The sequence below is a fragment of the Heterocephalus glaber genome, unplaced genomic scaffold, assembly GCF_053883595.1.
Source record: "Heterocephalus glaber isolate CG9 unplaced genomic scaffold, H.glaber_assembly_v1.0 deba00001594, whole genome shotgun sequence".
Lineage (NCBI taxonomy): Eukaryota > Metazoa > Chordata > Mammalia > Rodentia > Bathyergidae > Heterocephalus > Heterocephalus glaber.
In genome coordinates, this window is record NW_028258369.1 from 13,657,731 (window position 1) to 13,799,617 (window position 141,887).

At 44.9% G+C, this 141,887-nt stretch overlaps 3 protein-coding genes and 1 pseudogene across 6 annotated transcripts; 1 reads left to right on the plus strand and 3 right to left on the minus strand.

Annotated features, from left to right (window-relative positions):
- The first annotated feature begins 24,845 nt into the window (after positions 1-24,845).
- Rbbp7 (RB binding protein 7, chromatin remodeling factor) lies at positions 24,846-47,376 on the plus strand. Of its 2 annotated transcripts, none has more exons than XM_013066030.3 (12): positions 24,846-25,146; positions 25,956-26,100; positions 31,486-31,631; positions 34,424-34,597; positions 35,492-35,607; positions 40,075-40,235; positions 40,917-41,043; positions 41,268-41,345; positions 41,926-42,002; positions 43,980-44,037; positions 46,084-46,194; positions 46,926-47,376. In XM_013066030.3, exons 1-12 carry the CDS (start codon positions 25,131-25,133, stop codon positions 46,992-46,994), a joined length of 1,278 nt encoding a protein of 425 aa, XP_012921484.1. In that variant the 5' UTR covers positions 24,846-25,130; the 3' UTR covers positions 46,995-47,376. The 2 variants fall into 2 exon arrangements, with proteins under 2 accessions (XP_012921484.1, XP_004866183.1); XM_004866126.4 differs by lacking the exon at positions 24,846-25,146 and adding an exon at positions 25,304-25,669.
- A 145-nt stretch (positions 47,377-47,521) lies between these two features.
- Txlng (taxilin gamma) lies at positions 47,522-94,351 on the minus strand. 2 transcript variants are annotated; one of them, XM_004866128.3, is made up of 10 exons: positions 94,194-94,351; positions 72,198-72,315; positions 68,457-68,548; positions 61,699-61,869; positions 60,232-60,426; positions 57,446-57,565; positions 55,848-55,922; positions 54,059-54,151; positions 51,080-51,175; positions 47,522-50,497 (listed from the first exon to the last, which is right to left on the minus strand). In XM_004866128.3, the coding sequence occupies exons 1-10, from the start codon at positions 94,293-94,295 to the stop codon at positions 50,132-50,134; spliced, it is 1,428 nt and encodes a 475-aa protein (XP_004866185.1). In that variant the 5' UTR covers positions 94,296-94,351; the 3' UTR covers positions 47,522-50,131. The 2 variants fall into 2 exon arrangements, with proteins under 2 accessions (XP_004866185.1, XP_004866184.1); XM_004866127.3 differs by having other exon boundaries at positions 72,015-72,315.
- A 14,883-nt stretch (positions 94,352-109,234) lies between these two features.
- Positions 109,235-109,344, minus strand: LOC147823269 (small nucleolar RNA SNORA40; annotated as a pseudogene).
- A 3,118-nt stretch (positions 109,345-112,462) lies between these two features.
- Syap1 (synapse associated protein 1) lies at positions 112,463-132,684 on the minus strand. 2 transcript variants are annotated; one of them, XM_004866124.3, is made up of 9 exons: positions 132,368-132,681; positions 127,583-127,701; positions 126,623-126,689; positions 124,479-124,552; positions 121,331-121,470; positions 118,584-118,735; positions 116,544-116,602; positions 115,767-115,914; positions 112,463-113,698 (listed from the first exon to the last, which is right to left on the minus strand). In XM_004866124.3, exons 1-9 carry the CDS (start codon positions 132,540-132,542, stop codon positions 113,571-113,573), a joined length of 1,062 nt encoding a protein of 353 aa, XP_004866181.1. In that variant the 5' UTR covers positions 132,543-132,681; the 3' UTR covers positions 112,463-113,570. The 2 variants fall into 2 exon arrangements, with proteins under 2 accessions (XP_004866181.1, XP_004866182.1); XM_004866125.3 differs by lacking the exons at positions 115,767-115,914; positions 116,544-116,602 and having other exon boundaries at positions 113,531-113,698; positions 132,368-132,684.
- Positions 132,685-141,887: the final 9,203 nt, after the last annotated feature.

Here is a 141,887-nt window from a genome sequence, read left to right on the forward strand (position 1 = left end):
TCCAACAGAACTAGTGGCCTTCCGATGCTAATGGGAACTCCAAGTTCAAAGACATCACAAAATTAATGATTGACTCTCTCCATCCTACAGAAAGATGCCTATTTGATAACAGGTTTATTTTGAAAGGGCCAGAATGAGTCCAATCTCCATTCCCTTTATCTAGATTCTGAAGTTGTAGCCACCTTTTTTGAAAGTTTTTACTTTTGAAATAATTTCAAATTTACTGAAAAGTTACAAGAAGCCAGGCATAGTGGTGCATGCCTACACTCCCAGCACTCAGCAGGCTGAGGCAGGAGGATTGCTGCTAGTTCAAGGCCAGCCTGGGCTGCATAGTAAATTCAGGGCCAGCTTGAACTACAAAGCGAGACCCTATCTCAAAAAAACCAAAAATAAGAAGACAAGAATTCCCATGTACCCCTGCAGCCAAACATTGTTTCCAAATTTGCTTTACCATTTTCGAAGGCAGAGGATCGCTAGGTAGACGTAGATAGCTAGAGATAGAGTGTTGATCCCGAGAAGAGTAGGTTTACCATGTCTCCTTACCTCCTAAATACTTCAGAATGCATTCCCAAGAACAAGAACATTCTCTTTCATAACCACAATTCAACCCGCAGAATCAGGGAATGGAATGTTGACATAAGGCTATTGCCAAAACTAGATTTCATATTCACTTTTTTCCAAATGTCCCAGTATTGTCCTTTCTAGTGCTTTTTTCCACCCCAGGAGTGTACACAGCATTTAGCGGTCCCGTCTCTTCAGTCTCCTTTTAGCTGAGACAGCTGCTTAGCCTTCCTGGCCTTTCTCGACCTTGACAGTTGGAAGAGGACAGGCCAGTCATGCTTCGGGGGCCGCCAGTCTGGATTTGTGTCCTGTGCCATTTCTGATGGGGACACAACTAAAAATCCTGTGTCCTTGTGGGGATGCCACATCAGGAGGTACTTGCAGTCTGCTGGTACTCAGGCTGATCCCACGCTTAAGTGGTGTCCAGTGTTGCCCAGGTTTCTACTGAAATTACTAAACTCCCTTTGCCCTGTCGCTCACAGACACCGGCAGAACCTGGCTGGGGCTGAGAAGAGCGAGGCACCTGGGTCTGTGCAGGCCCTAATCCAGGCCCAACGGGGAGATGCTAGTGCCCTGTCAGCCAAATGTGGTGGCACATGTCACACTGCAGCACTCCAGAGGCTGAGGCAGGAGGGGGACCCAAGTTTCTGGTCAGCCTGCACTACAAAGTGAAACCATGTCCAGAAAAGAAAAACAAACAAACAAAAAAGCAGACATGGGCAGAGTATGTTGTCCAAGACGTTCCCAGTGCTCAGAGCAGAGGGTCCTCGTCGGGGTTACTGTGACATTCTCCTAACTGGGCCCTCAGTCTGTCTCAACATAGGAACCCCAGGGAGCCGTTCTTGAAGTGCCATCGTGTCACCCCCCACGGCACTCAGAGCGAAAGGCCCAGAGCACCCAGCCCTGCAGGAGTTGCCCCATCCACCTGGGGGACCTCTTCAGCTCCGCTCCTGTCCAAAAACAAAGCCAGCTCACCTGCCTTGCTCTGCCCGCTTCCCTGTCAGGCCTGGGACATTGTGTCCCAGGCAGGCATGTGGCTTCCTCCCTCCTCTGCTTCAGGTTTTTCTTGTTGTTTGAGACAGGGTCTCTCTATGTAGTTCAGGCTGGCCTCAAACTCAGAGATTCTCCTGCCTTAGCCAGCCAATTGCTGGGATGACAGGCTTTCATCACCACGCCTGGCTATTTTTATTTATTTTTTATTGGTACATGTTTGTAGTACATATTGATGATATTGATGGTAGGGAGTAGACACATGTACATAACACATCCTAATTCTTTGTTTCCCCTCCCTTCCCTTCTTTCCTCCCTCCCTCCATCTCAAGAACCCCTTTCCATTTACTGCAGCTCTATCTCCCTATGTCCTATTGTCTTTTTTTAGCTCTTTAAATTATTTATACATTGGGTTCCTCATATAGGAGAAGTTCTGGCTTGTATTACTGTTTTTAAAGAGAGTCTGTCGCCAAACTGCATAAGCTTTGGCACATAGGAGATGAATCATCCTCTATTCTGTTGTTGTTGTTGTTGTTTGTTCATTTGTTTTTTAAAACAGGGTTTCGCTATGTAATTCAGGCTGGCTTCAAACTCACAGCAATCCTCCTGCCTCAGCCTCCTGGGTGCTGGGATTACGCATATGCCACCACACCCAGCGCATCCTCTATTGTTTAATATCAGACTAGAGAAGATGGCCTGAAGCTGGGAGGTAAGCAGGACCCACCCCAGGAGAAGGGACTGATCCGGTCTGTACTGCAGTGCTGAGCTGGGAACTAACTGAAAGTTTTGGGAATTTTACAAGGTAGTTCATAGCTTGAAAATCGGCCACTGTGGGAATACATACACCACCCACAGAAACTGGCAAATGCCATGAGTGCGGCCTCCCCTGTCATCCTGGAGAGCTGGTTGCTAACCCTGTACCAACACACCACTGGGATGAAACGGGTTCCTTGGCAAAAGCCTTCAGGAGAAAGTCCTGGAATGAATTGAGTCAAATGTTACTGGAGGAGATGGGCTGGGAAGGGAAGACAAAGAAAAGAAGCACAGAGGAGAAAGTGGTTAAAAGCTCTGAGTCTCTGAAAAAAGTAAAAAGAAAGAAAAAGGACTGGAGCCAGGAGTGGGACCACACGCCTGTGATCCCAGCACTCTGGGAGGCTGAGGCAGGAGGGTCCCAAATTCAAGCCCAAACTGGGCAACTTGGCGATTTAGAGAGACCCTGTCTCAAAATAAAAAATATTTAAAAAGGCTGGGGATGTAGCTCAGTGTGAAGACCCTGGGTTGAATCCCAAGTACTGCTAAAATACATAAAATGCAATAAAATGGAGAGGAAACTCTCAAGACAAAACTACAGCCACCCCCAATTTGGCCTAAGACAAATCCCACTGACCTTTCATTTGAGGGTGGGGGTTGCAGTGGAGACTCAGCTGTGCCTTGGACATTTGTGGGTCGGGGCCCAGCACGGTGTATGCAATTTCATACTAAACTGGACTTAGGCTTACTATCAGAGCCCACTGGCTTTGCCTCTGGGGGAATTTCAGAGTGTACTCATGTTTTAGTTACTTTTCTCTCATTGCTGAGATACAATACACAGCACCCACAGTTAAAGGAGGAAAGGTTTATTTAGCTCACAGTTTGTAGAGGTTTCAGTCCATAATTGGCTGGCTCCAAGGCAGAGTGGCACATGGCAGAGGGACATCGCAGAGAAGAAACAGTTCATGGCAGGTAGAAGGTAGCAAAGCAAGAAAGGACGACCACAGCTCTTTCTATCCCTTATACCTTATCCAGACTACTTAGGGCGGGTAGCACTCACTCCCTTAATCCTAGTGCCCTTGAGCCTAGGATTGCACCATGAATCAGTTCCAGCATCACACACCCTAGATCCAGCCACCTCTGAAAAAGCCCCACCTACAACTGCATGAGGCTTTGGGGGAACATCTAGACACAAGCTATAACAACGTGTATATTAAAGTAAATATATTCCCACTGATACTCTTTTGGCACTGAGGATCTTTCTTAGTTACCTGACACCCACAATTTAAAGGAGGAGAGGTTTATTTTGATTCACAGTTTCAGTCCATGGTGGCCCATGGCAGCCCATGGCAGCCAGGTACCAAAGAGAGAAAGGAGGAACTCAGGATGAGAATACATCTTTCCAAGCCACGCCCCCAGGGACCCGCTTCCAACCAGGCCCCGCCTCCCAACAGCACATTCAGCTCTTCAACTCACCCCTGGATGAATCCACTGGTGAGCAGAGCACCCCTGAGATCCAATCACCTTCCACAAGCCCCATCTCTGAACACACTGGGATGGAACCCAGGGCCTCACACATGCTAAGCACGCAGTGTACCACTGAGCTACTCCCTCTGCCTCTCTGCTGACATTCTTAAATTACACAGAGCATGCTTCATCTAGTACAAGGTACACCTTCTTAGGCAGGTGTGGTGGTGCACACCTGTAATCCCAGTAGTCAGGAAGCTGAGGCAGGAGGATCGCCAGGAGTTCAAGGCCAGCCTGGGCTACACAGTGAGTCCAAGGGCAGCCTGAACTACATAGCCAGACCCCGTCTCAAACAAATAAAACCTTTATGCATAAAACTAAAAAGCATGCTGTGAACTATACTGTGACATGCCACTGGCTATCAGATGAAACCTGAATTCAGAGATATCAGAATGGAGGGGGTAAATCTCAGAATCACTGCGATGTGAAAGAGCTCTTGGAGACATTTAGGCTAAAAGCATGGAAAAATGAGAACATTAGAGCTTGGGAAAGGCAAATATCTACTTAAGGCCACAGGCCTGGCGACTGACGGAGCTAGAATGGGAACCCAGTTACCCCCTCCCCCTCCAGCCCAGAGCTCGTGTTGCTTAGAGAGCTTCATACACTGCACACAGCCATAAGGGCCAGTCTGTGAGTCCCTTTCCACTCCGAGAATTCAATGTGCCAAACACACAAAGCAGCCAAAGATAGACCCGAAAATGCTGTGTGGAACAGAAAGGCGCATCTGCTCTGAAGAGCCCTGCATCGGGTGTTGGTTTCTAGTCCAAATCTGCAGCGCTGATTCAGTCATCAGCACGGTGGGTCCCCATAGATGTTGGAAGGGTGATCTGGCAACCGCAAGGACGCCTGGCACAGAAGCTGCCCACAGTGGGAACATCTTAAGTCACTGCTGGTAGTCATTTAGATGCCAACTTCATAAACCCTTTCAGTAAACCAGTCTTCTTAGAGAAGCTACTGCTGCAGAACTGTGCGGACCAATATGGTAGCTACTAGTCAAACGTGACTACTTAAATCTGTAATTAAATGAATTAAATAAAATTAATTTCCTCAAGCCACCATGGTGGCGCACGCCTGCAATCCTAGAGCTGTGGTAGGCTGAGGCAGGAGGATCACAAGTTCGAGCCCAGCCTGAACTACTTAGCAAGACCCTGTCTCAGTGGAAAAGCACTATGAGAGCGAGAGAGACAGAGACAGAGACACTTCAGCACTGCCCAGGGTTGCTTTCTCAGGTACTGACGCCCCAGCTCTTCACACCAAGCCTCCCTGACTGACTTATTGGTGCGCCCTCCCGTGGCTAGTGGCTGGAAGGAGCTTGCATTCCCTGAGGCGAAGAACCTTTAAAAGGGCAAAGTGACCCTGGAAAGAAAGGCGGCCTCACAAGCTGTAGACCTGTGACTGCTCCAGGGACTACGAAGGAAACGGTTGGAGAAAGTCGGATCGCGTACTCATATGACTCCTGAGTCTAGGGGTACTGTCGGAACTACCTCCGCCTGGAAGACAAAAGCCATCCCAGGGTGAAACAAAGGATGTCCTCGACGGCTGCTGGGAAGCGCAGAGGGACAGGCAGCCTCCTCCGATGCAACGAGCAAGCTGGGACACGCGGCTGCCCCGTGGGGAGGTCACTGCACCCCCCGCCAGATGAAGGGGTCCTGTTCCCGGGTGCAGTGCCCCTGGCCTTCCAGGGACTCCCTCACACAGCCGGGCGCTAGGCTCAGCCTGCCTGCTGCCTGAGCCCAAAAGGCTGTCCCGCTACCCGCCCCCTGCGCAGGACTGTTCTCGCCCTTACGCAATAAAAATGGAGCCCCGTGGCGCGGGGCGGGGCTTTCGGTGGAGCAGTCCCCGCCTGAGTCCTGCTGTCCCCAACCCCCCTGTCCACGGGACACTGGGGGACGAGGGGCAGGAGATGAGGTTCCAGCCTCACCAATGACCCCCTGGTTTGGCGAGGGCTGCCAAACTTCTTTGTAAAAGTTTCTTTTTTTCTGAAGACATCAATATGTCATTTCTACACAATCTGAAAACAGAAATACAACAAAAACAAAGATCGTCCATAATCCTGTCACTCAGAGATTCACTGAACTAATACAGCTAACTAGTAGCTCTGACATTGTGGTATTTTTCCCCAGGCTAGTTTACTTTGCTGCAAATGATAACCCGAAAAGCAAAACAGACTAAAAAAAGGCCCAACCTGGTGACACACGTCTGTGATCCCAGCACTCAGAAGCCTGAGGCAGGAGGATAGCCATGAGTTCAAGGCCAGCTTGAACTACATAGTGAGACCCTGTCTCAAAAACACAAAACAAATAAATAAATAAAAAGAAGATTGCCCCTAATTGTGTCATTTTATTGCCAGACTATTTTGATTTAGGCCTATGTTTCAAAGTGTAATGGACAGATGAAGAGTAGGCACATCTGCCCTTGTTCCCCACCTTAGGGAGAAAGCATTGTATCTTCTCCATTCATATAAGGCATTCTCACTGGAAGTATGGAGTACATGTCTTTAATCTGTTGAGAAGGTTCTGTTCTACTTCTAGTCTCCTGATAGCTTTTACCATGAACAGCTGTAGAATTTAGTCCAATACCTTTTCTCCAACTAGTGACAGGATCATAAGGCTTTTTCCTTTCCTCTGTTAAAGTGATGACTTTTGAGAGTGGATCTTCCTATGCTGAACCAACATTGCCATCCTTATAATAAAACCACTTTTTTCCCATTAAGTGTATTGGTACATTTTAGGTATAAAATACAGTTACATTCATCATTGGGATCTTGCACCATTACATGAGTATCTTGGTTCTTATTTTTTTTCCCCTTCTCCTGCCCTCCTTTCACCCCCTCCACCCTTTCCTATTTGCAAAGACTTTGTTTCCATTTTTTTCTTTTCTCATATTTTTCTTTTCCCTTCTTTCTTTTCCCCTACCCCTCCCAATTCCCCTGCTCTTTTAGACCTTTTCTTCCTATTACACAATATCAGTTATACATTTTTAAAATTACAATGTCAAGATCTAGGAGACATTACCACAGATTTTACAGAATTTAAAAGGATATAGAAAGCATATTACAAAAATCTTTTTTGAAATAAATTTGACAACTTCTATGAAGTACCTTGGAAGACAAATTAATGAAACTGACTGTGGAGGAAATATCAAATTTGAATAGCACTTATTAAAGAAAGTATATTCTTAGCTTGAAAACTTACCTATATGACAACAACAGGCTCATAAACATTTTAACTGATAAATTATATCAAACATTTAAAGCAGAAAAAAGAAGGAACACTTCTCCCCTCATTTTAGGAAATCAACATTGTGCTAATACTAAAACTGGATAAAGATAATAGAAGAAAAAAGTATGAACAGAGATAGAAATTTGTTTAACAAAACAAACTATTAGAAGTCAGATCTGGCAGGATGTAGAAAGTGGTTTTATTATAGGGATGGCAGTGTTGTTTCAGCATTGGAAGATCCACCCCCAAAAGTCATCATTATAACTGAGGAAAGGAAAAAAGCCATATTATCCTGTTACTAGTTGGAGAAAAAGTATTGGACTAAATTCTACAGCTGTTCATGGTAAAAGCTATCAGGAGACTAGAAGTAGAACAGAACCTTCTCAACAGATTAAAGACATGTACTCCATACTTCCAGCAAAAATGCCTTATATGAATGGAGAAGATACAATGCTTTCTCCTTAAGGTGGGGAACAAGGGCAGATATGCCTACTTTTCATCTGTCCATTACACTTTGAAACATAGTCCTAAACCAAAATAGTCTGGCAATAAAATGTCACAATTAGGATAGGATTGGCAAGGTAGAAGCAAAATCTTTATATGTAGATAAAATGATCATCTACAGACAAAATACTAAGAAATCTCTAGGAGCCCCTAGAACTTGTATTTGAATTTAGCAGGATTAGAAAACACAAGGTGTACATAAAAATTCAGGTCTATGTATACTTGCTATAAATGAAGAATTGGATATTGAAATTTAAAAGTTATGTAGGAGTACAAAGGACCTAGAAAATTAAAAAGAAAAAGAAAAAAAAAACAGTGTTGGAAGACGTTTAGTACCTAATTTTAAGACTTCCTCTAAAGCTACAGTAATCAAGGCAGTGCTGGTGTAAGGAAAGATGTCGGGAGCAATGCTACATAATTTTAGGGTAAAATAATTTGGTTAGCCTAGTTCTCCTGCCTACAGCCCAGCTATGGCATTCCGAGACATAATTCCATTTTGGCCTCCAGTCTCAACTGAGACCTCAATGATCCGGTGATGCTGTGATTCTCCAGGACAAGATTACACCAGCTGAAGACATCCTGGGAGGAACAAAATCTTCATCTACTCAGTTCCTCATTGTTCTTGGATTGTTACATCTTGTTTAGGCCGGTGTACTGAACTCTCTGCAAGTCATTTGTTACATTTGCTTCTCCCCCAACCCAGCTTTCATCTTTGCTGCCCAGAGCAGCACTGATCAGACCCAAAGCTCAGCTTCTTCTCAAAGTCTCATTTTTCTACCTTTCCTGTAATTTGCCTTGTGGTGCTGTGGCTCGTAGGAGACTAGGACTTACTGCAGAGGTTCTAGTAACATCCCCTTTCCCTGTTCCCTACAGAAAGACATATAGATCATTGGAATAAAACAGAGAATCTACAAATACAACCACACATATATGGTCAACTGAGTTTTGAAAGATTATTTAACATTAACATTTTATAGAACATAAACTCAGTTCAAGAACAGAGGAAAAGATAGTGTTTTCAGCAAATGGCACTAGAACACCTGGTATCCGTATATAAAGTTAACCTCAACCCTTTATTTCCATACATAAAAATAACTTGAAAGGATTTATGAACCTAAATATGAAAGACTAAAGCTATAAAACTTTAAGAAGAAATTATAAGGGAAAATGTTTATGAATTTAGGGTAGGCAAGAAGTTCCTAGGATACAAAAAACATGATGTATAAAAGAAAAAAATTGATAAATAAGATTCCATCAAAATTTAGAACTTTAAATGACATCTTTCAAATGAAAAGTAGGGGCGGGGGATTTAGCTCAGTGGTTTCACCGCCTGCTGCGCAAGTGCAAGGACCCAAGTTCGATCCCTGGTACCAAAAAAAAAAAAAGAAAAGTAGTCCTTAAACAGACCATATTTACAAAGCATATAACCTATGACCAGAATATATAAAGAACTCTTACAGCTCATTAATAGACAACCCAATTAAAAAGTAGACACAAGAAGATGATAAATAGCCAGTACAGCACAAGGAAAGGTGTGCAAGACTAGAATCAGAAAAATACTAATCAGTACAATAACAAGACTGAATTATACACTCATTAGGGAGATGAAGTTAAAAGTTTTAAAACTTTTTCTTTTGTTAGATTCTCCCCCTTTGCATTTAATTTGTCACACCCAACAGATTCATTCTGCTGGGCTTCCTGGGGTTGTGATCCTCATTGTCATTTCCTAGGATATTGTCTAAAATTTTTTGGAGTGCTGGTTTGGTATTCATGAAATTCCCAAGGTGCTCTTTATCATGAAAGTATCTTATTTCTCCATCAATTTTGAAAGATAGCTTTGGAGGGTACATCAGTCTGGGTTGGAGGCTGTTTTCCTTTAGGGCTTGAAATATGTCACTCCAAGCTCTTCTTGCCTTGAGGGTTTGCATTGAGAAGTCTGCTGTGATTCTGATGGGCTTTCCTTTGTATGTGATTTGTTTCTTTTCAGTCACTGCTTGTAAAATTTTGTTCTTCTGTTGGGTTTCTGGAATCCTATTATATGCCTATGTGTAGATTTTTTCTGATCAAGGCTAGTTGGAGTCCTATATGCCTCACTTATCTGTATGTCAAGTTCTTTTCCCCTGCTTGGGAAGTTTTCTGCTATCACTTCTGTGAACAGTTTTTTTATGTCATCTGCACTCTCTTCTGTTTCTTCATGGACTCCAATCAGTCTTATGTTATTTTTTTTTTTTTGCATCATCTAGCAGCTGCTGGATTGATTTCTCATGGTCCCTTACAATTTTAAAGCAATTTTTCTTTTCCTGGTCACTAATTGCAATCTTATCTTCTATATCTGAAATTCTGTCCTCACATTGGTTCATTCTGCTGCATAGCCTTTCAGTGTAGTTTTTTTTTGTTGTTTTTTTTTTTTTTTTTTTTGGTACCAGGGATCAAACTCGGGTCTTTATGTTTGCAAGGCAGGTGGCAGAACCACTGAGCTAAATCCCCGGCCCTCAGTGGAGTTTTTAATCTCCTGGAAATCTGTTTGCATCTGTTTTATGGATTCCATTTGTTTCCTATGTTGGGATTCCATCATGTTCCTCAGCTCCTCTATTTTTTTATCTGTGTCCTCTCTAGATTTATTAATCATGTCTTGCACTATGGGCACAATCTCTGCTGATATCTGAGAAATTACTTTTGATTTCATTTTTTCCAGATCCACTTTTGTTGCCAGTCCAGGGAGTCCAGGTGGTTGAGTATCAGATTGTTCCATCTTGTTTCCCTTTGGGGTTGCTGTAGGTGATCTGGAAGTCTGGTTTTGAGACTTGTTTATGTGTCTTCTCATTTCCACAGGGCGGGGTGCTGGCACTCGTGCAGCTCACCTCCTCTGCCCTGGGAGCGGTGGAATGGTGGCCGGGGAGCCTCCTCCTGGGCGCTGGGATTGGCTCCAATAAAACCACTTTCTACATACTGCCAGATCTGACTTCTAATAGTTCGTTTTGTTAAACAAATTTCTATCTATGTTCACTTTTTCTTCTATTATCTTTATCCAGTTTTAGTATTAGCACAATGTTGATTTCCTAAAATGAGGGGAGAAGTGTTCCTTCTTTTTTCTGCTTTAAATGTTTGATATAATTTATCAGTTAAAATGTATATGAGCCTGTTCTTGTCATATAGGTAGGTTTTCAAGCTAGGAATATACTTTCTTTAATAAGTGCTATTCAAATTTGATATTTCCTCCACAGTCAGTTTCTTTAATTTGTCTTCCAAGGTACTTCATAGAAGTTGTCAAATTTATTTCAAAAAAGATTTTTGTAATATGCTTTCTATGTCCTTTTAAATTCTGTAAAGTTGGGCTGGGGATTTAGCTCAGTGGTTCTGCTGCCTGCCTTGCAAGCTCAAGGACCCAAGTTCGATCCCTGGTACCAAAAAAAAAATTAAAATTAAATTCTGTAAAGTCTGCGGTAATGTCTTCTAGATCTTGATATTATAATTTTAAAAAATGTATAATTGATATTGTATAATAGAAAGAAAAGGTCTAAAGGAGTAGGGAAAGTGGGAGGGGTAGGGGAAAGGAAAGAAGGGAAAACAAAAAATATGATAAAAGGAAAAAAAAGGAAACAAAGTCGTTGCAAATAGGGAAGGGTGGAGGGGTGAAGGGAGGGCAGGGGAAGGGGAAAAAAATAAGAACCAAGATACTCATGTAATGGTACAAGATCCCAATGATAAATGTAACTGTATTGTATACCTAAAATATACCAATAGGGGCTGGGGATTTAGCTCAGTGGTTCCAGTGCCTGCCATGCAAGGGCAAGGTCCTGAGTTTGATCCCCGGTGCCAAAAAAAAAAAAAAAACCAAACAAAATAAAATATACCAATAAACTAAATGGGCAAAAAAAAAGAGGATTGCCTTGAGTTTGAGGCCAGCCTGGGTTCTATGAGTTAAAAGCAAGCCTGAACTGCACTCTGTCTCAAAAAAAAAAAAAAAAAGACTATAAAATATCTTGGGATCTGGAGTGGCAGGTGCACCTTCCTGGTCCCTCGCCACACCCAGTGTACTCGGGCCAAGGGGTAAGTCGACCCTGCTGCAGCGCCATTCCCAGGCCTGTGTGCGCTGCCCACTGTACACTGCTCACTACACTGTCTCCCGGGAAAGGGCCAAGTCCCATCCCTCTGAGGACAGCGGCAATTCAACAGTCAGAGCCTCATGATGGATGTTTTGGGAAGCTAGGTAGAGTGGAACCAGTAACACTCCAAATTTATCTAAACTCAGTACATTCTGGGGAGTGGATCATGTTGCTCAGTTTCTTTCTTTCTTTTAGCTTTACTAAGCTATAATTCCCATACAATACATTTTGGTCATTTAAAGTGGACCATGTAGCCAAGAGCGGTGGCACACGCCTGTGATCCCAGCACTGGGGAGGCAGAGGCAGGAGGATTAAAGTGAGTTCAAGGCCAGCCTGGGCTACATAGTCAGTTCCAGGCCAGCCAGAACTACAAAGTGAGACCCTGTCTCAACCCCCCCCGCAACAGTGCACCATTTAAAGTGACTTGTATTTAGTATATGCACAACGTAATTTCAGAACTCTTTCATTTCCCCTAAAAGAAGTGTAGAGAAATTAGCTGTCATTTCCCACACCACCCCAAAACCTCCTAATCCTAGAAAATCCCTGATCTACTTTTTGTTTCTGGTTTTGCCTAATTTGGCCATTTCATATAAATGGGATCATACAATATGTGGGGTTTTTTTGTATCTGGCTTTTCATTTAGTATGTTTTCAAAGTTCATCCATGTTGTAGCATGTATCAGTACTTTATTTCTTTTCACTGAAAAATAATATTCCATTTTATATTTATACCACATTTTATTTATCAATTAATTGATAGTTTACACTTTTTAGCTATAGTATACAATGCTGCTATAAACATTTATATATAACTTTGTGAATTTATTTTCATTTCTCTTGTGCACTGTGTTTTTGGTTTTGGTTTTTCTATATAAGATCTCACTTTATAGTTCAGGCTGGCCTTGAACTCACTATGTAGCCCAGGCAGGCCCTCCTGGCTCAGCCTCAATGTTTTCATTTCTCTTGAGAGAGTTCTAGGAGTGGAATTGTAGTATCATATAATTTAAAATGCTGGGCCAGGGACTTAGCTCAGTGGCACAGCACCTGCCTGGCAAGAGCAAGGTCCTGAGTTTGATTCCCAATACCAGAAAAAATAAATAAATAAATAATTTGAAACAGTTAACTTTTTGAGGAATTTCTCAATTATTTTCCAGTTTGGTTATACCACTTCACATTCCCACCACAGATGTATGATAGTTCCAGTTTCTCTCCATTCCCACCAACACTTGTTATTGTCTGCCTTTTTTGTTATAGTTATTCTTGTGGGTGTGAAGTGGCATTCTATCATGGTTTGATGTGCATTTTCCTCTTTATGTGCTTGTTGGCTATTTATATGGCTTATTGGAGAAATATTTTACTCAGATCCTTTGCCCATTTTTATTTTTTTATTTTTTGGTACCGGGGATCAAACTTGGGTCCTTGCGCTTGCAAGGCAGGCGGCAGAACCACTGAACTAATCCCCAGCCATTTTGCCCATTTTAAAATTGAGTTATTGAAAATTCAATTGGTTTATTGTTTTGAGTTTTTGATTTTGGGTTTTGTTTTTTTTGAAACAGGGTCTCACTATGTAGTTCAGGTTGGCCTTGAACTCACTATGTAGTCCAGGGTGGCCTCTAACTCACAGCGACCCTCCTGCCTCAACCTCCCAAGTGCTAGGATTACAGGTGTGCACCACCGCACCCAGCTTTGAGTTAACTTTTGTATGTGTTGTTGAGGATACAACTTTATGAGGCTATCCAATTGTTCCAGTACCATCTGTTGAAAAATCTGTTCATCAAATTCCTCACTGAATTATCTTAGCACCCTTGTCAAAAATCAACTGACTGTAAATATAAGGCTTTACTTCTGGGCTCTCAATTCTCTTACATTTAATATGCATGTATATCTGTATGCAAGTCTACACTGTTTGCTTACTACAGGGAAGTGTGAGTCCTCTAACTTTGTTCAAGATTAGTTTGCCTTTTCCAAGCCCTTCAACTTCCTATATGAATTTGAGGAATAGCTTATCCATTTCTGCAGAAAAAGTAGCTGGGGTTGTCATAGGAATTGCGTTGAATCAGTGGGTTGCTCATACTGTTTTACAACTTGCTTTTTCAGTTAAATATATTATGGAATATATAATGCATATATTCCATTTCAATAATTACAGGGTTTACCAGGCGTGATGGTGCATGCCAGTGATCCTGGTGCTCAGGAAGCTGAGGCAGGAGGATCGCTGTGAGTTTGAGGCCAGCCTGGGCTCCATAGTGAGCTCAAGGCCAACCTAAACTGCATAGCAAGTCTCTGGCTCAAAAAACCAAAGAAAAGGGCTGAGGATATAGCTCAGTGGTCCTGTGCCTGCCTCACAGTGCAAAGTCCTGAGTTTGATCCCTGGTACTGGGAAGGGGAAAAAATGTACAGATTTCATCATTTTTCTCATGAAATAATTTAACAAACATTTATGGATTACAGGACACAAGGTGGTCTGGTTGCAAGGTGCACAGAGATGAATCAGGTGTGGTTCCCACCCATAAAAAATAGCTCCAACCCAGGAAGAGAATAAGCCATGAATGTAAATAGCTGTACTCCAAGAATGAGGGATAGATAAAATGCTACAAAAAAGATGAGGATTTATAGGTATCAAGAATGAAGTAAAGTTCCTACATGAACATGGTCATCGTCTAGACCAGGGTTTCTCAGCCTCAGTATTTCTGGTATTTGGGGATTATTTCTTCTTGTGTTCTCTATATTCCCACTAGTTTGGAAAATGTTTAACAACATCTTGCCTTTATCCACCAGATGCCAATTTGAGGCAGGAGATTAGAGGTACCCAACCTATGAGCAAGTGGGTGTGGCCTGACAGTAGTGGAGGTCCTGGACACACCCCATGGAGAAGAACAGGGTCCAGGCCCTCCACCTGGGACTAATCAGAAAGTGCCAACTTCAATTCTTCTGACGTGAAATCAAGAAGGTTTTTGTTTGTTTTGTTTTGCTTTTGAGATAGGGTCTCACTATGTAGTTCAGGCTGGCCTTGAACTCACTATGTAGTCCGGGCTGGGCTGGCTTCGAACTCACAGTGATCCTCCTGCCTCTGCCTCCCAAGTGCTGAGATTCCAGGCATGCAACACCAGGCTGGCCTTCAAGCAGGTTTTTGATAGGATGACCTGGATCTGACATCAGCCCTAAGATGGAAGATAAAAAAAGACCTCCGCCTGTGGCCACTGTGAGCTCGCTCAGCTGCCCATTCTCACTCTGTACAGCGCACTTCTTCTCCTATCTTTAATAAATGTAAAACTTCACCACCCTTTTTTCGCATATCTTGTCCAACTCTTTGTTCAGGACACCAAAGACTTGCCAAGAGTCTGCAGAGCCCTGGAATCCCCTTCTACGGTTATGACAACCAAAACCGTCTCCAGAATTGCCAAATGCCCTCCAGGAGAGGCAAAATTGGCCCTGGTTGGGAAACACTGAGCTAGACCTTCCTTACATAATCATTTTTGGATTTTTTTTTTTTTTTGTACGGGGGATCGAACTCAGGTCCTTGCACTTTCGAGGCAGGCAGCAGAACCACTGAGCTAAATACCTGGCATAATCATTCTTAATGACTGCATAGTACATCCCATGAATAATCAACACTTTATGCAACTAATACCCTATAATTGCACATTGCTGCTGTGCCCAATTTTTCACCATTTTTTATAAAGCAACTTTTAGAAAGTAGGACATTAGTGCCTTAGGATAAATAGCTACATCATGCTATTTTTTTTACTATAAAAGTTATACATTTGGAAATTATTTTTTCAAACAGTTTGGAAGATAATAAATCTTTAATCCGTCAACCCCACTCCCTAAAAAGTTTTTTTTGTTTTTTGCTAAACCTTTATTGGTACATTTTAGATATACATAATGATCACATTCATCATAGGGAATTTGTACCTGTACATGATATATCTTGCTTCTTTTTTTCCCATCCCCCCTCGACCCCTCTTTCCTTCCTTATATACAAAAGCTTTGCCTCCAAAAATAGTTTATCATACTAGTCTTAAATTTTTATATCAATGCAGAAGTGAAATGGCAAAAAACCTTCTTTTGGTGCATTTTTATCACTACATGTGGTAATTTGGTCTACTTGCTGCAATTTCATCTGGAGCGCTTCTAGCCACATTTTCAAAACACAGGTGGAATCAAATTAAAGCCCCCCCCCCAAAAAAACCCTAATCTTATTTGGGCTGGGGATTTAGCTCAGTGGTTCCACCACCTGCCTTGCAAGCACAAGGTCCCGAGTTCAATCTCCAGTACCAAAAAAAAAAAAATAGAGGCTCATGACCAGCATTGGTTTTTGTTTGTTTTTAGAGACAGGGTCTCACTATGTAGTTCAGGCTGGGCTTCAACTCACTATGTAGCCCAGGCTGGCCTTGAACTCATGATGATCCTCCTTCCTCAGCCTCCTGAGTGCTGGGATTACAGGTGTGCACTACCATGCCCGCCATAACCAGCATTTTAAAAATGAAATAGAACAGAATAGGATAATGAAACACTAATTCCCGTACTGTACTAACTAGAACTTAGTGAAACAATACTTCCTGTATGGTACTAACTAGTATTTAATGAAGTAGCGCATGGTGGTGCATGCCTGGATCCTTATACTTGGGGGACTGAGGCAAGAGGACCTCGAGTCTTTGGCCAGCGTGGGCTACAGAGCGATTCACCAGATAGGGCCCAAAGAGATTCCCAAAGCTGAGATAAGGAACCTAACACACCCTGCCCTAGAATAGGTTCGCAGGTTCTCTGATTTCCTTCTCAGAAAAAGAATTTTTAGGACGCATCCTAAGAGGCATGGGAAGGGTTTATTAGGCAGAAATTTAAACACACACCCAAGAATGCAGTGCGGGCTCTTGGGAGAAAGATGCGCTAGTTTGGAAGTGGGAGTATTTGTGTGCTTTTGGTGGTGGAAATCTGTGGAATCGGTCTGGTTTGGTGGGAGAATACCCCGTCTTAGTAAGCTAATGGTCCATTTTTAGGGGAAAGCCTAACTTACAGGTGAAAAGGCGGTCTAGTCACAGGTGAAAGAGGCAGAACCCAGACGTAGGTGGAAAGGAATTAACCAGGCTTATTATATTTTGGGAGAAGAGAAAGACAAAAGTTTTTAAACTGGGCTTGTTCCTGAAGCTGCAGTTTTCATTTTTAAAATTATAATTTTCGGGGCCGGGGATTTAGCTCAGTTGTTTCACCACCTGCTGCACAAGCGCAAGGACCTGAGTTCGATCCCCAGTACCGAAAAAAAAAATCATAATTTTCTTTGTCTCCTTTTTACCTATCTTTATTTCTTCTAGCCTACCTCAGTGAGACTGCATCTCAAAAAATAAATAAGCCAGGCGTAGTGATACACATCTGTAATCCCAGCACTCAGGAGGCTGAGGCAGGAGGATCACCACGAGTTTGAGACCAGCCTGGACTACAGAGTGAGTTTAAGGCCAGCCTGAACTACATAGTAAGACCCTGTCTCAAAAAAAAAACAAAAAAAAAACACCACAAGGCTTTTATACATTAACAACTTATAGAACATTACAGTACACAATGAAGTGGTTGCTGATGGTTTTAATATAGATAGTACAGTTGGGGCAATGGGATCACTCCCCATCATTCACCTGATCCTAGGCTACACCCCAGGGCCAATCCCCTGACCTTTATCCTAAGGCCTCCTACCCTGAGGCAGTGATAAGAAAAATGAAGACACCCGGGCCTGCCTGCCTCCAAAGATTCCCAAGTCCCAAATCAACATGCAGGTGGCCAGATTCTTTGGCCTGACTTTTCCTCTCCTGCAGCTCATTGAAGGTTCATGTACATGGACTGCATCTCACACATCCAATTATTAGAGTGGATTATGGGAAAGGACATGTGCAGGAGACACAGTTGATGTGACCCAACACCTGTCAATCATGTCATCAACCAGGCTCTAGAAGAGCCAATGGGAGGCGCCCAAGACCTGGCACCACATTTAAGTATAAATTCTTAAACCCAACACATTCAGCGCTTGTGCCATTTTCCTTTCCAGCAGTGGTAGTCCGTTCACTCCAAGTGCACCATCGCCATTCTCTGAACCATGTCTTTTGCAGAGCAGAAAATTTTAATTTTAATAGAGTCCAGCTTAATCACATTTTTTTCATGGTTTGTGCTTTTGGTGTTATATCTAAGAAGTCATCACCAAACCCAAGGTCACCCAGATTTTCTCCTATGTCATCTTCTAGGAGTTTTATAACTTTGCATTTTACATTTCTGTCTCGTTCTTTTTGAGTTCATTTTGTGAAAGGCTTGAGGCCTAAGACAGGATTCAGCTTTTTAGCACTTGCCTAGTATGCATGAGGGCCTGAGTTGGACCTTTAACACAACCAAAAAAAATAATAAAATAAACTTTTTGCATGTGAATATGCAGTTGTTTTAGCACCATTTGTTGAAAGGACTATCCTTTACCTACTGAGTTGCCTGTGTTTCTTACACAAAGAGAAGGTGAGAACTTTCAGCATCCAGGTGCTTTTGGGTTTTTGGTTTTTGAGACAGGGTCTCACTATGTAGCCCAGGCTGGCCTTGAATTTGTGGTGATCCTCCTGCCTCAGCCTCCTGAGTGCTGAGACTACAGGTGTGTGCCACCACACCCGGCTTTAAATTTAACATTTAAAAAAGAGATCAGAGTCCTGCTATGTTGCCCAGGCTTTGAACACCTGAGCTCAAATGACCCTCATACCTCAGCCACCCTAGTAGCCGGGACTACAAGGGCATCCAACTGTGTCCAGCTTAATGTGTGCACTCTACCACGGAGCTACATCCCCATTCTTGGACACCTTCCCCCCCTCAGTACCGGGGATCGAACTCAGGACCTTACACTTAAGAGGCAGGCACAGTGCCACTGAGCTAAATCCGTGCCGGCACGCCCCCCTTTTTTTTTTGAGACAGGGTCTTACCATGTAGTTCAGACCAGCCTTTAACTCACTATGTAGCCCAGGCTGGCCTTGAACTCACGGTAATCCTCCTGCCTCAGCCTCCCAAGTGCTGGGATTACAGGTATATGTCACCATGCCTGGCAACCATTTTAATCTTAATTTTTAATTAGAAATTTTAAGGAATTGTGGATTCAAATACAGCCCTAGGAAATACTGCAGAGATGATCTGGATGTATAATGTATAATTTTCCTTACTAGAATTCAAAGTTTTTGTTTTTGTATTTACATGTTTTGTATTTTTTTCCAGTACTGAGGATTGAGGGCCTCACACATGCTAGGCAAGCACTCTACCACTGAACACTGATGTTCATCCCCAGCCATTTTTATGTTTTGAGACAGGTTCTTGCTAAATTGCTCACGGCAGCTTAGAGCTTTCACTCTTCCTGCCTCAGCCTCTTGAGTTCCTGGGATTACAGGTATGCACCACCGTGCCTGGCTTTTAAGTATTTTTTGCATGATACAATTAAATTTGTCTAGTTTTTCTTCTAAAAAATGTTTTTGTGTTGTGCCAGGGATGGAACCTAGGGTCTCAGCATGCTAGGTAAGTGAGATGTGGCACTGAGCTATATCCCCAGCTGTCTGTTTTTATTTTGTTTTGTTGGTGACAGGGTCTTGCTATGTAGTTCAGGCTTGCCTTGAACTCAAAATGACCCTCCTGCCTCTCCTTCTAGTGCTGGCATTACAGGCCTGCACCACAGTGCCCGGCTCTTCTAACATATTTTGAAAAGCAATTCTCAGTAGATATTTGTAAGTGGCCTTGCAATTACAGATCCTTTAACAATTATGATAGCTGTCCATCAATGTCAGTTTCCTTTGTAATAATCAAACTAAACAATCTTGCTGTAACTCCTGTACCTCATAAATGTGTATGGGGGGGCTGGGGATTTAGCTCAGAGGTTCCGCCACCTGTCTCACAAGCACAAGGACCCAAGTTCGATCCCCGGTACCAAACAATAAAAAATAAATGTGTATTGGGAGACAAGTTTTCCAACTGATATATCCATAGGCCATCACTAGGGTCAGAGAACAGGTTACAAGTTTGAAATCTGTCCCCCAAGATCTTTCAATAGAGTACAACGCTGTCATTTACATCCAGCCACTTATGTATGCTGAAGATTTCCAACTTACTAGGGAGTTCCATTTCCAAAACCCATTGCTGATCCTCTTAAAAGTGCAGCGCGCTCCTGTGGTGGTTGTTTAGCTGGCATCTCAGCCCTAAGTGAGCAAGCTTTATTCTGTTCTGCCATTGTCGGGGTACAGCCTGCATCTCCCAAACTCACATGCAGACCACCTTCCCATGGGGCCCTGTCCACAAAAGCAGGGAAGCAGGCACTTCCTGTTGCCAGGGCGACAGCCCCTGCCTTTCTTCCGCCTCCCCAGCGCCACCACTGCAAATGGGCCTCCCTGGAGTTAGGTGCAGAGTCCTTCATCTAGAAGGACTATGTAGCAGGCCATTTCCTGGGAAGGAAGAAGTGGATGGCTTTCAGCAATAACACTTACATTACAATGAACCCCAGAAGAGGTGTTTGGCTGGAAATCCAAATGCACCCTAGCTCAGTACCAGAGTGCTCATCTAGCATGGGTGGGGCCCAGGATCGAACCCAGCACTGAGAAAGAAATATTGTAAACTGTACAAAATGTGCTTGGGGGGAGAGGCACAGAGCAGTATTTTTTGGTACCGGGGATCAAACTCGGGTCCTTGCACCTGCGCAGCAGGCGGCAAAACCACTGAGCTAAATCCCCGGCCCAAGGGCAGTATTTTTTTAAAGGTTCTAGCCCAGTGTGGTAATCCTAGCACTCTCAGGAGGCCGAGGCAGGATGGGCAGGATGATCCATGTGAGTTCGAAGCCAGCCTGGGCTACATGGTGAGTTCAAGACTAACTTGGACTACATAGCAAGACCCTGTTTCAAAGACAAACAATAAATAAGTAAATAAAAGGTTCTACAGTTAGAAAGAATAAGCTTTAGCGATCTATTACATAGAATGGTGACTAAAGTAAATAAAAATACACCATATGGTTCAAAATTGCTGAGTTGATTTTAAATATTTTCACCACAAAAATGATAATTATCTCATATGAGAATTGTTAATTGGCTTGACTTAATCATCCTTTGATGTAAACATGCATCAAAACATCCCATTGTATGATATAAATACTGTATACAGAAGAATCATTTGTCAATCAAAAATGAAATTAATGATCCCTGGTACCAAAATAAAAATGAAATTGAAAGGTTTTAAATGTGAAGTTTCTCATCATTGCAATGGGTCGGGACAAGCCCAGGAGTTTCTTATTCATTACTTTTCGTTGGACAAATATTACTCACTATGCCCCAGTGACTCTAAGTCTAAGCCCCAGTGATTCTGGTCTAGGTTATTTCCTTCATTGCTTAACATCTATAGCTAGCACAAAGGGGTACATTGGCCTTTTAGAATTCAGAGGGACACTCCACAAAGGTTAAAAATTAATGTATTTATAAATAGAAAACAATCACTTCAATTTACCTCATATCACAGTAGTAAGTGAAAAAGTGTAAGTTCAAACAAGCTCTAGATATATACACATCTAGATACACACACACACACACATATGTACACATATATAAAGGACTTAGGGCTTTCATGTTGAGCTACATCTCCAGCCTATTTATTTATTATTTACTTGAGACAGGGTCTTGCTATATAGTTCAGGTTGGCCCTGAACCTACCATGTACCCGAGTTTGCCTGGAACTCAGAGTGATCCTCCTGCCTCAGCCTCCCCAATGCTGGAATAAGAGGTATGCACCATCACACGCTGCTGATTTTTTACTTTTCTGAGACAGGATCTCTCTAAACTGCTAAGTTGCCCAGGCTGGGCTGGAACTTGTGATCCTCCTGTCTCAACCTGCCAGAGTGCTAGGATTACAGGTGTGCACCACCACACCAGCTATTATAATAATTTTTCCTTCAACTCTTTTTTGTACACTTGCATTCAACAATATTTAGGAGAAATTACTTAGAATTTTACTACACTAAGACAACTCTTCTCATTTTTATCACTCCTCTACCATTTCCTTACTTTTTTTTTCTAAATTATATGGCAGCCAGGCATGGTGGTGCATACTTGTAATCCCAGCACTCAGGAGGCTGAGGTAGGGGGATTGCCACATTGGAGGCCAGCCTGGATTACATTGCAAGTTCCTGTCTCAAAAAACAAAAACAAAACAAACAAACAAAAATATATATCTTCGTGGCATTTTTTTGGTACCAAGAATCGAACTCAGGACCTTGCACTTGCGACCCAAGTGGTGGTACCACTGAGCTAAATCCCCAGCCCTGGCATTTTTCTTTTTTTACAAAAGTACTATATTGTTTGTGCACTGGGGGAAAAAAAAACATTTTTTCTTTTAGGGTCTTGCTATATACTCCACAATGGACTCAAACTTGCAGCAATCCTCATGCCTCAGCCTGCTGAGTGCTAGGATTACAGGCCTGTACCAGCATGCCTGGCTCATTCCTTTGTTTCTTTTTTGAGACAGAGTCTTGATATGTAGCTCAGGCTGGCTTTGAACTCTCACTCTGTAGTCCAGGCTGGCCTCAAACTCAAGGAGATCCTCCTGCTTCAGCCTCCCAAGTGCTGGGATCACAGGTTTGCACTACCACACCTGGCTGGAATTTGTATTTTTTAAAAACTGAAATAAAATAAGAGTAATAACACACATTAAATGCCACTTTGTCCAAGCCTGGCAGTATTCTGCAGACTCCCACACGTGTATACAAATGATAACGAGTTACACCAAATAAATGTTTACCTTTAATGCTACAGCAACTTTGCCATAAGCAAACCTGGGGAAAGGCACCTGACTCTAGCCTCTTTTGGCTAAAATAATCCATGCCAAATGTGTGGACCTAACCGTGCTTTCTCACTCAGTAGACTGAGTATGTGAGAGGCAGAGACCACCACAGAAAAAGTGCCAAAAGAGACAGAGATCAGAGCTAAGAATCTGAAGAGCAAAGCTAAACAAAACTGAACAATCAAGCAATCCAAGAGAGAAAACTGTGATTACTTTTATGGAAAAAAGCACCCGAAGGGAAAAAGATCAAAAAATGACAGAAATAGAATTGACAAATTCAACAACAGCAAGAAAAAAAAATCAAAGTTAACAAAATACACTATACCCCATACTTTCAGATTCTGTATGACAGTGTGTGAATATTCTCAGAAACTCCCTAAATATCTGCTCCATTCTTCCTTCTTTGACCCTCAACGTATTTTTGTATTGTTGGTTTTGGGGGAGGTTTTTTTTTGAGGGGGGTACTGGGGATAGAACTCGGGACCTTGTGCTTTCGAGGCAGGCGCTCGAACCACTGAGATAAATCCCCAGCCCCTGGGGGAGGCTTTTTTGGGGGGAACACTAGTCTCTCCATATAGCCCAGGCTGGCCTTGAACTTGGGTGAGCCTCCTGCCTCAGCCTCCAGAATGCTGGGGAATATGGGTCTGCACCACCACATCCAGCCCTCTCTCAGTCCTAGAAATCATGTCTGCCTATCGGGAATGAGCAGATTCTATTAAAGGGAGACAGAGAATCATCTCCCACACCTTCTTGCTGAGCACATAAAGTTCTCATTGAAGCAAAGCTGTAAAGCAGTTATTCTTGAACAAGGTCCTAGATTTAGGCCCGCACCAAAATCTAACTCACCATGTGTTACTGCATGGGTCTCAAGCTAAGAATAAGTTTTACATTTCAAATTAAATATTTTGGAACTTGTCAAAATTTTCAGTGGCTATAGTTTTACGTGAACCTGGCCAGGTTTATCCATATTGTCTATGGCTGCTGTTGGATACAGCGGTGAAGTTGCCTAGTTGCCTCTGGGGCCTAAAATATTTACTATGCACCCGGCCCCCCTTAGAAAAGCGTTACCATAGCCTAGTGGGGTGACACAGGCCTGTAATGCAAGCGCTTGGGTGGCTGTCATGAGTTCAAGGCCAGCCTGAACTACATAGCAAAACCGTCTCAAAAAACAAAACAAAAAGCAAAAGTTATTTGTACCTCTTCCCTCTCTTTCCACCCCCTTGGCACTAGTCATTACCAAAATTACACGGACGCGGGCAGAGGGCGTTAAAATAATGAACTAAACCGTATGGGAAACTACAGGCAGGGCACTCATTCCCTATGTAAGGGAATATGGCTTTGTGTCCCTACCGGAAAGGTGGGCACGAGAGCAGCGCCACCTGCACGATCCCGCGTGACCATAAAGACACTTGGAAAGGTAGTGAGGCAGCACACGTGCCAAGGATGCTTTAGCAGCCCAGGTCGCCCTGCTCCGTCGCCGCCCCTCGCCCCCGGCTCTGGCCCGCCCTTTGTTCTCTCCGCCGCCCCCCACAGGCTCCTGGGGCCCACGGCGGGGGGGGGGGGAACGGGATCCGCCCGCAGCGGTGGGGTCGGCCGCGGCAGGAGTGACTCAACAGGGACGGGCGCGAGCCGGGCACACCGGGGCCAGAAAACCCCGCGGCACAAGCCCGCAAGACGACCTCTTAAGGACTCACACAGGCCAACTAGGAAAATGTGATTTTTAAGGCTGCTTCTGCCCAGCGGCGGCCTGGAGGCCTGCGCCGCCACGGGCTGCACGTTCGGCGCAGCAGGGTGGCTCGGCTGCTTCCTAAACCAACGCCCCCGGCCTCTCCGAAAGATCCCTTTGCCTCGGAGAAACACCAGGCCCCAGCAATGGGCGGTCGGCTGCAGGGGACCCTTTGAGGGGTGCAGAGAACTGCACGCCCGCGATTCCCGGGGAGACTTGGAGGGCACACTAATCTCTCGAGATTAGGAACCATTTTCCTCTCGCTCTGAGATTTTGCTCAGCTGAACTGCAGCGCCAGCCTCCCTACCCCCTCCCACCCCGTCGCCTCAAGCAGCCACACCCCGCGAGCGCCCGCGCTCGCTCGCCCGGGCCAGCTGCCCCCGCGCCCGCCCGCTCGCCGAGCCTCCACCTGCCCCACCCCCGCGCGCCCCCATCCGCCCCCGCGGCCGGCCCTGGGAGCGCCAGGCGAATCCTCGCGCCTGCGCCTCGACAACTTCCTGCCGCGGAACGCCCCACCCACCTCCAGAGGTCCGCCTCCGAAGAGCGCGTGAAAGCCGCCAGCCACACGCCATTGGTCGAAGCGGCGGAGCCGCTGGCTCCCAGGCCCGCCTCTCCACCGCCTCTCTTTTTTCCCAGGGCGGATGCGCCTGCGCTCAGCTGCCTGGGCGGGCTGAGAGGCGCGGGTTGAAAAGTCTCGTTCCAAGTTTGGAGAGAGAGAGAAGAGCGCCTCAGATCTCAGTACCCGCGAGCGGGGAGGAGGCAGGAGGGAAGAATAGGCGTCTGGGGTGCACCCAGGCAGCAAGACGGACTGCAGGCTTCGAGAGCCAGGGGTGTGTGACACGCCTGGGAAAAGCAAGAGCCCTAGCAGTCAGGCTGCTCTTGGCTAGCGTGAGGAGTCCGAGGCGGCAACGAGGGGCGAACAACCCGACGCAAGATGGCGAGTAAAGAGAGTAAGAGGCCCTGCGGGGTGGCGCGCGCCCCGGGTGTTGGGGCGGCGGGCGCGCGAGGCCGCGGCACGCGCCGGGGAAAGGCGCGAATTGGCGTGCGGAGCAGGGGGCGGGGCCGGGCGCGAGGCTGGGTGCGCGCCTCGAGGGGCCTGCGTGGGACGGGGCCGCCGCGCGGAGGGCTCGGAGCACTTCCGGAGCCGGGCGTGGGGCCGAGGACGAGACCCCAGGGCCTTCCGCGGCTCCGATCTCCTCGGCTCCCTGGGCTTGGGGCGGTGGCCGTCACCGCAGAGAAGCTTGCGCAGCGGCTTCTTCCGCGCGTGCTCGCCGCCCGCCTCGGGGTCGCCGCCCTTGTCCCGGGGCTCTGAGGCCCGCCGGCCTATGGCTGCCGACGTGGGCGTCGTGGAAGCCGGGGCCTCTCCTGGCGGGGGATGGAGGAAGCGGGCCTGTAGGTTTCGGCTGCACGTGGATCTGCCTTCCCGTGCGGGTTGCGGAGCCCCTCTCCGTATGAGTCGTCATCTTAGAACAGGTGCGCACAGCTCTACTAGGCCAGACAGTCTCGATGTCCATGCAGTTATTGATCCAATTCAGTATGCGTGGGGGAAGTATTGCTCTCGAAAGTGGAAAAAATAAGCTTCTTGGTCTTAGGGTTCTCTCCGCGTTCTGGAAGAGTAGTTGTTTGCGTCCACGTTACAGATAGGTAAAAAGAAAGAGTAGGTTAGGTGTGGCCCTCTCGAGGTGACCTCCAGTGTCTACAGATTCTGCCTTCGATCCTTCTGAGCTGCTTAATCGTGTGGGCTTTCTCCACGTTTCAGTGTTTGAAGATACTGTGGAAGAACGTGTCATCAATGAAGAATATAAAATCTGGAAGAAGAATACACCGTTTCTGTATGACCTGGTTATGACCCATGCTCTTCAGTGGCCCAGTCTTACGGTTCAGTGGCTTCCTGAAGTGACTAAGTAAGGGTTTCTGGCAACTTTTATTTTGCATAAATTTAACTGTCCTTTTGAATTTTCTACTTTTGGCATTTTATGCTTAAGAATATAAACATGGAGTCAGCCTTTGGATGAGGTGGCAGGTGGTTTTTGTTTTTTAAACTTAAGTGATTTGTAAGATGATTTCTGGCATATAATGTAAAGGGGAGAATCCGTTGTGAGATTAATGAAGTTTGTAGAAAATACTGAATATATTTAACATTACTTGGGCTTAAGTGTAGATCATTACCTCTAGACCTCCGACTGAGGCATTTCTTTTACTGTAGTGAAAAATGGCATACATGCAGAAAAGTACACAAGTTCTAAGTATGTAGCTTAATGAGTTTTTGTAAAGGGAACATACCTGTAAATGACATCCAAGATGGAGTACATTTTTTAATACATTTTAATTGGCAAAGAATTTGGCAGCAACTGACCAAGGAAAAGATGTTACTGGTTTTTAGCGGTGGTGAACCTAAGGCACACGTGCGGCAGAGAGGTGTTTATCATTGAAAGCTTCACCATTGCTAGTACAGTATAGAATACAGTTTGACCTTGCTGTTAATTTTCCTGAGTGTTCTTTTCGGGCAATTTTGAAATTTCCTTGGTAATAATGTGTGACATTTACTAAGCACTTAGAGCAGGAGCTGACAGTTTTGAGGAGCTTTATGACCTGTTATTTGATTGAGCCCCCATAACAGCACTGTGTTGTAGATATGTTTTATCATCCTTGATTCGCTGGTGAAGAAAGGAGTTGAGTTGTTAAGTACAGTGCCTTGCCCAAGATCATTCAGCTGGTAATGGTGGGTTGGGCTTACAGACCTTAGTGTACACGCCTAGACTTAACCAACCCAGACCGGTTGGTTCCAGAATTGAGGCAGCACCTGCATTAGACTACCTTTCTTACAGGATTGCACCTTTTCTGGTAGGAACTTAGCCATGTACATTATTACTATTATTTAATTTTTAGTTTTGAGACAGGGTCTTGCTGTGTTGTCCAGGCTGGCTCCAATCTGGCTGGCCTCCTGCTTCAGCCTCCCAGGTGCTGGGATCACAGGTGTGCGCCACGGCTGGCTATTTAACTTAAAAGCGTTTTCATTTTTTTGTATATTGTGAACTTAAATGAGGATTAAATCAAACTCTAATATGGAAAGAGAATTTTGCAACAAATTATGAAAATGAATAAGCTAGTTTTATATAAAATAATTTTCATAATGGTTAGATACTTGAGTGTTGCCTTCCACATAGGGGCTTATGTTAGGGTTCTGAAAAATATATATATTTAAATGTACAAATGTGGGACTAAGCTTGAAGAGCTAAATAATGGAGACCTCTAGGCACTGTCCTTTACTTTGGTGTGTCGGGTCAAATCCAGGGCCTCAAGTGCTCTACCACTGAGCTGTGCCCCCAGCTGCAGGCACTGACTTTTCAACCACTTGAGAAGAGATTTAAAAATAGATTGGCTATCATCATATACTCTAGGGCTTTCAGGTTCTGGCTTGGAGCTTTATGTGTATTTGCATCTTTTTGTCTTCTTGTTAAGCAGATTTAAAATGTATTAATATTTGGGATCTTTCTGACCTACTATAACATAGTAGAAAAAAGCACAGGGCTGGGCCAGGGATTTAGCTCAGTGGTTTCGCCGCCTGCTGCGCAAGCGCAAGGACCCAAGTTCGATCCCCAGTACTAAAAAAAAAAGAAAGAAAAAGCACAGGGCCTTTAAGGTCAGAGACCTGGGTTTGAATCCTGCCCCCGCTTATTAACTTCGTGAAGTAGGGCAAGTTATGCAGGCTCTATGCCTGTGTTGTCTGGCCTGTGTTAAGTGGAGATGTTGGTAGCACCGACTGCCTACATTTCAGGGAATTAAGATCCTACACGGTAAATGCTTTGTGTAGCATAAGAACATGGTGAGTGGTGACAGGTGCTGGTTTTCCCACCCCTTCCTGTTCAGGAATAATCTGTAAGGGTTGAAATAACTTTCTTTTGGATTTCAATTAAAGCTGCTTTACTGAAGTTTTCTTTAAACGTTGCCTATAATTACTTTGCTTACATTTTTTTTTAAATGATACAGGTTCATTATCCTTTATCTGATGGACTTGGGACCGAGAAATGTTTGGATTTTTAATTGGGGAGGTTATTTTATATAAACTTAATGAGGCATACTGGGGATGGAACCCAAGTCTAAATGTGAAATGTATGTGTTTCATATACACCTTTAAACATAACCTGAAAGTAATCATATGCAATATTTTTAGCGTGCCTGTGTTTAGATTGTAATCAGTCACATGGGGTCAGGTATGGAATTTTCCACTTGAGGCATCATGTCAGCCCTCAACAAGTTCCCCATATTGGAGCATTTCACATTTTTGGGTTAGGGATGTTCAACCTGTACTTTGCTGTACGTTGCTGTTATCCCAGGTAGGTTGCTTTGATATTAAACCTTAGGAACTTAGAAGATGATTTTAATTAAATTATATATTATAGAATTTTCTGTACAGAGGAGTTGTGAGATCGAGTTGTGAGACGTTTAGTGGCTCAGAGAATTCAAGAAAAGGCCAAGCAGCCTGCATTCTTGGATATGGAAAACTGTGTGGTGCTTTGCAGGGTTCCATTTGGGTATAAAGGGACTGTGACTGTGTCTTATCCACAGACACGGAACAGTAGAAATGTTGGCTATTCTCACAGCCTGGCTCTTTGAGGAACTGACCCTTCTCCACTTCACATGCCCTTCTGCCCATATTTAACGTCCTAAAGAACACTTGGACTTACTGAGGTATTGTCCTTAAATCAAGTTAGGTAATTGTCCAAATAATTGATTTGGCTTTTAGAAGTATTATAAACCCAATTGTTAGTTCATATCATTTATTAAATTTATTTTTCGTTTGTTTTTTGAGACAAGAGTCTCGCTTTGTTAAATAATTTCTTATATATATTGAGACTAATTTTCTACATAAACAGCTTTGTAAGTTTTCAAATTCAAGCAGTACAAAAGTGTATAGAGTATGGGCTGGGGATTTAGCTCAGTGGTGCCGCACTTGCCTCACAAACACAAGGTCCTGAGTTCGATCCCTGGTACCAAAAAAAAAAAAGTGTATAGAGTGAAAAATTTTTTCCCCTTTCACATCCCTTGCTCACCAGCATGTAGAAATGCCTAGATCTTAATCTTTTTTTTTTTTAATGGTCGCAAGTTGTTCACCTGTTTTTTTTAGTAAGAGTATGTGTTGGCCTCATAAGCACAAGGTCCTGAGTTTGATCCCTGGTACCAAAATAAATAAATAAATAAAGAGTATGTGTTGGAGGCTTTTTCTTATCAGCATGCTTACATACACTCCTTTTTTTGGGGGGGGGGGGAGTACTGGCTTGTGCGGCAGGCGCCGGAACCACTGAGCTAAATCCCCGGCCCCACATACACTCCTTTTTAAAGGCATTGTAGAATGCTATTTATGGATAGAGTTAATGTCACCATTTCCTTACTGATGGGTATTTAAGTTTTTTCATTCTTTTGCTGCTACAAACAGTATGTTGCTCATAATCTTGTAATAGAGCCTATTTTGTGATGGGGTGAACTTCCTGGCAGTGGAGTTACTGGGTCAAAGGATTCTGGCACTGAAGAGGGCTAGACTCTTTCCCCATTCTTGGTTCCACAGCCTTTAGGTGTATCCCGTGTTCAAGAGAATAACGCATCCTGATTAGTTTCGGAAAGTAGATTGTGTCTTAATGATGGAGGTGAAAGGATTTGTTGTAACAAAAAATCTTGTGTGATGATCTAAAAGAAACTAGAATTACTGACTTTGAGATAAGAGGAATTTTTAAGATCCTCCAGTCCACTTAGGACAGTGCTCCTTAGGAGAAGGTCCTATGATAAGCCTGTCTACCTGTCATTTTTACCTGTTGGTCCTAGTTTTTCTGCTGAACTCCACAAGAAAAGTCACTCGTGTCAGCTGTAAAAGTGTCCCTGTGGTACCCCCTTGTAAGTACTGTACTCCTTGTTTTCCTAATGTTTCTTGGGGCATATTTAAATTCCTTTTAAGGCGCGCTGTTCCCTGTAAAGGTTTTATTTTGTCCAAGTTTCACTTTATACATTGCTTAGAACCTAATTTGCTTTTCTTTTGTTGTTGTTTGAGACAGAGTCTCACTATGATTCAGGCTGGCCCTGAACTCACTATGTAGCCCAGGCTGGCCTCAAACTCGAAGCAATCCTCCTCCCTCAGCCTCCTCGAGTGCTGGGATTACAGGCATGCGCCACCACAACTGGCTGAAGATGGAATTACTTTTCCTGATAGCCACATTGTATTTTTATCCCACTGTGCATATCAAGACCCATGTCTTTTTTTTCCCCAAAACGGGCTGCTGTTGCTTAGCCATGGCTATCTGTTTGCTTTTGGATTTGTGCATTGTTTTTTACCATAAGCCAAATCTTCATTTTGTATTTATTAATAAATTACATACCTAGAAGTAACCTCCAAACCTTTTTTTTTTTAACCACTGACTCCTTTGTACAACTGAAATTCAGGAACCAGCCAGCAAATTGCCTGACTTGACTTGACTGGAGTTGAGATACGAGGTGGAGTATAGAGGCCTACCTCTTGGTTCTTACTGACGGTGGGGCCTGGGGCAGTGAGAATTGCTGTTCTAGTGAACACAAAAAAGAAAGCATTATTGATAGATACCAATGTTAAAATCACCCATTGGACCTAGGTGCCAAAAGCAGTTTCAAGGTGAGTTTCCACAGAACAAGGTAACAGAAAGCCAAGATTGCACATTTCATAAACCTGAGGCATCACAAACAAAGCATTTCACATTGTGCTATTTATACATACAACCTATTTTTTTAAGCGAAGAAACTGAAGGGAGGCTGTGATATAAGCAACTGCATATACCTAATTCTAGTTTGAGCCAGGTTTTAAACCCAGTTTATCTGACTCAACCTTTTCCATTCTACCTTGTTGCCTCTTGCTGGGGAATCAAAACATCTGGTATATTAAAATGGGAGTATAGGTAGATATGTTTTAGGTGGCAAGTCAGGATACATAAGTATAGGAATTAGTGATGGACTCCTGTGTGAACATTTGCCTGCATTTACTTCTTAGAATGCTGATCTAAAAAATGCATATTCACATTGATAATTGAGGCAGGGAGGATGGCTCTTTAGGTAAGAAGCAAGCCATCTGTGTATTGTGGTTAGAGTATTTCCTTACATGTGCACATGTGGGGATTGTAAAGTTGGTAACTGTGGGGGAGCAGGTATGTAGTGGGTGCTCAGTATGTATTTGTTAAAGAAATTTTAATGTATCTGAGGGAACTAGGCTGAATTTGTTAGCAATTGAAGATTTTCTGTAGGATTCCTGTGACTGACTTTGTCTTATACAGACCAGAAGGAAAAGATTATGCCCTACATTGGCTGGTGCTGGGGACTCACACATCTGATGAGCAGAATCATCTGGTGGTTGCTCGGGTCCATATTCCCAATGATGATGCACAGTTCGACGCTTCCCACTGTGACAGTGACAAGGGTGGTAGGTATTGCATGTATTCTAGCAACAGTGTCAGAAAACATGCCTCTTTTAAAGCATATGCTACTAAAAATTCAAACTGTTATCTTTCGGCTCAGCAGTGTGACTTCTAGGATTTTAGTCTACAAAACTACTCACGTGTGCAAGGATTTCACATTATTTGCAGGACTGAAAAATTATAATCAACCTAGCTCAACACCTTATGATATGTTTGAAATACTACTCAATAATTATGAGAAAAATGTATATGTGCTGGTATGAAGGTATCCAAGATACAGTAAATGAATAATCTGTATGTGTAGCTACAGTCTATTTTGGTAGAAGTAGTATGTGTTGGTATATGCATAGAAAAAAATCAGGATACATATACCAAACAGTTAATAAATGTCAACACTCCTGTTTTGGTATTCCTGTGACCACCGCAAGTTTGATGATTTCACTAGAATGACTCAAACTCAGTAGCAAATTATACTTATGGCCAAAGTTTTTTATCATAACACAGAACAAGTGCAGCAGGAACAAGATGTGCATTAGCGAGTTCAAGGATATTTGGCACAAGTCTCATCCAAGCCACACCGGGTGCGTTCTCTCTGGCAGCAAACTGTGGGGACATGTGTAGAATCTCTCTGCCTGGGGAAGCCATTCGGCTCTCGGGGTCTGAGGCTTTCTTGGAGACTGGTTACCTAGGTATGTGCTGCTGGCAGGCAGCCAGTAATGAAACCAGGTGCATACAATCAATCTTGGGATTTGTGCAGAGTAGCCCTGACAGTCGGGTACAGCATGGTCCATTGCTCCAGGTGTACTCCACAAAAGCATCAGTCCATCAGTGACAAAGAACATTCTGAGGTCCATGTTTCCATATTGTGCCAAGAGTCAATAATGGTCCCAGTGTCCCTCAGAGGTGTACCTCAGAAATGCGAAGGCTAATAAGCAGCCAGACTTCCCAGGTGAATTATTTGTTTCTTTGGGGCCTCAGGTGGTTTTTGGGTTTTTTTGTTGTGTTTTTTGAGACAAGATCTCGCTATGCAGTTCAGGCTGTCCTTGAACTCACTATGTAGCCCAGGCAAGCCTTAAACTCATGGCGATCCTCCTGCCTCTGCCTCCTACGTGCTAGGACAACAGGCATGCGCTGCCATGCCGGACAAGTGGTTTTTTGATCTTAACTTTTTTTTCTTTTTTTAGGTAGGGTCTTGCTTTGTAGTGCAGGCTGGCCTTGAGCTTACTATGTAGACCAGACTGACCTCAAATTCATGGCGGTCCTCCTGCTTCAGGCGCCATTCCCTGGCACACACCCTTCCCCCAATTCCAGGCATGCACCACCACACCCAGTGATCTTCTGGTGATTTTAACATTTTTCAACATTTGCTTTAAGATTTTTCTCTTAAGGGGCCGGGGATTTAGCTCAGTGGTTCCGCCGCCTGCCTCGCAAGCGCAAGAACCCAAGTTCAATCCCCAGTACCAAAAAAAAAAAAAAAAAAAAAAGATTTTTCTCTTAATAAACATAAAATATCATCATGTATAATGAAATTGCTGGGTTATATGGTGTATTCATTATCAATTTAAAATAAGACTATTGTCCAGAGTGATTTACCCAGTTTACCAGTCTCAAAATTTGTAATTTATTCCCCCCACAATGTCTGTACTTACTGGCCTTTCAGTTTGACAGTTAGCTTCTGTGTATGATGGATTTGTTGAAATTACACATCTGTTGTTTTTTTTGGTTTTTTTTTTGGTACCGGGCATCAAACTCGGGTCCTGGCACTTGCGAGGCAGGCGGCGGCAGAACCACTGAGCTAAATCCCCGGCCCAAGACTGATATTTTTTTTCCAGACTGTTTTAGGTTTTTGAGACAAAGCTTTGCTGTGTAGCCCAGGCTGGTCTTGAACTCCATGACAATCTTCCTGCCTCAGCCTCCCGAGTGCTGGGATTATAGAAATACTCCACCACGCTTGGCCAAGGCCACTGTTTATTTTACTTACTTGCCAGGCTACATTAGGCATTAAGAAATAACACACTGACACTGTGAAGCCTGATAACTTTCTGAGTGTCAGCAAACTAATTCAAGTTTTTATCTACAAGCACAAAAAAGAAAATGTTTGCTATAGTATCTGTTTAGATGGAGATGGTCTCTGCTTGTATTCTTTCTGCTGATATCTTGCTGCTTTTCAGAAGTTACCTTTCTTTTCATGCAACTTTGATACTTGAAGGCTCTTTTCATGGCTATAACACTACAGCCTTATGTCCTGCCAGATGGAGAGGTTAATCCCCTTGTTTTAACCTTACGTAAGCAGCTGGACCGAGTGTGCCAACAAGACCAATGTGTATGTGTGTCTTAGGAACAGGTCAAGGCTAGTCAGCAAGGGTTTGATTTGAGAATCTTTCCGACTCTAGACTTAGGGAGTGTTTATATTCCTGAGAGTAAAACTGTTTCTGTTTTGATGTAACAACCATTCCAAGTGAGTTGCATTTGAACTAAAAAAGTTGTTCTCTTTATTATGTGGTTATTTGAAATTTTTTGCAAATAACCGTATCATCTTCACAACTAAAAGAGACCATTTTTAATTGTCTTAAGTGTAAAATGGAACTGAATCAACTTATATAAGGTAGCTATCAATATTTTCTAATGTAAATGGATTTTGAGAATAAATTAATCCCAAGTGGCAGATGGTCCCACATTTTGGGGTTTTCTTTCTATGAATTTATGTTGTATTTTCTTAGGATAAAACCTGGTAGGTTAAGTGACTTATGGATTTTAATCCTAAGTGTATGTGTTTATTTCTTTTTCCCTACATTAGAATTTGGTGGCTTTGGTTCTGTAACAGGAAAAATCGAATGTGAAATTAAAATTAATCACGAAGGAGAAGTGAACCGTGCTCGTTACATGCCACAAAATCCTCACATCATTGCTACAAAAACACCATCTTCTGATGTGTTGGTTTTTGACTACACAAAACACCCTGCTAAACCAGGTACGTAGTAATAAAGGCAGGCCAGTACTTAAACATTTTTCTTGTTTCGAAATATACTACAAAGTTTAAAAATTGCGGGGGTGGGATCCTATAACCATTCTCAGGTGATCTGCCCAAAAGAGCCAGGGACAGATTATCCTCACAGCTGAGGGTTATTACAGCCAAGGAGCCAAAACAAAAGCAATAGGAGAAAGGCACACAGCAGGTGAAGTCCAGAGAGTTCAGGACACAAGGACACATGTTGTTTCCCTAGCAGCAGATAGGAACATGTGCCCAGGGTCTGGGTTTTTCATGGAGGTCTGTGCACATCCTGTGCTGTGACCAGCCATACTAGTGAAAACACAAGACCTGTGCAGTGAAGCCAGATACACCCTGAATTCTTGCTGAAGAGTCCTGCAAGTCTTGACAAGTTGCTGCAGCATGCTCCACTGCTTTGGGTGTACACAGCTTCATCAGACAGTGACATAAAGAACTTTCTGAAGGTCATGTTCTCGGGTTGGCCAAGGGTCATTGATGGTTGCAGGCTACCTTAGAGATGAGCAAGGCCTGAGTGACCCAACCTGCTGTGCTAGGAATACTTCTGAAAATTGATCAGGGGTGGGGGGTGGGGTTGCCACTACACATATTTTCAGGTAGCTAGTTTCAGTGTGCCTGTGGTGGAAATAGTACTAGGTTTTGTAAAGAAACCAGTCATTTAATGGTTGTGAGGCACAGTTTGCATCACATATTTAAAATGAAGCAAAGAAAACAGCTTTTCAAAATGATTGTGTGTCAGGCCAAGTCCTTATGTGGATTTGCTGTTAAGCCCCCTCAATGAAGGAGTGACGATTTGATCTCACCAGTTCTGATAAACAGAGAATAACTTAGTAGTTAATGTATTTCTTTTCTCCTTAGACCCAAGTGGAGAATGTAATCCTGATCTTAGGTTAAGAGGTCATCAAAAGGAAGGCTATGGTCTTTCCTGGAATTCTAATTTGAGTGGACATCTCCTAAGTGCATCCGACGACCATGTGAGAAATGCGTTCTTCCTAATCTCATATACTGAGAAGTAAAGTGTCACAGGACAGCTCTGCACTAAGGAGCACTATATAGATGAACAGTTTTCTAAGCTAACACTGTTGATTTGTGATAACATTTTCCCAGGTTTTAGAGCAGTGGTTTGTAGACTGCTCTGTTAGAGCCTTAGGGTTTCACAAAGTTTTTTTTTAAAGTTTTTAAAACTTTTTAGCTCTCGGGCCGGGGATTTAGCTCAGTGGTTCTGCCGCCTGCCTTGCAAGCACAAGGTCCCGAGTTCGATCCCCGGTACCAAAAAAAAAAAAAAATTTAGCTCTTAAACTGGGCCTGGTGGTGCAGGCCTTTAATTTCAGCACTTGGAAGCCTGAGGCAGGAGGATCCCTGAGAGTTCGAGGCCAACCTGAACTATATAGTGAAACCCTGTCTCAAAAAACTAAGACAAAATTTGTGTGTGTGTGTGTGTGTGTGTGTGTGTAACCAGGGATCAAACTCGGGACCTTGTGCTTGCCAGGCAAGCACTGGCGCCACTGAGCTAAATTTCCAGCCCCCAAAATTTTTTTAAACTATTTTTTATAGTGCTAGGGATCAAGCCTGTGGTCTCACACAATGCTAGGCAAGTGCCCTACCATAGTTACACCCTCAAGCCTCTCGTTAAAACTCAAAGCACTCTTGGGATGGAGAGAGAATGGGCAAAAGACCTCCCATTATTTTAAAGAGGATCTCTAGACCTTTATAATGGAAACACTATAAAGCATTTATGAGACTAGATTAGTGTGTGTGTGTGTGTGTGTGTGTGTGTGTGTGTGTGTGTGTGTCCTGCCCCGTGCCGGGGATCAAACTCGGGACTTTGCACTTACCAGGCAGGTGCAGTGCCACTGAGCTAAATCCCTGACTCTAGATTAATGTATTTTTTGTATTTTTTAAGTGTACAATGAAGTGGATTTCACTATATTCAAAGTTCTGCAACCATCACCACTAATCCCAGAGTTATTTTCATCAAATGCCCCAGAAGGAAATTGTGTGCCCATGAAGCAGTCATCCTCTGCTTCCCTTCCCTTATCTCCTAGGGACCAGTAATTTATTTTTTGTCTACTATTAATTTCCTGGTATCTCACATACAAGTGGAGTTGTATATTATGTGGCCTTTTCTTTCTGGCTTTCACTTGTTTTAAAGTAACATTACTCCTTTGTGTCTTTTGTGGCTAGTATTTCAGTGTACATGTACCACAGTTTGCTTATCCATTTATTTTCAGTTTGGGGCTGTTTTTTTGAGTGATGTGAACATTGGTGTACCAGTCTGAATGTTTTCGTTTCTCTTGGGTGGTCACTTAGGAGTAAAGTTGCTGGTTCATGTGCTAACACTGTGTTTTGCCTTTTGAAAAACTGCCAAACTTTTCATGAGCAGCTGCCCGTTTTATGTTGCTACCAGCAACACATGAGTGTTCCCTTTTCTTCACACCCTCACCAGCTATTGTCTTTGTGTTTCTAGCCATCCTAGTGAGTGCGAACACGTTGTGGATTTGATTTGCATTTCCTTCTGTTAACTGATGATGTTGAGCATCTTTTCTTGTGTTTATTGGCCATCTGTATACATCCTTTGGAGAAAATGTTTTCAAAGCCTTTGTCCACTTTTTTGAAATGTCTTTTATGCCTTTTGAGGAGAGGGAAACAAGGCCTCTATGTTGTGCACAATGACCTTGAACTTGTGATCCTCCTGCCTCAGCCTCCAGAGTAGCTGAGATAATACGTGCACACCACCATGCCCAGCTGATTTTGTTTTACTTTGAGTTGTAAGAATTTTTTATGTATTCTAGATACAAGTCTTTTGTCAGATATGTGATTTCCAAAAAGTTTCTCCCATTCTGTGGATTGTCTTTTCATTTTCTTGATGGTGTTTTTTGAAATACAAAAATTTGTAGTTTGTCCGGTTAATGTATTTCTAAAATTTTTTCACTTGTACTTTTGGTTTCATATCTCAGAAGCCATTGCATAATCCATTGTCACAAAGATATACATCTGTGTTCTGAGAGTTTTTTAGTTTTAGCTCTTAGATTTAGATCTTTCGTCCATTTTGAGTAGTTTTGTTTTGTTTATGCTTTTTTTGGAACCGGGGATCGAATTCAGGTCCTTGTGCTTGCACAGCAGGTGGCAAAACCACTGAACTAAATCCCCAGCCCTTGTTTATGCTTTAATATAGGGGTCTCAGTTCATTCTTTTGATGTAATAATCCCATTTTCCCAGCAACGATTGTTGAAAAGTAATTTTTTGCCTATTATCTTGATATCCTTAATACAAGATAGTTAAAAGTGCCACACAATTAAAAGACAGTTTTATTCATTCATTGCACATTAGAGTAGCATTCTCACCACCAACAGTCCCGTATCTTCTCTTAGTGTAAGTGAAAGGCATGTGGTATGGTTCCAGGAAGAAAGGACATTTCTGGACCTTCTGAAAGCCCATATAGCTTGACTACAGTTAGCATTTCATGTCTGCTTCACAAGAGCAGATCGCTTGCCTACTAACTTAGTATATTCCTGTGCGTAAGAATGCAGCCTTCCCTATCTGTGTTGATTGCCCTTTCTGTGAAGTGTTTGGAATAGCATAACTAAATGCCTCAATCAAGATTCTCTAGTTGCACACAGCCAAAACCAGCGCAGTCGACAGAAAAGGACCTCAGGAGGGCAGTGGGTGGGGTAGGTAGCTTGCAGGGTGCTGTGATGGCTGGAGCACCAGGCTTCACACACTGTCCCGAGGGGAGAGGCCAGGTCCACAGGCCAAATTGGGCCAGGGAGGATATCAGTCTTGCCATCCTGGAAAGCCACAGGGGCTGCCCCACACCCCATCATCAGAACAGCTTCTCCCCCTCGTGTTTCATGATTCCAAGTTTGGGTGCACTCACGGGGCTGGGGTCACATTCCAGCAGCTCTGCTATTGGAACAGCACAGAAACAAGGCTCTGCTTCTCTGCAAGATAGGGACCGTGGGCTTGACTCAGTGACCTCATCACCAGTGTCTTCTGAAGACACCAGGTTGACATCTCTGAGCGTTTCCGAGGGCCACACATAGTGCTGATCTCAGGTTCTGTCCTTAGCGGGAGCCAGGGACAGGAGGTAGGAACTCTGCACATTCCTGTCCTCAGTGCCTGTAACTTGCACATCAGGATGTGTAACAACAGACTAAGAGTCATGTGTATTGTTGTAAAGTTTCTATTGCTGGTCTAAGTGTGGTGCACACCTATTAGTCAAAGCTACTTGAAAGGCTAAAGGAAGAGGAGCACAGTTCAGGGCCAACCTGGGCAATTTAGCAAGGCTCCGTCTCAAAAAATCAAAAGGTCTAGGGTATAGCTCAGTGGTAGAGCACTTGGGTTCAACCCCCAGCACCGCCAGAAAGAAAAAACATTTTTGTTATTTGGAAAGTAGGTATTCCTGAGAAGTAGCTTTGTGATAGCAACCTCTTCATATAGGAAATTGGTTTAAGGGGCTTTTGGTGTAACTCAGTGGTAGACCACTTGCCTAGCAGGTGCAATCCCAGCACCATTGGTTGGGGGGGGGGCTCTCAGTGGCTTAAAAAGAGATGGGGCAGGGCCAGGCCGGAGATTTAGCTCTGGTGCCGCCCGCCACCTGCCTCAAAAGCACAAGGTTCCGAGTTTGATCCCCAACACACACACAAAATAAAGATGGGGTCAGTGCCAGTAGAATTACAATTCATATTAACACACCTCAAAATTAGTTACTTCCTTTAAACCATTGAGTGAGAATCGTTGCTCTATAGCTTACAGTATGTTTTCATAAAAACTTAAGACTTTGCTCTTAACTCATTGTGATGAGATGTTGAGAGAAAGCCTTAAACATGAAGTCTCATGATCTGTAGGCTGCTGTGATCTTTGTGTCCCAAAGAAGGCCATGCTCTCTCCTTGGACTCCACTGATACTGGGGAAGCACAGTGAGGAGATAAATCTGTAGGCCCCAATCTTTGACCTCTAGCACACAGCAGTGGGGGTTTCTGGCTTAGGGTCATCCCACTGCCACGCCGTCTCATGTCTGGTGGTTCTTACCAAGAAGTCAGACTTGTCCAGGAGACTTGTTTTTTAAGACACATTTTCATTTTAATTCCCACTGTGAAGTTTTACAATGTCCATTGCTGGTCAGTAGCTGTTGTGCTCCTGGCTCTCTGGTTGTATCATCTGGATGAATTTTGAATACTTGAACAGTTGAGTGTACATAAGTAGAAACTCCAACCTAGTGTCCCTTAGCTGCTACCATACTCTGTTCCCCCAGTGTACTTTCCTTCCCCTCTGTATCTCCCATCATGGAGGCTACACTCACACATTCTTCTGTTTGTATTTCCTCTCTCATGTATTTCTAATTTTTATCTAGTTTTGTTTTAAATGAAGCTATTAAATAACATGTTAGCCTTTAAGATGCAGTGTCTTACAGCTTTTGTCTTCTTTTTTTCCTCCCTCAGACTGTCTGCCTGTGGGATATAAATGCAGGACCAAAGGAAGGCAAAATTGTGGATGCTAAAGCAATCTTTACTGGCCACTCAGCCGTTGTAGAGGATGTGGCCTGGCATCTGCTGCATGAGTCCTTATTTGGATCGGTTGCTGATGATCAGAAACTCATGATGTACGAAGGAGTTCGGTGGGGTCTTGATAGGTGACCTAAATGACCATCAGTAATTGTGGTAGACTGCTTTGATTACTTTTTTAAAGCTTAAAAAGCTTTAGGTGAGGTATAATAGACGTACAATAAGTTGCATGTGTGTAATGGCCTTTTTACATGCAACTTACTGTGCTATATGGATGAACAGTTTTGAAAAAAGCAGCTATGTAAATGTGAAAGAAAATGATTGGTAGTGGTAAATAGCAGAATTGGCATCCAGAGGGACTGGTTGACATTGGGGGTCAAAGAAGAGAGTGATTCTGTTGGAATGCGGCCATGGAGCTAGCTGAATTCAGCCACTTAGACACTTCTTGTCTCCTGAAGAAACTGCTGTTGAGACAGATGTGGCAAAATACTGAACTTTGTAAGGCTAGGTTTTTACATTTTTCTCTGCTAAATAGCCTCTACTTTGTGTATCCTTGGAATGGTAATTACAACACGAATCTAGTAAGAACCAGAAATAATGAGCGCTAGTTTGTTGCCTGAAAGTCTAAAAGGTGTTAGTTGGTGAGGTCCCTCTGGCCAGCTCTGTGTGATTGGTGTCTGAAGCCGTGAGCAAAGTGGAGGGCTGGGTTAGTAATGAGCGCGAAGTTTGGGAGGCTCAAGTCGTCCTGGAGTGCTATGTGGCCTGTACCTCTGTTTCAGATGGGACACCAGGTCCAACACCACCTCCAAGCCCAGCCACTTGGTGGATGCACACACTGCCGAGGTCAACTGTCTCTCCTTCAATCCCTACAGCGAGTTCATTCTAGCAACTGGCTCTGCAGATAAGGTGTCAAAAGCTTTTGCATATTCAGTGTTTATGAAAGCAGTTTTTTGGTATGGTTTTTTTTTTGATACCAGGAATTGAACTCGGGTCCTTGCACTTCCGAGGCAGACAGCAGAACCACTGAGCTAAATCCCCGGCCCCCGAAAACCAGTTTTATACTTTAATGGGGTACTTAAAAGATCTTACGTAAAGCACAGAAATGAATTCATTCATTTTTTTTCCTTCAGACTGTAGCTTTGTGGGACCTGCGTAACTTAAAATTAAAACTTCACACCTTCGAATCTCATAAGGATGAGATTTTCCAGGTATGTGATCCTTCTGTTTGTGTGGTGTAATGACTTTAGCAGGGGTAAAGTTTTAAATTTTTTGTCTATGATGGTGGGCATGGCCCTTTTTTTTTTTTAAGTCTCCTAAGTAAATGAGATTGTGCTATATATATGTAAGTAAACTAGAGGAAACAACTTGGAGCTTTTAAAGGTGCACTTAGTTCAGAACTAGAAGAAAAAATAGGATCAGCTTAAGCAGTCAGCTCCAAGGACTCTTTGAGTTAGGTGTCCTAGTGCAGTAGGCCCACTAGTGAAGAAAGGGCCTCGTGCCTAGATTAGTATGCACTTCCTTGAAAAGCTGAAAGGCTCCAGGGATGGTTATGGGGCTAAGTTTATTGGGAGCCCTGGCTGAGTTCCTTGGTGTGCTGGGGAATGTACCTTCCTGGGGGCAGGCCGGGATTGGGCCCTTTAAGAGCATTTCAAAGTCTGCAACAGGGCTGAGGCCCCTAGGCCTAGAAATGGAGCTTGCATGGGACGGGAAATATCCCAGATTAGAAGAGTAGCACAAACTGAGGGACAGAGGGTGCTTTACATACATTCTCAGAATATTTGTTGCTAGGTCCACTGGTCTCCACATAATGAAACTATTCTGGCTTCAAGTGGTACTGATCGCCGCCTGAACGTGTGGGATTTGAGGTAATTTAGAATCTGGTGACAAGATACTGCATGAGGTATGCTAATGTGGCAGGTTATGTAATAATTCATATACTAGAAAAGCAATTTGCTATTAACACTTCGGTAACCCTAGCATGAAAGTAACAAAATTTTAAGTACTTTTCTAAAGAGTCTTTGTTCTGTAAAATAAGGGTAAGTCAGCAAGTGCACCATAAATAAATTTCTCTGTTGAGATGTTTGTTGACTGACAGGAGAGAGAGAGCACGCGCGAGAGCGAGCATCCAGATAGGTGTAGTGCAAACACTTGCTATAGAAAAGAATAAAGATGTCAGCTGCTCTTGTCTTATAGGGTCTCACTGCACACCAGCAAGACTGTTCTTGCTCAGGTTCTGCACCATTTTCTCTCCGGTGATTTTATCCATCCATTCTACAGATGTGAGCTCCCACTGTAGCTTGTGTAAACTAGGGAGACCTTTGTGAAGTGGGCAGGGATAGCCCATGCTGTGAAAGACCTTATGTTCTCTGGAGCTCGCTGTACAGCTCTCTCAACTCTTAGAAGGAGAGCCAGGCATGGCACATGTGCCTGTAATTCCAGCCGTCTGGGAGTCTGAGGCAGGAGGATTGCAAGTTCAAGCCCATCCTGAGCAACTCAGCGACTTAGCAAGACCCTGCATTAAAAAATCAAAAGGAGGATGGGCCGTGCATTTAGCTCAGTGGTTCCGCCGCCTGCCTCACAAGCGCAAGGACCCAAGTTCGATCCCCAGTACCAAAAAATAAAATTCAATTAAAAGGAGGGCCAGGGATTTAGCTCAGAGGCACCTCGCCTGCCTGGCAAGTGTAAGTCCTGAGTTTGATTCCTGGTACCAAAAATAAATTGGAGGGAGGGAGGGAAAAAGAAAAAAAGGAATGAGGGATGCAGCTCCGTGTAACAACCCTGGATTCAATCCCCAGTGCCCCCCCCAAAAGCTAGGAGTGGTGGTGCACACTTAATCCCAGCACTCAAGAGGCTAAGGCAGGAGGATCACCTCAAATTCTAAGCCAGCCTGAAAACAAAATGAAGAATAGAGCTACTATTCTAAGAATTTCAGTCCCCTTTGAACCTTTAGAGCCATTGATAAAGTTGCCTAGTTTGTATTGCCTTGATGTGGACTAAATTTAGTTTTATGGGAAGGGGGGAAAACGTCAAGTGGTTCTATATTTTGGCTTACAAACTGAAATTTTAGAAGAAAAACACCTTAACCTTCCATTTTGGACTAGAGGTGTATGTAGCATTTGCCTGGCATGCATGAGGCCCTGGGTTCAGTCCTGAACACCAAAAAAAAATAAAATCTTGTTTTGGCTTATACAGTCCACAATTAATGTTGTTTTGTTGCTTTACCTTTATAGACAGATGGTGTGTAGTCATACTTTACTTCTGGAACACACAAGGCTTTAAGAATGTAGAGGCTACATGTTCGTTTGCATATAAATGGGATTGAAACAGGGTTTCTCGGTGTAGTCCAGGCTGGCCTTGAACTCACAGTGATTGTCCTGCCTCAATCTCCTGAGTGCTGGGGTTACTGGCTTGTGCCACCAAACCCGGCCCTATCACATGTAGATTTTTTAAAAATACACCTTTCACCTTTGAATTCTAATGCAGTAAAAATGTAGAAAGAATTTTTATTTTTTGAGAAAGGTTCTTGCTCTGTGGTCCAGGCTGGCCTCGAACTCATGGTGTGCCTCCTGCCTCAGCCTCCTGAGTGCTAGGATTAAAGGGGTGTGCCACCACGCCTAACTTAGAATGTTGGAGAAATTTTCAGTTTATTGTGAACAGTTCCTCATTCTGCAATTACAATTATATATAGTGCTAACCTGTTTCCAGGAAGCAAACATCCTAACAAGAAGTTACTCTTAGGGTGTGTGCTTGTGTTTAGGGTGAACTTTCAGGGGAATAGTGGTTTAGTGTACACTCTTGCTACGAGAATTTTCAATAATGAAGGCATTATTTTTTGTTATTAGTAAAATTGGAGAAGAACAATCAGCTGAGGATGCAGAAGATGGGCCTCCAGAACTTCTGGTATGCACTCTTCGAGAGGAAGTGGCGCATGCAGATTGGGTTCTCCCATCCACCCACTTAGCACACGGAGGAGTCCGATCCTCCTATTCCAGCGCTCACAGATGACTTCAGAATGGAAGTCTGGAGGCTGTAGTGACTGGGCTGTGAAATTTATCACAACCAGTACATGGGACCCAGTAGGTTTTTACAGATGTTCCAGTGAAAGTCATTTGGGCTCCTGGAAAGTACTGAATAGTGATTCCTCACGGGTTTCAGCCGTGCTATGTTCTGAGTGTTTGATTTGGGGTAGAGAGTTCTCTTGCCGCTCACTGAGCAATTTCACACCACCTAACGGTGGACAATTGTTAATGACCTACTATTTCAGTTCAAGTCGCTTTTCAATGAAGCATTGCCAAAGTTTGCAGAGGTTCTTTGTCCTTGCTCTGAATTTAACATTTGTTTCCTGGTCACAGACAGGTGGTCACTCATCACTCTGGAGCATAGGTTTTCTTTAGCGCTTATGACACTGCTAATTTTTGGTACACTCATGCTTTGCTCACAAGTCATAAAGCAGGGGCCTTTCTGGCTAAGCCAACACAGCACATGCTGGGTCCCACTGGTGTGATCCCCTAGCCCAGTGATGGCGAACCTCTTAAGAGCTTTCAGTGAGACAAACAGCCCCACTGCAGCACATGTGCCAGAGGTTCACCACCACTGCCCTAGCCAGTCCCTTGCACTCCTTAACCAGCTGCTTCCGTGCAGCAATTGGCAGAGGTAGAATGGGCCTCGGCCACAGTGCACACCACTGCTGCTGAGGCAGGAGGGTTTCTCAGTAACCGTAGGCCTCAGCAGAGGGCAGGACCTACGTGCTTGCATTTCTTTTTTTTTTTTTGTACTGGGAATCTAACTTGGGGCCTCTTTCCAGGCAGGCACTGTGCTGCTGAACTACATTCCCAGCCCTCTATGTGCTTTTATTTCACAGTGAATGACTGACTCTGAGCAGTCTGCTTGTGAAGCAGTTTTATAGTATTTTCTAGAACACACATTGCTCCCAGCTATTTTTGTGCAGCTATTTTCAGTTATTTTGGTAACAGCTTTATCGTGATAGCATTCACATACGGTACAGTTCACAGAGTTTACAATTCAGTGGTTTTCAGTATATGGAGAGTTGTGTGACCATCTCCACCAACCAATTCTAGGACATTTTTTTTCTGCAGAAATCCCTGGCTGTCACCTCCCAACCCTCTCCTCCCCCAGCCCCTGGCAGCCCCTGATGTGTTTCTTTCTATGGGCACATTCCAAGGCAGTGGTCTGGAAATACTTACATACCCCTTGGGAGGATTTTGAAAAGCTGTCCCCGCAACTCAGTTTCCAGTACAGGAGCACACTGCCACACACATCACATCCCATCCTTTTAAAATTTTATTCTTGAGATGGTGTCTGCGTTGCCCAGGTTGGCCTGAAACTTGTGACCCTCCTGCCTCGGCCTCCCAGAGTGCTTGGATCACAGGTGTGTGGCACTACAACCAGCCCCATCTCACATTTTAAAACTAATACAACCATTTGGTCAAAGACACATTACATATGACCTACTCAGCAGACAGACCTTTGTCAAAGTAAAGAGCCAAGTCAGACTTCAACAGAAAGTATGACTTCTAATTCTACACAGTATGCTAATATTTGTGTCCTTTCAAAGAAGAGGTTACTCTGAATTCTAATTCAGAGATGTAGAAGGCACAGTGCTTTCCCTTGAGGCTGCCTCCCATAGGAAGTCGGTGGCCCCTTCAGTCTCTGCTGTCAGCTGTCTCTGCTCCAGCCTCCTGGGGACTTTGGAGCTGTGGTGCCCTGGGGTGAGGCTGAGGGTGAGGGCTATGTCCTGCAGTGCAGGGGCCCCAGCCGGTGTGGGAAAGTGAGAGCCCGCCTTACACATTAGCACCTAGTTGTGGAGAACCACATGTCTTTGGGGACACTGGCCGAGAATTGGGCTAAGTGTCATATCTGCAGCTGACGCCCAGTGTATAGCACACGTGGACAGCGACTTGTGCTTACCAAGACTTTTCTTTACAGTTTATTCACGGAGGACACACTGCCAAGATTTCAGACTTTAGCTGGAACCCCAATGAGCCTTGGGTTATCTGCTCAGTGTCTGAGGACAACATCATGCAGATATGGCAAATGGTGAGCTGAGATTTATTTTTCCCAAATGGCTATGTTGTAAAGCATAGATTTACTAGTGATATAATAGAAATATTTAGGTTCCTGTTGTACTAAATACTTGCAGTGTAAAGGAAAATTCCCACTTGGCAAGTCTTGAATTCAGTATTGGCGCTTGGTCCACCGGCTGTGGCACCTGCTGGGTTTGACTGGGCACATGTGTGAACGGATGCAGACGCGGACAGCATCTGCTCCGGTGTTGGCTGGTGTGGCACTCTGGCTCCTGGGGCCTTGTGTGTGGCAAGTACAGGCCCAGGAGGGGACTGAGGGTGCGCAGTGGTGACTGGTACCCTAAGGTACTGACAAGTCATCCACACCTCGCATAAGCAGCAAGGCTGTCAACACCAAGTGATGTTTGAGATGCATTCAGAAAACACCTTGCCAAGGAGCTGGGGATTTAGCTCAGTGGTTCCACCGCCTGCTTTGCAAGCGCAAGGTCCCAAGTTCGATCCCTGGTACCAAAAAAAAGAAAACACCTTGTGTACACACTGACTAAGTGTATATGTGGAATCACAGTGGCAAATAATTTAAGAATACTAGCCTGCCTTTTTCTTGATGGAAAGTGCAAAAATAGCACTGGTCAGTTCTTGTGAAAATGTCATAAGACAGTGGGATTGGCAGATTAAATTCATTTTTACATGATTATATGAAAACCTCAGGGAATTTTACTTGTAAATTTATTTGGTTGTCTCTAGGCTGAAAATATTTACAATGATGAAGAGTCAGATGTCACAACATCGGAACTGGAGGGACAAGGATCTTAAACCCAGAGTATGAGTTGTTTCTGTTGAATGTAATGCTACACAAATGCTTGGTTTCTCAAGCGCCAAAACGGCATTGTATAGTGGGACATGTTAAGCGGGATGGCTTATGGCATTCTTTACCCTATGATCTAGCACTTTCAAGTGAGCTGTTGCGTATTGTATCATATTGTAGTTATTAGGGAAGAAAGGAATGTTGTTTCAGAAAGAACATCACATTGTTTTAAAATATAAGTAGCAGGGTACTGCCTTTGATTCAGCTGTTTTAAGTCCTCATTTTCTCAAACTTAAGTGCTTGCTGTTCCCAAATATGCAAGGTAACTTTTACACTTTTTCCTTCCAACACTTCTTGATTGGCTTTGCAGAAATAAAAATTTTAAAATAACATGTTTTTTTCTTATTTTGGAAGCTGGGGTGATGGCTGTGTGTACACGTAGCTCTCCCTTTCCTTGAAGGGAAATGGGTAAAGTTGTACCTTTGGACTTGTGCGATTCAGGCCACATGAGTAACAAAAGAATACACAGAAGCTGTTAAATTTATCATACATATTTACTTAATCTATACAGAATCGAGTAGATAAAATCAATTCACATTAGTGAAAAATCTACAAAATGTCTTTGAAAAGCAACACAAGACTGCCTCTTAACAATTCGTATCCTCATGAAAGACGTGGGCTGTAAAAATAAAGCAGTGTGTTTAGCACAAACTAGAGATAATCTGCATCATTTTTTCACAGTTATTTCCATCTACAGTCTGAAAGAGGTAGATTTTTCTGCAACACCTGAGAATTGAATTGTGATAACCAGGTGTGATAAAGGCAGTTGCATACATAACTAAAACATACTGATCTTGAGACCAAGAAACGCACTCTACAAGTCAGGGTGAAACGGTCTGTTACCCAAGACCCATTCTCCTACACTGTGGGGTCTGCTGCCACTATAAATAACACATACAAACATGGTGCACCAAAGGCAGTTGGCATGATTTCGAGCATTGCATCAACCTTCTGGGACAGCCTAGCAGTGTTACAGTGTTCTAGAACACGGGACACACAGGGCTTGCTACGAAGCCACAACACTAGGCTGCTGGGGCGATCACTTCAGGGGTCCCATTTGTGTTTATTCACAGGGTGATGGGAGGAAAGATTCTGAGTGCATTCCCAGACAGGATCCATATCCTTTAAACACCATGGTAGCATCTAGCTAAAAATACATGGAACCCAAAAGCAGCAGGCCAAGTACTGTTAAATCACATTGCTTTATAAAGCCCTTGAAAATATGCAACAGGTCCAAGATTTACAGTCTTCCACACAGGACAGGCACCACAAAAGAGCATGGTGAGCTACATACATGGCTTGCTACAAAGTTAAGAGGGGTACATCCAGCAGAGTTGTGTGAAATGTGATCATGAGTACTGATTTTAAGGTAGATTATGTTTTGAATAGATACCTTCATTTCCCCCGAAGCAGTCCAGGGTTCCAGCTAATAGCTGAAGGGGGGAGGGTATGTATAACAGGCTTTTGGGGAGCACAGGTTGTTTTGGCTTCCAGCTCATTGTGACAAGGTAGTCAGATAACGTACTGTACTCCACAAATTTCTTCTCCACTGTCTGGCCCCTTGATTAACAAAGACTGATGGTGGAAGCTCAGATACATAATCCTTTACTCCAGGCACTATTTCCCAGCTGTTGGACAATTTTCAAGTTTTTCAACCCAGTTTAGACCGGGAATGTGACAGGACTTTACAAATAAAACTTTTAACAAAGAGAAAACCATTTTAACTGGACCAAATGGAGTTTATTCAGTCCAGTAAGCAGTTTAACAGATGTCAGTTTGATATTCTCAGTGGAATATGCTCACATCAGCTCTACCAGAACCTTTTATTTATTTTGTGAAGTACTCTATTGCAGTTACACCAGGCTTCCTGGGGCAGCCTGATCGTACTTATTTGCATAACCGAGTCACAGTCAACACTGAAGAAAACAAAGGGAAGTTCAAGAACCAATTCAAGAGCTATGTGCTTAATTCTAAAATTTCCCCCTTTCCAAGCATAGAGACCTTGATAATACTGGGTTGTTTTTTTTCTCTTTGAAAACAAGACAGTAATAAAGGAAGGAGAAACAGACTTGAAAGCCAAGTTACAGGTCCTGACTATGGAGACACTCTGCCAAGTTTTCCCAAGGTAAAAATGCTGGTTCCAGTGTTTCTCTTCTGGAAGTGAAATCACTTTCACACTTTTAAGTGCTGATCCATAATTTAAATTCCCTTTTTAAGGAAGGAAAACAAAACCCTTGATTACTTTCCTGGTTGGACTCTTATGAAACTGAACAACATTCAAAATAGCCAGAAGGTGGCGGAGGAACTTCTGCCTAGCAAAAGCCACACAAAGGTTTGCCCCTGCTGTTTTAATGGCTTGCTGTGCAAGTGGAGAGCTGCAAACCTGAGTGCCAATGGAGCTGAGCGCGGCCACCTCTCAGGTGGGCCCTGTTACCACGCTGGGCAATAACTTGGAACCAAAGCACCGAGCCCAGCGTTGTGTCCGACGCTGCACCTCACATACTGCTTTGTTTGCAAATGCCCCCATGTACAAGTTCTGCCAAAACCTGGAGGTCAAGGCTCATGGCTGTCTCGCTTAGTCAAGTGAGACAAATACCAGAAAACTAGTTTGAATCAAATATGCTATGCTAGTTTCTGACCCAACACTAGTTTTATTTTTCACATGGCATTAGACCAAAACTAATCGTCTTGGTATTTTTTTAAGTAATATTAATGGGGGGCCGAACTGTTTTAATTCTATTTTCACAACAGGGTTCCCTCAATGGTCATCCCTGTCTTGAGTGCAATTACTTAGGAAACTTATATGCAAGGAGCAGAAAGGAGAAAAGACAAAGTAGTGAATACATGCATTCCAATGATGGGGAAACTGAGGCAGATGTGCACCATAGCTGACAGGAATTTATAGAATAAAACTATTCAAAACTGCTAAGCAGCTTCCTGTACCACATAAATCCAGTAGTTCTAAGAAAATACAGATATGGTAGAAAAAGTAAGAAAATTTTCACCACAAAACCAATAGTTACTACTAACAGAGAAAGTTATACATAAAATAGATCTCTCAACATAGCGGGGAGCACGCTTCACCCTAGTCAATAGACTCGACACAGGGGGCTCCGATGCCTGGAGCAGGGTCCAGACCCCGGGGCTTCTGTGGGGCTGTGCCGCCCTCGCCTCCATCAGCACCCCCATCTGCGGCCTGGGGCTCCAGCTGCGGGCCTGGGGCTCCTCCTCGGGAGGAAGTGTTCAGCTCCTTGTGAGCATCCAGGGCAGCGCCAGGCTGCGGCGCGGGTGCCACCAAGTCCCCATCTGCCACTTTGACAGAGACCTGCTCTTTGAGGACTTCCACCTTCTCATTGAGCTCATTTCTCTCTGTCTGAAGAGCCCTGCACAACTTCTCTAGCCGCTCCAGCTTTATCTGAAAGGCCTTGTACTCTTTATCACGGACAGTTTTCTAAAAGAGAAAAAACAGTCAGCAACCTCTGCACACAAGAAAATGAGTGCACCACCTGGGAAGCCTGTCTCAGCACCTAGTGAACCTGTGCAGGTGTGGGGCCCAGCACCCTGTACACAGTACACACAGGGATGAGCTTGGTGCCGCCCCTGGGGCAAGGTTAACTCACTCAAGTCACCCAGGAGCCTGGCAAAAGCCACTTTCTAAAACGTTCTGGGAGTTCAAACTTACTAGGACTAGCAGATAGAAAAACAACTATTTCTTAAGACATGAAATTCTGAGGCTGCAAGTTATACATGTAGCTTTACAAAACCAGAACAAGTCTCAGGGTGCTTTTCTGGGAGACTACATCACAACACAAAGGCACCGCCCAAGGTGGGAGCCCGAGCCCGGGTGGGCACCGCTGCTGGGGCCCAGACATCTGGTGGAGGGGGAGATGGAGGCACTCGGACAGTCTTGGGGCCGTCCGCTCACACCTCACTGCCACGGAGGACTGCAACATCCTGTGACGTCCTGACACATGGCCCTGTCCTCACAGATACCTGAATTTAATGAGTGCCCAGGACTAGGAAACACTCTCACCTCTTCAGCCATTTGCAGAAGTGCTTTGTTATTGTTTTCCCACTTGGTGCGCCATATTATTGTTTCTTTTTCCAGCTTTTTAATTTTCTTTGTCATCTGTGAATCAACACAATTGCAAATTTAAGCTCTAAATTCCACTTCTTATATCTATTTCCTGTCCCACCACAACAATGTTTGGAAGCTGGGTGTGGTGGCACACACCGGTGATCCCAGCATTTCAGAGGCTGAGGCAGGAGGATCGCTTTCAGTTCTAGGCCAGCCTGGGCTACAGAGCGAGACCCTGTCTCAAAAACACACACACACACACACACACACACACACACACACACACACACACACACACACACACGTTTGACTGTCAGGCTACCTCCCGAGCGAGACCCTGTCTCAAAAAACCACACACACACACACACACACACACACACACACACACACGTTTGACTGTCAGGCTACCTCCCAGCACTGCACGTGCCTTTATAGCACACTGTCATCTGGGCAGCAGAACTTAGCTCAGAAGCTCCTAGGGTGGAGCCAAAGTCAGATTCCAGAGGGGGCAGCTTCCAGCTGAGACTGGAGTGGAGCCTTCACTTTTCGAAGGGGCAGCAAGAGGCCAGAACGCATCCTTCATAAGTAGTGCTGAAAACTGTCCGTGTTTGTGGGTTCCAACTCCTCAGCCTCCTGGACATTCTTCAGGCCCACAGAGAAGTGGTGCTTTCCCATAGCCTCTCCCTCAGGCTGCGCTCAGCCTCACAACTCCATGCTCTTTTACTTCAGATTTGGCTGAAGAGAAAGTGGGCCCCAAACTTCGGGGAAAGTTCTCAAGCCCCTGCTAGGAGAGCTCAATTTTCAGAAATAACCCGAGACTGCCACTGCCTGTCAGCCACCTTGTGACAGCTCTGTCCCAGCTATGGCTCACACACCCGCTCTGGGCCTGGTGTGCTGGCAGGGCGACTAGACCAGGCCGGCGGCAGTGCCATGCCAGAGGTGACTGCCACACGGCTCGGTGACCTGAGACAGGCTGCAGACAGAGTGCTGTGGTGTCCTCTGTAGCCACTAACAGGAACGTGCTGGTCCCGAGCTCTGTTACCCCCAGAGGGTCCCCTGCAAGGACTGGTCAGCCCTGCCAGACAGCAGGTCTAAAGCTGGCTCCAGGCGAGACCTGAGCCCGGGCCAGCTCGTTCTCGTGCACGTCAGGACAGGTCTGTCTGTGAGCACTTCCTGAAGTGAAGGCAGAGAGGCAAAGCCAAGTTCAATTTCTCCACTGTCACTGACCCAATGGGGCCATTTACCCCAGAGGCTCCCAGCCACTATGCAGGACTAAGTCACAGCTGTCATCTACCAAATGCTTACAAGCACCAGGCACCACTGTACTTCTCAGAAGCAATTTTTTTTACTTTATTTAATCCACATACACTTAATATAGTTATTTATATGGCTGGAGTTTTGTCTGCCATCTCAACATTTTTTTAAAAAGCATTCACTTTGGCTAGGTGTAGTAGCATACTCCTGTAGTTCCAGCTACCTAGGAGACTGAGGCAGGAGGAAGTCAAGGCCAGCATGGGCAAATAATGAGATCCCATTCTCAAAAGAAAAACAAGGGGCCAGGGATTTAGCTCAGTGGTTCTGGCGCCTGCCCGGCAAGTGCAAGGACCCGAGTTCAATCCCCGGTACCTAAAAAAAAAAAAAAAAAAAAAAAAAAAACCTCCAATTTAAAGGGAAGTCACTAAGTAAAATGAGAATGGATATGTATGGATAGAACAACATATTTTGGCTCTCAGAGGCTGAGGCAAGCAGATGGCAAGTTCATGCCCAGAATGGGCAACTTAGCACCCTGTCTCAAAAAAGGGTGAGGGATATAGTTCAAAGGGTTTCAATGAGGTGCTATCAAAAGATACAGTAAATGTTTAGAGTTTTAAAAATTCATTACACCCAGGTGGGGTGGTACATGCCTGTAATCATAATCCCAGCACTCAGGAGGCTGAGACAGGAGGAGTGTCGAAAATTCAAGGCCAGCCTGGTCTACATAGTGAGTTCAAGGCCAGCCTAGACTACATAGCAAGACCCTGTGTCAAAAAAAAAATTGCAGCATAAGACCCACTGCCATTAATGCCCCTCAAAATACTTTGTGAAGCAGTTCTGGAAGAACTCTTTAATGAGAGTCCAGTGCTGTCATGGCTGCCTCCATGTCCTGAAGTGATTCAAAGTGTTTGCCTTTCATAGTCATTTTGACTTTGGGGAAGAGCCAGAAGTTACACGGTACCAGATCCGGTGAATAAGCTGGGCAAAGACACCTGTGATATTCTCACACCCTGACTTTCCAAGTTGGATGGCGCTCACACCTTGGAAAGACCCTCAAAACAGGAGTCCAGAGCTGCTGCAGAAAGCAGCATGAGCAATGGGACAGGTGTGCTCAAAGGCAGGCAGGACAGTACCTGGAGGGGAATTCACTGCAGCATGTCTTACTGTGTTACCTTTTTGCTCTTTAGCTTGATATCAATATCTCTCTGCTTAATACAGACAGAGAAATGCAACAGAAGCCAAAGTAAAGGTTTGGCTTGGGAAGGGAAGGATTCAGTAGATGTAAAAGAAAGAGAAAACGAAAAGGTTAAGGTAGAGTAGAAATAGCAAAGTATATTCTTCTAAGCATGGATGTCCTTATTCTCCAGGTACAGAATTTTGTAAGATTGAGGAGTGATCTTCCCAAGCAATTAAAACAACAAAGAAAAAGCCACCTTGTTCCCAACAACAAAGTGTTTAATCAAGGCATTCACTGTTGTAGATTAGAATTCTAAGAGCATAGCAATCATTAGCTACTCGGGATATGTTGAGGTCAAAATGACCGAATATTCCCCCGGAGAATCACAAAAGATAAAATGAAGATGGTGTTACAACATTAAGCTCATCCAAGTATTAAGCATGCTTGAAAGAGGGTATCTAAAGTCCTTTTTATGTAACAGTCTATTAAAAACATACAAATACCTTTTCCATCTCCTGCCTGAAGGTTGTAAACAATTCATTGCTTTTTGCCATAGTAGTCTGGAATTCTTCAAACTTATCCATATAAAGAGAAAGCTACAGAAAAAAATATGAAAGAGATTGAGTTCCAGGTAAACAATTCAGATTCAGAAATTTTCAAAATCTAATACGGTCACGAGTTACTGTGTTACATAACAGAAGAAAGAACAATTGCACACCGAGTCTGTGGACTGCAGACATGGGGTGGGACCCTTGGGGGGTTCTGCAGGTGTTGTTCTAGCGTGTTTCAAATGCAGACCCACTTGCTCCCCGCCATCATCCTGGTGACCCCGGTGCTCTACATGAGCGACTGTTCTTGGGAAAAGCCTCATCAGCACTGGCACGGCACTCCCTGGCGTGGGCTGCACAGCAGAGCCACATGGGCAGGCTGGGGGGGGGGCGGTTTCACAAGGCGAGAACACCCGAGGCGGCAACTCCACTCTGGGAACGTCTACCTTCCAGCGGAGAAGCAGCACCAAGGCCAGCAGAGTGCAAAGCAGCCCCCCTCCTCTCTCCATCAGGACAGCAGTGCGAGCAGAAGGCACGGCCAGGGCCGAGGGCGGGCCTCGCATGGCTGCAGGGCCTCAGTGGAGACCGCCTCCTGTCATCACACTGCGGTCTCTCGGTGGGGGAACATGGAGTACTTGGGAGTCTCGGGGACGGAGAAGCCACGGGCAGTGCGGCAGGGATGGGCAGGTGGTGGAGGCGGCTGCACTGACATGGCCGCAGAGGCCGGGCTGGCGTCGGCGAGCTGCCCTTCTAGCACTGGGCTCCAAAGCTGCCGAGGACCAACACCCAGGGAAAGGCCCACCGTGGCAGTCACTTGTGGCAACTGCCATCGCGGCCGGACTCCGGCCCAGGCCTGACCGTGACACTAGGAGATGGTCAGCCAGGGCTGTGAGGTGACCGGGAAGGATGGCCCTGACTGGCCAGGTGCACGGGCTGCTGAGCCAGCTCCTCCCAAGTCGGGAGGCCATGCTGCGAGGCTCGGGCTGGCCTTCCCCGATAGGTGCACTTGCCAACTAGCGCCCCTAAACATGAAAACCAAAGTGCCTTCACCCAACGGAACGCAATCCAGCTAGCTGAAAAGGTGCAAATGCCTCGTTCTGCCTGTCTGGAAAGATGCAGAAGTCCTTCTCATGCCTTGGCTAAGGTGGCCAGAGGCCGGGAGAGGGCTAGGAAGGGGCGGCCCAAGCAGAGTGCCACCGCCAATCGGTGTGCAAGGCAGGCCTTGCACCCCCACGTGGTTCTGCAACACTTCTGTGCTCACAACACAAAATCTAAAGTCACTCCGTTAAACTATGAAGTTATCATTTTATAGGTCAAAGAAGTACCTTGACTTCTTCAGTGATTTCATGATTCCATTTGATATCAAAAAAGTAATACCTGAAAATTAATTTTCCTTAAGTGGGTCATTAGGTGACAGATGGGAACAGACTGAGAAATGGAGGAAGTATCTAGTATCATGGAAGGGGGGCACTGGAGACAGTGTGACCAACTGTCCCAGTCTGCCTAGGCTTCTGGGACACAGGACTTGCAGCACTAAAACCAGGAAAGTCCTTGGCAAACAGGGATAAGCTGGTCACCTGGAATGAAGAGGACACCTCCACGAGGAACGTGTGAGCTCTTCCTCAGTCTGGCCAACTGGCTGGGAAGTGGTGAGACCCCTTACAGCAACAGGACAGACACTCAAGGTGGGTAGCAAAGGAGCCCTACGAGTTTCCTCCAGTTCTGTGCCCTGCTGTCCAGTTACCTGCTGTTTTAGCTGTACTTCTTGCTGTTTCATTTGTTCGTATTTGTGCCTCGATTCTGTGGCTTCTTTTAGTAACTGGAAAACAGAAACATGCTGGCAAAATCCTAATAGTAAACGACCACACACTCAGGCTACAACCCTCTGCTCACAGTCTGGACAAGAACCGTCTTCAGAGGGGCCGTTTCCCGCCATCTCCCACCAGTTCCACCTGTCAGCACTCAGGGACAGAGGGGCAGTCTTACTGCTTCAGTGGAAAAAGGACGCTGGAGGCCTCAGAAAATTCACAAAGCTCAGGGCTGAATTGTGTTCTAGGTGAAAATACCTACATGTCTAGCATTAGCAGAAAACACAGCTAGGAATCTTGACATTATTTGCATGAGGGACAAAGCCCCTATACTCCCTGAGAGGAAGAAGAAACCAGGTGATGAAAGGGTGTGGAGCACAGTAATGAAATCCGGGACCCATTTTCTGTACACTTTTGTTTTTAAACAGGACAGAAGAATGGGCGCTTTCATTTCTATACTTGAGTTTTTAGGAAATGTATAAAGTTGCCTAAAGTAAAATGTCACTGTCCAAAGAAGCCTTCAAAGTCCTGCTGAACCAACCAGAAAGTACACGCCCATAATTGTGTGTTTGTGTAAAATTTACACTCTAGCTCTGGAAATGCTAATCATCCCACCCCTTCAGTGGCACAATGGCTAGCCTTGCCAGGACTGCAGAAGCACGCAGCAGAAACAATGGTAGGAAAGCGTCTCTGCACCCTCCGCACAGCAGGGCAGCACAGGAGGGCTGGCGAGGGGTCTTTCCAATGCATGTTCTAACCATCTCTCCCTGGACCGCTGTGCTGGACAAGCACAGAGAGCTGGATTTGCAAAGTCCATCCCCAAAGAGATGTCACTGTCTTTGGGTACTGGCGGGCAACAGAATCTGAACATGTACTCTAACAGCAATGCTGAGGGACTGAGCCACAGAGAGTTTTGGGAACATTTCATCAAAAACTTCTACCGAAGCAACCAAAGGTTTCCCTAGCTTGACACTGTCTGTTTGAAAAAATCTGAGATAGTTATAGGAAACGAATGTTTATAAGTTTGATGTTCGCTTGAATTGCCAAATTTGTCTTAAACCTGCTAAGGAGTAAAATAAATAGTCTTTTAAGTAGAGAAAAACCAGACAAGTGCAGGTCTTTAAAATAACATGGTCCAGGGGCCAGCGACTTAGCTCAGTGGCGCCGCCACCTGCCTCGCAAGTGCAAGTTCCCGAGTTCCATCCCCAATACCCAAGAAAAAAATAAATAAAATAATATGGTCCAACCTCTCCAGTATATTTTCTAAACAAAAAGTTAAACAGAAATAGGGCCAGGGATTTAGCTCAGTGGTTCCGCAGCCTGCCTCGCAAGTGCAAAGTCCCGAGTTCAATCCCAGATACCAAAAAAAAAAAAACCACAAAAGTTAAACAGAAATAAACAGGTAAATGCTTTCTGTGACAAAAAACTAGCGTCCCCCAGGTGCAACATTAAATGGAGAGTAACTTTAAATGTTTTAAATGGCTTTAAAATTTGGCAATGATTTCTTGCTTTGTTTTGAAGAAATAGAACTTACAAACTCTCGCTCTCTCTGGTGCTTCTCATCAGCTTCTTTTATCAGCTGCGTCGTCTGCTGAAGTTTGGCATCCACGAGCTGTTGCTGCAGTTCCTTATGCTTGAACACTTTGTCAATGTGCTGAGGGAAAAGCCAAAGTCCTCCATCACTTCTGAAGGCAGGCACACGAAGCGGAGGAGACCCCGGAGTATGGCCCACCAGGGACACCCCCTCTCCCAGCCCTCAAAGGGGGCTCTCTGGCCCCGCCCACAGGACACACATCAGCCAGTCTCAGTCCCCAGACCCCCTTCTGTCCACTGAAATAAGCCTCACACTCCATCAAGACAAGGACGGGAGAGTGGGGCACATACGAAGTCCAGATAGCATGTCCTTAATTCCTTCTGTCTGCCCAGTTTCCTCACAACCTGATCTGATGGCACAAACGGGCAGCATGCAACCCTCGAAGTGGCTGGCTGGCGGTCCGTTCCTTCAAATTCCTGCCCCAGGGACTCTTGAGAGCCCATACCCGGGGGCAGGATGACAAAGCTGGGACAGTACTGCAAAGGCAGAAGCACGCAATGGCTTGGAGCCAGGCACAGACTGGACATGGCATGGCCACGTGGCTAGGGATGGACGCAAAGTCATCAGATGCGGGCAAGGCCTATCGACCAAGGAGAGTGCCAGCGCCCCAAGTGGGGTAGTCACTCCCTTCTGACCAAAGAAAGGCCACTCATCAGGTTCAAATTAGTAAAAGCAGAAATATGATTTAAGCCTGAGTTTCAAATTCACTACATCTATGAGGAGGTAGACTGTCATACTATACAAAACAAAGAATCAGTTTAAAAATTAGGGCTTTATTAATCTAATAAAAGGAAAGTAACTTTCCAGACACCCCCCAAATTCTCCAATAAACACACTTCAAGAATTAAAAAGGAGAAAACATTTTAGAAACATGAGATATATAAATCAGTGAGACAGGTGGACCATTATTTGGATCTTGATCCAAATTTTTTTTTAAAAAGAGACAAGCAAAAACATGAATAGTAACTAGGTAATTTTTAATAATTTGCTGTGAAAATGATATTGGGGTTATGCTAGGCACTCAAATGTCTATGAATGGAATACTATGACACCTGGGTTGCTTCAAAACAATCCAGGTGACCGCCACCTGCCTCCCAAGCACAAGGACCAGAGTTCGATCCCCGGTACCAAAAAACTAAATGAAACAAATAAAACAATCCAGACAAATACAGATGAAACTGATCTCAGTGCTTAAGCCAACAAGCCAGGTGATGTATTCTCTGCTTTCTGAAGCTCCCAATTTTCCATAATGATTAAGTAATTTTTAAAAACAGCAGCTGAGCATGGTGGCGCACTCCTGTAACCCCAGCTCTCGGGAGGCAGAGGCAAGAGAATCACTTTGAGTTCAAGGCCACCCTGGGATACATAGCAAGACCGTCTCAAAAAAATAAAACACAAATCCTGCGCGTGGTGGCACATACCATTAATCCCAAACACTCTGGAAGGCTGAGGAAGGAGGGGTGCAAGCTCAAGCCCAGCCTTGGCAATTTAGCAACTTAGGATCTCAAAGTAATAAAGGAGGGCCAGGGAGGTAGCTCAGTGGTGCCACGCCTGCCTGGCAAGCACAAAGTCCTCAGTTCGATCCCCGGTACCGAAACTATATATATCAAAATTATGAAGGGCTGGGGACGTAGCTCATTGTGAAGGCCCTGGGTTCAATCCTTTGTAGCATTAAAAAAAGAAAAGCAAAGTCTGGTGAGAATGATCAAAAAAATCTTGAAACAGTTTTTGAGGGTCTGTAACACTGTAAATGAAGAGAAAGGTGCAAATTGGATAAAGTAGGAAAGAGATGCCACCATCGTTTTTTCTACCAGAATCAGCTATTTCCATCTATCTGTGTAAGGACACAAGCCACAGGAAAGCTTGTCCTTCTATCCCTTGGAGCCAGAGGGCGCACCTGCCTGTGTTCTTCCCAACAGGAGGCGAGTGCCCTGACTAGGTCCACTAAACTAAGCTGTGCTGCAGTGTGTAGGAGGGGCCAGAGGCAGCTTCTTTTTCCCTTAAATAGTAGAAAATCCTCATTAAAAACAACATCATGTGGCTGGGGTTTAGCATGCACACAGCCCTAGGTCTGATCCCAACATCAAAAATAAAGAAAGCAAGGGCCAGGGATTTAGCTCAGTGGTTCCACTCCCTGCCTCGAAAGCAAAAGGTCCCAAGTTCAATCCCTGGTACCAAAAAAAGTAAGTAAAATAAAAATAGAAATAAAGAAACCGAAATTAAAAAGGGTTAAGGTGCAGCTCCACAGAGCAGGAGCCCAGCACACACGAGGCCCTGGTCCGACCCCCGCACTGCACATACACACATTTTTCTTAAAATCTGGAGCTGGGTGCAGCAGCAGAGCACACCTATGGTCCCTGCTACTCAGAAAGTTGAGGCAGGAGGGTCACTTGAGCCCAGGAATTTGTGACCAACCTGGGCAACAGAGCAAGGCCTTGTCTCAAAAGACAAAACAGAAAACTGAAACGTGGCTGTAATGCAATGAGAGTGGCTACTGTCCGGGCATTTCAGGGCCAAACGCTTACTCTGAGTCTGGGTAAGGAAGGGCTCTGTATGTGAGAGCCGCCACCCTCCAGTACCCCACTGGAGGAGGACCAGGTCGAACTCACCATCCTGGGAACCTTCCCTCCCTGCTGACCACCCTTCCACCAGGCATATCCGGAAGCCCTGAGCACAGTCCTGCTGGGCTCCTTGGGACAGGAGGCCAATCTGGTGGGATGCCCTACCTCTTCCCTCAGCGCATACTGCTCGATGAGTTTCTTCAGCTTCTCCCCCAGCTCCATGTTCTCCTGGCGGAGCTTGGCGTTGTGGATGTCATGCTGCTCCAGCTGGGCCTGGATCTCGTTTAAAGTCATCTGGAAATGTGCCGTTGCCTCTTTACGCCGTTCTTCTTCTTCCCGTGCCTGCTGCATATTTTCCTCCTGGTGTCCAAAATAATGTCTGTTACTAGCATGGCCTACAGATAAGACACTCACAGAAGCATATGTTTCGATGTGGGCTCATTCCTGCTCCCTGAAATGCTGCTTCTGAGCTCCAATTCCTCCCCCCAGGCTCTCATTTAAAAGCAAGCTGCTCTTCCCAAGGAGACACAGTAACGCTCTACTCAGAGTGTGATTCGAGCACCTAAAGCCACTGCACTGAGCTACAAGTCTGGGGCTTCTCCTCACAGCCAGCTCCCACTCACTGTTAGCCAGAAGACAGAGCCCGTCCTGCAGCTTCCGTTCTGAGTCACCCCTTCTACTCCCCAAGTGCCAAGGGACAAGTGGAACCCTTATTGTAAAAACTGCAGGTGTTGGGCCTGGGATTTAGCTCAGTGGTTTTACCACCTGCTGCACAAGTGCAAGGACCCGAGTTCGATCCCTGGTACCAAAAAACAAAAAAAAAAGAAACAAGACTGCAGGTGTCAAAAGACCTTTACATGTCTAAATACATCAATCCACTCAAAATGACTTGTCATGGGACAAATAATACCACCCACTTAAGATCTATGTCCAAGGGTTCCAACGAGGACAAGAGAATGACAGTCCGGCCCAGGTGAAGATCCTCTCAGGAGGGCTCCAACCTCAGGGCCGGGGGTGTGCTGGGGGAAGGAAGGGGCACTGCTCAGAGTCCCGCTGGTGGAAGAGGCAGGTTCTCCCATGGCTCAGCTCCGTGCCCTCCTGCCCTGTGCATGCTGGGTTGTCATTAGGCACCTGCTGGCTCTCCCTTGTTAGAATCTGCCAAGGTGCAAGTGCTACCCTAAGATGCCCAGCATCAGAAGCATGGGCAGGGCAGGCAGGGCCCTCCCTGATCCCCAGGAGCCCTGAAGCTCTCCTTGAGGGAGTCTCTGGCTCAGCCTCTTACTTGCCAGCAGCTTCTCATCCCCGGGATCACCTGCATCAGTGCTTGGCAGAGCAGCTCAACTCTGAGCTCCCAAACCACGGCTTTAAGCGAGAGCTACAGTGTGAACAGCAGTCTCACGTCGACTCCCTGTGAGTGATTAGGAGGGAGTTAATCCTTCACAGGAAACCGAAACGAATGGAGAGATTGTTCATCTTATGTCACAGTGGCCTCACATAGCATCAGGCCAAGCAGAGCAGACAGAAGGCAGTGCCCTGCTTGCCACGCAATGGCCGAATTTCCTTCAAATGGGCACAGGGTGATTATAAAGCAGCAGAGTACCTCCTGAAAAACAGAAACACGAATTGACTAACCTTTAAGGTTTTATTGTGACGCTGAAGCTCCCGGCAAAGAGACTCCAGTTTGCTCCTCGCCAAAATAGCCTTGCTGTGCTCGCTCTGTAGGTGAACTTTCTCTTTCACAATCTGGGCTTGCTTCTTCTGCAGAATCTTCATTTGCTTCTGAACGTTCCTGCTCTCTTCCAGCTGAAATCAATAACACTTGTCATTTAGGAAGGACAGCAGCTCAGAGTCGTGGCTGGGAGGACTACAGTAAAGCTGACCCCTCTTCAGGAAGCCAAACACTGGGGCTGGGGCACAGTTCAGGGGGACAGCACTTCCCAAGCAGCAAATACAAAGCCAGAGGGTGTAGTGTAGTATTTTAGTTAAATTGCTTCCAGGCACACAACACTGCCAACCTCCTCTCTTTCCCAGCTGCATCAAGGAAGTAAGCACATCTAGGGCAGGTGGAAATGATCATGAATTTTTTTTTAGATACATTTAATTTTCACAACCTTTTATTATGCATGTTTAGCTTTCTTCTAAAAGCTTTTTAACAGAGGACATCCACAGCCCAGAGACTTTACTAAGTTGCCCAGATTCCACACTTAGGGCTGAGGGGTTGGGGCCCTCGTGACTTCATCGGGGCCTCTTTGGCGTCCCTGCTGAGTCAGCCACGTCCTCCAGTCTGTCTCCCTGCCCAACTCCAGGTGCTGAGCAGAGCTCTTCCTCACTCCAACTCAGTGACTCCCACATCATGGGGGGCTCCAGCTCCAGCTCGGAGTTCTGAACTCATGCCACCCTCCAACAGGGCACCGCCACCCCAGAAGGTCCCGAGCCACTGGCAAGGCCCCAGCTTTGGGCTGCCCTGGGGAAATGAATGCCCACTCTGGCCGCGACGCCAGTGCTGAAGCCGCTCTGAAGCCAGGACCCACACAGCTCCCAGCCCAGCTGTGTCCCAACTGCTTGCGGTCTGCTGCATATTCGTCTCGCCCCTTCCCACCTGTTCAAAGGCATACTGAAATCCAAATATAAAATAGCTTTTATTGCGCTTTGTGTTATTAACACCGAGTTTTATTTTTCTAAACACCACGAGCTGCGGTACGAAATGGTCGTGAAAATCTAGAACTCAGTAAGCAGCACTCAGAGTTCTTTGTGAGGGAAAGGCTACGATTTGAGGTTTGAAGCGAATGAGTCTCTTCCGCGGCTCAGTGCGCACCAGCAGATAAGATGGCAGCCTCACAGATCTCTCCTACAGCTCTTCACCCAAGCGGCAAACGATGCTCACGACTTCCAAAGCAAGAGCGCCATCGTGTGGCCCATCAAGCACACCAAGCGTCCTCCGGCAAGCCGCCGCAGGTACTCGGGAGATAACCCTGGCTCCCTCCAGAGGTTGCCGATCGCCTGACTGCCGCCTGGGGGCAGCAGTACGGGGTCGCAGGCGGCCCGTCCCTAACCCCGCCCCCAGCCCGGGGACACGACCCCAGAATCCTGTACTCAGCATTCCTTGCTTGCCTTCCCAAGTCATTTCTTTCCCCGCGTAGTGCTAAAAAAAACAAAAGCAAAGAAACCTTTTTTGGCTTTAGTTATTCTGACTTTATTGTGACTAGCGCAACTGAGGAATTTTTCTTTTTTTTTTCCATTAAACTTTAGTGGCTACCTGACCATCTTCACACAACTCTAGGATTCTAGGGCTGTAGCTGCACATCAGAGGTTAGAGGACTGCTTTCTATAAAGGGCCAGCAAGTCATTTTAGGCACTGCAGGGTTACATATAGTCTGTCGTGTATTATTTGTTTTTGAACATTTAAAAATATAAAACCTGGCCAGGGATTTAGCTTAGTGGTTCCGCCGCCTGCCTCGAAAGCACAAGGTCTCGAGTTCGATCCCGGGTACAAAAAAAAAAAAGCTATAAAAATATAAAACCATTCTTAGTTGGCAAATGCAAAACCTGGCTGTCCCAGATGCAGCGCACAGCTGCACAGTGCTGGGCCTGCACACCGCGTAGAGGGCGTGCCCAATCTGTCAGGACGCACAGCACAGCGCACCCGCACGCTCCCGGGTTTCCTGAGACAGTCTGTGCGATAAGCTCCCCGTGTTCCATTTCCCGTGACAGTACCACTTCTCCAGAGCAGCCAGCACATCTGATTCCCCACAGCAGTGTGAGAGATCCAGCAGACTACACCCTCTCACCCTCTCCAAAGTGCAGTCTGTTTCCACTTCTTCATTTCTGACACTAGGATGGCCAAAATCTGGCTACTCTCAAAAAACAAACAATGGGCCTTAAAGTATCACCGTATCCTTTTTCTGCTTCCATGCAACGTCTTCCCAACTTTCTCCTGGGTGTGTGTCCTTCTCCTGCTTAACTGTAGGTGTTAAGTATTCTCGATACAAAATCTTCTGTTGTATTTGTCAGAAGAAAGTATGTTCCCCTCAGTTCATAGTCTCTCTTCACTTTCATGTTTTTATTTGTTTATTGATACAGGGTCTCGCTATGCGATCTAGGCAAGCCTTGAACTTCTCTTACACAGCCCAGGCTGCTCTTGAACTTGTGATCCTGTGGCCTCAGCTTCCTGAGTGTTGAGGTTACAGGTGAGAGCCACTAGGTCTGGCTGCTTTTTTTTTTGCTGATGGTAGTAGTCTCTTTCAAATTTCCTTAAAATTTGACACAGAGTCTCACTAAGTCACCCAGGCTGGGCTGGAACTTGATCCCCCTGCCTCAGCCTCCCAGGGTGCTAGGATTACAGGTATGTGCCACCACACCTGGCTGAAAATTCCATTTTTTCCATAAGAATAACACCTTAAGTTCCACTACTACCATAAGAATGGTAATTCTTCCCTAAATGCATCCAGAGATTCCATGAAAGCCTTCAAAATCCCAAACGGAGGAACACCAAAGCCAACAAATTCAAGACCAGCCTCAGTAAGATGTTTTAAAAAAAAAAACCGTATGTGCTTCCTACCCCTAATCTACTAAATTGAACTTAAAATTTATAGAATAAACAGGCCAATATAGTCAATATATTTCTGACACAAAGAAGAGGATCTAGCTACCAAACCTTATCACACAATAACCTGCACAAGCATGAGAGGAAAGAGGCTGCAAGTGCTTCCAGACCACGGTGCAGAATCATGGCACTGGCACCCACTGTGTGCTGCACGTGGGGGCCACGAGGTCTCCCCTGCCCCACTCTGATCTCCACCCCACACTTCTGCGTGGCAGCACAACAAGCAGTGACGCCAGAGGGCACCACGGCAAAAGCACAGCTGGGGTGGGAAGTGAAGATCTCAGAATGCTCCTTGAGAAAAAAGCTCCTCCTTGGTGGCTTCACCGCAATGCGACCTGGACGCTGTGCCTCTTTGGTGAGATGAGTGTTGTCTCAGAAGTGAAGCTTTAGTGCTTTTTCTGAAAACTTTATGCATTTCATCTTTCCTATGTCCAGCACAAATTCATGGCAGAGCGAGATTCCTCACTGGGCAAGACTGCAGTGCGGAAAGTCCGAAAATGAATAGAAGACCACACCCATGCAACCGAGCAAACCCACAGGGTTGGCAGCATCCTAGCTAATTCCCAGGAGCTCAGAAAGATGCGGATTCGTGGGCCAGGCCCGACTTCACGGGTGCCAAGGCCCTGTGGATATCAGGCATCACCGGCCGGTGACTCACGCACTCTCTTGCCCCACGCCTGCTGTCTGCTGCTTCTCGGGCAGCTCTGCCTGTGCCTTTTCCATGGTTTAGTCTTCTGCGGATGGGATGCGTTGCCCGTTTTTGTCTGTGTCCCTTTCTGCACTTCTTGCACAATTCTCCTCATGTGACAGGTGGCAGCAGAGCCTGGCTTTGGTGGCCAGAGGAAGCATGGCTTCCCCAATCCAGAAGTCCATACAGCGTTTCCACCACGGCTGCATCCGGGACTCTTGAGCTACCTGCTATGAGGCCCCAGACCCCACAGGGCACCCAGCAGACGGCACTGGACTGCTCAACACCTGCTGCCCGAAGCTTAGACCACTTCATGAGCCAAAGGAAAGTAAAACTGTCTCTCTTTGGGTTATAAGCAGAGCTGACTGCCTTGAGGCTGCTTGCTGACCAAAAGGATGGTTTGTGATATGGAATAACCTTTCTAACAATAGCTGAAATTACATAAAATTGTAAATGGTAACTCACCTAAGTCTCGCACAAACAACAATTAATTTTAGCATTTATACCAGAACTACTTATTGTAAAAGTTCCCCCACCAGCCTTTCTTCAAAGGGGTCTAAACCTTCCCATTCTTCAATCTGAACAGGGTGGCAGGGTTTCCATGTTGACGCTCCTGCCACAATCCCAAAAAGATAATCAATACTACTTGAAATAGGGCTGGGGATTTAGCTCAGTGGTTGCGCCACCTGCCTTGCAAGTGCAAGGACCGGAGTTCGATCCCCGGTACCAAAAAAAAAACAAAAAAAATTAAAAATTATTCAAAGAAAAGCAATGCAAGGGAAAAAACTATAATAATATTCAAATATAATAGAACTCAACCAAAGCAAAACTGAAAAGTACTTAAACATTTTTCCATATAATTTAAAAAAACATCTCAAGCATTAACAAGACATCAAAGGATGTGATTTGTTTTAGAAAGATTTTCCAAACTAATATTGAACGAATAGTGGTCTGGAAAAAAAAATTCTAATTACCTAGTAGATGCCACATAGGCCAAATTTTTTTAATTTAAATTTCAATAGTCATGTGACACACGATGGAAATATAATCTGAGAAATATGTTATGAGGCAATTTCATCCATGTGTATCGCAAAGTACCACACAGAGTGCCAACTTCTAAGTGCAAACTGAGAAGGTATATGTCATTCATCTGTGGTGGCCCCTGGATATTATCCAAATACGCAGTTAAACACAAGATACAGGGCGGAGGATTTAGCTCAGTGGTTTCGCTGCCTGCTGCGCAGGCTCAAGGACCTGAGTTCGATCCCTGGTACAAAAAAAAAAAAAACACGCGATACATGTGCCTACCACTGGCATAGCAGCACAGTTTTACAGTAAACTCTTTTATATAAGTAGGATTATGCTCCAAAGGATGAAAAGCACAGCATGTTATGATCAGTACCTAAAACAGTAACAGTCATTTATCACACCATCGAGTACTGTGAACTGTACATAGTTGTATGTGCTTCTTCTGGAAACACACCCTTCTCTCCTTTGATCTCAGTGACTCTTCCTTCCCAACCCACTGATGAGCTCCGGCCTAGTCTCTATCTACATCTCTTCCTCTTCCTATTGTTTTAAACACAATCTATATATGGATTCTTTCCAGATTCCAGCCTGTAACTCTGATCTCTCCCCTTCCCCTCCTGCCACCCATACACCTTTGAAACTTTTCTTTGAATTTCAAATTATCAATTATTTGTTTTAATCCTTAATTACTCTTTCAGTTTCTCACACTAGAGAAACTATTCGGTATTTATACACCTGTGTCCTATTTATTTCACTTACAAGGATGGCCTCAATATGCATCCACTTAGCTATAAATGTCTCTAGTTTGTCATTCTTTATGGCTCAGTAGTACTCCATTTTATTAAAAAACCACATCTTCTTTATCCAGTTTCCAGTTGATGGGCACTTGGGCTGTTTCCAAGCTTTTGCTATTACAAACTGTGCCGTTATAAACATGGGGGCACATATATCACTGTGGTGTGATGCTTTTAATTCTCTTGGGAAGATACCCAGCAGGGGGATAGCTAGATCGAATGGGACCTCTAGCCCTAGTTCTTTGAGGTATCTCCATACTGATTTCCACAGTGGCTGCACCAGTCTGCACTCTCACCAGCAATGGAGAAGGGTTCCTTTCTCCCCACACTCCCACTAGCATTTGTTATTGGTTGATTTATTGATAACAGCCATTCTTTCTGGGGTGAGGTAGAATCTCAGTGTTGTTTTCATCTGCATCTCTCGAATAACCAGTGATGCTGAACATTTTTTCATATATTTATTTGCTGCTTTTACTTCTTTGTCTGAGAAGTGTCTGTTCATTTCAGATGCCCACTTTTGAATTGGGTGTTTATATTTGGAGGGTCTGATTTTGTTCAGTTCTTTATATATTCTAGATAGTAGACCTTTGTCTGAGGAACAGCTGGTAAAAATTTTTTCCCACATTGTAAATTGTCTCTTAGCTCTGTTGGTGGTTTCTCTTGCAGTGCAGAAGCTTTTTAATGAGATGAGATCTCAGTTGTTGATTCTTTGTGCTAGTTCCCCTACTACTGAGGTTTTGTTCATAATGTCTTCACCTATGCCAATGTCTTCAAGAGTTCTACCTAGGGCCGGGGATTTAGCTCAGTGGTTTCGCTGCCTGCTATGCAAGCGCAAGGACCTGAGTTCGATACCCGGTACCAAAAAAAAAAAAAGAAAGCTGAGGCAGGAAGAGGCCTGGGCAACATAGTGAGTTCAAGATCATCCTAGACTACATAGCCAGATCCTGTGTCAAAAAACCAAAATAGAGCTGGGCATACCGATGCACACCTGTACTCTCAACACTTAGGAGGCTAAGGTGGGAAAATGTCCACTTGAGGCCAGCCTGTGCTGCACAGTGTGTTTAAGGCCAGCTGAGCTACACAGTGAGACCCTGTTTCAAAGAACCAAAATAAATAAATAAATAAATAAATGTCTCTTCAATTTTGGAATGAAATATAATTTGACATTTAAAGCTACATCAAAATCATATTTTTAAAAGTTTATCCACAACAGAAAAACAAAACATCAATAAAAAGCCCACCACGTGCAAACATTTTGCCCCTGATTAATACTCACAAGATCAGCATACTTCTTACAGAGAGCTGCCAGCTTCTCCTCCGGAGTGGAGAGGGTGTTCAGGGCTTGCATCAGTAATAAAACTTCTTTTCCTGATGATTAACAAGATGAGAAATATAAGCCTGCCGTGGACATAGCTCAGTGGTGCCACTGCCTGCCGCAAGGACGGAGTTCGATGACCCATACCAAAAACAAATGTAAGCCCTACCTTAGGACAACAGAGAAGGCCCATCTGGCCTGGACTCCTCCTCATACCCCCTTTTCTGCTGAAAGATGATTACATCTGTGACTAGAAATGAGCTATTTACCCTCTCAAGTAACAGCTGTGGGGGGCCTACAGTGCACGGGGCCCTGGGTTCAAACCCCAGCACCTCAAAGGAAAGAGCAAGCTAGTTTCCAATTCTGGGGCAGCAGGCCCCTCTCCCATCCCACCCCAAATTTCATCACTCGCTCATCACTCACAGCGAGAACTATTTCTAAGAACTGTTGAAAGCGTCACATTGCCCTTGCCTAACCACTGATGTCCAAGCTAAGACAAAGGGCAAATTACAAAGGGCAGAGAGTATTTTCAGAGCTTCCTCCTAACTGAGCACAAACACAGAAGGCAAGTTCAAAGGGAGTTGCAGCTGGTACTAGGCTTTGCCTATCTAAAATGCACATTATCACTGCCACACAGATCTGTTCGCAGCAGCACTTTAAATAACTTACTTTCTGGTGATTTACTAATACTAAGCATACTGTGTTAATCAAGGTTACTGTAAATAAAGGATAGCAAGCCAGGCTTCCGCTTCCCTTGAGAACAGGGCTCACCAACAGTATCTGAAGGGATCTGGGAAGGCAAAGCAGGTGGCTGAGATAAGAGGGGGGAAACGCTATTTCAAAATAAGCAATAATGTTGGCTTTCCTTCTTTCTTTCTTTTGGTTTTTTGAGACAGGTCCTCACTATGCAGTTCAGGCTGGCCCCAAACTCGAACTCGTGGTGATCCTCCTGCCTCAGCCTCCTGAGTGCTGGGATTACAGGCGAGCACCACCAGGCCCAGCAATGTTGTATTTCTTTTTTTTTTAAATAGGAAGATATTTATTGATAGGAAAGCTCCTGAGGGGCAGGAGGGGTCCTAAGCGGGTAGCCCTATGTTGTATTTCTTAAACTGGGTGATAGGTAGTATTTTTATTTTTTAAAATGTTCATTCTTGGGCCGGGGATGTAGCTCAGTGGCAGACCTGAGTTCGATTACTGGTACCAGAAAAATACATACATACATACATACATAAAATGTTCATTCTTACATGTAAGATATTTCATTAAGTATCATAAAATTATTTTGGTCTTTGGCATAGAGACTGTCATGGGAGAAAAAAGCAGGCTAACTTCAAAAAAGAATACTTTGCCAGGCGTGGTGGTACAAATCTGCAATCCCAGCACTCAGGAGACTGAGGCAGGAGGATCACAAGTTCAAGGCCAGCCTGCACTACATAGTGAGCCCTTGTCTCAAAATAAGCCAAAAAAAGATCACTTTTTCAGGCAAGTGTGATGGCACACTATGGTCCCAGCCAGCACTTGGTACGCTGAAGCAGAAGGATCTCCTGAGCCTAAGCATTCACGGCCACTCTGGGCAACACAGCAAGACTGTCTCAAAAAAACCTTTTTTAATCCACATGAATTTTAATGAAACCTGTCATTTAGCCCAAGGCTGGTAAGAACATTAAGAGACAATTACACATTACTGTTGAATATAACTTACAACTTTATGGAGATTTTTAAATTCAAGCTCTTATCAGACTGTTTTTTGGGAACAGAATTCATGTACCCTGAAGTTCACTTTATTTCCTTATTTACAGTATTTGCGGTACTGAGGATCAAACCCAGGGATAGTCTACCACCGAATTATACCCTCAGTCCTTTATTTTTTTGAGACAGGCTCTCACTACCACCAATCTACTTTCTGTTTCCATGTACTTCCCAGTTCTGGAAATCTCATATCAAAATGGAATCTCACACTGTGTGGCTTTTTGTGTCTTGCCTCTGTCACTTTGCAAAATGTTTTCTTGACGTTCATTCATGTAGGAACCATCAAAGCTTCGTTCCTTTTGATGGCTGAGTAATATGCCATCATATGGATACATCCCGCCTTATCCATTCATTAGCTAACCGATGTGTCACTTCCACTTTTGGGCTATTACAAATAATGTTCTATGAACATTCGTGTATAAGATTCTGTGTACACATTTTGAATCCTCTTGGGTATATACCTAGAGGCAGAACTGCTTGGTATGTTAACTTTATCTCTAACTTTGTAAGATGGCATCTTTTTTTTGTTTTTTGAGACAAGGTCTTGCTATGTACTTCAGGCTGGCACTGAACTCACTGTGTAGCCCAGGCTGAACTCAAATTCATGGTGATCTGGGCCGGGGATTTAGCTCAGTGGTTTGGCCGCCTGCTGTGCAAGCACAAGGACCCGAGTTCAATCCCCGGTACCAAAAAAAAAAAAAAACAAAAAACCGTCAAATTCATGGCGATCTTCCTGTCTCAGCCTCCAGAGTGCTGGGATTACAGGTGTGTGCCCCACAACCTGCGATATCTCATTTTACACATATAATTGGGACTTGTGATTTTAAAAATTTCTATTGTTTGTAAGAAATTAAAATTACTTCTCATATTCCAGTAATCTCTAACATTTCTTTCCTTCGGTAACAGAAAATTAATAAGAAAGATAATTCCAATTAACAATCATGTGCAAAATTATGCAAATCAAACACTGAAAATCTTAGCTACACTAATTGTAAAAAATGGAGGGCTCCAGGCGTGATGGCGCACACCTGTAATCCCAGCACCAGGGAGGATCACTTCAGAGTTCAAGGCCAGCCTGAACTATAGGGAGACCTTGTCTTGAATGAATGAATGAATGAATGAATACAAAGAGGGCTCCCAGGTAGGTGCCACATGCCTGTAATCCCTTGGGAGGGTGAAGCAGGAAGATAGCAACTTCAAGGCCAGCCTAGCCTGGGCAACTTAGCAAGACCCTGTCTCAAAAGAAAATAAAAACCAAAATAAAAAATAAAAAACAGGGCCAGGGATTTAGCTCAGTGGTTCAGCCGCCTGCCTCGAAAGCACAAGGTCCTGAGTTGGATCCCCAGTACCATAAAAATAAAAAATAAATTAAAAACAGGGCTAGAGTTGTAGCTCAGTGGTAGACTGCTTGCCTAGCATGTACAAAGCTAGGATTTAATCCCCAGTATGGTAAAGGAGAAAAACGGGGAAGGGACAAGCAATAAGACAGAAATAAAATAAATAAAAGGGGGTTTCAAATTCCATTAGATTTAGCCTGCCACATTCTTTTTTCTTTCTTTTTTTTTTTTTTTTTTTGGTACCAGTACCGGGTATCAAACTTGTGCTTTCGAGGTAGGCGGCCGAACCACTGAGCTAAATCCCAGGCCCTAGCCTGCCACATGCTTGCTCTAAATTCCTAACTACATAGGAGAAAGACCCTTGAAAGCCAAGCACCCTACTTTTCAAACTACCAGGAAGTGGGAGCAGGCGGAGGACCTCAGGCATTCTTACCTAAGGTCTTCTCTTTGTTCCTGCTGCACTCCGAGTCCTGCTGGCCATCAGGGGGATCGGTCCGAGCCTCCCGCCCAGGAATGGCCTCTCTCGACTCCTTGGCAAGGTACGCTGGGCTCACCAGATTCCTGTTCTTGGTGATAAAGTCACTACCTTCATCCTCTTCCAATGGATGCTTGTTACCTGGGCCACAATTGGAGTCTTGATGCTGCAGAATATCGTGTGACTGGGAGTTACACAGCAGATCCGCCTTCACCCCTAGCCCGCAAATTCCGGCTTCTTCCATCGTGCCCATCTCACACTAGGAGGAGGAAACAAGAGAAGAGAAGGAATTCAGTCAGAGTAATCTCGAGTTACAACTACTGCACATCAGACCTTGGCTTGTAAAATCCAGGTGCAAAGAATGGAAGTTTCTAAGTTTCACTGAGACAAGCAAGGGTGTTAACTTCTGTTGCTACTGACCGCTGCGGAGCCCAGTACCTGCCGGTCAGGTCTCTAGCACTGAGCCGGAAGCAAAGTGAAAGGCTGGGGTGCAGCCCAGAGATGGAGGCCCTTGCACAGCGTGAGTTTGAGCCCCAGCAAGGCAAGGAATAAAGTTAAAAAGTCACACAGACAGGTATAACACAAAGGGTGGGAAATGCCATTTAGTTGTAAATCTGAACTTATTTCCCTATAAAAAGCCACCATTTCAGAATAATTAGCACCTTAACAGGAGCTAAAGATCCCAGGTTAATGAATATTATCTGTCCCGAAGGAGAAGGCAAAGGGGATGCTGGGGAGGTGGAACTCAAAGTTCCCACCAGTGGGATATGAGCAGAAGCGTGACTGTCACCTCTGCAACCAGACTTCCCTCAGAAGCACGCATTTCTAGCCGAGCATGGTGGCACACCACTGTAATCTCAGCATCTGGGAGGCTGAGGCAGGAGGATTGCAAGTTTGAGCCCAGTCTGGGCAACTTAGTAACTTAGTGAGACCCTGTCTCAAAATCAAAACTAAGAAAGGTCTGGGGATGTAGCTCGGTACAAAGGCCAGGAAGTTTACCCCCTGGTCCCACAAACAAATAAATAAAATGAATTAACGAACTAATGAAGATTAAAAAGGCTGCAGCACGGCTCTTTCTGCACCATCTGTTCCCCACTGTGACTGGGCAGGTCTCCAAGATGATCCAGGGTGGCAGCAGCAGAGGAGGAAACAGTGCAGCCCTAATTCCCTGGACACCAGGCAAGCCATGGGCCCCTACCAGCGGGAGAACCTGCACCAAGATTTTTTCATGGCAAGCCATAGAAACGTGGCGATAATAAGCAGCTCTCCCTCCCTAAATAAATACAGATAGTATGCATGGAAAAGGTAGCCTCATTTCAGTGTTTTTCCTTGAATCAATGATTTTACTTCACTCCTTCTTCTACCACGGTTAACCCTATTGATTTATGTGGGGTTTCTATGGGATACTTGTTAACACTATTACTAGGTCACCATGTGACACAAATGTAAATTCTATGCATTTCCTCTGTGACTTAAAGAGGGTTTTTCTTCCTTTCTGAACAATACAATTGAGGCAGTAAGTGGAGTGTCTAATATCCTTCTCTCTTTTTTGGGGGGGGTGAGAAATAATCTCGCTCTATAATTCAGGTTGGCCTCGAACTTGCAGAGATCTTCCTGCCTCAGCTTCCTGAGTGCTGGGATTACAGGTGTGTACCACCACGTCCAGCTTCTAATAGCCTTCTCTTAGCATGTGTGGATAAAAACTACTTTCAAAAATTAATGGGGCTGGGCCAGGCTCAGCGGTTCCAGCGCCTGCCTTGAAAACACAAGGTCCCGAGTTGGATCCCAGCTACCACAAAAAAAAAAAAAATTAATGGGGCTAAGGGCCGGGGATTTAGCTCAGTGGCACCATGCCTGCCTCACAAGCGCAAGGTCCTGAGTTCGATCTCTGGTACCACAAAAAATAAAAATAAATAAAAATTTAAATTAAAAAAAATTAATGGGGCTGGGGATTTAGCTCAGTGGCACCATGCCTCCCTTGCAAGGGCAAGGTCCTGAGTTCAATCCCCAGTACCAAAAAAAAAAAAAATTTAATGAGCCAGAGCTGGGCATGATGGCCCATACTTGTAATCCCAGCACTTAGGAGGCTAAGGCAAGAGAATCACTGAGAGTTCAAGGCCAGCCTGGGCTACATAGTGAGTTCAGGGCTAGCCTGAACTACAAAGGGAGACCCTGACTCAAAAAAAAAAAAATTAATGGGCCAGGCATAGTGATACACATCTGTGATCTCAGCACTCTGGGAGGCTGAGGCAAGAGGCTCTCAAATTCAAGCCCAGCCTGGGAAACTTAACAAATTACCAAGACCCTGTCGCAATATAAAAAAGAGAAAGAACTAGAGCTGTAGCTCAGTGCAAAGGTCCTGGGTACAATCCCCAGTACTGTCAATAATAATAATGATAGTAATAATAAGATGGTGGGGTAAGAGCTCGGTGCTAAGAGTGCTTACTTAGTATATATAAGGAAGGCCCTGAGTTTCATCCCCTGCACAGCAAACAAACAAAAATTAATGAGAGATGGGCCAGGGATTTAGCTCAGTGGTTCCGGCGCCTGCCTCGAAAGCCCAAGGTCCTGAGTTCAATCCCCGGTACCAAAAAAAAAAAAAAAAATTAATGAGAGAGCCAGATGTGGTGCCGCACCCCTGTAATCCCCGCACTCGGGAGGCAGGCAGGAGGATCACCAGGAGTTCGAGGCCACCCTGGGCTACACAGTGAGTTCAAAGACACCCTGAACTACAGACCAAGACTGTCTCAAAAACAAACACACAACAACAAAAAACTAATGGGAGAGCAGAGATTTGTTATTTCAAGTTGTAACGTATAATACTGAAGAACTATGAATAATTTAAAATATTAGAGTAGAAAGGGATGGAAGCTAAAACCTTGCTTTTGTATCTAGTGTCAATAAATCAAGTACTGTGCTTTTGGAAGAACAAACTGGCACCACCACTTTGAAAAACTCTTTGGTAGTATGGATGCCTTCTAAGCCAGTTACGGTGACTCCAAGGACTTCACCCAGTGCGCACATGTATACACAGCACTACATGTAGTGGTCCTAAGATGAAATCAACCCCAAGTCCTCAAGAAGAGGGCTGGATAAACTGTAGTCCACTCACACTATCTGGAATGGGAGCGCACCCCTGGCAGAGGAAGTTCACAGAGCTGATGATGCAAGGCAGGTGCCAAAAGGTACCTGCTGGAGGACACCACTTCTCCACAAAGACAGGGCAACCTACTGTATGGCACTAGGAATCAGAAGTGGCAAGCATGGGAGAGGGCTTCTGGAGTGCTTGGTAATATTCCATTCCTTGATCTAGATGTTCACTCTATGAAAATTCATCAGCCTAAATATTTATAATTTGCATACTTTTCTGAATGTATGTTTTACTTCAGTGAAATTTATTTTTAAAGTTGCAATATATTCCATTATTCGAGTGTTAAGAAGAACAAATACAATGGATCTTCAAGTTAGGACCTGCCTGACATAGGAACAACTTGGGTTAATTAGGTTAATGGAAAAAAAAAATTAGGTTAATGGAAGACTCATCTGCCTCTTGTTATCTATAGCATGTACCCAGGTAAACATCCAGATCTCAGCTCTATTGATTTACAACCAACTTGAGATACAACCAGCCCTTGGGAACCAATCGAGTTCATAAGTCAAGGGTCCACTGTACTTCCCTCCAAGCCGGGCCTGGTGGTCTAATGCCTATAGTCGCAGCTACCTGGGAGGCTGAGGCAAGAGGATCACATGAACCTTCAAGTTTGAGGCCAGCCTGGCCACTTAGCAAGATCCTATGTCAAAATGGAAAAAAAGGAATGAAAGAAAGCAAGCTGTTCCTCTAAGGAAAAAATATAAAGATATGTCACCTTTGGGGCTGGGATGTCACTCAGGGGTAGAGCACTGGCCTAGCATGTGTGAAGCCCTAGGTTCTAGCCTGGGCACTGCAAAACAAACAAGGTTGCTTTTCACAATACTAGTTATATGAATATTGTTAACAGAGACCTTTTACACAAAAGCAATAGAGAGGAGAAAAAATGAAAACTAATATATTCCCCAATTTTAAAAAATAATTTGGAAAGCCAGCTGTGGTGGCACATGCCTGTAATCCCAGCAACCTGGAGGGTGAGACAATAAAGATAGCTAAACAATTTTAAAGTTGTAAACTTTCATTCATTCTTCCCAATATTGAGGCTAAAGAACCACATTTCCTTGGCTTATTTTGTAGGGTTCCAATGCTTTAGTAATAGATATTCTTTTATTGACACCAGTAAAAAACACAAAACGGCCAACATGTGCTTCCTAGTCATTTCAACCACCAGCTGCTTTCCTAACCTCAGACATGTGCCCGGCATGCACATGCGCAGAGGAAAAATCCCTGGGCCTGGTTGCCCAGGTGCCAGTGGAAGCCTCAGCGGGAGTAGGTGACAAAGGCTCCGCACAATGCTGCCTTCTCCCAAGTGGAGATCCTTAGCTTGCCTCAGGTCCCCAAAGTCTGGCAAGAAGCCACCCAGTGGGGGGAACCCAACCTTTGGGACCTCCATGCCAGCCACAGTGAGCCGTCAGCCACAGAGCGCCATCAGAATCGTCCAGTGTAACCCTCCCAGCCACATGGAGAGGTGGGCCGTAGGTTCCCAGACCAGGAAAACAGGCTTTGAGTAACTTACCCCAAATCTGACTCAAATCAGGAAAGGAGCCAGTAAAATTCAAAACAGGCCTACCAAAGTCAATGTTCTCTCCATTACACTGCTCACCACTTCTAAATCGGCCTTGGGAAATAAAAGTTGGAAGTCAAACAGATCTCTGATGCAGGCACAAAATAATCCTAAGAAAGGGAATGTCTACGGATACACAGCACACTAGGAATCCCTTGGGAAGAGCCATAGGACCTGAGTGGGAAGTCAGGCAGGTCTCATGGGCGGGGGAGGAATACATTTAATAACAAAGGGTTGAGGTTAGGTTTTTGTTGTCCGTTCTTGACTTTACTGCAGAACTAAATTATCCCTAAACAGTCCCCCAACCTTTCTTCGCTCTTTTTTTTTTTTTTTGGTACCGGGTATCGAACTCGGGTCCTTGTGCTTGCAAGGCAGGCGGCGGAACCACTGAGCTAAATCCCCAGCCCTAAGTCCCCCAACCTTATGTTCTGAGCCATTTGCTAGGTGAGCTGAGTGCTATGAGTGGGAAAGTAAAGACTAAAGTATCAAAATATCTGCACTCTTGGGGTGGGCCAGCAAATACACATATCTCACAGAGAGCATCAGCTAGCACCTTCATGAAGCATGAATGTCATACTGGACAAGGTGGCACGTGCCTGTCATCCCAGCATCAGGAGGCTGAGGCAGTAGGATCACCATGAGTTTGAGGCCAGCCTGGGCTACAATAGTGAGTTCAAGGTCATTGAGAACTGCATAGTGAGACCCTGTCTCAAAAACAAATAACCTCAAATAAATAAATGAATGAAAAACCCCCTCCTGAACTCTTCCCAAGTATGTTGGCAGATTTCATTTGATTTTTTTTGATGATTTTTAAAAATTTATTTATTTAGGTTTTTAAAGACAGGGTCTCACTATGCAGTTCAGGCTGGCCTCAAACTCACCATGTAGCCCAGGCTGGTCTTGACCTCGAGGCAATCCTCCTGCCTCAGCTTCCCGAGTGCTGGGATTACAGGCGTGCGCCACCATGCCTGGCTGTTAACAGGCTTTTACAGTTCCAATACAAAGTTTTATAAACAAATCTCTACGAAAATTACATTTTCCTGTGTTTAAATTTGAAAAATAACTTTAACTTTATTAAATCATTTAAAATTATATACTAAGACTATTTTAATTTTTCAAAGAATTCTTCTGCATAGCAAAGTCTTCCCAGCAGCTAATACTCTACCAATCATTTCAAAATCTTCTCTTAATCATTCTGGATCAGTCTTTAAAATATGTATTACATAACTCCATGCCTCTTTACATAGTCATCTGTTTTACTGTGTTAGAACAAAGAAATGAAATGAAAGGGTTTTATTTTTAACAGATAAAATGATATATTACAAGGCACTAGTATATAATTAGATTCTGATGTACATGTCTCTACAATATGCCCATATTCTTTAAAAGAATAAATTCTTCATGCCTCAAAATATAAATTCCCAAAGGTGAGACTTATATTGCAGTCATGAAATGCTTGCCTGAGACTTAATCATATAACACACACTGTATTCAGCAACTGAGCAAACAGACTGTTTATGGGAATTTACTGCGCTAAAAATGGTGTTAGCTGGCCATAGTGGTGCAAGCCTGTAACCCCAGTGCTCTGGCAGGCTGAGGCAGAAGGAGCCCAAGCAAGACTGGGTTATCAAGCAAAACCAGATTACAAAAAAAAGGGCTGGGGATGTAGCTCAGGGTGAAGGCCCTGGATTCAATCTCTAGTACTGTAAATAATAACAATAAGTTAGTAAGGAAATGATGTACAATATCTCCTGAGCCATGGGGGGTGGGGCCTAACTGGTATCCTGTTATCCTGTCTCACCCCTCCAGAAATACCAAGATCAAAACATAAAAATGAAAACCACAGCCAGGCGTGGTGGCACATGGCTATCATCCCACCACTCGGGAGGCTGAGGCAGGAGGATCATTGTGAGTTCAAGGCCAGCCTGGGGTACATATTGCGTTTAAGACCAGCCTGCACTATAAAATGAGACCCTGTCTCAAAATACTAAAAAAAGAAAGAAAAGAAAACCACAAAGAACTAGAGGAAATCCTAAAAAAATTTTTATAACCTTGGCAAAGGGAGAGACTTTCAAAAGAAAGTAAAAATTTCAGAAGTTGAAGAGGGAAGAATGAGAGCTTCAGACTAGCCAGGCCCAGAGGAAGCCCTTACCCAGTTCTCAAGGCTCGGTGAACAAGCAGATCACAATTAAAGTACTAAAAATGCCCAATATAGAAAAGCATTTTCAACCTTGCTCATAATGAAAGAAATACAAATAAAAATGCAAATCAAAGTAAGGCATCATCTTGTACCTGCCAGATGTTAAGGGAGATTAAAACAGCAAAGCAAATCCCAGTGTGGGCAAACAGATCACTCTCTAGTCCTAAGGGATCTAAGCTGGTAGAGTGGGTTTTGTAGAGATATTTAACAGTCTCCATCAATGTCTGAGCACATTCACTCAGCAATTCCACCACTGGGGAGTTTATTCTTCAGATATTCTCAAGGGCAAAAGTTTATTCAACAAACCACTGTTTGGTACCATGCAAAATCTGGAAACAACTTCAATATTCATCAATATGAAACTGATGGTCAGCCTACTCAAGGTAAGAAGGTAAAACTATGCAGCTATCCAAAAAATAAAGTTCAATCCTCACGGGGGTGGGGTGGGGTGGGGTGGGGGTGGTGTACAGGCGACCCTTTGCAGGGTTAGAATGTATGTGGCTATGTGGCTCAGTGGCTACGCACTGACCTCGTATGCATGAGGCCCTGGGTTGCATCCCCAACACCTGGGGCAGCAGGGGGCTTCCAAAAGAAGTTAGATTCCACGTCAATATGTACACCTCTCAAAGCTATAATGAAGTAGGCAAAGTGGCAAACTTCTGGTACAGGATAAGCATTAACAGTATAAATTAAAACATGGGAGCCAAGGATGTAGCTCAGCGGCGCCGCGCCTGTCTGGCAAGTGCAAGGTCCTAAGTTCAATTCCTGGTACCGAAAAACAATTTTTTAAATACATTAAAAATGTGGGCTGGGGGTGTAGCTCAGTGGTAGAGCACATTGCCTAAGGCCCTTGGTTCAAAGCTCCAGTGACCACCCCCAAAACACCAAGCATATATAAACCAGTATACAGATAAAATTTTCCTGCAAGGATATCCCCAAGCCAGCCAGGTTGTGATGGCTCATGCCTGTCATCCTAGCACTCAGGAGGCTGAGGTAGGAGGATCACAGCAAGTTTAGGGCCAGCCTGGGCTACAGGGACTTCAAGATCAGCCTCAGTAAGACCCCGTCTCAAACACACAAAACAGAGTGAGAGCGAGAAACAAGAGAGGCTCAGTGGCACATGCTTATAATCCCAACACTTTAGGAAGCTGAGGCAGGAGGATTGCTGCAAGTTCAATTCCTACCTAGGCAACTTAACAAGACCCTATCTCAAAATAAAAAAAAAAATTTTAAAGGGCTGGGGACGTAGCTCAGAGGTACAATGCCCCAGGTAGTGGGTAGAGTTCACCTGTAATTGTAGATTAGTTGATAAGCAAGGAGAATAGCCAGGCTCTGTCACTCTAAACAGTAAGTTTCAAGGAAAACATTATCTTTAGGGGAAAGGTAAGCTATTTAAATGAATCAGCTTGGGCTGGGATGTAACTCAGTGGTGCTGCACCTGCCCAGCAAGTGCAAGGTCCTGAGTCCAACTAGTACCAGAATGAATGAATGAATGGAGCTGACCACTGAGTACAGAGAAATTTCTTGACTATGGAGATGCTTTTGGAAATAGAACACAAGGACACACTTGAAAGGAAAGGTCTGAACTTGCTGAGGACAAGAACACTTTGATGGGAAATACACTAATGAACAAGTTTTTTCACAAGATTCCTCCATAAGCAACTGGGGTTGTCTGGGCCTGTGCCCTTGAATCTGATTCATGTTTTCTACTGGATTATTGGTGAAGTAGGCCATACTGAGCATGGGATTTACAGCAGCCCGCATTTATTTCCTTCCTAAAACAGTTCTGGAAAGGGAAATATCTCATTTGATCCTGCCCTCAATTTGTAAGTATGGCTAGGACATCTGCCAAATTACTTTACCAATTAAAAAAAATCAATGATAGATAATTATTTCCAAGTAAAACCAGATAGTGAATATCTAAACTTCCTGTTTGAGGTACATGGAATACACAAAAGGGAGCTAACATACAATACACAAGGCTAAGTTTTAAGCGAAAGGAAGAAAAAAAATTATAATTGCTATATGCCAGATATTTATTTTTTGTTGTTTTTTTGAGACAGTCTTGCTATGTAGCCCAGGCTGGGCTCGAACTCTGGGCTATCCTCCTGCCTCAGCCTCCCCAGGGCTGGGATTACAGGCATGCGCCACCACGCCCAGCTGTTGTTTTATTTTTTAAAAACAAACTATGGTTGTTTGCTCAGAGTTGACTATTTGGCAGACATTTTCTCCAAAATATACAGAGAGCCTGTCACTTCAAGCCAAGCAACCAACAGGATTTGTTACCAATGATAAAATTTTAGCTTTCAAACAAAAATGAAAATTCTTTTTTTTTTTTTTGGTACTGGGGATCGAACTCGGGTCCTTGCGCTTGTGCAGCAGGCAGCGAAACCACTGAGCTAAATGCCTGGCCCCAAAAATTGAAAATTCTTGAAAACTATCTGCCACTGTGAACTTGACAGCTTCCTTGGCAAGGGGAGGGGACCCAGAATCCTGTACATGATAGGCAAGTGCTCTACTGCTAAGCTATATCCCCAACCCAGTTTCCTAATTCTTAAAAAGGCTTTTCTGATCAGCTAGGTGTAATGACGCACACTTGTGATTCCAGCTACTTGGGAGGCTGAGGCAGGAAAATCACAAGTTTGAGCACAGCCTAGAAAACTTAGCAAGCTCCTGTCTCAAAATGAAAACTAAAGTTTTTCTAATGAGATTACTATTTAGTGTGATTTTTTTCTTTTGGTACCGAGGATCGAACTCAGGTCCTTGTGCTTGCGAAGCAGTCTGTGGAATCACTGAGCTAAATCCCTGGCCCGATTAGTGTGATTTTTCAATATTGTTTAACAAAATGCGTCAACATCTGGAGGATCAACATAATTCAGTAAGACTGTATTTTCCCAAAGACTGATATTATAAAATGGAAAAACATCTATGAAATGTATAGCTCACTGATAGAGCAAAGGCTTAGTAAGCTCTAGGCCTGGGTTTGATCCCCACCTCTACAAAATTAGAAAGATTAAATTAAAAAAAAGAACTGTGGAAGACAGATGACTCAAATCAAAGAATCCCCACAATTATCCAAAAAAGCTATTACAGCCAGGCATGGTGGCCCACGCCTGTTAATCCCCGGGAGGCAGAGGCAGGAGGATCACTTCGAGTTCCAGGCCAGCCTGGGCTACACAGTGAGTTCAAGACCAGCCTGAATTAGAGGAAGACCCTGCCTCAAAACAAAAAAACTATTTCAATAATCCTGTTTCTTTGGGTTTTTTTTATTTTATTTTATTGGTACATTTTAGGTATACAATATGACATTCATCATTGGAAATTTGCACCTTTACATAATTTCTCTTGGTTCTTATTTTTCACCCTTCCCCTGCCCTCCCTTCAACCCCTCCATCCCTCCCTATTTACAAAGACTTTGTTTCCATTTTTTCATTTTCTCATATTAATTCCATTCCCTTCTTTCCTTTCCCCTACCCCTCCCACTTCCCCTTCCCCTTCCCCTTTGCCCCTTTGCTTCCTATTTCACATTATCCATTATACCTTTTAGTCCTTATTTACACTTTCAGTTTCTCACACTAGAAAAACTATTCGGTATTTACACATGTGTGTCCTATTTATTTCACTTAAGAGTATTACCTCAATGTGCATCCATTTAGCTATAAACGTCTCTAATTTCTCATTTTTTATGGAAGAGTAGTACTCCATTTTATAAAAAAAACATTTTCTTTATCCAGTCTCCAGTTGATGGGCAATTGGGCTGCTTCCAAGTTTTAGCTATCACGAATTGTGCTGCTATGAACATGGGTGCACATATATTATGGTGGTATGATTCTTTTAATTCTTTGGGGAAGATCCCCAGCAGGGGAATAGTTGGGTCAAATGGGACTTCCAGTCCTAGTTCTTTGAGCTATCTCCATACTGATTTCCACAGTGGTTGCACCAGCCTACACTCCCACTAGCAGTGGAGCAGGGTTCCTCTTTCCCCACAGCCCCGCCAGCATTTGTTATAGGTTGATTTGCTAATACCAGCCATTCTTTCTGGGGTGAGGTGGAATCTCAGCATTGTTTTCATTTGCATCTCTCCAATGACCAGTGGCATCGAACACTTTTTCATATGTTTATTTGCTATTTCTACTTCTTTGTCTGAGAAATGTCTGTTCATTTCAGAAGCCCATTTTTGAACTGGGTCTTTAAATTTGGAAGGTCTGATTTTTTAAAGTTCTTTATAGATTCTAAAACCTCAGTTGCCTGTGAACAAGCACAAACAATCAACAAGTGGGATCTCTTCTTATTAAAATGCTTCTGCACAGCAAGAGAAACCACCAGCAGTGTGAAGAGACAACCCACAATGTGGGAAAAATTTTTCACCTGCTGTTCCTCAGACAAAGGTCTACTATCTAGAATCTATAAAGAATTTTTTAAAATCTTTCTTTTTTTTGATACAAGCTCTATGCAGGTCAAGCTGGCCCTGAACTCACTATGAAGCCCAGCCTGGCCTCGAACTCAAAGTGATCCTCCTGCCTCAGCCTCCCAAGTGCTGAGATCACAGGTGTGCACCACCATGCCTGGGCCTTCCCTGTTTCAATTACACATACCTGTGAGTCGTGAGTCGACTGTCTTCATATGCATCAACTAAAATGGCATACTACAATAGATTGCATGCAAAAGCAGATATAATAATTTACCTAACTTCTATCAGCTATTCCCTAAAGAAGCCAACAAACCAGGCTTCCACGCCTATAATCCCAGCACTCCGGAGGCAAGAGGGCACCAGGAGGTTCCAGGCCAGCCTGGGCTACACAGTGAGTTTGAGGCCAGCCTAAACTACATAGCAAGAGCCTGTCTCAAAAAATAAAATAAAGAAACTAACAAAAATGTAAAAGAATGGGCCCGGGATTTAGCTCAGTGGTTCCACCGCCTGCTTTGCAAGCGCAAGGTCCGAAGTTCGATCCCCAGTACCAAAAAAAAAAGAAAAAAAAATGTAAAAGAAGCCAGACGCAGTGGTGCATACCTGCAATCCCAGCACTTCAGAGGCCCAGACAGGAGGATTGCTGACAATCTGTGGCCAAGCTGGTCTACATAGTGAATTCAAGGTCAGCCTGAACTACAGAGTGAGACCCTGTCTCCAAATAAAAACAAACAAACAAAATGTAAAAGAAAGTAGCTTCGTGGGGTGCGTCTGTAATCCCAGATACAGTAAGTATAATAGATCCTTGATTTACGAACTTGATCTGTTCCTGAGGGCTAGTTGTAACTAAGTCAATACAGCTGAGATCTGGATGCTTACCTGTGTACAAGCTATAGATAACAAGAGGTAGATGAATCTTCCATTAACCTAATTAACGCAAGTTGTTCATATGTCAGGCCAGTCATAACCTGAGGGTCCATTGTACTTGGGAAGCTAAAACAGGATTGTAAGTTTGATTTGTTTTCTTTTTTTGTTTTGTTTTGTTTTTTAGAGACAGGTCTCACTAGGCAGTTCAGGCTGGCTTTGAGCTCACTGTGTTGCCCAGGCTGGCCTCCAACTCGTGATCCTCCTGCCTCAGCCTCCTGAGTACTGGGATCACAGGTGTGCACCACTACGCCTGTCAGGATTACAAGTTTGAAGCTAGCCTGAGCAACTGAGCAAGACCTTGTCTCAAAAAATAAAAAGGGTTGGGGATGTAACTCAGCAGTAGAGCACTCCTGGATCTGATCCCTAACACTGCTTAAAAAAAAGGAAAGCCAAAAGCAAATGAAATTAAAAAATAATACTAATGTAAGAATAATAAAAGAATGCTACTCTGGGGCATGTAGCTCAGAGGCAGAGCACTTGTTTAGCATGCATGAGGTACAGGGTTCAATCCCCAGTAACTGGGGGAAAAGATGTCACTGGGTGTGGTGACACACACCTGTAATCTCAGCACTTGGCCGGGGCAGGAGGATTATTAGAGTGAGACCCACAAAAAGTTCCTCAAGGTTCTCGACACTTCTTACTATATAAATGTTTGAGAACTGCTGTCTCTATTGTGGTGACAACTGGCCAACCAGCTCAGTCACATGATGACCAGAGCAGGACCACCTCCCGGCACCAAGAAGCAATGTGTGCTGAGACCAACAGGAGGGCCAAGAAAAGAGTACAGCCCTTCTTGCTCCACCACAGCCAGTGAGTGCCAGGTGTGCAGTCAAGGCACGGTGGATGGGCAGTGCCGGGGAACCTTTGCCTTCCTCGTCCCAGGTCACAGCAAAGCCTCGGGACCAGCACTTAATTACTTCCTTCTTTGTTCCTCAGAACCTCTTCCAGGCACAGAGATGGACATTGGCCTCAGTCACCAGGAACTATGAGGACTGCGCTGCCTCCAGGGACACCAACCTGGGACACGGGAGGCAGACAATGGATTCTTAGCTTTCTCCGAAATGTTTCATAGAGAAGCTCTTCCCAGGGCCAGGGATGTAGCTCACTGGTGTGGCACCAGCCTTGCAAGTGCAAAGTCCTGAGTTTGATCCCTGGCAGTGCGGGGTGGGGGTGGGGGGATGCTCTTCCCCAGGTTATAGAAAAAATAAATATGAGTAAGCCAGGCATGATGGCACATGACTATAATCCCAGCATTCTGGGAGGCTGAGGCAGGAGGATGGCAACTTCAAGAAAAGCCTGGACAAATTAGGAAATTTGCAAGACCCTGTCTAAAAAAAGAAGGCAGGAGCAGAAATGTAGCTAAGAGTGAAGGCCCTGGCTTCAATCTCAAGCACTGTAAAATAAACTAATTAATTAAATTTTTTTTAAAAAAAGAGGGCCAGGGATTTAGCTCTGTGGTGCCGTGCCTGCCTCACAAGCACAAGATCCTGAGTCAAATAAAAATAAAATAAGAATAATAACAAAGGGCATGTACAAGCCCCTAGGTTCAATTCTCGGTATTTCAACCAAGGGGAGGATGGTTGCTGGATTTCCAGATTTGCAAAATCACTTTTTGTTCTGATGGCCCAAGTCATGGAAAAAAACATATGCTTGGGCCTGACCTATTTAGCAGAGGGGCAGGGGTCAGGGTACACAGCATCTTCAAGCCACAGACTGCTAGATGCAAAATGGTCCTCTACTTTATGGGTTATCTAAGTAGAATATCCTTGTCCCAATTTTGTCACCCTTCCCCAGCTCTATGGGGACAAATCCTCATGCACCTCTGAAACAAACACCAAGCCTTCTTTTTACTTGTCCTACTTAACCCAGACCACTTCAGCTCTGTTAGCACCAGGCTGTGTGCTGTGTGGACTTTACTTAAGAGAAGCTGGAAGGGCCTTTCTAAACCCTTTACCTTTCAATTTATCCAAATTACACTTGAGGCACTTTACAGGGAATTACTGCAAGGCACACCTCATAAATCAGGTGTCTTTAATGTCACCCTAGGGCCTAAGAGAATGAAACAGGAGGTATCCACCCCAAGAGGCTCAAAGCTCTTCTGGTCTCTGGATCACAACACTTTCCCACATTCCCTAGTCACCCAACCCCACCTTCCATAATTTGTCACCAAAAACTATAGTTTCACCTACTACCAAGTTTTGCTCACTCAATATTCCCCCCCCACACCACCAGGGATCGAACTCAGGACCCTGCACTGGTGAGGCAGGCGCGGCGCCACTGAGCTAAATCCCCGGCCAGCTCACTCAGTATTTTTGACCATTACTATGCTCAAGAAATGTGTTAAGAAAGTACAAGATACACAGAATGTGTGTAATGGCTCTGGAGCCCCAAGAGCCCAAACTAAATAAATCTCTTACCCCTCCTGCAAGGGCAGCGGGGAGGTCAACTTCTCAGTCTCCTCACCTGTAACCTGGAGATGCATAGCACCTACCTTCACAATTGTGAGATTAGCCATAGGAAATATGTATTACCACTGCACAGCAAAACTCTGCTAGTAGTACTTGAATAAAGAAATGTTACAAAGGCATACATTCTCACTTTTAACATGCCCCTTTTTAATTGAAAAGATCCTTAAAGGGCTAGGGATGTACCTCAGTGGTAGAGAGCTGGCTGAACATGCACATACCTCTAGGTTCAACCCCCAGCACTGCAAAACAAAAACACCTAAACTACTGACATATCCTTGTCACCAATGCACTCTACCCCAATCATTCTAAGAGGAGGGACAGAAGAAAAATGAAAGGGTGGTTTTCCAAGTAAACGTTAGCCAGGGAAGACTATGGGGCAAAGGGATGAAGGTCATTCAGGCACATTTTGGAAATGGGAGGCAGAATATAGAACTAAGCAATGCATATGAATAAAATTAGCCAGGCATGGTGGCACTTACCTATAATCCCAGCACTCGGGAGGCTAAGGCAGGAGAATCACCTCAAGTTTAATGTCAGCCTGGACTACATAATGAGACCCTCTTTCATAAAACCAAAACCAACAAAACAAAATTAATTAAAATTTTTTGACAACACAGGTCAACAATGGTCATTTTATGCATTTTTTAATTAATAAAATTTAAGTAGGTAGAAGTGCCAACAGAATTTAGCACTGTAATCCCAGTAATTGGGAGGCTGAGGCAGGAGGATTGCCTCGATTTCAAGGCCAGCCTGAACTACAGAATGAGACCTTGTCTCCAAAATAAGACTGGGAATTCAGCTCAGTGGCACTGCTCCTGCCAGGCAAGTGCAAGGTCCTGAGTTCGATCCCCAGTACCAAAAAAGAAAAATTCAATTTAGAAGTGAATTGAATCATAAAAATTATTCTCTGGGTCTGAAAGGATCTTAAAGGTTACCTGACCTATTTTTAGACTCTTACGAAAATATCCTACCTGTTCCAGCAAAAATTTTATTTTTTTAATATATTTTTTTATAAATTTTATTTTGTTTTATCCCATTCCCCTCCCTCAGACCCCCTCCCCTTCCTATGTATAATAGATTTGTTTTCTAGGCAAAAATTTTAAACACAGCTAAATCTCAATGTTGATGAATATTACATTAAATTTGTACACTATAGATTTTAAATACTGACACATTCCTTATATTAACTAAAAATTACTCCATCATGTTAGAGGCTGGGCATGGTGGCATGTGCCAGTAATCTCAGCACTCAGGAAGCTGAGACAGGAGGATCACTTCGAGTTCAAGGCTAACCTGGGCTACATAGTAAGTTCCAGGCCAACCTGGACTACATACCAAGACCCTGTCTCAAAAATAAACAAAAAATAAATAATAATAATAATAATGTTAGAACCTAATAAAAGAAACTGAGGCTGGATATGGTGTTGCACGCCTGTAATCCCAGCACTCTGGGAGGCTGAGGAAGAAGATTCAAGTTCAACCCCAGCCTGGGCAATTTAGTGACTTAGTAAGACCCTGTCCCAAAATTTTTTAAAAAGGCGGGAATTTAGCTCAGTGGTGTCACCGCCTGCTGCGTAACCGCAAGGACCAGAGTTCAATCCCTAGTACCAAAAAAAAAAAAAAATTGAAAGGGCTGCAGATATAGCTCAGTGTGAATGCCCTGGTTTCAATCCTCCCCCTTACTGCACAAGAAACTGGGGAGGGAGCTGAGAAGGGAAGGAAGAGGCAAAGGATTACTTGGGGCTATCAGGTTAGAGCTCAGTAAGTAAGCAGAAACTGCCCATGCAGTGAAGGCATTCACTGTACTATCAGTTACACAATTACATGCCAACTTGGGCCAATTTCACCCACTATGAGTTGTTATTCATGCAAGTTTGTTTCTGCAGTACTGGGAATTAAACTGAGGGCCTCTGCTGAGCAGTACCCCAACCCTTTTTATTTTGAGACAAGATCTACCAAAATTGCCTAGGCTAGCCCTGAAGTCTGGATCCTCCAGCCTCACCCCGTGCTGGCTCCCAGCTGTCTGCTGTGACTGAGTCTCAGGCATCTCATCAATACCTGGGGACACCACCTTTGCACAGTTAGGGAGATTTCAGAACGCATGCATATTTCAACAGTGCCTGAAACACGAAATCTGATCAAACTGCTCTCCTTGGAAACATAAGGATGACAAGTACAAAATGTGAACAGCATATCTATTTAAAAGAAACCTATTACAGTGAATCCGGAAGAGAATCACACAAAATGGGATGAGGATGTAGCCCAGGGGTAAGATGTAGCCCAGGGGTAAGATGTAGCCCAGGGGTAAGCATGCCCAAGCCCCTGGTGTAAGATCCCTAGCACTCTAGGAGGACTGTGGTGGGTTCAAGACCAGCCTGGACTATACAGCAAGACTCTGTCTCAAAAAACTTAAAACTCCCTAGCACTGAGGGGTGGGGGGAAGAATCCCACAAAAACAAATCACATATATACACACACCATTTTATGTCATCTGGATTTGACATAGTTTCCTAAATGTAACTTAAACATGGCATGTTATAATATGGAAATGTGTTATTACTACAGGAACTGCAATATCTGGTCTCTTCTCATTATTGCTCTTCCTGTTTGAACCTCATAAAACATGAAATTTACCAAAGCTTGGCAATACCGTTAGAAAACAATGTTGTAAATAGAAGCTCACTTTGCTTCTTATTATTTAGTATCTGTGCCAGCAAAGAAGTTCAAGTTGGCAAATAAGGAGAAAAAAGATTAACAAAATGGTTTCTTCCTACCCATCTCTTGGCCCACCCTGACCGACTTCTCCTTCCATCAGACAGATTCGGCAGAGGGGAACAGAAAGGTGGGGAACTGGGTTACTTAAGCAGCAGCACTCTAAAGCAAGAGATGCGTCTTTCAGATACTCTCCCCACCAAAGCCCATCAAACCCTAGGACCAGTGCCGCACCAATGTCACGCCCACTCTTAACCCTAATGGGGTGGGCCTGAGCGTCCCTCCCACTTCACAGATGATGCAGAGGAGGCTCCCAGATGACAAATCTGCCTGAGGTTGAGCAGCTTTCCAGTGGCAGCATGCCAAGAGTCCTGACTCTAAAATCCAAACTACTTACCCTCACTGTGCTAATTACCGCAGTGTTGATGAAAGGGTACTGGGTTCCAGACTCAGCTTCAACCCTTAGGCAAGTCCCTCGACCTTGAAGAGCAGTTTGTCACCATTAAATGAGGCCAATGAAAGCTGCCTAAGCCTTCTCCATGGCATCTGAGTGGTGCTGAAAGAATTAAGGTGCAGAGCCAGGCATGGCGGCGCACAACCGTAGTCCTCAGTACTGAGGAGGCTGAGGCAGGATCACTGAGAGAGTTCCAGGAGAGCCTGGGCTACACAGTGAGTTCAAGGCCAGGCTGAACTACACAGCGAGACTCTGCCTCAAATACCAACAAAACAAAACAATAACAAATGCTATTAGAGCACTATTTAAAAGGAAGAGTTTGTTGAGTTTAAATTCCATATATTTTTAGCCTTCTAAATAGTTTATGAACCTAAAAATATGTTTAATAGTAGCTAAGTAATTTTTAACATTTTCAAGCAAAAATTTAGTTTAAATTGTTGAGGTAATAATGGCAGGCATGGTGGCACAGGTCTGTAAACCCAGCACTCAGGAGTCTGAGGCAGGAGAATTCCAAGTCTGAGCCCAGCTGGGGCACCTTAGCGACTTACCAAGATCCTGTCTCAAAATTTTGAAGGATTTTTGGGCTGGGGATTTAGCTCAGTGGTTCCGCCGCCTGCCTTGCAAGCGTGAGGTCCTGAGTTCGATCCCCAGTACCCAAAAAAAAAAAAAATTTAAAGGATTTTGAATGGGAGGAGCTATAACTCAGTAGAAAGGCCCTCAGCTCAATCCCCAAAATTCCCAATACAATAACCCTGCCAACAAAAAAAACCTACCTTAGGCATTCTGGAAAAGGCAAAACTATGGAGAGTAAAATCATCAGCTTTGCCAGCATTTTGAAGGAAGAAGGGAAGATGACTGAGAGGCATGGGGACTTTCAGGCCAGTGAAACTATTCTGTGTGACACTGTAATGGTAGCTATATATTAGTAGACATCTGTCAAATATTGTACAACACCAGAGTAAGCCCTAAGGTGAACTATGGGCTGAGGCAGCACTAATGTACTACATCAGTGTTGCCTGAACAATGTTTGTGGTTTTAGTTTTGCTTGTTTTATATTTTTTTATCTTTCCTTTTGTTTGGAGACAGGCTCTTGCTATGTAGTTCAGGCTGGCCTCGAACTCCTTATGTAGCCCAAGCTGGCCTTGAACCCACAACGACCCTCCTGCCTCAGCCTACCGAGTGCTAGGATTACAGGTTTGTATCACTGCACCTAGCAGTGTTGCCTCAACAATTGTAACAAATGTACTTCACTAGTACAAGATGTAAATAAGGGGAAATAGTATTCTGAAGGAGTTTAATGGGAGCTCTGTACTTTCTACTCAATTTTTCTGTAAAACTAAAAATTGCTCCAAAATGTCTACTTAAAAAAAAATCTTATGAAACAAATTCTACATAAGGATTTAAGAAGCAATACAAATGAGCTTGATACTCTAAATGTACCTGGATGTGCCTGGGCATGGTGGCACATACCTGTAATCCCAACACTTGGGAGGCTGAGGCAAAGAGGATCTCGCAAGTTCAAGGCCAGCCTGAACTACACACCAATACTCTGTCTCAAAAAGCCTAAAAATAAAAAATAAATAAAAGCACCTGGACTACTTGATAAGTGTACACTCCTTTTAAGGCTGTGCTAGCCAACAGAACTTTATGCAGTGGTGGATACATACTATAGACCTCCTCTGACCTCCTCTAGCCATACTGCTACTGGAACACCTGAAATTTGGTTAGTATGACTGAGGGACATAATTTAAAACCTTTATTTGACAAATTTAAAAAGCTACAAAGAGCTAGTGGCTACCAGATCCGCAGCTTTAAACAATTCCCCCAGGGCCGGGGATGTAGCTCAGTGGTTCCACCATCTGCCTCGAAAGCACAAGGTCCCAAGTTTGATCCCTGGTGCTGAAGGATGGGATCGCAGGGAGTTCAAGGACAGCCTGGGCTACACAGGGAGACCCTGCCTCAAAAAAAAAAAAAAGTGACTAGGTAGATGAGTCTAATGACCAGGAACCCAGGAACCAACAAAGCCAATCTCCAACTGTCCTCACTTCAAGTCCCATAACAAGTGGCTTTTAATTTTTCCAGTTTTTTAAAAACAACCCAATTTGTTACACATCATTTCTGCTTCCAGAAAAAGAGGGTAGAGGCCGAGTTAGAATTAAGGAATATTTTATCAATTTAGTGACCTGGAGGAAAGCAATTTAGTGAGACCCTGTCTCAAAGTAAAAACTTTTTAAAAGGCTGGAGATAACAGCTCAGTGTGAAGGCCCTGAGTACAATCCCCAGTCCAGGATTTTTGGCTTTGTTTTTTGTGGTGTTTTGGTGTTTGGAGACAAGGTCTCAGGAAGTAGTTCAGGCTGGTCTTCAACTCTCCACTGTCCTCTCAGCCTCTCAAATGCGGAGATTACAGGCACGCACCACCAGGCAGGCTCAAAATTGACAACATTCACCCAATTTTTTTTAATGAAAATTTTAAAACTGACATTTAACAGTGTGTTTCAGTTCCACGTCAAAGTCGGTAGGAAACCAAAAGGAAAAAGATTCCCACAGAAACATTAGCAAAGATGAAAGGAGGACAAAGTAGGTAAACATAAATAAGGCAGTGGAGAGACCCATGACTATTCAAATCTAGTTGTTAACCAAAGCTTTGTGCTGGAAGGGTCATTACCTCTTATCTTGGTACTTTAAAATACTAGTTGATTAAACCTTGGTTCCTAATTCAATGACTTTTTGTCCTTATCCTAGTGGCATAAAAGGGCACTTCTGTCCTCAATTGCAGTGGCTTTTTATCGGGGAGTTCTCTCCTGGGAAACCTAAGAAATCAAACACTGAGACTAGCTTTCGAACCCTGAGGGAATAAGTCAAGTGCCCAATGTGACAGTGTGGAAACCCTAAAGTACAGACGCCCACAGCCTCAGTCCTACAAGCACTGGATCTCTTTTTTTAATCCTTTGTATCCTTTCAGAATACAAAGTAAGAGAGAAAGGTAACAGAAGTAGTAACACTCTCACGCTGAGACCGGACCTTAGAAACAGGCCCCAAAAGCCAGATGCTTGACATTTGCTCAAATGTGCAATGGACCTTTGTTCTCCCTTTTGAAGTTCATGAATTGCATTAGAAAAATATTACTTATTTCGTAATTTCATACAAGAGTGATCTCTAAAATTAGCCAGATACATAAGTATATCAAATAGCCTCGAGTGATCAAGCAGGGTGTCCAACAAGCTGAACCTTTCGATCTGTTCACCTGCCAGAAAAAGAAAGAGGGGGTTTCGACCTTCCCAGACTCATTCCCTGCAGTTCTCCTTGCTGGGCCCCAAAAGCCTTCTACCCTATTCGTTGTGCAACCTTTTTCAAACTCCGCCCACTGAGCTCCAGAACAAGTGGAATCTCCCATTCGCAAAGGTCTTGATTTGACTGTATCCAGGGAGACACAGAAAGCTCCTGGACAGGAGGCAAGTAAGGAAGGCAAGGAGAACGGTCCGGAATCTGTCTCCCAGATTAGGAAAGACCAAAGGCCAGGGTTGGGGAGGCGCTCGAGTTTCTGCTTATCAAATTAAAAAGAAAAGAAAAAGGAAGGGGAGTGTTGAGCAGAACTGGGAATGGGAAGACCAGAGACCGGGAGATGCTGCTCCCAACTCTGTGGGACCCAGGTCGCCCAGCATCACCTGCCCGCCCGCCCGCGGCGCCCCCCATGCCTCCCGCCCGACCCCGCAGTGGCGGGGACGCAGGGGCGGGGGAAGGGGCTCTCACGGTTACCTTGCAGCGCTACAGCCGCGCCCGAGTGCCCGGGGCGCCCCGAAACGCGCCCAGCGCACCTGTCCGCCGCCAGGAGGGCGAGCCGAGCCCTGGGAGCCCGTGGACCGCGGAGCGCGAGGCACAGGGAGCGCGGCGCAGGGACTGGCGCGCCGCGACCGCACTGGGTGGGAGAGGGAACACCTGGTGCCCGCGGCCCCGCACGTGGCTGTCACACCTGGCACGTCCCCCCTGCCAGCCCGCACCCCCGAGACCCGCGTGCACCCTGCCCCTCCTCACCCCCCGTATCGCGCGCCCTCAAACCCCAGCCACCGCCCCTTCGCACCCCATCCATCCTGGTCCCACCCCCCCACCTGCTCCCACTGTCGTCACCCACGGGAGGGAAAAAGACCGGATGTTCGTCCCGTGCCTGAAGGTACCGGGGGAGAGTGAAGAGGTGGATCCCGAAAAGGGCACCCCGAGCATCTCCCCGGCGCAGCAACGAGGACGTCCCCCTGACTGACCTTCTGCCGCGGGCTGCGTCGCCGTCCGCCCCGTCCGGCCTCAACAGCCTCCTCAGTGCCGCCGCCTCTTCCCCGCGCTGCCTCCTCTACCCGCGTCGCCATGAGGTGACGGCAGCAGCCAAACAAGCGGCCCGACGCCGGGCACGGAACCTCTCAGGGCCCTGCGCCCCGCCCCTGAGTCCCCACGGCCAATCGCAGCGCGCGAGTCCTCCCACGTGACCGGAGGAGGTTGGCCCCCCCAAGGGGCAGGCCCGCGGTGGGGGTGAGGAACAGTGAATCCCAGGCTGGGATTCTGCGAGGGCCGAAGGGCAGGCAGAGGCCACGCGAGCCTGCCCGGACCGCGGAAGGGGCTCGGGAGCGGACTACAAGTCCCAGCAGGCCGCGCGGCCCCAGCTTGGAGGCCCGGATCGGGATTGGAGCGTAATGCGGCGTTGTGAGACGCATGAAGAGCGAGAACTCGGGGAGCTGCTTGTGCAGTCCAATGGGACTTGTAGTTTCTGGGGCGATGGCTCAGTACCGGAAGGTACTAGTTATTATCCTACAGGAAAAGTTTAAATATAGTGCAGTGTTTGAGAAGGAGCGAAATCAGGGACACTTTGTTGTTAGCTGGTTTTGTTGCTGTTCTTCGAAATGGAGCGCTAATGACGGAAATAAAGGAAATTGCTGCCCGAGTCTCAAGATGGATTTCATGGCCCTCAGAATATGAAGCTTTGGGCGGGGACACTCGCCAGAGTCCAGCCCTTCCACCGGCGTTCTCACCGCAGATTGCCCGCCCGGAGCGCCTGTGCGTGGGCGCCACCTCCCCTTCACTTTGGCTGAGCCTCCCCGGCTCTATCTCAGTTCCCCGCAATTGGTTGGAGCTGAATTCGTGTTAAATGTATCCTGCTTTCTCCAGCATTCGTTTCGTTATTTAAATATTTCAACAAACTCAGTGTGCTGAATCAATTATTTTTCTTCCTGTGAAGGGGAAGGGGGCTTTCCTCTGTAATATTCGCTGTTTCCAGCTGATAGAATCAAAAAGCTCTCCCAAGAGATCTTCTGGAAGTCACGGGACCATCATGAAATGCTGACATACTGTCTTAAATAATTGGTTACGAAAATGTGTGCAAATCCTACACCATTTTTTATTGGAGTTGAATATAAAACAGTGGTAGCAGGTGCCAAAAATTTAGTAACATGCATGAGAGTATATTTCAGTATCCGGGAAATCTCATACATTGATTTTAATTATTTTGTAAATTCGGCAAAAGTACCATTGTTTTATTTCACCAGCAGAACACCTCAGACCAGCTTTGAGATTTTAAAACGAAAGAAGAATTTGAGATACGGGTAACAGTTAATAATGAACCTGTACCCAGACTATGTAAACCTAATGGCCACGGCAACCAAATCTCATTTTCTTAAAGGAAGTGCCTGCAAGACGTAAAATAAAGCTATCAGTAGTGCAATTGGGCAGGAAATTGAGTGACAGGTTGCACGGTAGTTAAATTATACTACAATAGAATAGCAGGTAGCTACTAAAATTGTAGGCATTTTTAAAAATTGACAGGAAAAAAAGGGATTTCGTTTATGTAGAAATGCCTGAGAGTATGTTTATATACAGATGTTTAGAAGATTATTCATCAAAATGCTAATAACATTTTTCCCTGGGTGGTGAGACTTGGGAATCATTTTACTTTATTTTATGTATTGTTTATGTATTGTTTCAGTATTATGAAACCAAAACTATCAATAAAATTGTCATGATGAAGAAAAAAATAACTATGCATGCAACCTCAAATCTAAAGAGAAATGAATATTCAGCTGTATTTATTTACATACATTTGGGCAGGGGATTTAGCTCAGTGGTTCCAAAGCCTGCTTCGCAAGCACAAGGTCCCAAGTTCCATCCCTGGTACCAAAAAAAAAAAAAAATACACACATCCTCATTTCAAAAGGGATTCAGAATGAATATGTGCAACATGCTACAACACACATGTCATAGCACACACATGTGTATACACACAAATGATAAAGGGAAAGGGTGGGAAAATAAGGTGAAGTCATGGCAAGTTGAAGCTATAAAATGCCTGCCATAAGATCATATACACAAGCTGGAGGTAAACAAAATTTTTCTTTTGTGCTTCTTTTTTTTTTTCTTTTGTGCTTCTTGACAACTGAGAAAAGAGGAAAACACAATTTACAGATTGATTTACCACATCACAAGACAAAAACTAGTTGTTCAAGAGAAACATAGCTAGTATTGTCCTGTGAGAAATATGGATATTACATATCAGGTTTGTTGGTTTGTTTTGTTTTGTTTTTTCTTTTCTTTCTTCCTCCCTCCCTCCCTCCATTCCCTGTTAGGGACCAAAACCAGGGCATCACACATACTAGGTAAGGACTCTACCATTGAGCTACACTCGCAGCCTGGTGTGTTTCTTATAACATCTTGTGTTTTGGGTTTTGGTTTTCTGAGACAGGGTCTTGCTATGTAGTTCAGGCTAGACATGAACTCACTGTGTAGCTCTGCTGGCCTCAAACAGCGATCCTCCTGCCTCAGACTCCCAAGTGTTGCGATTACAGGCTTGCAAGCTACCATGCCATGCTCTTATAACATCTTTGATACATGCTCTGCTAGTTTTCCAATCTGTCAACAAGTCCTTAATGTTCCTCCCTTCCAAAGATGAAGTCTAATTCCCCTTCTCATGAATGTTAGCCACAGGTAGTAAGTAATCTGCTTCTAAAGAATACAGTGAATGGCTGAGGATTTGGCTCAGGGGAACCAAGTCTGCCTTGCAAATACAAGTTTCAGAGTTCTATCCCCGGTACTAAAAAAAAAAACAGAATACAGTGTAGCAGAAATGATACATACTTTCCAAAACTGGATGAAAGGATAGTTTCTGCCCATTCTGTTCTCTTCCATCACTCTTTTCTCCCCTAAGTTAGACTAACCTTATTTTTATCAGACCCATTCTTTCTTTAGATCTTTATCTCAGGTGCATCAGAATTGTTCCTCTCCAGCCTTAGTCTTAGCCAAAGCTTTCTTCCTAAAGCACTTTGCCTATCTCTGTTGGCATCCATTCTAGGGGCTATATCCTAGGTCTTCAAGGGCTATCATTTCTTTATTCCCAAGGCTTTAAGGGGCACTTCGTGTTCTGCTACCATGATTGCTCTTATCTTTGCTCCAGGAGATATTATCTGCTTTAGGAACTGTGCCTGCCAGTAGGGGAAAGGCCAGGAGCACAACACCTCATTAGGCGGTGGCATTCCCTGCAAGCTCCCTAGGGCCTGGATAACCTGAACAGAAGTGCACTTATTCAGATACTTATTAAAGTTTTGAAAGCACAGTGTGGTGGCGCAAGCACTTGGGAGGCTGAGGCTGGAGGATCACCTTGAGTTCAAGACCAGCCTGGAACATGAACTCCATAGTGAGACCTTATTTCAAAAACTAAAAAAAAAGTTTTGCGCAAAACAGGCACAAAATAATTTGTGTGAATAGGAAGCCCAGTAGTGGGGTCCCAGCTCTGTGGCCTTTTAGGTACTCCAACCATCATTTTATGGCCTCAAGGTGCTCAGGACAGACCAGCCACTATTGCAGAGGCAGATTCTGTTTATAAAGCAGAGGATTTATAGCCAGCCTCAGGGAACTGGAACCTGCAGAGTTCAAAGTTGATCAGGTAACTAGACATAAGAGGAAAGGTATAGAGTATTATTCCAAAGGGAACAAGCTTCAGACTTGCTAGGCTTTTACACCCTGTTAATTCGAGGGCCAGTGACTTTTTAAAAATGGTACTAAGGATTGAACCCAGAGCCTTTACACTGAGCTACATCCCCAGCCCTTTTTAATTTTGTTGTTGTTGTTGTGGTGGTGGTGGTTGTTGTTTTGAGACAGGGTGTTGCTAAATCACTAAATTTCCCAGGGTGGGCTTGAACTTCCAATCCTCCTGCCTCAGCCTCCCAGAGTGCTGGGATTATAGGCACGTGTGTCACGGCTGGCTGAGTAATTTATCTTGAATTTCACCAATTTTACCAACATGAGCCCATTTCTAGCCCGAAGTATACTGGCTAACAATCTATTCATTTCAACAGTGAAAACCCATTTTCTTTTTCTTTTTTTTAGGTTGTACTAGGGAATGGAATCCAGAGGGTCACACCTGCTAGGACTGGCTCCTCCCCAGTCCCTGAGAATGTATTTCTAACCTTCATTCTGCTGCTGAGCCAAGCCTGGTGTTGCCAGAGCTATGGCTAACAGAGGGCTCGCAGTGGCTAGAGTTTGCACTACATATGCCCTAAGACCAGGGCACCACACCAGGGTGTGAAGACCAGGCCAAGGCCAGCCTTCCAACTGGAGGGAATTATGGCCTCATCACACCCGGTAATACAATAAAGGTACTAGACAGCTAAAGAAGCAGAGCAGCCAGGAGAACACAGGAAAGCCATCACGTAATGTTTGGACAACAGGATCTTGGTCAAAAAGAGAACTTCAACTGGGGATGGAGGCCCACGCCTATCATCCCAGCACTCAGGAGGCCAAGGCAGGAGGATCAGTGCGAGTTCAAGGCCAGCCTGGGTTACATAGTGAGTTCAAGGCCAGTCTGAATGAACTACATAGTAAGCCCTGTCTCACAACACCAAGATGATGATGACGATGACAATGACGATGATGATGATGGGCCCTATTTGCAAGGCTATTCTTATTCCTGGTGGAAGGAGGCCCTGGCTCTCCTAACCTAATGCCTTGAAGGCCAGGGATTTAGCTCAGTGGTTCTGATGCCTGCCTCGAAAGTGGAAGGTCCTGAGTTCAATCCTCAGTACCAAAAAACAAAAACAAAATGTTTATCCTAACCTAATGCCTTGAGCAGTAGGAACTTCCGATTTTGTACCCACCAACCTTCCCATCGCTATCAGGCTGGCTGAGTGGGTTTGACCACAGACTGTTCCCATTCTGTGAGACACTTCCGCTGCTCACTGCTAATGAGAGGACACTGGGTTTCGTCATCAGGCTGAGAGCGTGGACGCAGTGTACCCCGTGCACTCTGGATTCCCCTTCAGGAAGCCCCAAGGAGACCCGAGGCTTAGGTGCCCCAGGTTCTTCCTGCTGAGCACTCTGCACTTCTCCAGCTGGTCCTTGGGCTCCTCAGTCAGTGGCTTGTCAGTAGGACTCTCTCCCCTGCTATGTGACACCCATGGTGAAGGCAGCAGTGTCCATGGGACACCTGTATTCCTCATGCCCAGCCAAACGCCAGGCACAGAGAACGCACTCAACACAAACCTACTGAGGAAAAGACCCTCTGCAAAGATCAAGTTCACTCATCAATCCATTCTCTGAATCTTTTCAAATGAGGGCCAAACCCTCAATTCCTCAAGGTGATGTCCCTTTCTGTGACCTCTTGGAGAAACTTCTGGTAGCCACATACCTCTGTGACACTGTGAACACCTCAGGCAGCCCTGGGACTAAGATCATTGGGGGAAATAGGAAGTTTTCACTCATCAACTAAGCATGTATAGAGCACCTACTACCTTCTCAGCACTTTATTGCATACCAGACATATATTGATTTGGTTTTGCTTTTGAGACAGAGTCTCACTATGTAGTGCTGGCTGGCCTTGAACTTTCAGTGATCCTCCTGCCTCATCCTCCCGAGTGCAGGGATTACAGATGTGTGCCACTGTGATTCAGGATAAGAGACTCCCAGGCCAACATTGGACAGTCACATGTATAAACAACAGTAATATAATCCATGAAAGGGAGATACTGCAATGTAACCTCTTGATCGTTATATTCTATGGGAGGTGGCTTAAGGGTGGTTTAAAGTGACACCTGAGCTTCGTCTAAAAGGGTCAGCAGGAGTTAAATTACCACCCCTAGTTTTGACTTGGAGAGGACAGAGATGAGAGTGAGCCAAGTTTGGCAAGCACATATACAGATAAGGTTTGAAGTGGTGGGGGAGGAGGAGCTTCAGCTAAGCGAGCGAGCACTTGCCTGCTAAGCAAATGCTCTACCTGGAAGCTACATCCCAGTCTGCTTCTGGAGTTGGTTTGGTTTGGTGTGGTGCTATTTAATTTGGGGGGAGGGGGTTGAGACAGGGTCTTGATATGTAGTTCAGGCTGGCCTTGAACTCACAGAGATCCTCCTGCCTCAGCCTCCCAAGTGCTGGGATGACAGGCCCATAATCATACCACTTTAAAATATTTATACTTTCTACCCAGATCACTCAGGCTTACTGATGGCAGGTTGTGGCATATATATATTAGACTAGCACGTGTACACTGGGGTGCCAGCTCTAGCAGGAAGAGGATTCCTAAGACTCCTCTCAGGCCAGTGTGGTGGCACATACCTATAATGCCAGCACTTATGAGGCTCAGGCAAGAGGATTATGAATTTGAGGCCAGCCTTGGCTACAAAATCAATCTCTGTCTCAAAACAAAACAAAGCAAAACCCTCTTCCCAGGTGCAATGGCACACACTTGTGATCTCAGCACTGTGGAGGCTGAGGCAGGAGGGTCGCTGGTACTGGAGGCCAGCCTGGGCTACGTAGTGAGTTCAAAGCCAGCCTGAACTACATAGTGAGACCCTGTCTCAAAACAGACAAGCAAGCAAACAAACAAACAAGAATATGTGGACCAGCGCAGGCAGTTGCCTTCTGCCCAGAGAGGGTGGAGGAGCCCTAGCTCACGCTATGCTTAGTGGGTCTGTGGATGGATCATGGGCTATCTGGAAGGACGTCGCAGAGAAGGTATCTGGGTGGCCCAAGTGACAGAGGGACATACATATAATGTCATCCTCAATGCTGTCTCTGAGATATAATCCCTTAGTATCACCTAATATCCAGTTCATTTTCAAATTTACCCTATGGTCTCAAGAATATCTAGAAGAAAAAAATACATACACACACACACACACACACACACACACACACACACACATATATATATATATGATCTGAGATATATTCTATGCTTATACATCCAGAATCATAACCATGTTTTAAATTCACCTAACCCAAATGAACCATTTTACAGTGAATGCCTGGCCAGCACCGACACACTCGGAATGTGTGTCAATGCCACTCTGTGTAACTCTGAAACATTTCCACCATTCCAACAGGGAAATCATGAAGCAGCTTCTCCCAGCTGCCCACCCCCAGCCCTGGCAACCAGTGCTCTCCACCCCGTTGCCATGGATTCCCCATCTGATGCTCTCATGCGAGTCAATCCAATCGTGGGCATGCGCCCTGGGGCCTGGCTGCTTTCACCCAGCATCTCCGCACCATTTTGGAGATGTACAGATAGAACAGCACTGATACTGCAAAGGCAGACGGCAGGGACTGCGACAGTTTAGTATTCCTAATCTCATTAAGCCTCTGCTCCTTTTGTTTTTGAGACAGGGTTTCACTATGTAGTTCAAGGTGGTCTGGAACTCTATGTAGCCCAGGCTGGCCTACAACTCACGGCGATTCTACTGCCTCAGCCACTGTAGTGCTAGGATCACAGGTGTGCACCACCATCCCCATGCCCAGCTTTCCCTTTTCTTTCCTAATCATTCTTTTATTGATTCATTGCACCTCATTTAGGCCTCCATTCATTCATCAATTTCTGCTATCGGTTTAACTTTTTTCTTTGTCTCTTTCTCTTTTTATTTATTTTTTTGTCTCTCATTGTTATGGCTTGTGTCTAGATGTTCCCCTAAGCCTCAAGCAGTCTCAGGTGAGGCTTTTCAGAGGTGGCTGGATCTAGAGTGTGTGATTAGAAATCAGTCCATTGATTGGTTTAACATAGTTCTGGGTGTGGATAATGGGAAGCCCCACCCCAGATGTGGGTGCTACCGGCCCTACAGGCATGTGGCCTGGACAGAATATAAAGGACAAAAAGAGGGCTGATGTTGTCACTTGGTGCTTCTCTACAGTGCTGCCCGCTGCCTGTGGTACCCCTCTGCCATGCCACCCTGCCTTGGAGCCAGCTGACTGTGGACTGAAACCTCTACAAACTGTGAGCCAAATAAACCTCTCCTCCTTTCACGTTGAGTGACTGGTATTTTGTCTCAGCAACGAGAAAAGTAACCAAGACAGCCTTGAAACTGCCTTTTTGATATTTCATAGTATAAAAGTAATCTATACTAAGTGAAAAACTTTCAGAGAGATCTAAAGCCAAAAATGGCCACCTTAAAAAAAAAAAAAAAGACCACCTGTAAACTTTCCCCTGAGACAGTGTCCTCGTCAGAACTTCCAGGTTCTGCCGGGTGTGCTGCTGCACACACCATGAGTTGTAGGCCAACCTAGGCTACATAGTGAGTTCCAGGCCACCCAAAACTACACAGTGAAACCCTGTTTTAAAAACAAAAACAGGGCCGGGAATTTAGCTCAGCGGTTCTGCTGCCTGCCTCGAAAGAGCAAGGTTCCGAGTTCGATCCCTGGTACCAAAGCAATGAAAACAAAAAACAAAGAGCTTCGAGGTTCTGCATTACAGTTGTTTTTCCTGTGTACTCCAAGGGAAAGTGCACAGGTGAGAGCATGCATTTTAAAATCTGTGTATGCGTGCGTGTGTGCATGTGGTAAAATTTACCTTTTTTGATATATATATTTTTTATTCATAATCTTTACAGTATATAATGATTACACTCCTCATGGGTAGTTGATATATGTACATAACACATCTTAAGTCTTTTTTTTTTCCAGTACCGAGGATCAAACTCAGGACCTAGCACTTGCAAGGCAGGTATGGCACCACTGAGCTAAATCCTCAGCCCTACCTTTTTAAAAAAAATTCTTTTTTTGGTACATTTTAGGTATACAATATGTTTACATTTATCATTGGGTCCTTGTACCTGTACATGATGTATCTTGGATCTTATTTTTTTCCCCATTACCTGTGCACCCTTCACCCCCTCCACCCTTCCCTATTTACATAGATTTTGTTTCCATTGTTTTTCTTTTCTCATAATTTTTCCTTTCCTTTCTCCTTCTCCTCCCACCACCCCTACACCTTTGGACATTTAAATATTTCAAATTATCAATTATTCATTTTAATCATTTTTTTGTTTGGCTTTTTTTTGGTACTAGGGATCGAACTCAGGACCTTGGGCTTGCGAGGCAGGCGGCGGAACCACTGAGCTAAATCCCCAGCCCCCTTTTAATCATTTTAATCCTCATTCACACTTTCAGTTTCTCTCACTAGAGAAACTATTTGGTATTTACACATGTGTGTCCTATTTATTTCACTTAAGAGTATGGCCTCGGGCGGGGATTTAGCTCAGTGATTTTGCCACCTGCCTTGCAGGTGAAAAGACCCAAATTCGATCCCAGGTACCAAAAAAAAAAAAAAAGAGTATGGCCTCAATATACATCCATTTAGCTATAAATGTCTCTAGTTTCTTGTTCTTTATGGCTGAGTAGTACTCTATTTTATAAAAAAACCCACATCTTTATCTATTTTCCAGTTGATGGGCACTTGGGCTGTTTCCAAGCTTTAGCTATTACAAACTGTGCCACTATAAACATGGGTGCACATATATCTCTGTGGTATGATTCTTTTAGTTCTTTTGGGAAGATACCCAGTAGGGGAATAGCTGGGTCGAATGGGACATCTAGCCCTAGTTCCTTGAGGTATCTCCATACTGATTTCCACAGTGGTTGCACCAGTCTGCACTCCCACCAACAATGGAGAAGGGTTCCTTTCTCCCCATACCCCCACCAGCATTTGTTATTGGTTGATTTCTTGATAGCAGCCATTCATTCTGTCCAGCCCTAACTTTTGTTTTGTTTTGTTTTTTGAGACAGGGATTTGCTATGTACCTGGCCTTGAATTCTCTATGTAGCCCAGGTTGGCCTCGAATTTGCCTCAGCCTCCTGAGTGCTAGGATTACAAGTGTGCACCATCATGCCCAGCGGCTTTCTTAATTCTTGTACTGTTTGTTATTTTTACCTTCTAATTTTTAAACTGGGATTATAGACGTGTATCATTGTGCCCAGCTGTCACTCTTTTTTTTTCTATGTTAACTGCATAAATTTCTGAAACTATTGACAAAAAAAAACAAAGAGGGCCAGAGATTTAGCTCAGTGACACTGCACCTGCCTCACAAATGCAAGGTCCTGAGTTTGATTCCCTGTACCAAAAAAACAAACAAAGGGCTGAGCATGGCGGTGCACCCCTGTCCTCTCAGCACTCTGGAAGGCTGAGGCAGGAGGATCACAAGTTAGTGATTTAGCAATACCCTGTCTTGCAATAAAATATTAAAAAGGGTGGGCCGGGGATTTAGCTCAGTGGTTCCGCCGCCTGCCTCGAAAGCGGAAGGACCAGAGTTCGATCTCCTGTACCAAAAAAAAAAGGGTAGGAGACTGGGGATGTAGCTTAGTGCAAAGGCCTTTGGTTCAATACGTAGTACACACACACACACACACACACACACACACACACACACACACACACACAGAAAAGGAAGAAAAAAGTTGAAAGAAACAAAGAACCGTCCAACCACGGTTAACATTTTGGTGTATGCCTTGTATGTCTTTTTTCTATGCACATACATGCCCAACACATACCTATGCGTTTTTGGAGGAACCTGTAATCATACGCATCTTTGGAATTGGCCCGGTGTACTTCACACACAGGAAACCTGCTCGAATGCGGAATTAGAGTCCCATCTTTCTGGAGGGAAGCTGGCCTCTTGCGCATGCTCAGCAGGCATCTGCCCTGGGCTGTGCTGTCCCCAGGCCCACCGCGCCATTATTCCAAGTGCTCAACAAAATCTTTATCTGATGAGAGAGATCACACTCAGGCCTGCAGCCCCAAACAAATCGGTTTGCCCCCTGCATAGAGTCTGGGTCGAGCCTGTCCCCCTCCCTCAGCGACAGCGTTCAGGTGCGGGCTGGAGACTCGGCACATTTGCATAGCCCCAGGCGCCGCAGGAAGGGTTCAAGTGAGGAGTGTTGCTGTCCTGGCCCCTGGAGACTGTACCGCTGTGGGCACCTGAGCTGCTGTGTCGCTTCAGTGTCCCCCGAGCAGCAATTCCCTTTGCCTAGCCTGTTCCTGCCCTTTGCCTCCTAACTGGCTTCCCCGGGGTTAGAAGCTGGGGCTGTAGCTGGTGTTTGAGTCAGGGTTGGGCTTGGCTGGCTGCTCCATCTTGTATGAGCCAGGCCCTTTTATCTACTGTGTCATATCTGGCCTTTGGTGGTAGTTAACTGTTTTGTTTTTTAAATTTATTTATTTTTGAGACAGGGTCTCACTATGTACCCAGGCTGGCCATGGTGATCCTCTCACCTCAGCCTCTCGAGTGCTTGGGATAACAGGCGTGTGCCACCACACCTGGCTCAAGACTTATTATGTTTTTGATCAAAGTGGGTACGAGATCCATCACTTAAGATTCTTTTTTTCTCCTGGCACCAGGGATCGAACTCAGGACCTTGCGCTTGCAAGGCAGTCGCGGTGCCACTGAGCTACATCCCTGGCCCCATCATTTAAGATTCTGGCATGCACTCCCACTGTCCAGATGAGCCATGGTTTGTTGAAATCCAGAGTGGAAGAGGAATGTGTGGATAGTTCCCAGTGTTTCTGTTGTGTAATGGAAGCAGCACTGGTTCAATGACTTCCTTGGTGTAAATCCCAAAAGTGCACATTGAACACTGTGTCCCGTATTACTCAACTGCCCCTTGGGAATATGTCACAATTGTACAACCCCATCTACAGTGTCGGCAGCCTTTTCTCCCACACCTCAGTCACAAGAAGGTAGTTCTTTAAAAATATACACAAACGACCTATGCACTTAATTTTAGAAGTCAAATCACACAAGCCTTTTAGATCATCAACATCTTTTTGTGATACTGGCGATTGAATCAGAACCTTCACAATGAGCTATATCCCCAGTATCTTTTTTATTTTGAAACAAGGTCTTGATAATTTCCCCAGGCTAGAATTTGAGATCCCCGTCTCAGCCTCCCAAAGTGCTAGGATTACAGGCTTGTGCCAAATTGCCTCCTTTACATAAGGCTTGCTTATTTATTTATTTTCTTTCTTTCTTAGTACTGGGGATCGAACTCAGCACCTTGGGGTTGTGAGGTAGGCGTGGTGCCACTGAGCTAAATCCCCAGCCCTATTTATTTATTTGTTTATTTATTTTTGTACAGAGGTTCAGGGGATCAAACTCGGGTCCTTGTGCTTTCGAGGCAGACAACGGAACCACTGAGCTAAACCCCAGGCCCTATTTATTTATTTTTAGAAAGGGTCTTACTATGTAGCCCAAGCTGTCCTGGAACTCACCTGGATCCTCCTGCCTCAGCCTCCCAAGTGCTGGGATTACAGGTGTGTGCCACCAGGCCTGGCTACACAGGGTTTTTATTTTATTTTATTTATTTATTTATTTTTTTGGTACCAGGGATTGAACTCCGGACCTTGTACTTTCGAAGCAGGGGGTGGAACCACTGAGCTAAATCCCTGGCCCAAGTTTTTATTTTTTTTGTTTTTTTTCTTTTCTTAGTACCAGGGATCAAACTCAGGACTTTGTGCTTACAAGGCAGGTGCAGAGCCACTGGGCTAATCCCCAGCCTGGTATTTATTTATTTATTTTTTGAGGCAGGGTCTCGCTATGTAGTTCAGGCTGGCCTTGAACAGGCTGGCAGAACTCACCTCGATCCTCCTGCCTCAGCCTCCCAAGTGCTGGGACTACAGGCGTGTGCTACCACACCTGGGTGTACAAGGCTTTTAAAAGAGCACAGATGGCATGGCTCAGATTCCCACTTCCTGGGAAGCACCCTGTTAAATTCTGAGCAGTTTCACGTATCTGCTTCTGTACCTTCCAACAGTGTGCTTATACACCCCCCTCCCCCAATTTTCCATTTAAGACTGCAGCAGAGGGGCCAGGGATTTAGCTCAGTGGTTCCGGCGCCTGCCTGGCAAGAGCAAGGTCCTGAGTTCAATCCCCAGAACAACAACAACAACAAAAAGTCTGCGGCAGAAGCCGGTGTGGTGATGCACACCTGTAATCCCAGCACTCCGGGGGCCCAAGGCAGGGGATCGAAAATTCAAGTCCCACCTAGGCAATTTAGCGAGACTGTGTCAAAATAAAAATAAAGGGCCAGGAGGGCCGGGGATTTAGCTCAGTGGTTTTGCTGCCTGCCTGGCAAATGCAAGGTCCTGAGTTTGATCCCCGGTACCAAAAAAAAAGGCCAGGTATGTAGCTCAGTGGCACAGCATCTGCCTGGCAAGCACAAGGACCTGCATTTGATCCCTGGTACCAGAAAAAGAAAGAAAGAAAGAAAAATAAAAAGGGCTGGGGATGTAGTTCAATACAAAGGCCCTGTGTTCAATCCCCAGTACAAACACCACCAACAACACCGCAAACACATTTTGGCAGAGGGTGAAGTTGCCCAGCCCGCTCCTGTTTTTCCCTGAGCCTCTCGGGTTTCTGAAATGTCCCTGGCATCAACTGGCACTGGTGGCAGCACCTCTGTTTTTCTCATTAGCAATCGCTACCTTTTCTTCCCATTCCTTTGCTGCCGTAGAGTGTCGATTGCGGATGGGGCAGAGGTTCAGTGCTGCTCTTTAGTCTGTGTCCCGTGCAAAAACCAGGGTACTGTATGTCCCGGAAAAGCGAAACAATGCACAGGGGCAAATGCAAAAGAAAGCAGTCGAACCCCTTCATTTATTTTATTTTTTATTTATTTCCTTTTTTTTTTTTTGGTACTGGGGGTCAAACTCCGGTCCTTGCGCTTTCACAGCAGGCAAGGAAAACACTGAGCTAAATCCCTGGCCCAGCCCTTCATTTATTAATAAAGAGGCTGAGCACTGCAAAGGCTGTGAATCTCGTCCTCCGGCCTTATCACTGGGGCCTCTTTCCCCAGCCCCACTCAGCCCCAGCTGCCACAAGAACTATTTCAGTGCAGAATGATTTCAGCTGGGCGCGGTGGTGCACACTCGGGAGGCTGAGGCCGGCCTGGGCATCACCATGAATTCGAGGGCAGCCCGGGCTACATAGTGAGACCCCTTCTCAAAAAACAAACAAAATGACCAGTGGGAACTTGGGCTCTGGTGCCCAGTTTCTAAACACAGTTTTCACAGTAAACCGGGGTCTAACTGGTTATTTTACATGATAATTTCCTCAGAATCTTGAGGAGGGGATGGGCTGTATTTCATGTTATTAAGTTCATTGTATTTTAAATTCCTTAAAACCTGGCACTCCGTGTAGATGCGTGATGCCTCTCTTTAAGAGGGAAAGGCTGCATTCTTTGTTGCCTACAAATGTAGAGTTTACTGTCTATTCTTATTCCCATCTCCGACCCTTTCCCTAGCCAGCTGCCTCACTCATATGCTAACTAAGTAAATAGTCTGTGACACTATGTGGCTCAGACTGGTGGGGTCTGGCGGTCCTCCTGCCTCAGCTTCTGGAGTGCTGGGATTACAGGGGTGTGCCACCATGGCCCGCTATCTTTACTACATTTAAGCAAACATGATCCACACACTCACAGTAAGACACATCCTCAGCTCCAGACGCCATGTTCTCAAGACAGAAGCCTTTAAGGAAGAGGAAGACTAAGCTGAAAAGTGAAAATGTGAAAATGAAAAGTGAAATATGGCATCAATAGAGCTGAGGTTTTGCTCATGCCCTATGCTTTCTAATTATTAACTTCGTTGTTATTTGTGTTTTATTGAAGCAAAACCTTTGTTGGTACATTTTAGATATACATAATGATCACATTCATCATAGGGAATTTGTATCTGTACATGATGCATCTGGCTTTTTTCCCCATCCCCCTCCCCTAGATCCCTCTTCCCCCATTTGCAAAAGCTTTATTTCCATTTTTCCTGTCTATTCTTTTCCTTGTCCTTTCTTTCCTTTTCCCCTTCCCCCTCCCTTGCTTCCCTTCTCATTTGAAGATTTTCTTCCCATTTCCCAGTATCTATTATACATTTTGGCCTTATTTCCACTTTCAGTTTCTCACACCTGTTGTTTATTTGTTTTGTGTTTTTGAGACAGCCCTTTGCTATGTAGCCCAGGCTGGCCTTGAATTCCCAGCAATCCTCCTGCCTCAGCCTCCCAAGTGCCAGAATCACAGGCACCACCACACCTGGCTTATTCCTTCTTATGTATCGAAACTCCTACTGAACAGTGAGTTTTGAGTTGCAAAAGTGGATTTTTTGCAGCTGTCCATAAGTCTTAGTCCATAAGCAGCACTGCTGCACAGCGTCTTTTGAGCCTTAATTCTGAAAGCGTGCATTGTGAATTCAATTAACCATGAACATTTGATGCTGTGTTAGTGGCATTAATACAGTTTTGTGGCACCACACTTGATAGCTGCATTACTATGGCTTGAAGCCCGAGGTGTTCTACCACTGAGCTATGTCCCCAGCTTCTTTAAAATGTTGTTTTGAGAAAGGACCTCATTAAATTGCCCAGGCTGGCCTCAAACTCTCACTCCTCCTGCCTCAGCCTCCCCTGTAGCTGGGATTCTAGGATAGAAGCACATAGTTTAATCTCAGCTCTCACATGACTCTCACATGCCACAGGAAGTCTCTGTGTAAGTGTGTGGAGTAGCCTCAAACTCGCTATGCAGCCCAGGCTGGGCTTGGACTCAGCATCCTCCTGCCTCAGCCTCCAGAGTATTGGGATGCTAGGGATGCACCAGAGAGTAAATGCCCTGAGCCTGCATGTCAATGCTGGGCTGGCCGGTGGGCCGGTGGAGGAGCAAGCACAGCTTACCGTCCCAGGTCCCGCTGGGGAGTCCTTGCTGCTGTGTCTAAGACAGGTTCACTTCTTTAAAGTTACCAGTGCAGAGTGCCCAGTCCGTGTCCCTTCGGAGCGGGACACTGTGACACTCTGAGTTTCTGCCCTCTGGGAGCCCAGCACAACCTCCCTCTAGGACTGGCTGCATCCCTTGCTGAACTGCTACAACTGCAGAGGGGAACATTGTTAATCTTTGGATAACACTGTGCATGCCACTCAAGTGGGCTGGAAGGAGTTAGCTTGGCTACACTGCCTTTCCGGTTACTGTAGCTACCTGAGCTCCTTTGGAGACACATCGGGCAGTGTCACCCCCCACCTCAGCGCAGTGGCCTCCGACCCTGTTCAAGTCCAGCAGAGAACCCTCAGCCTCACCTCGGGTTCCTAGAAGTCACTGCCCTGTGACATATGAGACATTAGAGCCTGCCCTGGCTGTGCCTGGTCTCCAGGGAAATGTGTGATATTAGAAATAGGTCATTTAGGGGCCGGGGATTTAGCTCAGTGGTTCCGATGCCTGCCTTGCAGGTGCAAGGTCCCGAGTTCGATCCCTGGTATCAAAAAAAAAGAAAAAAGAAATAGGTCATTTAGAGCCAGGGATGTAGCTCAGTGGTGCCTGCCTTGAAAATGCAAGGTACTGAGTTCAATCCCTGGTACCAGGAAAAAAAAAAGGCCATTTAGCTGCAGGCCATGGCACAGGGCCATGGCGCAGCACTGAGGGAGGCTGAGGCAGGAAGACCGAATGTTCTAGTCCTACAGGTCAAAGTAGTGAGACCCTGGCTCAAAAATAAGCCAGACATGGTAGCTTATGCATTTGAGCCCAGCTTGGGCAATTTAGCAAGCTCCTGTCTCATTAAAAAAAAACAACAACAAAAAAAACCCGGAGGGTATAGTTCAGTGTGAAGGCCTCAGGTTTGATCCCCAGCATTGAAAAAAAAATCTGCTTTAGCCCAGATTTTTCACCCTTCTGGAAATGTAGGTTCTCTTAATTTTGGCAGTGTGGAAAGGAGTCAGCAGCAGGTCACAGTGGGAGCTCAGAGAGACCCCAGTAACAACTAGAAAAGCACTGCTGGTTGGGGTTGCTGGCATATACCTGTAATCCAGCACTCCGGGAGGCTTAGGCAGCAAGATCACAAGTTTGAACCCAGACTGGGCAACTTAGCACTTTAGCTAGACCCTAGCTCAAAATAAAAGTGAGAGGGCTGGGTATTTAGCTCATAGCTCAGTGGTTCCACCACTTGCCTCGCAAGCACAAGGACCTGAGTTCGATCCCCGGTACCAAGAAAAAAAAGAAATAAAAGTAAGAAAGGGCTGGAGATGTAGCTCAGTGCAAAGGCCTTGGGTTCAACCCTCAGTACTGCAAAAACAAAAGAAACAAAAAACCACCGTCATGCAGGGATGTCTAGCGGAAGGAAAAGGAATGAAAAGCAGCAGACACACTTGCTGCCCTGAGAGGCCAGTTTTCCTTTTTTTTGCTTTTCAAAACAGGGTCTTGCTATGTAGTTCAAGCCAGCTTTGAACTATGTAGCCCAAGCTGGCCTCAAACTTGTGGTCCTCCTGACTCACTCTCCCCAGTGCTGGGTCTTCTTTTATTTTCGAAGTGGGGCAGCATGCTGGGACTTGAACATAGCTGTGGGGAGCTGACCCTCCACGCCCAGTGCCATCCTAACCCTAACCCCTGGGGCAGAGTGACATAGGAACTGGGCTAGGCTGGGCTCCAGGTGATTTTGCCCCTGGAAGGGGAATGCTGTGGTTCTAAAGCAGCACGATCATTGTGCCAAGTCCCTAACAGCACAGATATATTCTTAGTCTACAAAATCCTATGGTACCTGGCAATGGACAATTAGGCTGCTTCCCAAGGTAATATCTTGGGAAACTGCTTATTTTTTTCCTGGTACCAAGAATTGAACTCAGGACCTTGCACTTGCCAGGCAGCCGTGGCACCACTGAGCTACAGCCCCAGCCCCAAACTGCTTTCTGAGAGTAGCAGACTTCGGTTCCCTCTGCTCCTGACTTACTGCCATTCGCTCTCGTGAAGAACAAGTTGGTTAGGCTGCTGAGCTGCCACCATGGCATGCATGCATGCATTCATTTTATTGAGACAGGATCTCGCTATGTAGTTCAGTCTGGCCTTGAACGTGCAGTGATCCTCCTGCCTCAGCCTCACTAGCAGAAAGGTAACTCTGAACCCAAACTCAGAAAGCAGTGACTGTGGCACTCCAAGTGGAAATCTGACAGTGGGCTGGTGTCTCAGTATAGGTGAGCTCATTGTGACACCTGAGTGACTGCCACACAGCCAGTCTGGTTCTCCTGCTGGCAGACAACACATGTGCTTTTTTATGGGCCTGAATTAGGAATATGTACATCTTTCTTATGGAGAAATGTCTTGGTTTCATTCCCCTTTATGAAATAAAAGCTACTAAAAATCACGAACAGTTTGGGAGGCAAATGCTTATGAAGTTTCTAAGATGAAACCCCCATGCTCTTGAACAACTGGAATCACATGAACTCATGCCTGCTGGAGTAGCAAAGGACAAGGACTATCCAGTAAGGTCCCAGGTTGCACTCAGGGGACACAGAGCTAGAAAGACTGGCAGTTTAATTAAGACAAAGCCGTAACATTGATATATAGTGACCATGAAAACAGGAACAGTTTAGGGTACACAGGATTCTGAAAGTCATTAATACAAATGGACAGAAGGCCCCGCTTGCTACAAAAACCATCACGTCACATTTGTAGTCAAGTTTAAAAAGAAAGAACGAGTGAAGCAATGGAAGACACAAGACCCTGGGGAAAAACAGTTTGTACAATTTTTTTTTCCGGTACCAGGAACTGAACTCAGGACCTTGTGCTTGCCAGGCAGGCGCAGTACCACTGAGCTACACCCCCCGGCCCTTTACAAATATTTGCATAATAATCTTTCCTTTTTTTCTGTGACTCCCACCCAGGGCCTCATGCACACCAGGCAAGTGCTCTAGCTTGGGCGGCACCTGGCTCTGCAAAGAATCGCCCATGGTCAAGCTGTGTTCATTGTAGCATTCTGATCAACTTCATTTATTTACATTTTTATTTTTTTGGTTTTTTGAGAGGGTTTCGCTATGTAGTTCAGGCTGGCCTCAAACTCCTGGCGATCCTCCTGCCTCTCAGCCTCCTGAGCGCTGGGATTACAGGTGTCTCCAATCAACTTCATTATCTTACCTTTTGGCTTTCAGATGGAAGTTTAGGAAAAAAAAGAAACTAGCAAGAAAACAGTTCTGAAAGTGCTTCCTCTTAAATTCTTTGGTATAATTTGGTCATTTTGATAGTAATCTATTCAGTAAGAACAATAGAATTATTCAGTATCAACAACAATGCAGTGAGGAACACAAATGCTTATACAACTGTAAGAAATGATACTTCTGATCTTATGGAAGACAACTCTAAAAATTTTACCTGTGTTTCCGTGGCAAAAATATCTATATATGCTGCCTAAAAGAACAACTCCAATGTGATTTATATTAAGGAAATGCTACATAAAACACCCCTTTAATGATTATTAGAATAACTGTTCTACATACTTTTAAAGTAGAAGAGACAAGTTTCAGCTTGAAAAAAAATTTTTGTGCCTTCTGATTCAGGGAGTGTCAACATCAAGAATTTCATGTCAGTGTGCAGAATGGCAAGGGTTATTTATTTATTGCAGGAGACAGCTAGTTTTCTTCCTGAAGCATTTTTTCTATTTCCTTATCCCAGTTCTCATCTCGCTTCTCGGACTCCGTGACCACCTCATACTCCTGAAGCTCCTGTTGCAGTTCTTTTTCCCAATCGGCAGAATCCTCTACAAGAAACAAAGGAGAAGGACAAGAAAGATGTGCTCTGAACTCATAATGTACTGCTAACAATTCTGTCAGCCTCCTTTTGTTTTTTGAGACAAGGTCTCACTGTGTAGTTCAGGCCTTGAACTTGTGGCGATCCTCTTGGCTCAGCCTCCTAAGTGCTGAGATTACAGGTATGTTGCCAGCATGCCAGATTTTAGCTTTACTTTTTAAATGGCCAGTCTGGCCAGGTGTGGTAGTGCATACCCATAATCCTAGAACTGGGCTACATAGTGAATTCAAGGCCAGCCTGAACTGCATAGAAAGACCCTATCTCAAACAAACAAAAACAGCTAAAATTCATTTTTTAAGTGAATGTAGACTGGGGATATAGCTTAGTGTTCAGTCTAGATCAGGCCCTGGGCCCTATCCCTAGCATGGTGCATACGTATGTGCTGTGTGTTTATACAAACCTTAAGCTTAGTAGCTACTGAAAAAGCAAAACCAAAATGCGGCAGGAGTGAATGAGAATAGGCACTGTGTCAGAAAGCATCGTCTCCCAGATGCTCAGTACTGGTAGGTGCTTGCTGAGCACTAAGCTCCACGTAAGGCATCGAAGAAGAGAGATGAGGTATAACTGCCCTTGAGGAGTTCAATGTGGTTCGGGGCCAAGATACACAATATATAAAAGGATATGAAGCCGGTGCAGTGGTGCACACTTGTAAAACCAGCACTGTGGGAGACTGAGGCAGGAGGATTCCAAGTTCAGGCCCAGCCTGGGCAACTTAGCAACTCAGCGAGACACTGTCTCAAAGGGGGGAGGGGGTGCAGCTCAGTGAGAAGGCCCTAGGTTCAATCCCCAGTATTCAAAACACGAGAACAGGAATTGCTCTGAATTCTAAATTAGGCAGGAATTCAGATAAACCTCTCACTAGAGCAGCCAGCCAATGCCTTAAGAGTCCTGGCCCAGTGCTCCCTGAGTCCCCAGGGGCTGTGACCAGCATGTCACCAGTAAACACAGCAGCAAGGTGAAGGTCGCTTCACCAGGGCATCCAGCTCAGGAGCTCCATCCCCACTGTCCTGCTCAGCTCTGACCCCAGGCCCTGGTGACAGCGGGCACCCAGGGCTCAGGCGCACCCCTGCAGGCCGCTCTGGTGGCTGACGCTGGCACTCCGTGCCGCTGCGAGCACAGCTGACTCCCTGGATGCGTGATGCAGCCAAGGAGGTCGCAGGGACTGCCTCATCTGATGGGGATTCACCATCAGTGCGGCCTGTCAGCCAAAGCAAACAGGCTCTGCAGTTCTCTCTGCTGCCTTCCGAAGGCACCCGGCTCCCGCTCCCGTGGTGGGGGAAGAAGCCTCTGTGTGCGGCTCCCCCAAGGGCCTGGATGGCAGGAAGCTAGCAGTGGAGTCCTCAGACCTGCTCTAGGGATCACTTCCGCTTCCACTTCCGGGAGGAGCTCAAGAGGTCTGCTCCTGTCCGTGCACCCAGCTCTAGGGGGAATGGAGTTTGGGGGGGCCTTGCAGTGTTGGGGCTGAAATCCGGGACCTCAGGTATGCTGGGCAAGCATTCTACCACTCAGTTACCCCCCAGTCCCTTGTTCCTGTAGATTTCATTGGGCTTTATTTGCAGTTCTACACTCAGAACAGCAAATCTTAATGAGAAATGATGTAGAATCCCCCCTACCCTACCCCAGTACTAGAGAATGAATCCAGGGCCTTTGAATTGAGCTATATCCCCAGCCCTTTTATGTTTCATTTTGACACACAGTCTAAGTTGTTCAATTGCCAATGCTGGGCCCAAACTTTTGATTCTCTTGCCTGAGCCTCCCAGAATGCTGGGACTGCAAGCATGTGACACCCTGCCCAGCTCTGAGAATCAATTCTGATGCAGGATTTACAACGTATTTTTGTCAATAGGCTTTTTTTTTTTTTGGTACCAGGGATCGAACTCGGGTCCTTGCGCTTTCACGGCAGGCGGTGGAACCACTGAGCTAAATCCCCGGCCCTTGTCAATAGTCTTTTTAATAACATTTTATGCAATCAACTCTGGAACTAGGAGACAAAAGCCCCAAAGGTTTTATTATTTTACCTTCTGCCACAGCTATCTTCTCTTCCTTTCTGTCGAGCACAAGTTGCTCCATTTCCTTCCTTAAGTCCTCCTGATTTAAGTTACAGGCATCGAAGGCATCACTGACAAACTCAGAAACACCTGGGCTTGTGGAAATTTCCTCCTCGTCCTGAAAGGCAGCAAGAGCTCTTGAGATGGGTCTCTAAGTGCCATTTCTGGGCTAGGATTCTGGCTGATGGCTATCTCACAATTTCATAAGCCTCATTTTGTTCTTTGCCCTGCCAGCTGTGAGTCACTGGGCACTGCTTCTCATTCTGCTAACCTGCACTGTTGCCTTGTAACTGGGCGATTACCATCCTGCTGCCTCTCCTCCCTCAGCCTGGACCATTCCCACCACGCTCTCCCGTCCCCAGGAGCACATCTGGGATTACTCATGCTGGAAATGGCCTCGGGTCTCAGCTGCAGGTCTACAAGGCCCGTACTCTTAAGTGGTTTTCAATGGTGGCAGAGACTGTTTATCATCCACTGTCATGGATGGGATCCGGCCTGTCCCCAAAGGACCCTTATGTTTGGAGGTGCCTCCCTTTGCTCTGTTTCTTTGGCCACACCCTTCCACCAGGTTTGTGCCTTGGAGCAGGCAGACTGTGGACTAAAACTTCCAAAATACATGAGTCAAAATAAACCTTTCCTCCTTTAAATTGTGGGTGTCGGGTACTGTGTCCCAGAATGAGAAAGTGACTCAGACACCCAATTATTCACTTCAGACCAACAACTAGGTACAACGGAAAACTGTATTACCTCTTGAGTTTTAAGCTGAGATTTGATTCCGACAGGTGGCGTTTTGGGCCGTACTGCCTCTAAGAAGTGACAATAAGAGAGACAATAATTGCTTGCTTCTGTTCTGAATACATAGTACAGTCACAGCTAACATCTCTACAAGTATGACGAGACCAAATGCTTTTCAGAAATGAGCTTTGATGGTCCACTTTCAGCTTTTCTCAAGTTATTACAAGAACTAGCCACGCACACTCATCGGAACCTCTCAGTTTTGGGGATATTTTAGAGATGTTACCATAGTCAATGCCCTTATATAAAATTTCTAGCAGGAAATAATTTTGGGCTTCCGTGGTAGCAAAATGCATTGTTCTTTCCTTCGGGATGATGAGAATGACACAATTTACGAAGTTTCCCTGTTAGGAAAGCTGGAGGGCACAAAGAAACATGCAATATTCAACCCCAATCATCTCTTTTCTCAGCGGCCTCACTTTCTTTCCTTTTTTCTTTCTGGTACTAAGGATTGAACCCAGGGCCTTTACACTGAGCTATACCTCCAGCCCATCATTTGTTTATTTTCATTTCGAGACAAGATCTTGCTAAGTTGTCTAGGCTGGTTTTGAACATAAGATCCCTCCTGCCTCAGACTTCCAGAGTGCTAGGATTACAGGTATATGCACTACCACATCCGGCTTCATTTTCAGTCTTTTGTTTTTTTTGGTACCGGGGATCGAACTTGGGTCCTTCCGCTTGCAAGGCAGGCGGTGGAACCATTGAGCTAAATCCTCGCCCTTTCAGTCTTATTTACCTTACTAGACAGTCTTTATGAAAACCATCTTAAATCCATTTTGTTTAACATGCAGCATTTCGTAAAATAGCACTTTCCAGTAAAATTTAAAGAATGCTAGTTTGTGGGGGTGTATGCTGCATTTACATGCAAAATGACAAATTTTATCAGGCAGAGCAACTTCACCACGCTTCCCTGATACCAGTGTGGCTTCAGAGCCTTTGCTGGCCTGCATTCTATGCAGCTGGGCTTTGGAACACATTCTTTTGCTGAAGCACCTGGGCTTCCATGAGCTACACAACTCCGCTTTGCGTGGGATGAACATCCGCTTGTAGTCAGTATCCTCCTATACACAGCAGGCCTCACCAAGACGAAGGCGACACAAAACACATTCCTTATTTTAATTAGCATTCCAGAGAACTGATATGCCAAAACACTTGCCCTACTTCCAGGGCCAATGTGACCTCTGTTTAAATGGAGCATGCCCAGCTCAGAGGCGGGTACAGGGTTACCTTACCCTGCAGACCATGCATGCCCAGGAAGCCAGGTGGAATGAAAGGACAAGAAACAGAGGAGGCAGCTGAGTCAGAGGGGAGGACAGCAGGTAGAAAGCATCACCTGGCGAAGGGCAGGAAATGTGGGGTTTACATACAATGGAGTACTACTCTGCCATAAAAAGGATAAACTTGAGTCACTTGTAGGAAAATGGCTGCACCTTGAGATCATATTAAATGAAATCAGACACATAAGCTTAAATACCACATGGTTTCTCTTATATGAGAAACCCAATATACTATATAAATAGAGAGCAAAATAAAAGATACACAAGGGCTGGGATGTAGCTCAGTGGAGCCACACCTGCCTGGCAAGCACAAGATCCTGAGTTTGATTCCCAGTACTGAAAAAAAAAAAAAAAGACAGACAATAGGAAACACAGAGATAGATCTTTTGCAAATGGGAAGGGGATCAAGAGATGCAGGGAGAGGGGAATAAAAAGAATTAAGATGTGTTAAGGACATGGACTTACTCCCTACAGTGGATGTAAACAGTGTGCGCTATAAATATGTCCCAATAAAAACAAAAGAGAACAATGTGGGGAAGAGGCCTGGAACTCAAGAGAAAAAGAAAAAGAAGAAAATGAAAACAAGCAGCGAGGAGACCTCGAAGGAAAGGAAAGTGAGAGGAAGGCGTGTGTGAGCTGGGGCAGCAGGAGAGCAGGAACCCTGCTCGATGGCGCCTTCCTGGCGGCCCGGTGGGCACGGAGGCCCGAAAGGTACCTGTCAGCGGCGAGTCGGCACCTACAGGGCCGCTCTTCTCCTCCTTGACTGAGACTGAGGCCTGCTGTGCAGCCAGGGCCGTGAGCTGGGCCGACTGCTTGATGAGGGACACACGGTAGAAGTAGTTCCTCCAGAACACCTCCTCCTTCACGCTGTGAAAGATACACAGGACACGCTGCGTGAGAAGGCACACTGCTGCACAGGGGACTGGACCCGGGCCTTGCTAGGCTAGGCAAGTGCTCTCCCGCTGAGCTACAACTCAGGCCCCCGGAATAGGTGGTTTTTAGAAGAAGTCCTTCCTTTTCATATCTTTTTTTGATTTTTTTTTTTTTTTTTTTTTTTTGCACTTGCGAGGCAGGTGCCAGAACCACTGAGCTAAATCCCCGGCCCTTTTTTTTGATTTTTTGAGACACCATCTTACTATGTAGTCCAGGCTGGTCTCGAACTTGTGACAATCCTCCTGCTTCAGCCTCTCAGGTGCTGGGATCACGGGTGTGTGCCACCACGCCCAGTTTAAGAGTACCATACTTTCAAATCCCAGGGAGGCTCAGAGGAGATTCTCATTTGCTTTACAAGTGAAAGCTGTGCTACAAGATAAACAGAACAGCTATTTTTTTTTCACAGCAGCAGCAGACAAGTCACAGAGTGCCAGTGACAACTCAGCATGTCATGGCACGTTAGCGACACTGGCACAGCCCTTGGCCAAAGGTAACAGCACTATTGTGAAGCAGGGTGACCAAGCTGGGGGACAAAGCAGGGTCAGGGCTCCACTGGTGCTTTGTTCTTTCCGGGAGGGTTAAATGCATCCAGAGCAGGAGAAGAAACATTGCGGGGAGGTGGGGGTGGTGGGGGTGGTGTTGCACTTCAGGAAAGAGTGCTCGGCAGCATGCGAATCAGCAGCGGCATGGAGCTGGCCAGGAGGGCGAGATGGCTGGGGACATTTTGGTTTTTGCAGTGCTGGGATGGAACCCAGGGCCTCAAGCTCTAGGCAAGCACCTTGCTACACCCCCAGCATTTTGGGAGATGACTGATAAAATGACTGACGTGGGTCAGGCATGGTAGCGCACGCCTGCAATCCCAGCAATGAGGGAGGCTGAGGCAGGCAAATCGAAAGTTCAAGTCCCTCCTGGGCAACTGAGACACTGGTCAAAATATAAAAAGGGCTGGGGCCGTAGCTCAGTGCTGTCTGGGTTCAATCCCCTGTTCCACACCTCTCCCCCTCGAGTGAAGTGTCCTTGTCCTTCCCAGGAGATAGGTGGCTGCTTGCATTCTGAGCTCTCAGAGCCATCTAACAGGAGCCTTGGGTGTCGCCAAGTCGCCAAGGTGACTGAGGCACTGTCTGCACCCTCCACTCACAGAAACAAGCATTCAGCTAATTTCCTGTCTAGCCCAGCTCTCCACATGTGAGAGGAAGTGGTCGCAGAGGCTCACGGGGAACTCTCGTGTGTCACCCTCCCTCCCAGTAAGAATGACAATGCAGACCACACGGTGGGCTCTGAGGAGCCGCTGGGGGACGAGTGATGTGGTTCTCCGAGTTGACCTGATGACTTCTGCTCACCTGGCCCATCCGAAGGCCTCGGCACCCAGAGTGCCCCTGGGGACACAGCGGGACGGGACAGGAGGGAGGGCCTCAGAGGTGCCTGGGCTGGTGCGGTGCTCAGGAGAGTCAGTTCCCAGATAATGCTGCTTTACAGAGCGGCTCAAATGATCAAAGGCGGGTGCTGAGATTATAGGCGTGCACCACCACTCCTGGCTTCATCCATAATATTTCAGTAAGCATTTCTGACAGCACGCTAACCACAATTTCTAAATCCTTCTTAACAAAATTAGCAGTCAGAAACTGGAACTATGTTAAAGTACACAGCCTGTGACAAACCAGAAACACTAATCACCAAATACCAATGCTCCAAAGCTTTCAGAAATCTACAGTTGCCATTGGCAGAAAGAGGAGGTCAAGAACAGGAACTGAAACTGTGGCTGCCATGTTCCTACATGGGCCACAGGCTGCAGCAACCCGGGTCTCCCGATGGCCCTGACACAGAGTCACAGTATGGAGCCCGGTGTGGCCTGGTGACACCAATGGCCTCGGAGTTGATGGAGCTGCAGGGAGGAAGCCACCGGGCTCTTCCCTGGGGTCTGTCCACAGAATGGGCATGACTGCCAAGGGCTTTGATGGTAGAGCTCCAGACACACAGACACACACGCACACACGCAAACTGTCAGAGGTCAATTCCTAGGGCTGGGTGCACAATTGCAGCAAAGAAATAGATAGTACATTTTTTTTTTCCTTTTGTAGCACTGGGAATTAAATCGGGGCCTTCTCACTGAGCTATATCCTCAGCCCTTTTTGATTTTTTTTTGGTACCAGGGATCGAACTCGGGCCCTTGCGCTTGCGAGGCAGGTGGCGGAACCACTGAGCTAAATCCCCGGCCCTCCTCAGCCCTTTTTTATTTGGAGATAGGATCTCACTAAATTGTCCAGGCTGAACTCAACTTGCGATCCTCCTGCCCTAGCCTCCAAAGGCAAAGGCCTTTTCTCCTAAAAAAGTAAAGGTCCCCACATGCTTTTACCTGGGGAGACACTGGGCAGATCTGCAGTTCTACTGGCTTACAAGATCACAGCTCCTCCAAGCCCCAGTGCTCTGCCCCATCACCCCGGCTACCTCGATGGACCTTCTCTGACACTGGACACACAGCCAAGGCCTGTGGACCGGATGCCACCGCCACAAGCGCATGCATGCACTTACAGTTTAGGAACCAAAGCAAAGCGCATCTTGCTCAGCAGCTCGTCCTCTCGCAGCATGACCAAGGCAACGGGGGACATCTGATCAAAGTCAAAGTGAAACTGCACGCCAGCCGGGGGGTCCCGAAGGAAATTCCTCTTGTCCTTTGATGAGCAGGGAGAGACAAGGGAAGAGAACAAAATGCAATTCACAGGTCATGGAAGGGAAGAGCGCAAAACGGAATTCACAGGTCACGGCTCAGCCAGCTGGGACAGGTGCTGGATTCTGTGGCAGCCTTCAGCTGAGAAGCGCAGAGCCGCCCGAGAGCCGCCCACCGAGAGCGCTTCCTCACACTCACTGAGGGCCCCATGACTGGCTCAGAGTAGTCTGAAACCATGCAAGTATGCGTCTGTGCTAGCGGGTGCCTTTAAGTACAGTAACACAGCCAACTGCCTTCAATTGAATTGATGAAACTGCAGGAGCACTGAGCCCAAACTCTCTTTCCAGTACCGGGGGTTGAATATGGAGTCTGTGCACCAAGCTACGTCCCCAATCCTTTTTGTACTTTTTTTTTTTGGTACCAGGGATCGAACTCGGGACCTTACACTTGCAAGGCAGGCAACAGAACCACTGAGCTAAATCCCCGCCCCCCTTTTTATACTTTTTTTTGGTACCAGGGATCTAACTCAGGACCTTACACTTATGAGACAGGCGTGGTGTCACTGAGCTAAATCCCCGGCCCTGTACTTTTTGTTTTTGCGACAGTCTTGCTAAGTAACTAAAGTTGCCCAGGCTGGCCCCACACTTATGATCCTCCTGCCTCAGCCTCCCAGAGTTCTGGGATACAGGTTTGTGCGACCACTCCTTGCTCTACTTTGTTTCTAAATGTGCACAGACTGGTCTTGGCCCTACCTCGTGGACTCAGGCCCAGGCTCTGCCATCCAGTCTACTGCACTCCTCAGGCTCAGTCCCTGCACTGAGGGCCTGGGCCCATGATGGGGACCAACGCACAGTTCTCCTAAGAAAGCCTTGCCGAGGGCCCACCACGGTGGGGTGACTAACTTCAAAGTTAGTGCTTCCAATTTTTTCACATGATCTTTTTTTCTCTTGGTTTTTGAGAGAGGGTCTCGCTATGTAGCCCAGGCTGGCCTCAAACTTTCGGCAATCCTCCTGCCTCAGTCTCCCAAGTGCTGGGATTTCAGCATGCACCACCATGCCCGGCTCACAATCCTTTCAACTTCACCCCTGCAGGCTCGGTGCCTCCTGCAAGTTTCATCCATCTATCTATCCGTCCGTCCCTTCTTTCAGTGCTGGGGCTCCAACCTTGGGGCTTCTGCATGCTGAGCCCGTGCCTTCTCAATGGGCAGCATCCCAGCCTCTTGCTGCAAGTTTCTGAGGCGGAAGGCATACTGGGAGGGCTGCAGCAGGGGTGGAGGAGAGGAACACAACCGGACCCCTCTTCTCTTTCCACCTTCCAGGAACCGATCCCATTTAAACACATCTGAATAACACTGAGTGGATTCTTCTTCTTGCTGCTGAATGCAGGCTTAGGATACCTGAAGCCAAGCCTCACAGAATCCCTGATTCATTGCATGGCTAACACGCCAACAAAAAGGCTCGGTGTATTAAAACTTCAAGTCCCTAAAAAAAAAAAACAAGAAAAAAACCCCCTAAAGTCCCTCCTGTAGGCCCAGCACTTGGAGACTGAGGCAGGAGGGATTCTTTGAGCCCACAAGTTTAAGACCAGCTTGGGCAACATAGCAAGACTCTAAAAAAAAAGTGCCAGGCATGTGGCACTCAGGAGGCTGAGGCAGGAGGACTGCTAAAAGTTTGAGGCCATCCAACTTGCACTACAAAATGAGTTCAAGGCCAGGCTAAATTATGTATATGAAGAGTCTGCCTCAAAAACCCAGAGAGAGAGAGAGAGAGAGAGAGAGACAGACAGACAGACAGACAGACAGAGACAGAGACTTATTAGAAAGGTAGAAAAAGAAAAAGACATCTTCTCCTCCACGATTGCTATGGATAAAATGTTCCTACAAGAAGATCTGGCGCTGGGCCACAACAGCCCAGGTGGGCTCTGCTGTAGGAGTAAGAGAATGCTCACGCTCAGCATTTCTCCTGTCAGCCAGCTTTGCACATGTCCTGACCCCAGTGAGACCACATTTATTCTGCATGAGGGTGACGGAGTTTGTGAAACAGGACCTGACCTTGTCTGACTGGGATGAATAGGGGAGTCCCCAACCACCCTTCTTGAGCATAATAAGCAGAGCAAAGGCTGCTCTTATTTTTCTTTTCTTTTTTTTTTTGGTACCAGGGATCGAACTCGGGTCCTTGTGCTTTTGAGGCAAGCGGCAGAACCACTGAGTTAAATCCCTGGCCCTATTTTTCTTTTCTTCTGTTTTTGGTTTTGTGAGACAAGGTATATATGTCGGTCAGGCTGGCCTTGAACTTACAGCAATCCTCCTGCCTCAGGATTACAGGCTTGTGCCACTACACCTGGTTAGGTCTGGAGATCTTGAGACAGGGTCTCACTATGCCACTAAACTGCCCACTGAAACTTGTGATCCTCCTCCCTCAGTCTCCCACAGTGCTGGAATTACAGGTGTGTGCTATCGAACCCAGCTACAAATACATGTAAGTGAAGAGAAAATACAGAAGGTAATCATTTCACTCACAGAATCAGGACTCTGCCTAAAGACTTCACACAACAGCATATCTCAAAAGATTATCTCAATAATATAAAAGAATCTTTTTCAGAATTACAGAATTATTTCACATAACAGGCTATCCTTTCATATTATGAAAAAGCAATTTATGTACATGTGCCAACTCCTCATGGTGAATGTAATCACTGGGTACTGCAAAGATGTGCTAATAAAAATTAAAAGAAAAAGAAAAAAGAACTTAAGGATAAGCTAATGGGAAATCCTGTAGTAAAAAGGGTTGGGCATGTAGCTCAGGGCAAGGGCACTTGCCTAACATGCACAAGGCCCTGGGTTTGATCCTCAGCACCACAGAAAAGCAAACACCAGAAAATGAAGTTGATGTGTACATTCCTAACATGTCCAAATGCTTCAAAAATGGTACAGAAGCACACAGGTAAGGTTCTAATGGCAGACACACGCGTGATGGGGCAAGCGTGCTCACCCAGGGCTCTGTGGGTACTCACAGCTGACAGGGCCAGGATTTGCTGTTGAATGGTTTCCTCATCGTGACTGTCAACCCATGGGGGCATGGCTGCTTCTAGAGTTTTCAAAGGCAAAGAAGAAACCAGAAAAAGCTGTTACAATGGTTGCACTGTGCTCTCTGCTTTCAGAGAATGATAGTTTCTTTTGGGGGGGGGTACCAGGGATCGAACTCGGGACCTTGTGCTTGCAAGGCAGGCAGCAGCACCACTAAACTAAATCCCTGGCCCAAGAATGATAGTTTCTACACGACCACTGAAGGCAGCAATTTACCGCTAAGTTCCACATATGGACCTCCAATAACCCTACTCAAATGACACAGTAGAGAAACTGGACCTTAACTGGGTGATCAGCAGCGACAGCACCAACAAAGGGGAGGATATTACGGGCCTCCACACATGACATCCCGACACGGGTACGTCGTCACCTATGTGGCACTCTGGCCAAGAATGCATAATCTGAATCTAGTCACAAGGACATAGCAGACAAAGTTCAAATGTGGAGGAGTCTATTAACAAAAAGGGAAGTGTGCTGGGCATGGTGGTACACACTTGTGATCTCGGCAACCTGGGAGGCTGAGGCAGGAGAATCACAAGTTTGAGCCCAGCTTGGGCAACTTAGGAAGACCTTGTCTCAAATCATAAAGGGCTGGGGATGCAACTCAGTACAAAAGCCTTGGGTTCAATGCCCAGTACTGCCCACCCCCCCCAAAAAAGAGCCTGAGGCAGAATCCAGGCATTGGAGGCCAGCCAGCCTAGCAATATAGCAAGACTCCATCCCCAAAACAAGAAAATAAAAACAAAACAAGATAACTGATTAGGAATGACAGAAGGGTCTGTAGGAGTGAAGGCACATGAAAGCGAGTGACAAATCAGAAGCAATAAATAAGAAAGGTGAAGCTGGATGTAGTGGCACAGGCCTGTAATCCCAGCACTCAGGAGGCTGAGGCAGGAGGACTGCTGTGAGTCAGAGGCCAGTCTGGCTACATAGTGAGACCCTGTCTTAATAAAATAGGGTTCGAGTGTTGGAGGGCAGCCCATTCTCCGGTCCCCCTTCTGTCTCTCTTAACAGAAGCTATCTTGCTCTTAATAAATTCTTGCTACTCTTAAAAAAAATAAAATAAATAAAATAAAACAGAGCTGGAATCTAATCTTCAAGGAGCAGGAGCTGAATGCCAGAGACAGCAGGATGCCACACACGAAGCCTGCGTGCTGGAGGCCGTAGTGCCACGCCAGACCACACATGGCAGCCCATCCTGGGAATGGGGTGGGTTGCCTCTCTCAGCACCCTAACCCTCGGCTACTGAGGCCCTGCCGGGGCCCAGGTACTGGCGAGGAGGAGACCAGCTGCTACCTGCTCTTCTGATGCCACTCTCAGTGTGACCAGTACCTTCCTGGTGAGGATGCTCCTCAGCTCTGTCCTAAGGCCAGGCTCCTTACTTCACAGGGTCACTGGGGCCACAACAGGAGTGAAGCCAGGGCCTTGCGCATGTGCAGGCAGGGCAACTGAGCTCCGTCCCAGCCTCCACGGTGTCCCTTCTCATGGTCACTAAGACCGGGCCTTGTGGGCTGGCTCACACTGCCACTGGGCTCTCCTAGAAATTCTCCCCTCTGGCCTGCCGTTGCTTTTCTCTCCTAGCTGGCCTTCCTCGTGGGTACATGGGCAGTGACTTTTTTTGTTTGTTTGCCAAGATACGGTCTATGTAGTTCACTTTGGCCTTGAACTCAGGGTGATCCTCCTGAGTTCTGGGATTCCAGGTGTGCACCACCATAGCCGGCCTCATTCCCTTTATTTTATTTTTGGTACCGGGGATCGAACTCAGGACCTTGCACTTTCGAGGGAGGCGCCAGAACCACTGAGCTAAATCCCTGGCCCCTATTCCCTTTCTTTAAGCCCTTAAAGGTTTATGGGTTTATCTCCCCAACTAGTCTCTGTGCTACCCAAAGGAGGGTAGATGTCATGTACACTTTTTGGGGGGCCTGGTGTGTACGGGGCAAGTGCTCTGCCACTAAGCTATACCCCAAGGCCCGTCCACATCTCTATATTCCTAGGGCCTTCATGTGGGTCTAGCACACAATAGTTTCTCAACAAAATGTGGCAGGTTAATTAAAATAAACCGGTACCGTACCCGACTTCTTTGTATGTTGTTCCTCAACAAATTTTTTTTGCTCCTTCTGAAAGTCTCCTATAATTGTCTGTTCAAAAAAATACAGAAAAGAGTGAAATTACTTTGAAATATTTACTATATGAATTGCATTTAAGGTTTTTAAAGTCTATTTAAGATACATTATTCATTTTCTTTCAATAAAAACGCTAAAACTGATAGATTTCCAATTCCTAAATAAGAAGGATCCTTCAATATTTTTGAATTGTAAGTATACAACCTCTGTTATGGCACATTCTTTCTTCAAATACAAAAATAAAATGGGTGGAAAGCTAAACTGTTCTATTAGTCCATAAAACAATAAAAGACAGGCTAAATCTCTTTCCAATAAGAGTACACATAACAAACTACCTAAATAACAATATATCTGAGGCCTATTTGATGACTTCTTTAGTTCAAATAATTATCAACATCAATGAAATTCCCTAGGCCTGCACTTTAACACTGGACAAAAATGAGCCGGGGGTAGTGCTGGACGCCTGTTATCCCAGCTACTCATCAGAAGTTCAAGGTCAGCCTGGGCAACTTGGTGAGACCTTGTCTCAAAATAAAAATTTTAGACAGGCTACGCATGTAGCTCAGTGGCAGAGCACTTTAGGGTTTGACCTCCAGTCACACACACACGATTTTAAAAATCAGAATAAAAAATATCAGAATAATATGATATCCTACGTGGGTTTTAAGACATTCACAAGAACAGATGATTATATTAGCTACTAGTAAATTTCATAAATTTTTACTCCCAAAAGATATTAATATTTTACTCTTTTTTTTTGGTACCGGGGATTGAACTTGGGACCTGAGCTAAATCCCCGGCCCAATATTTTACTTTTTAAAGTCCATGTTTGTAGTACGAAATGATTACATTCATCGAGGAGAGTTGTTAATTCTTTGTTTTCATCCCCAAAAGATATTTAAATTTACCTTATCAATGATGTCATCTATTTTTCCTTCTTCCACAGATTTCTTTATTGTCTGTGCTGTTTCAGCGACTGATTCAGTTATCTTTTTTGTGGCGGCACTTGCAAAGTTAAACAGATAGTCTGTAAAGGAGAAAGAGTCTGTGTTTCACTTGGGCACCCATACTACAGTCGCCCCCACCTCAGATCTGGGGGGCTGTTCCAGGACCTCCCCGGATCTCAGTCTTCAGACTAGCCAGTCCCTTGCGTGAGGTGGGAGTGTATGCATGTGCTTCTACATCACTTCCTGTCCCCAGAGCCAGAGTTGTGCCAGGAGTGGTATTATGCTACACCATTTCCAGATACGGAGGGTTGCTTATTTATAATGTATTTTCCCTTTAAAGAATCTAAAAGGAGGGCTGGAGAGGTAGCTCAGCGGTGCTGCACCTGCCTGGCAAGCACAAGGTCCTGAGTTCCGTTCTGGTAAGGAGAAAAAACAAATGTAAAAGGAGAGGGCGGGTTCCCTGTAATAAGGATTTGAGTGTCACTCTCTCTCTGGCCAAGCCCTCCCAGCTGTTTCAAACTCCTTTCTGCCTCAGGGTCTCCAGTTCTAACTTATCTCAGTAGGTAATCTCCCCTCCTACTTTACAAATAAGAACAAGTTCTTTTATGCTTTCCTTCCTTTCTAGACCCTGCCGAGCCCACCTGTATTTTCTCGGCCTTCCTCCTGTTCAAACAACAATGTCCCTCACTTCCCCGGTTGCCTAGCACCCAAAGCAAATCTGGGGGAATTCTGAATCAGGAAGCCTTGGTGAGCCCTCCAGGAAAGACGACTCCTTCTGAACTAATAATAGCGAGCGGATCTGTGGAATGGGATTAAAAATGGAGACCCCAACCTTCACCTTCGTACCAAACTGCAATTAGTTATTTTTTTAATTAAAAAAAATTTTTTTTAACTTAGGTTTTTTTTTTTTGGTACCGGGGATCGAACTCGGGACCTTGCGCTTTCGAGGCAGGCACTGGAACTACTGAGCTAAATCCCCGGCCCATAACTTAGGTTTCTTGAGGCCTTGAGAGATGCCTGTGCCCCAGCTCTACTGCACCATAACGGAAAGGCTCAGCGGTAGATAAAGGCCACCGGAAGCCCACACTCCCACACCCGGGCTCTGGACAGAGACTGGAGGCAGCTCTGGAGTCGGCTGCTGGGTTCTCCTTGGCAGCTCCACTGTCCCCCAGGAAACAGCCTCACCTCGGGAAGTCTAGGGAGGTCCAGCACCTGTGGACTGGCACAGCACTCTGCCAAGAGTAGCAGAGGGGCCTGCACACCAGCTACATCCCACTCTGTGTGTAGCATCACTTCCGGAAGTCGGAATGGGGCAGCCTGCACTGGCATCGAGATGACCCGCTCGCTCTCCAACTGCCCACGGCCTTTACCAGCACACAGTACCTGCCGGGGGTGGTGATGCATAGCTACAATCCCAGAGCCCTGGAAGGCTGAGACAAGAGGACTGCAAAGTCAAGCCCAGCCTGGACAACCTAGCTCAAAATAAAAAAGGCTGGAGATATTTGCAAGTGCAAGGTCCTGAGTTCGATCCCCGGTATATAGCTCAGTGTGAAGACCCTGGGTTCAACCCCTAGTTCTGCAAAACAGCCTACTTTCTCCCACAGGGTTGTTGGCATTTATCTGTCAATCATACCAGCTGGCCATTATGACAATACCACAGGAGGCTACTTGGTACGCTCATGCCTTCTCTCCACCTGGAGCCTACAGTGAAGGAACAGACAAATTCCTTTGTGTCTCCCAGAGTGCTGGTACTATGAGCATGTGCCACCATGCCTGGCGGTTACAAGTTTTCCTTCCACTCTTTGCAAAACTGCATTAAACAGTATTTAAGAGAAATTACTTAGAATCACCAAGACAACTCTCATTTGTACTACCATGCCCAGCTTGTGTTTATATTTTTGTTTTGTTTTTTTGAAACAGGGTCTCACTATGTAGTTCAGGCTGAACTTGAATTCACTATGTAGCCCAGGATCTAACTTCAGCCCCCTCAAATATCAAAAGCTTGGTGAAGAAAGAGAGTAGTATTAGCACCAAGGTAGACATTCACATCAAAACACATTTTCTTTCTTTTGTGTGGTGCAAGGGATAGAACCCAGGGCTTCATGTATGCTAGGCAAGTGCTCTAGGCCATACTGGGTCACACTCCCAACCACACAAAATATATGTATTAGAAAACAATTCCTCTGAATTTCTCTTTATTGCTAAATACAAACATGAAGTTTCACCTTTCTATTTTTTTCACCTTGGTTTTTTTTTTTTTTGTACTGGGGATCGAACTCGGGACCTTGCGCTTTCGAGGTAGGCAGTGGCACCACTAAGCTAAATCCCCGGCCCTTTCCTTGATTTTTTGAGACAGGGTCTCACTGTGTAGTTCAGGCTGGCTTTGTACTATGTAGCCCAGGGTGGCCTCAAACTTGTGGATGGAGATCCTCCTGCCTCAGCCTCTTGAGTGCTAGGATTACAGGCGTGCACCACCATGTCCAGCTCAGTTCTAAATTTTTTTTTTGTACCAGTGATTGAACTCGGGTCCTTGCGCTTGCACAGCACGTGGCGAAACCACTGAGCTAAATCCCCAGCCCTCATTTCTGAATTTTAAGAAGCCAACTTCGATACCTCCTTTAGAATAGTTGGAAATGGCTATTTTCTATGAAATCAAGTAAACATTCCTAACTTTGTCCCATTTTATTTAATACAGCCTCCAGGACTTAGTTTTATTTTTCTTGGGTAGGATCTGGGAGCCTTGATCTGAGATAATATACTGTCATTGATACAGGGATGATACAAGTACCTCCAAATGACATAAGGAAAATATAACTCTCAACCTGTTGGATGTATGATATGCCAAGTTTGTGTTCTCTAAAATTGAAGAATGAATTCTAGGAACAATGGAGGTTAAGAGTAGGAAATATTTATTAAGGAAAGATAGCTTCTAAGAGAGACACAAGGGGACCCAGAAAGTGGGCTGCCCACGAAGCCACTTCTCAAATAATGTTTTATAGGGCCAGGGATTTAGCTCAGTGGTTTCACTGCCTCCCTCGAAAGCACAAGGACCTGAATACGATCCCCGGTACCAAAAAAACAAAACCAAAAACAAACAAACAAAATCAAATAATGTTTTATAGAGCAATATCACGAGGTGGGCATAAGGTGGGAAAAAACTACAGTCAACCAGTAAGATTACTAGTCACTTAGACAATATTGAGCCAGTGGGGAAGCAGGTCACGTGGCAAGTGTAGCAAGAGCGCACGGAAAGAACAAGGACCTTCCTAGAAGGGATGGGTTAAGGTCTTGGTTCCCCACCAGGTGACTGACGCCTATTTAGAATACCAATCATTACTGTTTATCCCTGGGGAAGTAGATGTAGTTATTTCATCTGTGTCTTGAGGCCTGGACTTGAATGAGTGAGCCTTCACCCACAACTGTGATGTGTTCTCATCTTCTGCACTGACTTCTTCAAGGGCCTAGCCCTGTTTGACTGCCTATCATATTTCTAACTAACTTTGCTGCCTATAATACCGTGATTTGAGATTGTTTATCGTCCCTACTCCTGCAGCCACAGTAAGCATTTTGAAAGTTAGGGCCATTCTTATTGAAATGTGTGCTTTTCTTCTCTGCCCCCCTCCCCCATTTTACAGATCCTTTAAAAAACCTTGTTACAAGTAACATTCAGTTCCGAAGTTCTCTCCTTTTTAACGCCAGTCCGCTTTAGGGCCTACCTCCTCAGACACTTGGACTATTTAAACCTGCCAAGGTTTCCCTGGAATCAGAATTACTACGGCATGTTTACATTCTTCATGCCCCCACCAGACTGTAAACTCAAAAAGTGCTTTGAAATTTGATAGATTTAGGCTCAGATCTCACTTCTACCACTTCTTATCACTATAACTTCGGCCCAGTAACTCTGGGCTCCCCCCACCCCCTTTTTCAGGGCTGGGGCTGGAACCCAGAGGCACTCTACCACTGAGCTACATCCCCAGCCCTTTTTATTTTTTACTTTGATCAAGGCAGGGACTCTCTAAGTTGCCCAAGTGGGACTCAAACTTTCGACCTTCCCCGCTGTAGCCTCCCTCAGGGCTGGGATGACAGGCGGAGTCACCACGCCCAGCTCTCACTGCGGGTGTTTAACAGGCGAGTTCCAAGGACCTCTACTACTCCGACCTGCACACCGCAGGCCTCCGCTGCTCTTTTCCCACCTTAAGGAAAAAAAGACCCAATGCACCTAAAAAGGCAAGACGGAGGGTTCAGTCACTGTCAGTTTACTTGTGATAACACTGCCCTAAGAGGAAAAGGGCACTTTTTCCCACCAACTCAAGCTCATCAAGGATTGCAGGTGAAGGTGCAGGTGAAAACCGGCGGCTGAAGAAAACAGTTTTCTGGTTAAACACGAAGACGCCGGATGAGACCGCTTTACTGCAGCCCTGCTTCCCATGTATAGATAGCAACTTTACAAAGAGTAGCACGCCAGCTGGGCTTGGTGGCGCACGCCTGTAATCCCAGGGAGGCTGAGGCAGGATTGTTGAGAGTTCGAGGCCAGTCTGGGCTACATAGCGAGACCCTTTCAAAAAAACAAAACAACCTTTAAAAACATAAAAATCAAAGTGGCAGGCCCCAAGGAACTTCCAAGGGACAGGATCTGACTGCTAGATGACCCGCCTTCCTCCCGTCCCCCACCCCGGCGGCCAGCGGGCCGGCACCCCAGGGGCACCGCCCACCACCGTCTCCCACCCGGCGGCCGGTCACACTCACTGCCGAGGCCTCTGGCCTGGTGGAGGAGCTCCGGGTCCTCTGGGTGCTGCTCCTCTGGGGGCTCCGCCTCCGTGTCGGAACGCTGCTCGGACGGAGTGGCCCCGGCCGACGGCTCGCCATCCGTCTCTGTCCCCGGGGGCTGCAAGCCAAACCAACTGCTTAACCCTCGGAACATCCCGTCTGCGGGGCCGCCGCCGCGGTCCCGCTCCCGGAAACCCCCACAAAAGCCGCCTGAAGGGTCCGGACTTTGCGCGCCTCCCCAGGCGTTTACAAAACCCGAAGAGATTGCCCAGCTGATGTCGGCCCGCCCATTTTGTGACTCCGCCCAGCATTGAGTCACTTCCGGCAAAAGCCCCGCCCCCGCCCAGGTAGACTGTGACGAATGGGTTGTGCGAGTGGAAAGGGGACAAAGGGCTTTCCCCGAATAGCCCCGCCCCTCCCCGCCCCTTTCTCCTTCCCAGGCTTTGTAGGTGACTGATCTGGGCATGCGCCTGCGGCTTTGTCACAGCACTTCCTAGTTTCTCTTTTGTTGTTGTTTTTAAAAAAAATTTTAATTTTTATAAACACGTTTGCAGTATATGATTACATTCCTCTGGGGAAACCATGTGATATTTCAGCTTGTGTGTCTGATTTATTTCACTTAACTTTATGGTCGTTTTATGCTTGCCTCTTAGCACCGTGGCTGGTGATTTTTAGCCTTTGCAGGTCCAGCTGGGGCAGGTCCCCGCTGAATTAGATACCTCAGCCTCCTCCGGAACCCAAGTCAAAATTAATAGGGGCATCATGGTAAATTTTTTAAAAGGCCCATTATGGGGGGGTGTATAACGCCCACGTTTACTTTTTAGGGGTATTTCTATTGATGAATTATTAATTTTAATTTTGGGTTTTATTATTTAAACTGTGTACTTAACAGGAAAATAAAATATAAAATAAAATAATAAATTTTAATATGTAATGAGTGTTTAGAATAAACAACATTTTCAACATCAACTGTTTACCTGCTTACAAAATCTAAAATACTAATGGCAAAAATAAATTTCTATATGAACTATAATAAAAATACAAACAAAGCTCTACCTCAGAAATAATCTTTGCTTCAATTATCACATCTAAGGCCATCTTCACACATGACAACAGCATGTTCCATACACAAGTCTCGCTTACACTGACAGCACATGTGCTGTGCTTTCCTGTTTGGGAGGCTGTACTTGGTATGTGTGTGTGTGTGTGTGTGTGTGTGTGTGTGTGTGTGTGTGTGTGTGAGAGAGAGAGAGAGAGAGAGAGAGAGAGAGAGAGAGAGAAAGACAGAGAGAGAGAGTGTCTCGCTCTGTAACTCAGGCTGGACTTGAACTCGCTATGTTGCCCAGGCTGGCCTCAAACTTGTGGCGATCCTCTTGCCTCAGCCTCCCAAGTGCTGATATTACAGTCGTGTGCTACCATGCCCTGATTGGCAGGGCATACTTGTCACCTCTCTTGTCAGGAACTTCCTATTATATTATGCAATGTGCACTTACCAGGAAAATAAAATATCAATAAAATAAAATATCAAATATGTGATGACTTTACAATGAACAGCAACTTTTCCACAACTGTGTATTTGCTTATGAAATCTAAAAAATAACAGCAGAAATAAATTCCTATGAGGGCTACAATGAGAATACAAATAAAACGCCACCAGGCCGGGGATTTAGCTCAGTGGTTTCGCCGCCTGCTGCGTAAGCACAAGGACCCGAGTTCGATCCCCGGTACCCAAAACACCATCACAAAAATAATCTTTACTTCAATTATTACACCTAAGTCAGTTTTCACACATGAAAACAGCATGCTCCATACACAAGTATCACTTACACTGATAACATGTATGTATTGTTTTCCTGTCTTCTTGGTATTTTCTTTTCTGTTTTTTTTTTTCTTTTCTGTTTTTTAAGGAGACTTGAGTTAGCTAAAAAGCTTTCTCACTTTTTGGCCAGGAATCAATAACAACGCATATTTATTTATTTTTATTTTATCTCATCTCCCCTCAAGCCCCCTCCCCTCCCCATGTACAAAAACTTTGTTTCCATTTTTTCCTTCCATTTTTACTTTTTTCTTGTCCCTTCCTTCCTTTCTTCCTCCCTCCTCTCTTGTTCCCCTTCTCATTTGTAATTTTTTTTTTTTTGGTGGTACCCAGGATCGAACTTGGGACCTTGTGCTTGCAAGGTAGGCAGCAGAATCACTGAGCTAAATCTCCGCCCCTCCCCTTCTCATTTGAGCACTTTCTTCCTATTTCCCAACATCCATTATGTATCTCAGTCCTTATTTCCATATTCAGTTTCTCACACTAGAGAAACAATGCAGTATTTAAACATGTGTGTCCTATTTATTTCACTTAAGAGTATGGTCTCAAGGTACATCCATTTAGCTATAAATGTCTGAAGCTCATCCTTCCTTATGGCAGAGTAGTACTCCATTGTATAAAAAAACCACATATTCTTTTTTTTTTTTTTTTGGTACCGGGTATCAAACTCGGGACCTTGTGCTTTCGAGGCAGCCGGTAGAACCAGTGAGCTAAATCCCTGGCCCCAAAACCACATATTCTTTATCCATTCATAAGTTGATGGGTATGTAGGCTGTTTCCAGCTTTAGCTATTACATACTGTGCCTCTATAAACATGGGTGTGCATATATTGCTGTGGTATGCTGTTTTTAATTCTTTTTTTTTTTTTTGGTACCAGGGATTGAACTTGGGTCCTTGCGCTTGTGAAGCAGGTGGTGAAACTACTGAGCTAAATCAGCCAATGCTTTTAATTCTTAAGGAAAGATACCAAGAAAGGGAATTGCTGGGTCAAATGGAACCTCTAGCTTTAGTTTTTTGAGGAATCTCTACACTGGTTTCCACAGTGGTTGCACCCGTCTACACTCTCACCAACAGTGGAGAAGGGTTCCTTTTTCCCCATAGGCCTGCCAGCATTTGTTATTTGTTGATTTGTTAATAATAGCCATTCTTTTGGGAGTGAGCTGGAATCTCTGCATTGTTTTAATTTGCATTTCATGAATGACCAGTGATGTTGAACATTTTTTCTTCTTTTTTTAATTAATTTTATTGGTACATTTTAGGTATACAATATAATGACATTCATCATTGGAAATTTGCAGCTTTACATAATCTCTCTCGTGAACATTTTTTTCATATGTTTATTTGCTGTTTCTACTTCTTCATCTGAGAAATGTCTGTTTATTCAAATGCCCATTTTTGGATTGGGTGATTAAATTGGGGGGGGGGTCTGACTATTTTGAGTTCTTTATATATTTTAGATATAAATGTCCTTTGTCTGAGGGTCAGCTGACAAAAATTATTTTCCACACTGTGGGTTGTCTCTTCACACTTTTGGTGGTTCCTTTTGCTGTGCAAAAGCTTTTTAATAAGATGAGATCCCAGTTGTTGATTCTTTTTTTTTTTTCTGGTACCAGGGATTGAACTTAGGTCATTGCACTTGTCAATCAGACATGTACCGGGGATCAAACTCAGGACCTTGTGCTTGCGAGGCAGGTGGCAGAACCACTGAGCTAAATCCCCAGCCCCCAATTGTTGATTCTTTATGATAGTTCCCGTGTGATCAGGGTTTTGTTCATAAAGTCTTTGCCTACACCAATGTCTTTGAGAATTCTACCTATTCTCTCTTCCAGTAGGTTTAGTGTTCTGTTTTAATATTTAGATATTTGATCCATTTCATTTTTTTCTTTTGGTACTGGGGATTGAACTCAGGACTTTGCACTTGCGAGGCAGGTGTGGTGCCACTGAGCTAAATCCCTGGCTCTGATCCATTTTGATTTTAGGTTAGTGCATGGTGAAAGATGTGGGTCTAATTTCAGTCTTTGGCATGTGGAAACCCAGATTTTCCAGCACCATGTATTAAAGAGGCTATCTTTCCTCCAGTGAGAGTATTTGGCTCCTTTGGCAAAGATGAAGTGGCTGAATATGTCTGGAGTTGTTTCTGCATCTTCTAATCTGTTCCACTGGTCCTTGGGTCTGTTTTTTTGCCAGTACCATGCTGTTTTAATCACAGTAGCTTTGTAGTATAGTTTCAAGTCAGGGATTGTGATGGACCCTGCTTTGCCTTTGTTGCCCAGAATTACTTTTGCTATTCTAGGTCTCTTCTGGTTCCAAATGAATTTTAGGATTGTTTTCTCTAATTCTGTGAGATTGCATTGAATCAGTATAACAATTTTGGAAGTATGGTTCTTCCTACCCAAAAGCAAAGGATATCTTTATGGTTTTTTTGGTACCGGGGATCAAACTTGAATCCTTGCGCTTGCGCAGCAGGCAGTGAAGCCACTGAGCTAAATCCCCAGCCCTCTTTATGTTTTCTTTGATATCCTCTTTTTTTTTTTCTTTTGGTACCGGGGATTGAACTCAGGACCTTGCACTTTCAAGGCAGGCGGCAGAACCACTGAGCTAAATCCCCGGCTCTGATATTCTCTTTGATCTCCTTTTTCTGAGTACTGTAGTTTTTCAATGTAGAGGTCTTTTACTTCCTTCATTAGATTGATTCCTAGGTATTTCTTTTTTTTTTTGGATGCTATTGTGAAAGGGATTGTTTCTCTAATTTCTCTCTCAGTTTATTTGTGTTCAGAAATGCTATTGATTTTTGAGTGTTGACTTTGTATCCAGCTACGCTACTGAATTTAGTTATTAAATCTAGAAGTCTTTTGGTGGAGTTCTTGGGGTCTTCTATGTAGCATATCATGTCATCTGCAAATAATGACAGTTTAACTTCTTCCTTTCCTATCCTTATTCCTTTTATTTCTTTCTCTTGTCTAATTGCTCTGGCTAATGTTTCCAAAGCTATATTGAACAAGAATGGTAACAGTGGATATCCTTGTCTTGTTCCTGATTTTAGAGTGAAGGCTTTAAGTTTTTGACCATTTAATATAATGGTGGTTGTTGGTTTGTTATAGATAGCTTTTATCAGATTGCAATAAAGACCATCTATTCTAATTTTCTGTAGAGTTTTTATCATGAATGGACGTTGGACTTCATCCAACACTTTTTCTGCATTTATTGAGATGATCATATGGTTTTTGTCCTTGACTCTGTTAATATAGTGTATTACATTTATTGATTTGTGTATGTTGAACCATCCCTGCATCCCTGCGATGAATCCTAATTGGTCATGGTGTACGATTTTCTTCATGATTTGTTGCATTCTGTTTGCCAGTATCTTATTGAGGATTTTTGCGTCTGTGTTCATTAGGGAGATTGGCCTATAGTTGTCTGTTTTGGTGGGATCCTTCTCTCGTTTTTGGTATCAGGGTAATGCTTGCTTTTAGGAATGAATTTGGGAGTATTGCCTCCCTTTCGATTTCATTAAAGAATTTGAGAATCAGCGGCATTACGTCTTCTCTAAATTTCTCATAGAATTCAGCAGTGAATCCATCAGGGCCTGGGCTTTTCTTTCTAGTAGGTTTTTTTTTTTGTACTGGGGATCAAACTCGGGACCTTCCGCTTGCGAGGCAGGCAGCTGAACCACTGAGCTAAATCCCTGCCCTCTAGTAGGTTTTTAATTACATCTTTAATTTCATTGACTGATATTAGTTTATTTAGAATTTTTGTATCTTCTTGGCTCAGCTTTGGGAATTCATATGTATCTAGGAATCTATTTCTTCTATGTTTTCCATCTTATTAGAATACAGGTTCTTGAAGTAGGAATTGATGATCTTCTGGATTTCTGCAGGATCTGTTGTGATTTTATCCTTTTCATTCCTAATTGCATGGAATTTAGTCTTTTCTTTCCTTTTTTCGAGAAGATTGGCTAAGGATTTGTCAATTTTATTTAATCTTTCAAAAAACCAACCCTTTGAAACATTGATTATTTGTATTGTTTTCTTAGTCTCCATTGCATTAATTTCTCCTCTGATTTTTATAATTTCCTCCCTTGCGTGAGCTTTGGCCTTGATCTGCTCTTCTTTTTCTAGAAGCTTGAGGTTCAACATTAGGTTATTTATTTGAATTCGCTCAGTTTTTCTGATATGGGAATTCACTACTATAAATGTCCTTTGTAGGACTGCTTTCACTGCATCCCATAAGTTCTGGTATGTTGTATTGGCATTATCATTAAATTGTAGAAACTGTCTAATTTTTTCTTTAATTTCATCTGTGACCCCTTGGTTGTTCAGTAGGGTGTTATTTAATTTCCACGTGTTGGGCCGGGGATTTAGCTCAATGGTTTCGCCACCTGCTGCTCAAGCGCAAGTTCCCAAGTTCGATCCCCAGTACCAAAAAAAAAAAAAAAGATTCATAATTTCCACATGTTTATGAAATTCTTGTAGTTTCTCTTACCATTGATTTCCAGTTTCATTGCACTATGGTCTGATAATATGCATGGGATAATTTCAATTCTTTTTCATTTACTTAAGCATGTTCTATGAGCTAGTATGTGGTCTATTTTGGAGAACGTCCCCTGTGCAGCTGAGAAGAAACTGTATTCTGATGTTGTGGGGTGGAATACTCTGTAGACATGTACTATATCCATTTGTTCACAGGTTTGGTTCAGGTCTGATATTTCTTTGTTGATTTTTATGTCTAGTTGATCTGTCTATTTGTGACAGTGTGATATTGTGGTCCTCCATTACAATTGTATTAGTGTTTATTTGGTTTTTCATGTCTGTTAATATTTGTTTTACATAGTTAGGTGCACTGGTATTTGGTGCATATATATTTATGATTGTTATTGCTTCCTCTTGGATTGTTCCCTTTACAAGGATGTAGTGCCCTTCTTTGTCTCTCTTAATCAGTCTTGCCTTGAAATCCACTTTATCTACAAATAGGATAACTACTCTTGCTTTTTTTCTGAGTTCCTGTCACATGGAGTATTGTTTTCCATCCTTTGACTTTCAGTCTATGAATTTATTTTTGATACTGGGGATCAAACTCAGGACCTTTCACTTGCAAGGCAGGCGGTGGAACCACTGAGCTAAATCCCTGGCCCTGTGAATTTCTTTTTGAATTAAATGTGCTTATTGTATGCAGCATATTGTTGGATCTTCCTTCTTGATGCATTCTGCCAGTCTGTTTCTTTTGATTGAAAAATTGAGACCCTTAACACTGATGATAATATCTGATATGTTTTGCCTTATCCCCATCATGTTATTTTCCTGTTATTGGCTGCTTTATTTTCTCCTCCGTTTAATTTTTTGCCTTGCTTGGTGGATTCATTCTGTTGGGGTTCATGGAGTTGTAATCCTTGTTATCTCTTTCTGGAATGTCCTTCAGAGCACTCTGGAGTGCTGGTTTGGTGATCATGAATTTCTTCAGGTGTTCTTTGTCAGGAAAGTAGCTTATTTCTCCATCAATTTTGTTTGTTTGTTTTGTTTTTTGTTTTTTTACTTTTGGTACCGGGGATCCAACTCAGGTACTTGCGCTTGCACAGCAGGTGGTGAAACCACTGAGCTAAATCCCCGGTTCTGTTTGTTTATTTTTTAAGACAGGGTCATGTTATATGGTTCAGGCTGGCCTTGAACTCATGATGATCCTCCTGCCTCAGCCTTCTGAGTGCTGGGATTACAGACGTGTACCACCAGGCACAGCTCCTCTCCATTCTTTCTTTTTTTTTTTTTTGGTACCAGGGATCGAACTCGGGTCCTTGCGCTTGCGCAGCAGGCGATGAAACCACTGAGCTAAATCCCCAGCCCTCCTCTCCATCAATTTTGAAAGATAGTTTTGCAGTGCACATTAATCTGAGTTGGAGGTTGTTTTCTTTCTTTTGTTGTTGTTTTTTTTTTTTTGATTTTTTGAGACAGGTTCTCTCTATTAGTTCAGGCTGGCCTGGAATTTATGGCAATCCTCCTGCCTTGGCCTCCCAAGTGCTGGGATTACAGGCATGCACCACTATGACTGGCTGGAGGTTGTTTTCTTTTAGGGCTTGAAATATTTCACTTCAAGCTCTCCTTTACCTGAGGATTTGTTTTGAGAAGTCTGCTGTGGGCTTTCCTTTATAGGTGATATGTTTCTTTTCTCTAACAGCTTTTAATATTCTGTTTTTGTGTTGGGATTTCTGGACTCTTGACTATTATATGCCTTGGTGAATTTTTTTTTTTTGATCATGGTTACTTAGAGTTCCATATGCCTCACTTTTTTTTTTTTTTTTGCGGTACCAGGATCGAACTTGGGACCTTGCACTTGTGAGGCAGGCGGTGGAACCACTGAGCTAAATCCCCGGCCCTCCTGCTTTTTCTTTGACGCCAATCAATCTTATGTTTTTGTTCTTTGCATCATCCAGCAGCTGCTGCATTGATTTTTCATGATCCCTTGCTATTTTTTAAAATTAATTTTATTGGTACATTTTAGGTATACAATATAATGACATTCATCATTGGAAATTTGCACCTTTACATAATCTCTCTTAGTTCTTATTTTTTTCCCCATTCCCCTGCCCTCCCTTCAACCCCTCCACCCCTCCCTATTTACAAAGACTTTGATTCCATTTTTTCACTTTCTCATATTAATTCCATTTCCTTCTTTCCTTTCCCCTACCATTCCTACTTCCCCTTTGCCCCTTTTCTTCCTATTTCACATTATCTATTACTTTTTAGTCCTTATTTACACTTTCAGTTTCTCATACTAGAGAAACTATTTGCTGTTTATACATGTGTCCTATTTATTTCACTTAAGAGTATCACCTCAATGTGCATCCACTTAGCTATAAATGTCTCTAATTTCTCATTTTTTATGTCTGAGTAGTACTCCATTTTATAAAAAAAACTACATTTTCTTTATCCAGTCTCCAGTTGATGAGCAATTGGTCTGCTTCCAAGTTTTAGCTATTAGAAACTGTGCTGCTATGAACATGGGTGCACATATCCCCTGCTATTTTTAAGAAATCTTTCTTTTCATGATTGCTAACCATAATCCCATTTTCTATATCTGATATTCTGTCCTCACATGGGATCATCCTGCTGCATATACTTTCAATGGAATTTTTAATCTCCAGGATATCTGTATGAATCTGTTTCATGAATCCCATATCTTTCCTATGCTGAGCATTAAGGGTTTCCATCATTTTCCTGAGCTCCTCTTTTTTTTTTTTTAACCTGTATCTGCTCTAGAGTCACTAACCATATCTTTCTCTATGGTCATCATCTATGTAGTTTGTTTGTATTTTTTTGTTTTTGTTTTTGTTTGTTTTGAGAGAGGGTTTTGCTTTGTAATGCAGGCTGGCCTTGAGCTCACCATGTAGCCTAGGATGGCCTTGAATTTTCGGGGATCCTCCTGCTTCAGCCGGGTTCTGAGATTACAGGCCTGCACCACATGCCTGGCCACCACCTCTGTAGTTATCTGAGAAATTATTTGTTTTGATTTTTTTTTCCAGGGCCTCATTCATTTGCTTTGGCAATTCTGCTGTTACCACTTCAGAGGGTCCAAGTGGGTGACTTTCAGATTGTTCCACCTCCTTACCCCCTGACTTTGCTTTTGGTGAGCTGAAATTCTGAGGTTGCATATTGTTTAAGTGTCTTCACATTTTCTATTTTTTTTTTTTAGTTT

Excerpts from the sequence above, each read along its gene's own strand:
- Rbbp7 (XM_004866126.4), top strand. The coding sequence starts at position 25,522 with ATGGCTGCCGACGTGGGCGTCGTGGAAGCCGGGGCCTCTCCTGGCGGG. Across the intron at positions 35,608-40,074 it reads TAAGTGCATCCGACGACCAT|ACTGTCTGCCTGTGGGATAT; the intron begins GTGAGAAATGCG and ends TTCCTCCCTCAG. Across the intron at positions 42,003-43,979 it reads CTGAACGTGTGGGATTTGAG|TAAAATTGGAGAAGAACAAT; the intron begins GTAATTTAGAAT and ends TTTTGTTATTAG.
- Txlng (XM_004866127.3), bottom strand. The coding sequence starts at position 94,295 with ATGGCGACGCGGGTAGAGGAGGCAGCGCGGGGAAGAGGCGGCGGCACT. Across the intron at positions 51,176-54,058 it reads TCAGGCAGGAGATGGAAAAG|ATGACAAAGAAAATTAAAAA; the intron begins GTATTTGTATGT and ends GTTGATTCACAG. Across the intron at positions 50,498-51,079 it reads TTCTGCAAATGGCTGAAGAG|AAAACTGTCCGTGATAAAGA; the intron begins GTGAGAGTGTTT and ends TTTCTCTTTTAG.
- Syap1 (XM_004866124.3), bottom strand. The coding sequence starts at position 132,542 with ATGTTCCGAGGGTTAAGCAGTTGGTTTGGCTTGCAGCCCCCGGGGACA. Across the intron at positions 118,736-121,330 it reads TTTGCTTTGGTTCCTAAACT|CGTGAAGGAGGAGGTGTTCT; the intron begins GTAAGTGCATGC and ends TATCTTTCACAG. Across the intron at positions 115,915-116,543 it reads CTCAGCTTAAAACTCAAGAG|GACGAGGAGGAAATTTCCAC; the intron begins GTAATACAGTTT and ends GCTGCCTTTCAG.